The sequence below is a fragment of the Triturus cristatus genome, chromosome 3_2, assembly GCF_964204655.1.
Source record: "Triturus cristatus chromosome 3_2, aTriCri1.1, whole genome shotgun sequence".
NCBI lineage: Eukaryota > Metazoa > Chordata > Amphibia > Caudata > Salamandridae > Triturus > Triturus cristatus.
The window spans coordinates 821,906,707-822,050,885 of NC_140584.1; the positions used below are offsets into that span (position 1 = coordinate 821,906,707).

Genomic DNA, 144,179 nt, shown 5'->3' on the forward strand with positions numbered 1-144,179 from the left:
TTTGTACCTCCGGTTTGAATCCGGAGATTCGCAACCAGGCGTGTCGTCGCAACATGACGCTAGTGTTTATGGCTCTGGCAGCTGTATCCGCGGCATCCAGTGCACACTTAATGGATGCATTTGTGAGCAGTTGTCCCTCCCTGATGAGGATCTTTGCACCTTCTTTGTATTGGTCAGGGAGATGTTGGAGTAGTTGCTCTAATGTGTCGTAGTGCGCTCGATCGTAGCGAGCGAGGAGCGCTTGAGTATTGGCAATGCGCCATATGTTAGCTGCCTGGGCGGCAACCCGTTTGCCAGAGGTCTCTAGCACCTTGGACTCTTTGTCCGGGGGAGGAGCATCACCTGTTGTTTGCGAGTGTGCCCTCTTGCGAGCATTCGCAACGACAATGGAATCCAGAGGTAATTGGCCTCTAATGTAAGTAGGGTCCCCAGGCGCTGATCTGTATTTCTTGTCGATCCTGGGGTTTATCACTCTTTCCCTGGTGGGTTCCTTGAAGATGTCCTTTGCTGGTTTGAGGACCCTCTTTAACATGGGCAGAGTCTTTATGTTCCTTTCTGAGGATGCAAAAGTATCCATGAGAAAGTCGTCCTCGACGGTGTCAGAGTGAAGTTGCACCCCATGATTGGCCGCAGCCCATTCAATTAGAGCGTTGAACGCTGCAGTGTCCTCTGTGGGAGATGTTTTTGCTCCATAGAGTTGCGGGTCCTGTGCATCCAGAGGTGCACCTGAGTCTACAGGGTCATCCCAAGCTTGATCAGGGTCCTGTTGGCCTTCAAGGTCCATGTCTCCGGGGTAGGGGACTTGGTCACTCATGTAGTCCTCCAAAGCCTCCGTGTCGGAGTGTGTGGGAGAGAAGGACTGTGGTAGGGGGAATGGAGAGGTTCATAAAGAACTGGTTCTGACGCCACTGGCAGCTTTCTTTTAAGCGGGATCCGGAAGGAGTCCAAAGCTGGCTCCGAAGTTATTCTCCGTTTGTGGATTATCATCCTGCCGGTGTCGACGTCGATGAGATGTGATGGAGACGTCTCCGCAGGAGAGCGTTCGGCAGGAGTAATCGTGGTGTGGGTGACCCGTGTCCTGATTTGGAATAGTTTTGGGGCCGTGGATGGTGGCAGGCCAAAAGTAATGTTGGCTGGTGCCGAAGAGGCTGTTGGAGCTTTTATCGGCTCGGAGCCCGACGTGTCCTGAAGGACCGTTTTGGTTTTGGCGCGTTGCGTCGCAACGGGTCGCACCTGGAGCGCCATCGATTCCTTCGCGCCGACCGGTTCAGTAGAGGTGGGCGTGGATTTTTTCGGCGCCGGTGAGACATCGAGTCGAGGGGCGGTAATGGCCGTCGACGTCTTCGATGAGTGTGGCTTTGGTGGTGCCGTTGAAGCGGTGTGAGACGCAGCAGGCAGTTGGACCTTTGGGGTCGGAGCCGATTGCGTCGGTGCCGGGAGCCGAGTAGGTTTGGTGGCACCGAAGGTCTTTTTCCTTATGTCGACTCCGACGTCGGCCGCTTCAAGCTCGGCACCGAAGTCTCGTTTGGTGCGCTCGGTGCCGACGGGTTTTGCAGGCGTCGAAGGTGTGGTGGGCCTCGATCCGACCAGCGCTACTTTCGGTTTCGGTTTCAGTTGAACCAATACAGCTTTTGGTTTCGGTTTCGAAGAAGGGAAACCAGACGGTTTGGGCATTAATGGCTGCCGCTGAATGTCCGAGGCCGGGCCCGAGGGCGGGGCCGAAGAACTGCGGGATAGGTCTTGGGTAAGGCCCGAAGGCGATCCCTCGACCGGAGCCATAGACTGTTGCACTGGGATTTCCTCAGTCTGTACGGGTAGGCCTTGCTCGTCACCGGAGCTACTCTCTTCTGCCCCTAAGGCCTCATTGTAGTCTCCTACCTCGGTGTCGTCTTCATCTCTGCGAAAGAGTGTTTCGTCGACGTCTTCCGGTCCGGAGTCATGTTCGGAAGCGGGACTGGAGGGTAGGTTCTCCACTTCTTCGACATCTTCGATCTCGGCGCTGAAGATGTCGGCCGGGGCCGGTGCCGCTTGCTGCGCCTCGAGTCTCGCCGCTCGTCGATTCCGGAGAGTCTTCTTGGATCGAAATCGGGCACAGGCCATGCATGTAGATTCGTCGTGATCCGGTGAAAGGCATTTGTTGCACACCGGATGGACGTCGATGTGGGGATATTTCGCATTGCATCTGAGGATGGAGAGGATGCCCATGCGCACTGTAGTCCAGGGGAGGAGTCACCTATCCCAGGATACTTCGAAGACTCTTCCAGGACAACAACGTGCAAACATCCGGACCCAACACTAGGCGGCGATCTATGCACAGATATGAATTCAGCAGCCCACATGCCTCGAACTGACCTGAACCTTCCAATTTACTAGCCTAATAATGTATACCTTGTTTTACCAGCATCTATTAGCCAGATAAATATTTCAAATACTCCCCTCCATCATTTCCAATGACTTTTGCATAAACCACTATCACATGATGGAGGACCTTGGGACAAAATTAGACACATGATAGTTTACATCTCTGCACATGGTTACATGGGTGCCCCCTCACTTCACCCCATGGTGTAGGTATCTTGGAAGCCAGAAATTTTAATTCAGTCTACCACCTGTTCTTTCCTCTCGTTTCTCGCAGCCTTGAGAAAGCCCCAGGCTCAATAGTCACAGGGGGCGAAACATGTCAGCTGTTTGTACATCAAGTGGTACATTTTCATCATCATCTGTCAAAATATTGAACAATGTATCCAAAAATAAACTCATGTAAAACAACCAAAAGATGGCATCTTAATTTATTTTGAAGAGGACGACACTCCTAATCCTTTTTCAAGCATATGGACTAGATGCATAGTTGCCCAGGATGAAATAAACTCTACGGATACCACAATATCGGCAAAGGAAAAGCTTACAAGCAAAACTAAATGTAACCTATATATTTCCCAGGCCTCCTTACCTCAGCATCCATTCTTCCCCATGATGAAAGAACAAAAAGCGATATCACAACCACATATTTGAAAATACACACGTAGGGAGACTTGTATGAGAGGGTAAATTCATTTCACTAGATTCTCTGAAAACATGTACTATTCTTACACCGCTTGACTTCTGTCTCATATCTAGTATAGAATCAGGGCAAGGTGTAAGCAAATTTCAGTGGGGTTCCCTGAGGAACCTGAATGTTTTGGCCCCCTAAAAAAAGAACAATTAATACTAATTCTCCCAGGCGGCTTATTACCATATTATACTGGGAAACTCAAAACACGCCTCTGGAACGCTCACCTCCGGCACGCACTGGATGGGATACAGAGATGGATTCTGCCCTGTAAAACAAAATCTAGGAAAATACTACTCTCAGATGGCGAATTTACTGCCAAGTACCAAATTTCACTTGATTCATTATAGATTTGTTCACAGAATGTTATACTGCATAACTGGACTCTGCAGGCAGACTCATGCCGTGACTGCTGTGGAGACGAGGGTGTGGAGTTCATCCATTTGGCATGGGCTTGCACAAGTATTTTTTAATTGCAGACAGTAGGTACACGCCAGGAAGTTATTGAATTCACGCTGCATATTTCCTCTATGACTACACTTCTGGGTTGGATGAAGCATGTAGTGTACCCAAAATGCAAATATATACCTCCCTTGCACATTTTCTGACCAAACGCCTAGTCGCTAAAAACTGACGCTGTGGACATTGCACCACCATTAAATCGTGGTTGGCTGAGCTCACATATTGCTATGAGCAAGTAGAGCTCTACAAAGACCTTCTCCCCAAGGCTTCTTGCCCCCAAAGACATATGGACTTCATTTAAGCAATACCTTATTTAGACACCCAAGCCAATGGATGCCTCTAGGACAGAGCTGTAGATCGCATGGTGGGACAAGCGCTCCAAAATGGATATGATTGATGTCAAGTGTGGGGTGTGAACAGCAATGTTGATATATCTCAGACATATGACGGTACTTGTACTTACATTTTTCTGTTATGTAACCTTAAATAAAGGTTAAAATGCAATTTAAAAAACAAGGAATTGAAGGGGAAATGGCAAAAACTACAAGTCCTAAGTGGCCTTACTCGAAGAAGTTGGCGCATGTGAAGAACAGGTTGTTGGAAACCTGGGTGAAAGACTTGTATTGTGCTCGTTCCAGGGTCAGACCTTCCTCTTTCGGGGCTTTGTAGGCAGTAGTCTCGGTAAAAAGCATGCAGTAGCTGCCTAGCAACATTTTGTATTGTATGGATTCCTGCTTCAGGAGTTCATCACCGTGCTCAATCCCTGCACCTTCATTGTGTTTTTCACTGTATGTTACTAGTGTGGCTTAGCAAGATAGTTCTCTAGTTTGTATTCTCTAGTTTGTATTCTCCTACCTGTTTTAGTATATACAGACTCTGTGGGTCCTAGGGTTTGCCATCTGTATCCCAGTTGGTGTTTAGCTCAAAGCACCATCCACCACAGAGTTCAGAGAGACCCTTCAGTGTTGTGTACGGATTTGTTTACCTTTCTCTACCCATGTGACAGAAGTGAAAGGGGGTGTGAGAATCTGAAGTATTGTAAAAAATATTCTGCTCAGCGACTGAACTGAACAAGAAACAGCAGATAGCATGTTGAAGATGAAGAGTTTAAACACTCAAATGTGTGTGGGGTGACAGAAAAGCAATAGGGCGGAATAAGAAAAAATTACTAAAAGTGTGGCACCCGTTGCCATAATAAGCATAACATCAGAGACAGGACAGATAGATTATCCTGATCTAGATCACAATTTCCTCTCAAAATCGCATATTAGAAATTCATTTTTTATTGCTTCTCCATCTGCTTTTATTTTACATACACTACAGGGATTTGGATTCTCCGCATTAGACAGCACTGTATCCAACAGGTAATTCACCCAATGCTTGCAGTAGCATGAAGGTAACACATTTCTTTGCCTTTCGGTTTGCCACACAAGGCCACTAACTACATACTGGACAAATGCACCAGCCTTGCTCTTTCTGACATCATATCTTCACTAAGCTAAACTTTAGCTAGAGGAGAACACCATCATGTGATGGACACTACGGACAGAAAGCAGAACAACGGAGAGTTCATTCGATTATGTGCCCAAAGGAACTTTGTCTCTAGTGTTTTGCTCAAAATCCATTGAGGTTCCATTTCCTATGTGGAGGTTAAAGTCTAGCCCCTGTGACACGTAGTAATATATTCAACGTTAAGTTTGTCTTCAGGCTAAAAACACTCAGAAATGTTGCCACACACCATTGTACTATGTACATTTTTATTATATAGCTTTACACAAGCACATAAACAGATGGTCTCAAAGTCTAACGCGACAGTGTACTGGGTGATCACTTCCCCAGAGAAGAAGCGAGACACAGCAATCTGAAACACTTTGCAGTCCTTTAATGATGCCCCTCATCCTTCTTTGGAGGAAACAGGGCGTACTCGACCGCCAGAGCAACTACGAATGCTGCAAACCCCCACTTGAATCCTCGGAAAATCACGTCTGTGAAGGTGACCGGCTTTGCAAAGCCTCCCATGTACCTCCAGGCTTCATTGCTGAAAAGAGGCGAGAAAAAAGAACGGTCAGTGAATGTGCATGAGAACTACAGGCGCTAGCAAGCCGAACAGTCAGTGAAGGTGCATGAGACCTACAGGCGCTAGCAAGCCATGTACCTTAACTGCTGCTTCATTGGCTAAGCATCTCAATTTTAGACTGCAAGTCGACCTTATGGAAGAAATGATTTCAAATGCACTTTGCCCTCCCACTTCCTAATTATACTGAGGTCGGTATATGAATTTCTACTAAAACCTTGCACAACGAATGAAAAGGGAGACATCAAAAGACCTTCACACATTTTTAGTAACTCACCTATGACATTTAACTCATTCTTGGTCTTCAATTTCATTTAAATTTTGTTTTTTTGTTAATATGTTTAATAAATTTATGCAAAACAAGGAAGAAACTGACATAATTCACTGATTGGCAACAGTATGTGACAGTCAAACAGAGTACAGTGCCGTACTACATTGACGATGGGGAAATTACATATCAAACATTTGGAAGGCTCTGGACACTCGTGTACATATCCCTTTTGACACTACTATCCTCCCTGTGCCTGACATAAAGTAGTGTATCATCCGCATAAGTGGAGACGATCAGATGGTAGTTCGGAAAGCGTATGCCTCTGTGGCTGTGATACTCCCGGAGGGCGCACGCCACGGGGTCTGCCACCAGCGCATACAGGATAGGAGAGAGGGTGCAGCCCTGCCTCGTGCCATCGTAAATGTGTATAGGGTTAGTATTCAGGGTGCCTATTTTGATACGTGCAGTGGGAGAACTATACAGCACAGCGAGAAGTTGGAGGAACACCTCTCCCACCCCCATGCGAGTAAGGACCTGACGTAAGAAGGGCCATTCGACAGAGTCGAACGCCTTCTCCATATCCAGGAATACTGCTAGTGCCGGCACCTCTGGACGTGTGTGTTGGAGAGCGGCAAAAACCCTGCGCAAGTTGTACGTCAGGTTCCTGCTTGGTACGAAAACCAGCCTGCTCCGTGGCCACCAGAGTCGAGACAAGCGGAACCAAACGGTTGGCAAGCAGTTTCGCGAAACGTTTGGTGTCCACATTCAACAGGGACAGTGGACGATACGAAGCGCAATCGTCCGGAGGCTTACCCGGCTTAAGAATAGCCACTTCAATCGCCTCACGCATGGAAGGGGGCATCTCGACGGTGGTGCACATGTCCTCAAACAGCGTGATGCGGTGCGGCAGTAAAAGGTCAATGAACGCCTTGTAAAATGCGACAGTGAGGCCATCTCCTCCCGGCGCGGTCCCAGCTCGCATTTCTGAGAGAGCCAGTAATATTTCATCTCTTTCAATTGGACGCATTAGAAATTCCCGGTGCCAATTCGACAGCCACGGCAGTTTGATATGCGTTAAGTAGTCTAAGATTTGATCGTCCGAGCTGCAACCTCTCGAGGCATACAAGTCTGAATAATATTGTCGGGATTGCTCCGCCACTTGGGCGTCCGTCAACAGGGAGTCACCAGACTGCGTTCTGATTTCTGGGATCGTCGCAGCGCCCCTGCGCTGCCTGAGGAGCTGCGCAAGGACCGCCACCAGTCGCTCGCCTTCACCATAAGAACGAGCAGTTGCATACTTCCCTAAATGTTTTATTTCCGCGTCCGCCTCCGCATGGTAACCCTGTAAAGTCTGCGTCAGTTCCAGGTTACGCGGATCACTCGGGCTAGTTAGCAAGGAGGCCTCCAACTCTTTTAGCTTCCGTTCCAGTGTCGACAGTCTAGTGCGTATTGATTTAAGGATTCCCGCATGCTTGGAGATCGCCACCCCCCGGATATATACCTTACAAGCCTCCCATACCGTTTGGAAGGAAGCCACCGACCCCACATTCGTCTCGAAATACGTTTCAATGGCAGTGGCCATGTCATCCTTAAAAGCGGCATCTGTCATGGAATATGGTGGAAAGCAATATAAGAAGGGGGGAATGCGCATCTTGGGAGAGTCGAGCACCAAGAGAAGGGATGAGTGGTCAGAGTAGGTGTGTGGCAGGATCGAGCAAGACTTAACGTGCGTCAATAGTAGTCTGGCAATGAACCGGTAGTCTATTCTAGTGTAGACATTGTAGTACGCAGAATAATGTGTATACCCGCCTTGGCCCGCATGCCTAGAGTGCCAGACATCGCACATATCCAACCTAATCAGTGAGGCCTCAACTACTTTAGCCGAAGCAGACACACGCCTGTCCGGGCCTGCCGACCTATCCAAGGCAGGGTTCCTGACAAAATTGAAATCTCCTCCCCATAAGAGCTGCCCAGTTGGATGTGAAAGTATGAGGTCAGTCAGTCTGTTATAAAAGTCCAGATTATCATAATTAGGGCCGTAAACATTCAATAAGAGCAACTCCAGACCCTTACCACAACACCTAGTGAGCAGATATCGACCCTCCCTATCTGTCTCTAAGGGTGACAGTCGGAACGCCTTCTTAGGGTTTACCCACGTCAGGACCCCCCTGGCATGAGTGGTGAAGCCGGCCGCGTGTACGTTGCCCAGAAGCCCCTTAGTGCGTAAGATGGGGCTATCTAACGGGAGGTGCGTCTCCAGTAAGAGGGCAATATCAATGTTATGCCTATATAGGTAACTCAAAATTTTCCTAACTTTTCTGTAGTCATTTAAACCTCGCACATTCCATGTGAGCACTGCAACTGAGTCTGGGCAGTCTTCCCTGCCTGGCACAGCCCTATCCGTCATGAGTGGGTATCCATTTCGAGTGCCCTAACTCCAGTCTCTCCAAGTTTATACATCTATGGCTCCGCACTTCACAAGTCGTCACAACAGAAAAGATGTCATATGTCAGTCTCAACACATACTACCCCCCTCCCGCGCCAGGCCCATCCCAACTGTGCCTGTGTAATCCCAACCCCCATCATGTGCATTGCTGCAAAAAGCATCAGTCTCAAAGAACATCAGTGTGTGTCTCAAACCCCGCCCGCCTCCGCCCACAGCAGGCCTTCCCCAACTTGGCCGCAGCATATCATCTCAAACCAACAGAGGAACATCCCCGCCCTCTCCCCGAAAACAAAAGGTACACTCCCCAGTGTGATTCACACGTGGGCGGATGTTGCTCATCGGAGAAGCAGTAGTACCTAGCCTATGTGAGGCCGCACTCCAGTCACCGTCAAATGAGCATTATGCAACTCTAATTCTTGATGTGTCTCTAGATCCCCATAACAGCCCCACTTACTGTTCAGTGAATGTGACCACAACACCAAGATACATCTTTCCAGGAATTCCACCAGGGCAGCCACTTCAGTTCAGGGCTGACTCCCCTTTGGTGCAGGCTTGGAGCCAGGGTTGCACGTGATCATCGCACCCACTCGCAGCCACACCCCCCCACCAAAAGCACAGCATGGTACAGTGGGGTAGGGGAGCGAACTGGGGCAGGGATCTATCTGTCATGAAATGCAAGAGTAGAGTTCAGGGTGTCACAGCACCGCGCCCAATTCCCCTGCAATAACACTCCCTCCCGAGTCCAGACCATACTTGTTACTCCATAGCGCCAGACAGCACTCAGTCTTGGTCTTCCATCGGGCCTCCCGCCGCCTCTGCTAGCAGATGTTTTTCCGGACTGTGGCGCTTCTCCTTCGCCCAGTCTTTCAAAGCATGCTGTAGGGCCTTTGGGTCCGTAAAAATGTGGGATCGGCCTTGCCTGTTAACACGTAGTTTCACTGGATATAGCATGGCGTAATCCACCCCCATATCTTGAAGCTGCCTCTTCATGGGGGCGAACAAACGGCGTGCTTATTGGACCCGGAGCGTGAAGTCTGGGAACAGAGTGATCGTGGACCCCTCGTATCTTAGTGGTTGTTTCTTGCGAGCCAGTTTCAGCGCCACATCCCTATCACAATAATTAAGTCATTTTGCAATGATCGGTCTAGGAGCCGCTCCCGGTGGCCTCGGGCCCAGTGAGCGGTGCGCCCTCTCCACCACAAACATAGTGGAGAACGATTCCTCACCAAGCAGGGATTTTAGTAGCTTCTCTGTGAAGAGCTCCATATTTCCCGTCTGGGTGGTTTCCAGGAGACTCGTGATTCTGAGGTTACAGCGCCTGGAACGCGCTTCCAAGTCCTCAGTCTTGTCCTGCAGAACCTTCAGAACCCTGCCCAGCTGTTTATGTTCAGTGTCCAAGGTGGTCTGTGCTTCCTCCGCTTCCATTAGTCGGCGCTCTGACATATCCAGCCTCTCTGCAGGTTTGTCGAGCCGTTCGGCCATACGGTCTATTCTGTAGGACAGCGCGGCCATCTAAGTTCCAAGGGCCGTGATGCCCCCCTGCAGGTTCTTCTCCATTGCCAGTAGTACGCTGTAAATATCCTGGTGGGAATCCGCGTCTGGCAGTTCCTGCACTCTATCGCTGTCATCTGTGGATGCATCGCTGGACTTTTGAACTCTTCTGGTCAAATGTTATCTTCGGTTGCGATCGGACCACTCTGCCCACCTTGACCTTCAACGATATGCAGTTTGCTCACAGTGCAGTCCGTACACTCAAGTTCATCAGCTACGCATAGGCTGCGTCACCGCAGGGAAAAGCGCAGGTATCTGCAAGGCGTTGCACCAGCCTCTCTCTTCTAAGGGGGTCGCGACCAGGGCAACCTCGCATTTGCGCCCCCCGATGCTGGCACCTTCTCCCTTCGCTGGGCTTCAATGGTGGTAAGCAGCACGCTAGCGTCGTCACCAGGCGTCGTGGTGTGTGCCTGCGGCTCAGTGGCAGTTTGTGAGAGGGCCTCCGTACCCAGAGTCCGTGCTATGGTGGCGCCCCACAGTTAGAGGCAGAAATCGTGCATCCCAGGCAGCCTATTACTGTGTCAATACCGGCAGGGTCTCAGGAGCGGCTAAGCAGTTTCATCGGGGCCCGCTCCAAGCACGCAAACCCCAGTTACCAAGCGCTCCACGCTGATCCAATTGCGCAGCCCCCTGTAGGGTCAGCTATCGACCGCCGAGCAGGCTCCCCCATCTCCTGGCAGAAGTGGGCAAGTGCAGCTGCGTGCCGGGTCCAAAATGGTGGCGCCAGTCAAGGCGTTCTCTCTGGGCTCTCCAGGGCCTCACAGCTCAACAATGGCAAAGGTTCTACCGTTAGCCTGGTTGTGGAGGTGCTCGCGGGCACCCGGGAAGCCTAGCAGGGCAGAGCAGCATTAGGGTTACTCAGCCCCAAGTCAGCCGGTCCCAGTTCCCGACGCGGGGGCACGCTGCAGGGAGGGCGCCGATCCTCAGCAGCGCTAGGCTGCGCGGGGTCCACCAGGTCACGTCGCTGTTGCAGAGAGACGGCCGGGCCTGCACACCTCCGTTTCTCACACCGCGCCGTCTCCGAGGTCGCGCCGGCCTCCGCCCGAACTTTACCTCGGGGATCAAGGCCTGTCCCGCGCAGCACCAAACAGGATCTCTAACTCCGCCAGGAGTGGAGCAGAGTTGCCGGATTTTCGCCCAGGGCCGTGGAGGTTGCAGCATCGGGGGATCGCCACCGCGGGCCTCGTCAGCACCACAATTGCCGGATAATTGATGGATCGTACGACGGTTCTGCGGAGCTCTCGGCTCAAGTGGCCATCTTGGTCGCGAGCAAGCTCCGCAATTTCATTTGAATTTTTACTAAAGACATTTAGCATGTATCTTTGATCACTTAAGTTATTGCAGTCTCTCATGTAACAATCTACACCTGACAAGCAGTTCTGAATTTGCCTCTGAACAATAAAAGATGTAAATATGCATTTATGTTTTTTGTGGACCTCCCGAGGGCCACTAGAGGAAAACCACCAGAAAGGTAGAACATGAGTTCATGGCATGAAATAGTTGGATGTATCCATTATCACTTATCTTTGCTTTGCCAAAGTAGTGCTTCCACTACTACACTTGCACAATGAGACATCCCTTTGGTGCAACAGTGGCGTTTTCAGTTATTTAAAAGGTTAAAACAAATGTAATATTTGTAAGTGGTTACGTTAAACAGCACTAAGGGTTAAGGGAGAGACTATAGAGGATGTTAAATGACGCTGGATTTAATCCAATAAATAGATGTCCATGCTTATGTTTGTCTCTTGTGTATACGGTTTGTCTTTTTACTGTTAGTGTTCCAAAGGACAAAGTCTTCTTTTCTGGTTCTCTTCACAGGGGCTTCCAAGGCCAGCTCCATTCATGTCTCTGTCTGTCCATCACCCCTCTCCAGAGTAGAGAAGAAACTATACATAGCATTTACCCATCCCTCTGTCTGCCACTTATCCCCAATAACCCCACCATACCAAATGACCTATGCCAAGCACAAATAGGTCATTCATAATCCATTTCTCATTGCATTCTGTAATTCTTAATGTATATGTCGATTACAGATTTAGAAAGCTCAGGAGCAAAGGAGTACCTGCTTATCTCTGTTGGAACATGATCAGAGCACAGGGTTTAGGGGAATAGATGGAGAATTGATCCTCCACATGAGTTTCCAAGATGATGACCGCCACAGCCATACTACATGGACCTGCAATTCACGTTGGTGGGAAGCTTTTAAGAATGCTGGACCTTCGTGCTAGTGCACTAACCCATAGGCTGCAGACCATGAAATACTTGAGGGAGGACCTGGATGCTGAGACGGCAGCGGTTTGAGGTCATCGATCTAACCTCTACATCAGAGTTTTGGATTAGCTGTTCAGGTGGGGCCATATGGGTGCCTACAGATCAATGGCCCTATAGACTTTGAGACAATACTTTGAGGTGGCGGAGGACCATACAAAGATCTACAGCTTTGAGCATGCTTGAGACCCACCCCAAGTTGAAAGTGACAACGGGAAAACCAAAGAAGAATTGCTATTCTGGGCTCAGGGCCACATCCAATTAAAAATCCAAACGTGCCATTCCACTAGATGGATTTTTCACCCTCCCTGCTGCTTTGTGAAGGAACTACTGATGGAAATGCCATAGCTGAAGATATACGAGCGAAGGGTAGAGGGGTGTGAAAGGTGGATAATGTTAAGTCCAAGTTTGTGGCACTATAAGCTTGGCTGGGCAACATATCAGCGAGGTTCACTAGCACCCAGACTCCTGCGCAGTCCAGGGAAAAGACGGTCATCCCATTTTCAAACTAGTGCTGCGACATCCATAGCCTCATGGACAGGATTATCCAACTGGAAAATGGCAAAGGAGCCAGCACAATCTCACTGATTAGTTGGTCTGTGCCTGATATAGGAAACAAGGGGTGGGAGGTGAGGGGGGAGAGAACACTAATTTCTGAGCATGCAAATGGCTTATGGAGAGTACCACCAGCTAGTCCAGGAGCTGCGAACTGTCAAACTGCCCATGAGAGACACTGAAGAATAGAAACAAGAGGCGGTTATAATGACATATGAGACCAAAAGGTAGGAGTTAGTATACCTAGGCTGGTGGACCCTTTTCTTTCCAGATGGGGCCCAGTCACTGTCCTGAAAAAAAAAAAAAAAGGGGGCTCTATGCCCTATAGAAATACTTTATGTGGCAGTGCACCCATTACAGTGTCTTGTACCCTGCCAGAAAAAGAGGCTGTAGGAGACGTGGCCTTTCCCTTCACACAAATCAAAGCAGGACAGCCATCCATCTGAAGCATTGTATTTATGTAATGCACCCTTTTCTTTTTTGATTCACTTGTTTATTGTTACTTGGCCATTATTAGCCCTGCGGCTCAACAGGGTATTGCAGTTAGTGTTGTATTTCGATGCAGTGGTTTATCTAAGTCCATAAGTATCTAATGATTAGGCAGTTACCGTATTTCAGCGCGCAAATTTTAACACATTGTTAGAAAAGGAGACTTGAGCATTAAAAGCCATAGTGATTAAAATCAGTTGTAATAATTCCAATTCTGACAGGACTAACAACTTTTCTTTTCATTATGTATTATACGTTGCAAGGGTAACATGCCAGTGCCAATATGGCAGACGCAGTTTTGAGTGAAGCATATGTCCTACATTTATGTCTATTGAAAGGAAGTACAAATGTATTTAAATTGTTGTTTATCATGAGCAAGGCTGAGACAAGCCGAAACACAATGATCTTTTGCGGATTAAAAGGTTTTCCATAAAAGACTTTGAGTTCTGATCTCTTCTTGCTAAGAAGAAGCTTAAATGTAAATATATATATGTCTATAAATCTTGAAAGCCACACAGTGCCTCGAGGTAACAACCTCAATTTGCCAGTATCTTGGTCATGCAGTCCACTTCTGGGGCACATGGGCTACCAGCTGGGGCTTATTCCGGCTCTTGTTGGGCTTACCACATGCTCCAGGAGCCTGCCAGCTATGACGTGGATAAATGACAAAGGTCGCACTGCCTTATCCAGTAGTACCACGAGTCCTTTGGTGCACTTGCTTACCTAGCCTGTGTCATACGCACCCTACACCAAGTTCGATTAAAGTGGTTTCTTCCACAATACGCAAAGTGATCAACCCAAAACAGAGCTTTCAGGAGTACTACACAGAGGGCTTTGACTCCACCCACATGTTGGTAGCCAAGAGTGCATGTTTTGATTGAGCATAGGTTGTGTACTTCCATATGAAGAATAGTGTTTTCCCAATCCAGCTGTGATTGTTTTTTTATGCAAATGCTGCACCTTGAACACACACCTACTATTGCTGTTGAAGTGTCTTAGATAACCAGATAAGTTATGGTGCTAGCTTTTCTCTGGCAGTAGCACAGATGGGAGGATGGCAGCTAAGAGGAATATTTTGCAGTCACAGCACCCTCACCTTCCATCATTAACTTCAGAATGCCGCTTTGTGTTTGACAGCAGTATGAAATGTCCAGGGCTACACTAATCTACATGGATTTTAGGTCTGGCTTGACAGTGCAACTGTCACCTTACATTAAGTGATTAACAAAAAAGAGCTTTCAGAGTACTATTGAGAGAGGGGCTTAGACTTCAACCACACATTGGGTTTCCTGAGTACGGGATTTGGTTGGGATGTATTTCTGTGCTTCCACTAAAAGACCTACAGCATTGCACTATTTGGCTTGTGGCAAAGCTTATCCTCTATACAGCAGGATTGAGTTGGTATGGGGCAAACTTATAATGATGCCTATAGGCCTGCTCGGTTTGTTATGAAATGTTATAATAAAGGTAATAAAGCTGACATTCCTTTGCAAAAAGCATATGCTAAAGTCAATAGCCATTTAAGTGTTTATTGTTATTACTGTATATTCAAGCCTACAGTTATGTATTTGGATACATGGAACCTCACAGATACCATAATAGATACTGGTTTGGTGTTGGGTATCCCCTGTCACAATTCATGGATATAGTTGGTTTGCTCTGTGGGAATACTTGTTTGACTCTGGGGAAAAATGTGACTATTTGGGGAAGGTGAGAACTACCCACCTGAAAGAATAATCACAACCCTGGTCAAGGTGAATCCTCAAAGTCACTAAATTAACCTGAGCTCAATCCCCCTCCCCTGATAGCTATGGCACAGAGCAAACAGGCTGAAGCCAAGGAAATATGTAAAGTTTTTATGTAGTACCAAAACATTAAATAAAGTCTAAATTCAAAATAATTCAAAACCAAATTAGAAAAAGCATTTGCAATGCAATAGGTCTCGCATTCACATGAGTTTGAGCTTGGGTTTTAAAACATAAATAAAAAGGCATTGTCATTTACAATACTAATAGCGTAAACTCTCGCAAATGCGAGACCTACTGCAATGCAACAAAGGGCCTTCTCGACCGCTTGTTAGATTGTAAATATCAGAGGAAGAGACCAGCTTGCGAAGTCTTCAAAGTAGTGATAAATAGCGCAGTGAAGATGTGCAAGTGTTGTAAATTACACAGACACAAAGTGTGAAGTGAGAGTTACATATGATCCGAGCTATAAACACTAACAAAGCGCTGCAACATCTTTCGCTCTGTGACTACACTGTCGTGGGTCAGGAGGAAAAGCGAGGGGGGGGGGGCTATTTCCTGCCCTCGCCGTGATTTGAATGTGCAGTGTGGCATTGCATAATGTCATTGCTATTTTTGGCCTAATAAAAAACACTCCAGCCGTAGTAGGGCCCTGGTGTCACCTACTGGTGCAGGACGGGCTGTGCTTTATGGCAGGCAAGGAGGGAGAGAGGGACGGTCTCGGCTGAAGCTCTGGCCTTGTACAGTGCCCCTGCTATTACTAGTGAGCGAGAGGCGCTGAGGTGGTGGTACTGGAGGTGGTGGTATTGGTGGTGGTTGTATTGGCGGTGGTATTGGTGGGGATTTTGGTGATGTTGGTAGTGGTAGTGTTGGTAGTGGTATTGGTGGTGGTGCTGGTACTGGATGGTGGAGGTATTGGTGGTGATGGAGGTATTGGTGGTGGCGGTGGTATTGGTGGTGGTAGTGGTATTTGTGGTGTTGGTGGTGGTATTGGTATTGGCAGTGGTGGTGGTATTGATGGTGGTGGTGTTGTTAATAAAACAGGCTTTTGAAAACAAACCGTCAGGTGGCTTTAGTACAGATGACATGTAACACAGATGTGCTGTTGTCAGCTTCAGCACAGGATTATGTGCTACCTGGAATTTATATGACAATTTGTTAATCATTACTAAATCTATTTTACTTGGGCGGTTGAAACAGACAAGATAATGCCAGGTTAAAGTGATTGAAAGCAGGCGTCCGTGTTACGGGGCGGCCGTGCTGCTTAAAACAACACAAGTGGTTTCAGCTGGAGCAGCGCATGTCAGGACTGCAGTAAGAGAAACTCAATAAAGTAAATAGTGCTTACAGACTAAATAACATGTCCCGTGTAACAACTGAAGTAAAAGGGCCAGTAGCCATGGGAGGGTACAAATGAAGACAAGGCCTTACTAATGAGGGACTAACAAGCCTATTAACGAATCCGAAGGCAGCATTTATGAAAGACAATGCCACAAGCCAATGAAAAATATGGGCGGAGAGTGGGCACGGCTTCTCTCCCATACTCTACTACAGCAGTATCACAGAGCAAGCAGCGCATGCGCGCTACCGCTAGGCTCAACCTAAAAATAGAGACAATATAGCTAAAAAAATGAAGGCGGAGGAGCGTTGACTCACTGCTCAAAAGAAAAAATAAAAGGATAATAACGCATCGTTATTAGCATTTGATATTTCCTATTGCAGTCAGTAGCCGGGCGGGCTGGGCTGGCCAGAGCAGGGGAAGGAGTGGTTTGCACTACCTAAGAGTGCATGAACTGTTTGGCCATCCCTCTTGAACCAGCCAAACAGTTCATGCGCACTTTGCATGGTCTCCACCAGGCTGCATTACACAGCCTAGTGAGGAAAATGCACAGGCTCCCTGTCCCAGTCTGAGAGCCGAACCATGGCATTCACCAGCGCTGCATTCCAGCGTTGTGATTGGCTCAGGGGAGCCTGTGCGCCCAGGTGCTTCCTGATGCCGCCTGGGACTGCAGGAAGAAGGAAGATAAAGAGGATGGAGGACGGAGGAGAGGCGGCGGCCACCCGTTAAAGGTAATCCCTTTTTTCATTTTTTTTCATTCCACCCTGAAATCAGCCGCTACTGGATAGATGAAGTTAGTTTTAAGTAAAAACAACAGCAAAAAATAAATAAAAAGCACCACTGATAGTCAAAGTATTGATAGACCGGGTCCTAGGCGCAACTTCAGGCTGACCGTGATGGAGCTAGGGTCAGATACGTCAACCAGGTATGTCCTGGTCATAGATTTGACCTTTTCACCTCCTGACATAGTCTTTTAAGCTCCAGTTCACCACACAAGTTCACTTCTAAAGCCCCCAGGACCTCACTGCAGGCACTCTGAGGGTGTCATCAGAGGCCAACAAGAGGGTCCAATTAAGGTCCAGTTGCCATTCAAGATGGGTACTTACAGGACAAGGCCTCTTGCAGCTTGTTGTCTTCCTGTCGTCACACAGGAGGTTAGCCAAATGAACCTTGAAGTCCATTTCTTTTCCCTGGCTACAAGAGGGAGCAGATCCAATCCGTCAGGGCTACTTTCAGGTCACAGACAGCAGGTCCTGTTCTCGTCGGATCTTCCGCAGGTCTAAAAAGTGTTCTTAAGTGGGTGCCGTAAGTGGTCTTTACCTACTCCTTTTTCCAGTAGTTTTTGTTTGCCTTACTTCAAACAGGCCTAACAGGCAATGCGACAGGGCATTTTCAAGATGCCCAAAGTCTTCGATCACACTAAACGTGGGCTCTGAGTGTTGGGGGTGTATGTAGGGAACTATGCTAATCCTGGTGTCCTTCCATACAAACACTAAAATCCAGTGTGCAGGTAGGACAAAAGCAAAGTTCTTTCTACTAAAAGACAGTGGATTCACAAGAACTGTTGACACATCCTGTTCTCTCCCTTTCAAGTGTGCCCAAAGTATTACATATGTGAACCCAGCAGACCTGTAAAGCAGTTTGCCCACAGATTCCACACAGCATATCCTGTGGAGTATTTGCCCATTCAAGTCCGCTTCATGTTAGCTCCTAGGAGGCATTTCACAACTATTCATGGCTAATGGCTCGGAGAAACTAGATATTCACTATAAATAAACTGCCTGGAACTTAAGGCAGAGAAAGGTACATTTCTTTAAATTATGCTTCCTTAATATTAATTAAAAATCCAACTTCAACACTGAATTGGATTTTTAATAACTATTAAAATTGCTGCTTGATCATTTTTCTAGCTGGTCCTATTCCAGAGAGAAGGTATTAATATTTTAATCTGTATTTTGGTTTTCGAAATAGGACAGCTAAGCCAGCCACAGTGATAATAGCTTTTCAGTACTAGTCACTCGAAGGATGTGTAAACATTACATTTCCACATGCCCTACTTTCACATAAAATACAGCCTTGTGTGGTACAAGCCCTAGTTAGGGATAACTTATTAATATTTAACATTGATGTTTTGACCTGTCAAAATGGTTTATTTTGACAGTTTGCAATGCATCTTTTGCAATATTACAGTCAGACTGCAATCGAACGCATGAAGGCATCTTTGCCTGCCACTCTATTGAATTGCTCATTGGATGCTTCACTCCACTGGTGGAATTCAACTTCCAGGCCCTGGGTACAAATTGTACCATATTCTAGGGACTTAGAGGCAAGTTAAATGTGTCATTTAGGAGCATGCCAATTCAACTAGATTGAAAGGTGGAGCACAGGCACTTTACTACTAGTTAGCAAGGGGTAACATGCCTGAGCATTTTAAAGTCAGCAGCAAAAATAGCACCAAAGGTGAAAAAAATCCGGGGTGACCATGTAGAAAAGGCAGATTTCCTATAGGCCCTCTTAGGAGAGACAGTATTATGTACTTCACCATCTGTAATTTTGTATACCTTTCTAATTTCATGACTGTGTGTCAAATAGTTGCCTTGTGGAAAAGCTTACATTCTAACCTGTAGGCCAGAGTAGGCTATGTTGACAAGCTATAAGCCTCATTGGTGCACTGAGAAACACTATGCCTGACGCCATAGGTCTGGTCTTTACTATGAAACGTTATGGGCAGTTGGTCTAGCTTATTAATTCCTAAAAGCATTTGTTAAAGCCAGTAATCCTGTAACAGCTGGTTGTCATCACGTTTTGTTACAGGCTATAGACCGGTATTTTGCTACATGTAATCTCAGATCACCATAGTAGGCAAGTGTTTTGGCATTTGTCACCCACTCTGACAAATTGAGGGGGGGTTTCACTCTAATTATTCTCGATATTGGTGTTCAAGCTTCCCTGATCTGATACCATGCAAGCAGTGAAGTTTGCACAATACCATGAGGTGAAGCTTGAGTGACGAATACCACAGGACAACATTTTTCTTTTTTTGTTTTGGCTCTTGAGTTGGTGCTTTTGGATCCACCCTACAAGTACCATGGGGTCCCTACCCGGTCCCTCCCATTTTCAGGACACGGAGACTGAGTCCAGAGTCTTGTAATGATGGCTACATTTTTCTCTGCCTATCCTAAAATGTATAGGAAAACAACATTTCCTTCTATACTTAACATGAGAAACCAATATTTTGGAACCATCCCCTCTTTGTTCCTGCTTGATGTATCAGCACAAGACGTTTCATGAATCTACTGCGCTGGATGAACTTTTTTCTGGAAAGTTTTAGGCAGATTCATCAAATAGTGCTAAAATTATTAGCAAAAGATGAAACACTCATGCTGTGGAAAGTCTGACCCAACTATAACTACCAGTGGTGGCTGCCACTGTGTTATATCTAATTGTATCTCACATTGTATTCCAGCATGGCATGTCTTGCTCTGAAGGTATCGACTGTTGTTCAGAGCACAAAATAGCAAAGGATTATACATTTAAAATATTGTCCAAAAATGAGGAGTTTTTCTCGATGTTGGGGGGGGGGCGAGGGAGGGGCATTCAAATTCCTCTAACACTTTAATCTGCTCTACTGCACAGGCGAAGAAGATTCAGATATGACAGATTTAAAAATCAAACTGTAGGGACCTCAAGAAAAGAAAACGGAGGAGTGATAATCTGTCTGATCAGACAAGAGAAGGCATCAAGAGGTTTTGACTGCACAACAAAGGTGGAAAAAAATGTGAGTACTTCACCTGGCTTGGGAGCTCAATAAAACGTGGGAGCCTGATTTACAGGAGTTTCGGAATCCCACAGCAATTATCTGCATTGTGTGAAATTACCCATCTGCCTGTTGTTGAAGAGACTGCCGACGGCTCCTTATTGAATTGCAAGTTTGGAGAATTGAAATTAAAATGCTCCTTTCATTTCATAGTTTGCAAAGAAACTCCATAGGCTCTTGGAAAAGTGTCATAGAAATTATATGTAAAAAAAGAAAATTAAAATACGTATATAGTTTTGATACCTCTTGCCCAGTCCCTTGAAATACGGCAACACAGCATGTTGGTCTGGACCTCAATTTTACATTTCGTTAGAGTTTTAAGCAGATTTGAATTTTTTATAATGAACTTTTCCCAAGATCTTATGAACTTTAAGAAGTAGGAAATTAAGGGAGAATTTCGGATGAAACAACAAAAAAAAGATTCTCCCTTGTTACCCTGGCTTTGTGGCAAAAGATATACTAGGTACTTTTTAGAATGTATTTAAGCGGATTCAATCACCTCTTCCATTGGTCATCATAATAAGAGGCGAGCTTAGCGTGATTCTATGGGAAGGTGCAGAGTGGAAGAGCTGCATATTGCTGAGAATGACACTGTAGAGATCTGCTGTAGTTTCATTTTTAAAATGCTTTATGGATTATTCGTCTAAGTAATTTTATTTTTCTCTTGCAGCCAGAGGTGTGTTGGTGGGGGTATGCAAGTTCCATTGTCAGATTACACCATTGTCTTCCCTGTAAATATTGCCAGGGGAGTTGTGGGATCTAAAGTCAGGTTAGTATCCGTGACTGAACCTGTGGCGACATCAACATGACTGCTTACAAATGTCTGAGGGACCCGGGAATGGGCTAAGAACCAGCTCAGAACACGATCAACATTAGCCTAAATTAACTTACATACAGACGCGTACACGTACATTATTTATAATAAAACTAAGCGTAGCAAGTCGGTATTAAATATTTATCTCAGCAGTGGGTTCAGACACATTTTGAACAAAAGATACCACTGTGTTCGGATTATTAAGCAGTACGCATTAACAGCAAGAACGAAATATTCAAAGTAGAATATTAAAATCAAAGAGCTCAGCGGTACTTTAGAGCATGAAGTTCCTTCTGAAACAACCGAACGTCAATAGAATATTACACTAGTAAACAGATACTGCATAACAAACAATGTTTTCATTTACAATATCTTACTTGGAAGAAAACGTATTTGATATGACAGGCTGTGCTAGAAACAGGAAAAGGTTGCATTAGCAATTACGGTAATTGGACCACAAGAAAAAAATAATTTTCCCAAAATTAATCAAAACATTGTATGAAACCTGTTTATAGTGCACTAATCCTGCTCTTGTTGAATTATTTATCAAAGTTTCTACATATACTAGAAAATAAGTACACACATACTAGAAGGGATAGATGCAGTTTGTATGGTCATTATTTTCAGTGGTTGTGGGAGTGAAGCGATTTATATCGTCAAACAAATATAACGATACTGTTTACAGCCACAGCAAACAAACACTGGCAAAGTCAATAGGTCTTCCCTTTTTAATGAGTGCTAATCTATTGACTTTGCCATTGCTGGTTAGTAAAGCACTGTTCAAAAACCGAAAAAATTAAAATACTAGACGAAAGGGAAACCCATTTAGGCGTCTCAAAACCGTACACCGAATTCAATATTTTCAATCTTTATAAATGGCATAGTTATTTTTCAAATATTCAGTCTTTATAAATGGCATAGTTATTTTTCAAATACTTTTCACACTGGAAACTCTGAACAGAATTGAAAAAGAAGAAGCAGTTTACAGGAACACACCTGACAAGGCCTAATTTACGTTCCACAGACCTCACAACTGACACATGCCCCAGCCATTCGACTCTCTGCAGTAACCCAGTGATTAAGGGGCCTCCAGGAGAACAGATACATTCTTTTCCGTCATGTTAATTACAACTTCTGCCAGCTGAGGTTGTGCAGCAGCCACCCCTTCCCCCAGCACTATAACAGTCTGTGTGTGCCAAAGACTAAGCTTTTGTGCAATATGTGGTGGACAGAAATTTCGGGCAGTCTGGCACTGCTAGATAGGTCAGCGTGAAGGGGCAGGTGGGTGGGGTGTTTTTTGGTCCTGTCACAGCCCAATGGAGAAAAAAATTGCTTACACACTGGCCCATCTGGCAGTGCCAGACTGCCCGTAGTTCCAGCCCAACACTGGCACTATGTGTAATGCAGGAGATACACCACGAACAACCCTTAAAACCTGCTCTTTAGTCTTACCCTGGAAAAAGTAGACTTGTTGCTGTGTTTTACTGACAAATGGGGAGGGGTGTGGAGCAACAACACACACAGGGGGTACAATTTGAGGGAGAAAACCTCACGAGTGAGAAAGCAACAAAAGAGAGCAACAAAACACAGACTCTTGTGGATTGCAGAATGAAAAAGGAAAAAGAAGGTCCCTAAATGTGAGCAGTGGAAGGATAGAATTGAGCCAATCAAAGGGATGTTAAAGAGGCTATGCTCCAGGAGAAGGATAAAACACAAAATAATGAAGGTAAGCCATCGGTTAAGACGCAAGCAAATGAGAGTGAAAAGCCAACCAATGGTAAGCAATCGACAAACTTTAAGCACACTGAAAGTTTTTGGTACGATGCTCAAGAGGATTTCGCTAACAGACAGCGGTCTGGTAGGCGAGACCTTAAAACAAAAAAATAACACTGAGTAGCACGGGTGGGGGCGGGAGGATGGCGGTAGAGGATAATAGACAAAAAGACCAGCTTTATGGAATACTGAAATTTCCAGCAGTTCCAAATTAGCAGATAAATGGCTTTTCAGGATTATATTAATTTTTTTCTCTTTTTTTGCTTAAAATATATTATTTTCTATTTTATTCAATTTTCATTTTATCTTCTCTCTTGACATTCAAGGATAGTTGGTGACCGGACTGTGTTAAAAAAACTCAAGAGGAGAACCAAGACCGGTTCAATAGGTATATATTAGGGCCTAATAGATAGGTACCTGATAGAATGCAAGGCTAAACTGGAAAGAAATGGACAGATAGGAATATATAAAGCACTCAACAAGAGTTACAGGTATAAAAATAGACCTTTTGTATTTATTTTACTTTTTGGTTGACACCGTCCTTTGCCGTCCCTGTGAAATTGATGAATGTGGGATCTGGACCTTTCACCAGCTAAAACTTTGTGTATGCGCTTCAGCTACCATCCTGGTTTTTGACATTTGGTTATCCATCCTTCAGTGCTAAACCTGGAATTTTTACGCTCCTAATCCCACGAGACCTCCTTTGAAGCATCTGTTGCTCGCACCTAGAGGGCGTCATTACTGATCCAAATTTCTGGTGCTCTCGACTTGAGCATATACCATACGTCTATCTCCCAGCCAGACGAAGGGAATCTTCTTTATTGTGAACACGGTTGGACGTTCCTTCTGGACACCGGACTGCGTTTGTATATTGGTTCGGCAGTTTGATATCCACGGCCTACCAAGGATATAGCTTTTAATCTTGTTCTTGCCCCCTATTATCCCTGGTCTACGCCCTGATGAAGGTGGGCCCCCCGTGTGGGTCCTATACCGTAATGCGCGTTGGCGCTTGATTCGATGACCTTCTTCCTCTTAAAGCACCATCTGGCTTCTTCTGGATGAGATATAATCACTACATCCATTTGAACACCTAAGGATAATTTGTTCTCACCCCCAATCTGATCTGATGAGATGAATGTGGTTTTGATTGAGTGTGTGCATGGATGAATTTGAGTTTTATGTGGGGCATTAATTATGTTCTTGATTATTAGATATATATATTGATTGGTTTTGATTGTTTGTATAATATTGATATATGCATTTACCTGACAAAAAAGTTTTGTAAAAAATTGAAAAGAATATTTCAACCAAAAAGTAAAATAAATACAAACGGTCTATTTTTATACCTGTAACTCTTGTTGAGTGCTTTATATATTCCTATCTGTCCATTTCTTTCCAGTTTAGCCTTGCATTCTATCAGGTACCTATCTATTAGGCCCTAATATATACCTATTGAACCGGTCTTGGTTCTCCTCTTGAGTTTTTTTGCTATTTACCCCGCATATACCGGTTCTTTATTGTTCTCTTGGGGTCCCCCTCTCCTAATTGACCGGACTGTGTTAAACACCTTATCTTCCTTGCTGTATTTGTTTTATCCCTGGTTTTGCTTCCTTACTGCCTGCCTACTATGTAATGCAATCTCCGTCTGTTTTTCTTCACAGTATTAGTGACCACCTACTCAACGGGGAAAGTAGAAGAATAATAGAGAGGGGGAAAGAGAGAGGAAGAAAGAACGAAAGTGTAGAAGGGAGGAAGAAGTGGAGGGGAGGGAGAGGTGAAGGTGAAAAGAGGCAGAGAGAACGATCCCCAGTATCAAGGATCCAATCCCGAAGGGGAGGACTCCGTGTAGCCTCTTGTTTGCCCTCACACACCCCGAAGGATGTCATGCTTCATCATCGGGCTTTTTATTGCTCCTCGTCGGGCCGGCGCTGCAATGCCCGACGGTCCCCCGAAGGGTCTCTTTTGCGGAGATCTTTTAAAGAGAAAATGCCGATAGGTGAGTGCGAGTGTGTGGGATAAAACGGGGGTAAGAAGGAAAGGATCCAAGAAACAGGTGGTTACGTGCGTGCAAAGTTAGTGAATAAAATTACCTAGGGGTGTCCAAATACGCTTTTTTAATGTTGCGGGACCCCTGGTAAAATAAAAAGATCAGAAGGTCAGCGAGTCACTAGTGGGCGCAAGGTGATTATGTGACTCAGAAAAAGGTCGACATGTTTCACGCCTGCTTTGCCTATAAAGGTCAGTGGCGTTTCTTCAGGACCTAACTATGTGAAAGGATGTGCACGGTATATACGGGGGTCAGTGAGAGGGTGTGTTTGGTTCAAAACTGCAGGGTGCAATGACCTAATCAGCAGTGTAAGTCTAAGAGTAATTTCCTCAGAGCATTCCAAGACTTGTGTTACCTAGAAGGGGATAAAAACGGGAGGGGAAAGGATGGGAGAGTAAAGGAGGGGGACAACAAACACCGATGGAAGTTTGAGATGATACTGATAAAAATACTAATAACAACAGTATATCAGGCGTAGCACGGCGAGAACTGTCCGTGCCCCCGATTGCCATCCAAAAGGTAGTTTCGCAGTCAGTCATCTGATAGCTCAAAAAAGAAGGGAATCATGCCAGTGTGCCACATCAGCCACATGACATCCGTAACAGACGTGACAACAGAGAGATAGATACAGCATCAGGGGTGAGGGAAGGAGTTTAAGTGGTCGCAGGGAAATCCCAAGTCATACGATCAAATGATACGATTAATCAAAAATATTGACATGGAGGCACTCGCAAGGTGGTAGTTGTCAGTTAATAGAAGTGAAATGCAAGCCCCGGATATGGTGGCATAATTTAACAATGACTCATGTTAATGCTCAAATCACGTGTGTGCGCTCCGTCTACCCCGGAGGGGTAAACCAAACATAACTGACAGATATATAAGAAAAGACATACGTTACACACAAACACACGCACCACGCTGCTTACCCTCGTGTGTATGAGTGAGGGCTTCCTAGGCTTGGCCGTTGCCTGCCCGCGCCCTATTTGCTAAAATAGAAAAAGACACACATTTCGGCAGTGTTACCTCTAGTCCCCTTTAGCATGGAAACGCTGCGTATGATTATCGTTAACGTAGCTTGTGGGGTCCCATCGTGGTTGAGTACTCACGGTTGCGTCCGGGTCCGGCTCATTCAGCACCTACCCTCTGCCAGCGGCTGCCTGTTGGTAGTGCGGGCTGTGTTGGGTATCCCACTAAAATAGTACTGGTGAAGGCGTCTTCCACTTCCTGTTCGGTGCGCGAGAAATGCTAACTAACGGCCGCTGGTTGCTGCGCATGCGTTGTAGGTAGTGTGTCGAAGAGGCACATACTCGAAGAGTATTAACTAGTCATAAGCGCATGTGCACAGTGGTATACACGGCCCTAGTGATAATGGGGAAGTGCGCCTGCGCACGGCGTCTGACACGCGAATACGAGTAGTGAAGTGAAGACCCAATTCCATAAGTATAATATTGAATAGGATGTGTATAGTAGTCAGTGCGGAAAGGCAGTAAACTGGATCTGGGGCATATAGTATGTAATTTACAAAAGGTACATATCCCACGCTGTAGGTAATGTATATCCGAGTCACAGGACCTCAAGCAGCTGCATAGTCACAAATGTAGAGAGAGTTGATCTGTATGGGGTATATGCAGGGAGCCTGGTCAGAGTTCCACCCAGGGTATCTCGTCGTTGAGCCCTTTGGTGTCAGTATGAAGGCGGAACACCCAGCGTTGTTCCTGGCGCAGGAGGGCTTGGGTGTTCCAGAATGGTCTGGATTCGAGTACTGTCCATGATATTTGATCGCAGTTTTGTCCAACCTCCAGGAAGTGGTTGGTCAGCTTGGTAGCTGTCCGTCCCCGTCGGATGGTACTCTTATGCTCACTTATACGTGTTTTGATGGGGCGTAAGGTCATCCCGATATATCTGAGACCGCATGGGCACGTGATGAGATAAATGCAGTTCTTAGTATTGCAGTTGGAGTGTCCTCGTTGTTCCCAGATGAAGTCCTCCAAGATCAAACGTTTACTGTGGGCTGTAGTGGAGCAGGCATGGCAGTTACCACATGGGTAGTGGCCTGTCACGGGGGGTATATTCCACAGCGTGGTACTTCGTGAGCTAGTCCCTTTTTGTAATGGTCGTGTGTTGACCAGTGTGTCTCGTAAGTTGGACGTTCTTTTAAAAGCAAACCGTGGTTGTTCCAGTTCTAGTGTGTCGGTATTCAGGATCCTCCAATTGCGTCTGATGATCTGCTTGATCCTATTAGACAGTGGTGTAAATGTGGTCACACGTGATTGACTTGCTGGGTACTTTTGTTCTTGTTTCTAGGAGCGATTCCCTGTGGTTGTTACGGGCTCTTTTTCTCGCGTGAGCGACGACCCTCTTGGGGTAATGTCTATCCAAGAGGTTTTTCTCGAGGTGTTTGGCCTCGGTTTCATAATCTTGGTTGGTGGTACAGTTGCGTCGTATCCGTAAGAATTGTCCGTAAGGTAAATTCTCCCGTAAGGCCTTGGGGTGGTGGCTGTTAAAGTCAAGAAGGCTGTTGCAGTCTGTGGGTTTCCTATGTAGTGTGGTCCTGAGTACACTGTTCTCCAGAATAATCTTGAGGTCCAAGAAAGGGATGGTTGTCTCACTCATTGTTCCTGTAAATTGGAGATGTGGATTCAGTTGGTTGATCCATTCCAAGAAGGTCTCGCAGGTTGTTTTAGTTCCCTTCCAGAAGATCAGGATATCGTCTATATACCGCTTCCATATGATGAGGTTCTCTTTATATGGATTTTCGTCTGAGAAGATATCTCTGTTCTCAAAGGATGCCATATATAGACCAGCCAGGCTCGGCGCAAAGGTACTTCCCATGCTGGTACCTTGTATCTGATGGAAGATAGAGGTCTTGTACATGAAGAAATTTTGTTTCAGTGCTATAGTGATCAGCTTCAAGATGAAGGCCACTGGTGTGTTAGTTTTGAGGTCTGCCCTTTGTAGTAGATCGTCAACAACCTCGATGGTGGCGTCTTGAGGGATGTTGGTGTATAACGCTTCTACATCCAAAGTCAAAAGCAGGTTGATGGGTTCTGTATTGTCCTTATTGATGGCCTCTATCAAGTTGAGCACATCCCGTGTGTCCTTGAGGTATGTGAGGGCAAACAAGAGGCTACACTGAGTCCTCCCCTTCGGGATTGGATCCTTGATACTGGGGATAGTTCTCTCTGCCTCTTTTCTGCCTCTTTTCACCTTCACCTCTCCCTCCCCTCCACTTCTTCCTGCCTTCTACACTTTCTCTCTTTCTTCCTCTCGCTTTCCCCCTCTCTATTATTCTTCTACTTTCCCCGTTGAGTGGGTGGTCACTAATATTGTTTCACCTCCAACTTGGAACAATGTCCTTATTGATGTAACAATTAATACTGGAGCACGGACATTGGACCATAACTAGCTTCTGGTCCCCCCCCCTCTTTGTTGATATAGTATTAGCACGGCGGCTCAGCCGAGGGACCCCTCTATCTTTCTCTCTACACTTCTCCTGCCCTACACACCACATCTTGTGAACATGGCGACATCTAACATGGGGGACAACTTGGGTCTCGCATACAGCGAAGACATGGTCTCTGAAATACTGAAAACACCGTCAGACTGGAACTCACTGGCTGCCCTTAAGAAAACACTGGTCAAGGTTACACTTCATGGCCAGATAATGACCGAATATCTTAGGGCGAATGCAGCCCCCAATGGTCTCATTGTGCGTATTGCTCCCCGCATCTTCCTAGACAGTTCTATATTCAAAAGAGAATGGAGCCAGATCGCCTGGAAGTGCAGTCGTGACTGGCTGTCCTCATTATCAGTAGAGCCAAACGCCTATCGGAAGCTCTGATTATCAAGATCAAAATCTCTGAAGATGGCCTGAAAACAGGCATCAACATCTCATCCTTCAAAACACGCCTAGCGGAGATCAACAATGAGATGAACGAACACCGTGATTACCTGCTATAACAAAAAATTACCAAACTCCAGAAAGATGTCAAGAATTTTGACAGAGAAAAAGTTTACCCTTACATCAAGGATGACGTCCTCTCAGAAGATGGCTCAACATCATCTAATCATTCAGGACAGTCGTCTTACAGCAACTCGAGTGACAGGAGCTGGGGGAGAGCAACTAAACAATCGGGCCTCCTCCCCCCACCCCAACATATGCCACCCCACCCCTATGGTTTCCATCATCCTTCCTATCCACCTCAAGGCCCCATGTGGTACCCCGCATTCAACGGACCACAACCAGGATACGTACAGCCCGGCTATCCACAACCCTTCTTCCCAAACCCGCCACCTCCTTTTCAATACAGAGGCAGGGGACGAGGCAGAGGGAGAAGAAGAGGTCAGAAGCAAATACAATGGCAAGACGCCGGTCATCAACAACAACAACAAAGTCAAACCAGGAGCATGACAAACCAAAGACCCTAATTGTCAACCTTTCCAAGAAACAGTTGAGTGAAGAGGAGACCTCAGCCTTAGAACTAGGTCTTGGCTTTGTCCCCACCCCGAAGGAGGATGACTTTAGGATGAATCAGGAACTACACCATCTGTTTAGGAAAATACGACTGCAAGCATTCTTCCAGGGGAAACCCATCCAGGATAGAAACGACTCTGGACTCAGACCCCCATCCAAATTTACACCCACCACCGCAATGGTCCCACCTGAGGTTCTTACATTTGAGAAGACCGTGCTCAAAGAGACGAATCGGCTGACACAGGTGTCACCGTACAATAACCTTCCTAACAAAGTACGTCGGGCCTTGGAATCACTCAGAGGTGATGAAACCATCATCCTCAAGCCAGCGGATAAAGGGGGTGCCACTGTCCTCCTAGACATTGCTGATTATGAGGCTGAATGTGAAAAACAACTCAGCAACACTAGATATCACCGTAAACTGAATGCAGACCCCACTGAGGGACTATCCAAGAGGATTAATATGCTGGTGAATGAGGCAAACACAGAGGGCTGGATCTCCCCCCCACGAAGCGGCCTTCTTGATCAACGATGACCCAAAGACACCTTACTTCTATATCCTCCCTAAAATACACAAGGCTGTCACCCCCCGCCAGGACGACCAATTGTCTCAGGTATCAACTCCCTCCTGGAACCACTGAGTCAATTCAGCGATCACTTCCTTCGACCCCTGGTCCAGACCACCACTGCTTACCTCAAGGACACACGGGATGTGCTCAACTTGATAGAGGCCATCAACAAAGACAGTACAGAAACCATCAACCTGCTTTTGACTTTGGATGTAGAAGCTTTATACACAAACATCCCTCAAGACGCCACCATCGAAGTTGTTGACGATCTACTACAAAGGGCAGACCTCAAAACTAACGCACCAGTGGCCTTCATCTTGGAGCTGATCACTATAGCACTGAAACAAAATTTCTTCATGTACAAGACCTCGATCTTCCATCAGATACAAGGTACCAGCATGGGAAGTACCTTTGCGCCGAGCCTGGCTGGTCTATATATGGCATCCTTTGAGAACAGACATATCTTCTCAGACGAAAATCCATATAAAGAGAACCTCATCATATGGAAGCGGTATATAGACGATATCCTGATCTTCTGGAAGGGAATTAAAACAACCTGCGAGACCTTCTTGGAATGGATCAACCAACTGAATCCACATCTCCAATTTACAGGAACAATGAGTGAGACAACCATCCCTTTCTTGGACCTCAAGATTATTCTGGAGAACAGTGTACTCAGGACCACACTACATAGGAAACCCACAGACTGCAACAGCCTTCTTGACTTTAACAGCCACCACCCCAAGGCCTTACGGGAGAATTTACCTTACGGACAATTCTTACGGATACGACACAACTGTACCACCAACCAAGATTATGAAACCGAGGCCAACCACCTCGAGAAAAACCTCTTGGATAGACATTACCCCAAGAGGGTCGTCGCTCACGCGAGAAAAAGAGCCCGTAACAACCACAGGGAATCGCTCCTAGAAACAAGAACAAAAGTACCCAGCAAGTCAATCACATGTGTGACCACATTTACACCACTGTCTAATAGGATCAAGCAGATCATCAAACGCAATTGGAGGATCCTGAATACCGACACACTAGAACTGGAACAACCACGGTTTGCTTTTAAAAGAACGTCCAACTTACGGGACACACTGGTCAACACACGACCATTACAAAAAGGGACTAGCTCACGAAGTACCACGCTGTGGAATCTACCCCCGTGACAGGCCACTACCCATGTGGTAACTGCCATGCCTGCTCCACTACAGCCCACAGTAAACGTTTGATCTTGGAGGACTTCATCTGGGAACAACGAGGACACTCCAACTGCAATACTAAGAACTGCATTTATCTCGTCACGTGCCCATGCGGTCTCATATATATCGAGATGACCTTACGCCCCATCAAAACACGTATAAGTGAGCATAAGAGTACCATCCGACGGGGACGGACAGCTACCAAGCTGACCAACCACTTCCTGGAGGTTGGACATAACTGCGATCAAATATCATGGACAGTACTCGAATCCAGACCGTTCTGGAACACCCAAGCCCTCCTGCGCCAGGAACAACGCTGGGTGTTCCGCCTTCATACTGACACCAATGGGCTCAATGACGAGATACCCTGGGTGGAACTCTGACCAGGCTCCCTGCATATACCCCATACAGATCAACTCTCTCTACACTTATGACTTTGCAGCTGCTTGAGGTCCTGTAACTCGGATATACATTACCTACAGCGTGGGATATGTACCTTTGTAAATTACATACTATATGCCCCAGATCCAGTTTACTGCCTTTCCGCACTGACTACTATACACATCCTATTCAATATTATACTCATGGGATTGGGTCTTCACTTCACTACTCGTATTCGCGTGTCAGGCGCACTTCCCCGTTATCACTAGGGCCGTGTATACCACTGTGCACATGCGCTTATGACTAGTTAAAACTCTTCGAGTATGTGCCTCTTCGAGACACTACCTACAACGCATGCGCAGCAACCAGCGGCCGTTAGTCAGCATTTCTCGCGCACCGAACAGGAAGTGGAAGACGCCTTCACCAGTACTATTTTAGTGGGATACCCAACACAGCCTGCACTACCAACAGGCAGCCGCTGGCAGAGGGTAGGTGCTGAATGAGCCGGCCCCCGACGCAACCGTGAGTACTCAACCACGATGGGACCCCACAAGCTACGTTAACGATAATCATATGCAGCGTTTCCACGCTAAAGGGGACTAGAGGTAACACTGCCGAAATGTGTGTCTTTTTCTATTTTAGCAAACAGGGCGCGGGCAGCCAACGGCCAAGCCTAGGAAGCCCTCACTCATACACACGAGGGTAAGCAGCATGGTGCATGTGTTTGTGTGTAACGAATGTCTTTTCTGATATATCTGTCAGTTATATTTGGTTTACCCCTCCGGGGTAGACGGAGCACACACACGTGATTTGAGCAGTAACATGAGTCCTTGTTAAATTATGCCACCATATCGGGGCTTGCATTTCACTTCTATTAACTGACAACTACCACCTTGCGAGTGCCTCCATGTCAATATTTTTGATTAATCGTATCATTTGATCGTATGACTTGGGATTTCCCTGCGACCACTTAAACTCCTTCCCTCACCCCTGATGCTGTATCTATCTCTCTGTTGTCACGTCTGTTACGGATGTCATGAGGCACACTGGTATGATTCCCTTCTTTTTTGAGCTATCAGATGACTGACTGCGAAACTACCTTTTGGATGGCAATCGGGGGCAAGAACAGTTCTCGCTGTGCTGCGCCTGATATACTGTTGTTATTAGTATTTTTATCAGTATCATCTCAAACCTCCATTGGTGTTTGTTGTCCCCCTCCTTTACTCTCCCATTCTTTCCCCTCCCGTTTTTATCCCCTTCTAGGTAACACAAGTCTTGGAATGCTCTGAGGAAATTACTCTTAGACTTACACTGCTGATTAGGTCATTGCACCCCGCAGTTTTGAACCAAACACACCCTCTCACTGACGCGGGTTACCTTCCCAATCCCTGGAACCCCCGTATATACCGTGCACATCCTTTCACATAGTTAGGTCCTGAAGAAACGCCACTGACCTTTATAGGCAAAGCAGGCGTTAAACATGTCGACCTTTTTCTGAGTCACAGAAGCACCTTGCGCCCACTAGTGACTCCCTGACCTTCTGGTCTCTTTATTTTACCAGGGGTCCCGCAACATTAAAAAAGCGTATTTGGACACCCCATGGTAATTGTATTCACTAACTTTGCACGCACGTAACCACCTGTTTCTTGGATCCTTTCCTTCTTACCCCCGTTTTATCCCACACACTCGCACTCACCTATCGGCTTTTTCTCTTTAAAATATCTCCGCAAAAGAGACCCTTCGGGGGACCGTCGGGCATTGCAGCACCGGCCCGATGATGAAGCAAGACATCCTTCGGGGTGTGTGAGGGCAAACAAGAGGCTACACTGAGTCCTCCCCTTCGGGATTGGATCCTTGATACTGGGGATAGTTCTCTCGCCTCTTTTCACCTTCACCTCTCCCTCCCCTCCACTTCTTCCTCCCTTCTACACTTTCTCTCTTTCTTCCTCTCGCTTTCCCCCTCTCTATTATTCTTCTACTTTCCCCGTTGAGTAGGTGGTCACTAATATTGTTTCACCGCCAACTTGGAACAATGTCCTTATTGATGTAACAATTAATACTGGAGCACTGACATTGGACCATAAGTAGCTCCTGGTCCCCCCACCTTCTTTTGTTGATATTATGTGAGACTTGGTACTAGGAGCTGTAGCTTGAGGTTTTACACCTGGAATAAGGAAACTACTCCAGCTGAAGCTCAAGCCCGGAGTGATCCGTCTTTACTGGATGAATGCAAATTACAATGGTTGGTGATGAGGTTGGAATTCAATCCTATGTGTGCATGCCTGATATTGGGCATCCGGACAGGAGTAAAACAAAACAGTGCTTAAGAAGTGATTATTGGTGGCCGGGGACAGACATCCATATTGAACACGTGGTTAGAGAATATATGGATTGTTGCCAAAATGATCAAATAAATAAATATTCCTCCCATGAAGTGTAGAGAAATTCCTTCATGACCTTGGGAGGAAGTATAGTCCAACATTGTGGAACTGTTGTCAGTGGGATCAGCTTCCAATTACTTGTTGATGCTGATGGATATGTTTTTAGGTTGCTTGAAACTGCTGCAGTGCGAGATTACTATAGGATTGTGATCAAATTTCTTGTGAAAATTTAAGCAAAGAAACCAACACCAGGACCATCCTAACTGATATTGGGATTAAATTCATGTCATGGGAGATGGAAAGGTTTTTGAGTTAAAGAGGTATTGGGCATAATAAATGTTCCTTCAACCATTCTCAAACTAATGGGAAGGTAGAGAGGTTTTCAGCAGGACGATAAAGGAGGCAGTTTAATGGGCCAGAAGTTGTGGAAGAGATTGGAAGGAAGAAATGGGGAAGAAAATAGAAGTATACAGATTCACTCCACGTGCTACCACAGGACATACAGCATTTGTTTTGAAGACAACCCAACAGCAATGTGTCTTAATTAAGAAAATATAGAGTTCAAAATATGAATAAATGGGTAGAGAGGAATCAGAGGATTGCTAATGCCGGTCTGATAAGAGAACAGGATAGATGACTGCAAGGAAAGGTTATCTACTACACACGCAGTAAGGAGTAGACATTGCTAATGTAGACATAGTAGTAGTAAAGCAAAACCAAAGGTGATGATGGACGGAGTGTTGAACACTGCAAGCACTCACCCCCAGTCAGCTGATCTGGGTTTAATCCATCATCATGCTTTAGCTCACTCCGTCACGTAAAGTCAACCAAAAAGTCCAACAATACTGAGTTCAGCAAACCTCTTCGAGTTAAGTTGTTTTGTGGTGCAGCCAAGCTTCAAGGCGGATGCATTTGGAATTTAAAACATACTGCTGTTGTTGCCAAATAAGATTGTTTATACTTTTGTTTTCACTCTTTAGTGTGACCTTCCTTGTTCCCTTTCATAGTGTACCTTTTGTCTTAGTACATTTGGTGTGTTTATTAGTGGTGGAGAGAATGTGTGGCTTGTAATAAGCTCTGTTGGGCAGAATCTTTCACATTCTGCATTCTATATGGCAACCATAGTGGCTTGACACCTGGGGGAGACTTGATACCAGGAGTTGTAGCTGGAGGTTGGAGTCTTTTTACCCGGAATAAAGAAACTTTACTCAACCTGAGTGATCCGTCTTTACCGGATGCAAATTGTAACACAATCCATTCAGTGATATCCATCTCGTCACCAGCACAAATATGTATCTGTTCATCAACCACCATTCACACACCAAATGTACGCCTCAATGGATCGTGCCTAGTTCTCACATGAAGCACTTTCTCGTTTATTGTTGTACACACTTTACAGAATGCCTCCAATTTAGGTAAAGCGACTAGTAGAACACAAGGTTGTCAAATGTGATAGATAAGATTAGTGATCATGTCCAGACACTAGATTAAATTTCCTTCCAGCTAAGCACTCGACATTCATTAAAGAAAAAGAGGGTGTTTTGACTGTGTATATCAGTACCCATTGTATCAGAAGTTGTGCTAGCCATCCTTAACGTCTAGTCAGGCTTTCCTTAAAACGTGGTCTTCTGCGCATGTGTTTAAGAATATGATCTAGGTTTATATAGTATCAAGCTACTTAAAATGTAATGCCCCCATGAACAACAAATACCATATTTCAGTCCATATGCACATCTCAGTGGGGCACATCAAGAATCTCCGGATCTTTTTATGTAGTTCTTTAACAAAAACCAGTTATAGTAGTTACTACACATGGCTATTATTTCTGAATTGTTTTAGCTAAGAAGACTAATACTGTCAAACCTTAGAGGGACCCCTGGCCTGACCAAGTCTTTAATGCATTATTTACAGATCTTGGCTAAGGTTGAACATGTCTGCACTTTCTTAAATAAAAAGATGATAGGTTATTTTACCGCAACCAAGGATCCCTCAGGCCTCTTCTAGCCAGCCGCTGTTGCACAACCTCCAGAGGTGTGCCGTCTATCTTCCACATCCTGTAATCTGGAAGCGGTACCTTCCCATGTCCAGCACCATGTTCAGGACCATGCCCCATTTCTGAAAATAAAAGTTTCAAAAGCATTTATGAGATCTAAATCAAAGACTGTCCTCATTATTCACCAGTGCCCAAAATGAAAACAACCTGAAATGGAGGGAAGAACCCGGAAACATTTTCAACTGAAGGCAAACGTCCCACACAGCCACCTGTCCAGTATTTCTAGTACGTGGGGGCAATGAGCCTATAGATGACGGTAAGGTGTAATGCCCTAAATGACAATTCTAGGTGGAGTTCTGCTGTAGGGGCAATACCGATAAGATATTGTTGAATATAATCTAAGTATCGGTTTCAGATATAGTAGGCTTCTACATTACCACTTTTGATTTGTCTGTCCAACCCACTACATAAAACCTTCATATTTGAGAAACAATATGGCTGCTAACTTTAGCTTTGTAGCTAACAAGATACCCCCATGAGACTGCACTACTAAAACAGCTACCCGTTAAGCAAGGTGGCAAATGCAATGTTCTCATACCACAGATACTTCTACCAGTGTTTTCCAATCTGAAGAATGCACTATATTGGTATACTGTATCTGGAACACTTCTTTCTACATATAAGTCTAAATCTATACTCTTCCCTCCTATCCTGTAGAACTTGCTAAGAGTTTTTTTTAAGTACATGGTTCAACTTATGGCATGCTCTTTACCTGGGGGCATTCAATCAAAACAGTCTCAAACAATTCATTTTACACTTGGGCCATGTGATAGTTTATGGTTGTATGCAGAAGGCACTGTAATATATTCATGCAGTCATGTTGTCTAGAGAACTGCGATTAAGATAATTTAGCACAGAACAAAAACTGAAACTAAGTAAATAAAATCACAAGCCAAGAAACTGCACAGAACCCCAACAATAAACTTATACTTGAAACAGAAAGGGTTGCTGGCTTTAGAATTGACCCAGAGTACTTTCAAAGAGATCAACGCAGATAAGACCTAAACAAACTGATATGAAAGCATTTCAAACCCTGAATGGACGCCACTGAAGAATTTGAAGAGCAAAAGAGATTGTTTCATTTAGTCAAACCAGCCCTGGCTGTTTATTCTTAGTCTCCTACATGCAGTGAGCCAAGCAGCTGTACGTCCTAAATCAGGGGTCTCCCCTTTTCTATAAGGAGAGTTACTTCTGACTGAGGACAACAATCCCAAGCTACTAATTACTTTAACAATTGTTGAAGTAGTGTCCACATGAGACAATCACAATAGTGAGCACACATTAGGATTACTAATAGGGGCCACCTAGGTGTATGTAAAAACACCATCCACCCAGTACATAAGACAGAGTTCTTAACAGCAATGTCAGGCAGGAAAAGCTTTATCATTATAACATACCACCACATGAATAATGAAATAACTGCAACAGCAGCAAGTGACCACCAGCACAAAGAAAATAATCTCCAAAAATCTGCACGAACTACCATTCAAAGAGGAGCTTAATATCATTTTGAATCGTTTTGTTTTTAAGCACCAGCATTCCAGTTTCTCAAAATCCATGGTTATCTATCAGAAATGCACTTTCCATTTTGGATTAATACACACAAAGAAAATGATCTCTTTTTCTAAAACTCGAGTTTTGCCTCAAAAATAAGATTTAATGCATGGTCTTTTAAATTCAGCTAGTGATTTCCCTAGTACAAATGTGTAATATAGACAGATTCTGTCCTATCGGTCTAGGTTTTATTGTCACATGTCACCTCTGCTCACCATAATGCCATAGGTGCCTACATTATGCCAAGGATGCCCACCATTTCATCAGGCACCTAACTGTGCATTGCTTCCTACTATAATGCCAAGAACCACCCCCGATCCAACCCCCCCCCTCGGTAAATCATGATTATTGTTCCAAAAATAGCAACAAAAATGTGATATATGACGGTAATTGGTCCAAACGTATTCACAATATGGCAAGGACAGCTGCTATTATACCATTATTATTCCAAGGGTGCCCAGCATTCATCAAGATTAACCATTATTATGCTTGTGTGAACATTATATCAGAAACAGACATAATTGTGGCAGAAATAAACCTCTCACATTCGGGGTGCCAGTTGCAACTGGTGTTCCCTGACACCAGGAATGGCTTCTAGTAAGAGACGGAGTCTTTCAAGGAGGGACACAATGCCAGACACAGAAACAACAACACATACATAAATGCACACGTGTACACATGCAGACAGAAGCCTGTAGAATTCAAACCACACACCCTCAAGTTAAACATAGAATACCTCAACAATAGCATTTGAACGCTGAGCATTCAATCTAGCTTCTAGCATACAAAGCTAAATTATTAGAGGTTACACTCGAAGTACATCAAGTTTGATGCATTTATCACCCACCCCCAGTCAGTTCTCACAAATAGTGTTAACACCGGTATGTTTTCAATAGAAGTTACTGGCCATCCAGTCTTACCAGCACGGATTACAAACGTATATAGAAATCAAAAAATGTGATGTACATGAACTCTAACAGATCTCAATAAAGTACATATACCTGAGCTTTATTAATACCCCTCCCCCCCCCACCCCGCGACGACCTCCAAAAGCACTACGGACCATGTAATTGTACATTTAATAGTTCATCTGTATCTACTCAACGTTTTTCTACACCACTGGTGCACCACAGGGGCGTTCGTGTGTGTCATATGAAACAGTTACAATTTACAAGCAGTTGAATAAGCTGTGAACTATAAAGAAATAGGCCCAAAACAATTTAAGACTGTGGATTAAAAAAAAGGGTCAAGATTTGAAGGTTAGGATACGGAAGTTTTAATGATGTCTGAGAATGAGGTCAGGTGAAGAGAAGTTCTCTTGATTTTCCTCAAGGGCAGGTGGTATGTTTGAGCTCCCTGGAAGAGACTTCCAAAAGGTTGTCTCCAGCTCTAGAAGAGGATTGATTGAATGATGGCAATAATGAACCTTCGAGTTTCCAGAAGAATTGACTCTGTTCCTGTCAACCAGCTGACCACAATAGTTACTCTGCCACACAAGTGCAGGTTGTAAAAGCTGAAATGTTCATCCCGACAACATATTATGTTAATTCTATGAGGTATTTTTGATCCAAGGCAACTTGTAATACATACCTCGTTATATTTGAAAATCAAAGGAGTGATTCAGTGCCCATTTGTGAGCAGTTTCTCTAACACCTGGCTGACGGTGGTTTATTGAGAAGCAATCAAAGCAAAGGCGATTTAATACACGTTTTGCTTGCCAAAGGCGGACAGTGATGCATTGGCGACGGCACAGGCTGCTAGCTGGAAGATATGGACGCATTACACCCTGTGAATATTTAACTACACAAAAAACACACATTATTTTCTTGGTGGCATGCACGGCTAGTTCTCAAACCTCTAGATCATAAAAAGAGAATAAATGACATCAATAATGTGATTTTTTTGTTATTAGAAATCACCACACTGACCCAGTTGTTTACCGGAAATTAATCAAATAATCAACTAATAATAAAAAAAAAAAGTTTAAAAAATTTAACATGTGTTTTTGCTTTTTCTCGTTCTTTTTTTTTTAAAGTCTTTATTTAACAATCACTCAAGACATCTTTTGCACACATAATCCAAAGAGTACATATACGTGGTTTCTCATTCTTGACCACTTCTAAAATCCAATTAGCCTTTTGATGAAAAGGGTGGACATCACAATCTTACATCACAAACATGTTTTAACCTTTTTAACAATTGATAAAGAGCACTAGGAACAGACCTATGTTTGGACTCAAATCACTGAATTTTCTGTGAAAGAATCTTAATAGCACATCCGTTAGTAATTACACTGAAAATGTAAAAGCCCTCTGAAAACGTTTTTTAAGATGTTCTTACATGATGTCTTCTCGAGTCCAGATTGTGGCTAATTACTGTCAAATGGTAATCAAGACTGTTGTATTTGCACTCTATGGCATGGACATTGTGAGTAGGTCATCCCTATGGTGGGGGATGACGTTGAGGTATTCTAGAGTGTTGACACTGTCCTGCCTGGGGTTGTGCTGTATTGACTTGTGTAACAGTTGGTCCTGAATAAACAAGTTACATAAATAACTCGATGCAGCTGTGTGTCTCCACAGGTGGGATGCTGGTTTATGGCGTGAAGGAGACAAGCATGTGATGACGCAACCCCATCTGGTTGTGTGATAACAGTCGCACTATGGGCGAGAGTTGGACGCCATTTGAGAAGAAAGGAGTAAGGTATGCGGTGCAGCCGACTGTGTGCACGACGATTGACGAAGGGGGTTTTGGAGCCGAATTTACTGAACAGACATTTATTGTTGAAGACTGAGTCACCTGCAGTGGTGCGCAAACAGATGAGGGTTGCCTGGATTCCAGCTAAAGGACTTTGCTTGCATTTCCCACGTGCCCAACTGTCTTAGTTGCGCAGCTATGATTGCGTCCTAATGCACTGCGCGACACGGACAATTGTTTTCGTGTTGCCTAGCAAACGTGTGTCTGATCGCGGTGTTGGCAAGATCGTGCTTAGTATCGCCATTCTTCACCCATACTCGTTATCTTGGCGCTATTGGGTGTGGTGGTGCTGGAGTAGGAGCACAGGCAGAGAAGGAATTTGCAGGAAGAAAGAGGCGGTGTTCCGATTGATTAACCAGTGTTCAATACGATTGGATGAAGCATGACTGTGAGCCTAGAAGGCTTCCTATTCACTAGATTGTGCTCGCTTCTAGAGGATTAAAGGGGCTGTTCCTATTGGCTGCAATGTCTTTGGGGCAAACACAGAAAGGGAGGAAGGACTAGGATTAGTTGCACAGGGTTGGGAGGCTGATGCTGCTGAAGACAGCAGTGTGGTTTTGTGCCGTCTCTGGGGCACACACAGAAACTGCTGAAGGATTTGGATTAAGTTGTGCAGGGCTAACTAAGCTGTATGCCATACAACAGCATTTGGGCAATGGTGACAACCTTTTTTTGTTAGTTTATTTTGTTGTTTAAGTTACAGGGAATATTGTGAGTGCCAGATGATTGAAGCGTTTGAACAACGGTGTTCAACTATTAGTTTGGTTTTCTTTTTTTAATTCAAATCTTTTTTATTAATAAAAAAATAGAAAAAATGACAAGACATACAATAAATGACATGTGCAATCCCCAACCAACAGACCCATAATACCGGAGAGCTGGCAAATCTATAGGGGAGTCGCCCCCAACACAGACATATATGAAGTCATATACCTCAATCACATAGTAATAAGATCCGTAAGTCAGGACTATAAATCTGATCCTCACATCCGAATAACATGAACGAATTTGAAACAAATGAAGTGAAATGAAATGAAATTAAATTAAACTAAGATATGTCATGAAACCAAGTTCAGCCCCCAAACTCCGACTACGCTATGGTGAGTGAGCGCCACGACTGCCATTGCCTTATTTCATGTGTGTTGCCTATCCGATTCCGTCTCTCTCCTTACTCTATAGCCTATCAGCCATGATTCCGCCATAATTCCGCCACTTCCACCACTTCCATTCAGGGCGGGTCAAATGAGAACGAAGACTTGTCCTATGGGAAGAGCGCCACGGGGACGAGTGTAGAGCTGGATTGTCAGCTCCTCTTAAAAACGAGAGCCATTCCTGCCAAACCCTGAATGAGACCTCAGAGGCGCTTTTCCATTTACATAGTACCACCATGCAGGCTAGAGTAAGCAAAATGTCCATCAATTGACGATCATTGTCGTTATGAAGCTCCTGGTCCAGCACCCCCAATAGAACATAGACAAATTCTCGTTTAGAATTGACCTTGAAAATATGATCTATGCAATCAAACACTTTCCCCCAGAATAATCCCAGCGCAGAGCACCCAAAGAGCATATGAGCTAAGTCTCCCACCGCTGAGTTACAGTTCCAACATAAGGGGCTATCCCTCAGATGGAGTCTATGGAGTTTTTCTGGCGTCCAGTATGTCCGATTAATGAGCATATATTTGGTTTGGGCTAGAATCGGGGAGATCTTGTTCGTTAGGGCGGCAGCATGTATCAAATCCCAGTCAAATACTAAACCGGTAGAGTTAGGCTCAGATTCCCACTTGGATTCATTTTTCTTGTACGCCTTCCTTGGGGCAGGGAGAAGTAACTTATACATTTTAGAGACAACGTAACCCGACTTCAAAAGTCGTGGAACATGGGTCTTAAGCCAAGGGTCGTTCGAGTTGAGGGAGCGAGTAGACAGAATAACCTTGAGTTTCAAAAAGTCATAAAAATCCATTGGTGACAGATTGTGGTTGGTTTGAAGCGAGGAGAACGGCAATGGATGCCCTCCCTCAAATAAGTCTTCCACCAGATTAATGCCTTTCTCAGACCAAGCCCTCCACTGCAGAGGTTTCCCTTCCAGCTTAAACGATGAATTATACCATAAAGATACCATAGTAGACTTCCTCCACAGCAGTCCAACTTTCTGAGCTTGATCTAATCTCAGAAGTGCTCTTCTAGTGTTTAGTAGGATGTATTTGGAGTGGGGGAGATGGGATAGATCCATTGAGAGTAATGCTCTGAGAGGTGCATTACCAACCAAAGATTTCTCAATCGCAATCCACAGCGGTGAATAATCTGCATCCTCATTCAACCACTGTGGCCCTTGTGTACATAGAAAGGCCGTCTGATAGTTCCTGAAGCTAGGAAGACCCAAGCCGCCTTTTCCTTTTGATAGCTGTAGCTTCTTCATAGATATCCTGGGTTTCTTCCCCTGCCACAAGAACCCACCAAACAGCCCGTCCACCTTTGTCAAGAAGGCCTCCGAGAATGTCATTGGCAACATACTCGCCAGATAATTTACTAATGGGGTCACCATCATCTTTAAGGTTTCCGCCCTTCCCCACCATGAAAGGAATTTCGGGGACCATCCCTCTAGCAATTTAGATATTTTTGTCAGAGACAAGCTTTCATTGACCCCCAAAGTTGTAATTAGATCTTTATCAAATTCCAGTCCCAGATACTTAAAGCAGCCTGGCTGCCACGTCAGGCCAGATTCCCCCATAATCTCTCTATTACCCAAGTTATTCAACAGCTTAACCTCCGTTTTATCTTTATTCAACTTGTATCCCGACACCCTGGAGAAATCGTCAATGGTAGACATGAGGGCCGGTATAGCCTCTTCCGCTCTCTCTGATACTATTAGAACATCATCCGCATAGGCTGTCAACTTTATTATACAATCTTCAAATGGAATTCCAGCAATACCATCGTTAGTCCTCAAGTGATAGAGAAATGGCTCAATGGCCAACAAAAACAGTGAGGGCGAGAGAGGGCACCCCTGTCTAGTGCCTTGATGTAGTTGGAACGCTGAGGATAAAGAGCCGCCAGCTCCAACTCTCGCAGATGGACAAGAGTATAGAGACATCACCATCTTTGTAAAAAGGTGACCCAGGTTGAACTTATTTAGGACCGCATTCAAATAGTTCCAATCGACTCTATCGAAAGCCTTTTCGGCGTCAAGTGTGATTGCCACAGTAGGGGTAGTCAACAACTTTGCTCGTTCAAGTACATGCGCCAGTATTCTGGTATTATCACTAGACAGTCTATTCTTTAAAAAACCCGCCTGGGATACATGTATCAATTTGGGTAGGACCTTTTGGAGCCGGTTAGCCAGAATCATTGCTAGAAGCTTACAATCGAGATTAATGAGCGAGATAGGCCTATAGTTCTTTGGTAGCGCTGGATCCTTCCCCTCCTTCGGCAGCACCGCAATAATGGCTTTCGACAACGTACCCTTCACCTCCCCCATTGCACTGATTTCTTGGAATAAGTGCAAGAGTGGTTGTGCCAACAGTGGGGAAAAGCCCTTGTAAAACCTAGCAGTGAACTCGTCCGGTCCGGGTGCCTTACCACATTTTAACGACTTAATGACCATCTCGACTTCCTGAAGCGTGATAGGACCGTTAAGGTCATCACGATCTATAGTGGAGAGGGAGGGAAGATTGCACCTATCTAAATAACCTTAAATTTTTGAGTTGGCTACCTCTGTATTTTTGGCATAAAGTTGCTCATAAAATTGTTTGAATACCTCCACTATCTTGACCGGGTCCGAGTGTGTTGTACCCCCCTGATCTTTGATGGAATTGATCGTATTTTTCTGTATTTTAAATTTGAGGTATGCAGCGAGGCTCTTCACCGCCTTGTTGGATGCACAGAGTTTGAATTGCTTCCTCCTAGTTAACCAAATCCCCGCCCTTTCACTTACTATTTTGTTATATTCATACTTCTTATTTGCCAATTTATTCATTGTTTCTTCCTTCCTATCAGCCAAGTGTTTCTTCTCTAGTGCGGCAATTTCTCCTTCTAAAGTCTCCAGAGCTTTATTGTGGTTCTTGTTTATGGCAGATTGTATTTTAATAACGACCCCTCTTATCGTACTTTTTAGCGCCTCCCAACGAATCAAATCAGTGGTATCTCCCCTACCGTTATGGATTAAGTACTCTCTGATCGCGGTCTCGATCGCTACCCTATGCTGTTCTTTTTCAAGGACCTCCTCATTAAACCTCCAAATTGATTGTTGAGTAGAGGATTTAACGTTGGAGATGGATAGGGAAATACATGAGTGATCGGATAAAACCTTTGGTTCTATAGATGTCCCCTCTATTCTGGGAATGCAATTCTTTTGTTATAAATAAATAATCAATATTGGAAAATGAATCATGTGGACGTCATTGAAACGTAGATTTGGGAGGGGCAAGATGGCGGCGTCGAGCTAGACGCCGGTAGCAGCTCCTGACCGACCCGGATCGGATCAGATTATAACAACAAGGGACGCATTATGCTCTCGCTGGCTATTTGACAGGAGAAAACAGCACTGCAATGGATTAATTAGATTCCGGAAGATATGCCCACCAAAACCCTGACTTTACCGCTGCAGTTCACGATCTCAATTACGAGGACGCCGCTGTCACTTCTGGCTTCCATCATCGGACGTGCTGTCCTTCATTCGTTGATTGGCGGCCGCCTCCTCCTCGGCATTCATCCTCTTCCTGAGCATTGCGGTGGTTGTGGCATCGGCGGAACAGGTAGTGGCTCCACGTACCAACGACAGGTTAAGCACAGCGCCGATACCATGCCTCCCAAAAGCGCAGCTCTCAGTTCTGCAGCCGCCAAAGCTAGGACGACTCGTCTAGCGTTACGTGAGCAAGAAATGAACCACAGACGTGGGACGACCCGAGAGGAGCATGCTGGGGGTCCAGATACAAGAGTCGCGGCCCATGGCTCTGAGGTTCTAAGTAAAAAGTCTATTGCCTCTTCGTCTGCCTCTGCTTCTGTAAGTGCTCCTACTCCCCCTACTGTTCTCACAATGATGCATGCTGCCAATCAGAGACTCCAACACAGGCAGACTCGGCAGGGCCAATCAAAGGAACTGAAGGTGGCAGCCGCTACCGACACCACAACAGCCGGAGTGGCTGCTGATATTCATATTGATAATGGGGGGAATACCAATAGCCCTAAACAGATGAGGAAGATCCCTGACTCAGATATACCAGATCATATTAAAGAATCCAACGGAGGGCAAGATGTTCAGCTCACTGCCGAGGGGTCTGACGCCGCGAACACCCCGGTAAGTCAAGCGATTCTTCCTGCTTCTGGTTTTGCCACTGCTTCTACGATTACTAATATTGTCAATGGTCGAGATATCTCTAAATCTATTTCTGAGACTTTGGAGACATTTGTTCAGCCACAGACTGTAGCTGCCGTCACTCCAATTACAGGATCAGACAGTCCCTATCCTCATGTTGGCAGTGATACCCATTGTTTGTCATTGCTGTCAGAGCCGGTTAGGGGGGCCTCAACAGATCCTTTAATCCAATCACCCTATACTACGGTCCGGCCTATAACTGAGAGAGAAGAGACGGCTGAACTTGTGCCAAATCGGGGGAGAGAGCTCAAAATAGATAATACAGTCAACGGTGAGACAAGCGACCATTATACAGATCATTTGGAGGTAACTGAGGCGGACAATGAAAAAGATAAAGATAAAGATATAACCGACTTCTACTCTTTATCAGATGGCTTTAGCTTGTCCGGTGACACAGAGGACGAGGTGGATGAGGGCGAGAACGATTCTGACTCGTACTCCAGTACAGATTCAGACTTCAACCCTTCAAGGGAACCACGTGATAAAAAACGGACAGTACTCAAAAAGGGGAAAGCTGGATGCCAAGGAACAAATGAACTAACTTGGGATTACACTCCAACAGCTTTGAATTCCAGTCATAGTCAAAATATCATTGCCGCGCCACAGGTACCAAATTTAAATGAAGCCATAAACACTCATCAAGCTGGTCCACAACCTGATGTCTCTGGTGCAACTGGTGCGACATTGTCTCAAGTCATGGAAACAGTTTTACAAGCCATCGCTTCTCATCGTGAAGAGACCTCAAGAGACAGTCGCAAAGCGCGAGTAGCTGTGCAGAAGGTCCAAGGGGTTGTCCGTAAACTATCAAAGACGATGGGTGCTTTCACAGAAAGGCTGCATGACATAGAGGCGCGGATCGTTCAGAATGAAACCGACGCTACCAGAGTTAATGATCGGCTTGAGGCGCATGAGGCAGAACTCAAAGATACCAGATGGAAGTTGGAGGACTATGAAAATAGACTTCGCAGGAATAACCTTCGCGTTCTTGGTGTTCCAGAGAAAGTTGAGGGCGAAGACTGTCGTTCCTTCATTATACAGTTGATGCGCGATACACTACCTGAGCTTGCTGCCTGGGACTGGGACTACGAGATACAACGTGCACATCGAGTCCCTTTAACCCCAAAATCTGCGGCTGTAGCTGGGAAATACCCACGAGCAATCTTAGTTTACTTTGGAAATTTTATGCTTCGACAAGCTATCTCCGATAAAGCTAAGCCAGATAAACCTCGCAGCAAGGATACCATCTCCTATTTTGTGCGCCCTGACTTTTGTCATTACACAGTCGAACGCAGATGGAGATTACGACAGCTAATTAAACCTTTTCAAGACAAGAATGTCACGGTATATCTTAACAACCCGGCTAAGTTAAAAGTAATCAATGGTGGGCAAATTAAGTTTTTCACATCCGAGATCAAGGCTAAAGAGTACCTTGACAGCTTAAAGTAAAATGCATAAAATGCGTAAACCACTTTATAACGCCGTATATCATTAGCATTGTTGGGTCACCTCTCTTAAATTTGTAATTAGTATGCTAAATTCAGAACGAGGGTGATTCACAGTGTCTAAATTACTGACTAATTGTACTTTATATTGTACAGAGAGGGTCAAACAATTTCCGGTTATTCCTCTCTCCTTGATTTTCGCGTGGCTTTGCTCCGCTTTCTCCTTTTTTTTCCCTTCATTCTGCTTGCTTGTTTGTTTCCTCTCCTTTGTTTTTTTTCGGGTTGTATTGTTTTCCGGTGTCGGTCAGACATTGCTAAACCATCACAAAAGACTCTTACGGAGTCTTGTTGCCTTTTTTTGGGATGTTTGGGTGGGTTGGTTGGGGTGTGTAGGGGGGGGGGTTGTGTGGGTGTTTTGCTGGGAGGGGTGGGAGGGGAAGGGGGGAAAAAAATATGTTGTAAAATGAGCAGATCCGAGAGTACTATAAGATTATGTATCGACATTAAACTGTTATTTACGCTTCATGTGCCGTGTTTAAAAAATAAAACAATAAAATCGGGAAGTTAAAATTAGGATGCTGGAATGTGGCAGGACTTAATGACAAAGGGAAGAGGGATCAATTTACTCAACTAGTGAGACAAAATTCCTGGGATATTATATGTGCACAGGAAACCCATATTCCGATCGGGGAGATTGATAAATTGAATATCCCGGGCTTCAACCTATTGGCTGCAACCACACAAACCTCTAAAATTAGGGGGGTCACTATTTTTGCAAGATCAGGACTTGGCACTCCAATACGTAAAAAAGTTGACAGTCATGGTAGGTGGGCCATTGTTCAACTTAATTCAGAAATTGTCATATGTTCTATTTATGGCCCTAATATTGATGATCCTACTTTATTTATTGAGCTAGACTCAGAATTAGCATTATGGACTGGCCCTCTAATATTATGTGGTGATTTCAATTTATCAAGTGACCCACTACAATATAATCAAAACCAACATACTTATCTGGGTCGAAAACCAAGAGTGTTCAGGGCGCTACAAAATTTGATTCATAGCCACAATCTGTGTGATATATGGTCATTAAAGAATGGCGGAGATCCTGGATATACGTATTTTTCCTATCCTCATCGGAAATATGTACGGATTGATTATATATACACAACTACCGATATTGCTTCTAATGCCTCTATTGTTAAATCCCCAAAGACAATATCAGACCACAACGCACTTTGTCTAATACGCGATGTCCCTAATCTTAAGAGGGCCTATCCACAATGGACATTTGACCGTAAACTTCTAGTCAATCAAGCATACATCGATCATATTAGACAATGGGCCCAAGAATTTTTTGATATTAATCAATATAGTGCGTCTCGGTTCAATGTTTGGGACTGCTTCAAGGCAGCATTAAGGGGAGAGACCGCTACCTTTGTTGCCAGCCGAAAAAAAGAACAGGAAAAAGTACAAATTCAATTGACCAATAGACTCATCGAATTAGAGTATTTACATGCCAGTCAGTTGAGCTTGGGGATTCCAGGTGAAGAAATACTAAATAAAATCTTAGTGCTCAAAGCCGAGTTTAACGATGAATTAACTCGTAAGGCAGCCGAAACTTTTCAATCGAATCGGAGCAAGGTCTATGAGACTGGCGAGAATGTAGGGAGATATCTTGCCCTTAGAACTCGGCAATCACAATCTCGTAATTCCATCCAGAATATCAAATATGAGGGAAGAGAATATACCACTCAAGAGGACATCACTAAATGCTTCTATGATTACTATCAAAAATTGTATCAAAATGGAGATCATGGCTTAGCCGCTGATACCAAGGATTTTTTAGAGAACTGGTTGGAAGAGTCTAATTTGACTAATTACCTCGATGATGTTACAAAAGATGAACTCGAAATAGACATAACCTTAGCTGAAGTAGAACTTGCCTTGGCCGAATTAGCAGCGGGAAAGGCGGCAGGGCCAGACAAAATACCTACTGACCTTTACAAAATATTGGGCAATGTAATTATCCCATTTATGCATGATCTTTTTTTGGGGATACAATGGCTTGGTAAATCTCCTGAATCCTGGAAACTAACGAATATTGTCATTTTTATCAAAAAAGATAAGCCACCCGAATTAACAACTTCTTATCGACCAATATCCCTGATTAATTCAGACTCAAAAATATATGCTAAAATCTTATCTAATCGCTTGAGCAGGATCATCGAACGTCTGGTCTCTCCCTGGCAACACGGTTTTATACCCGGTAAGAGCACTACAGATCACACGCGTAGAGTGATCTCCCTTTTTGACATTGTGGGAGCAAGGGGGGACCAGATGTCGCTGATCCTGCTTGATGCTGAGAAAGCTTTCGACCGGGTCTCTTGGCAGTTTCTTTGGGAAATATTAGCCGTTAACAACTTTGGCCCGGTCTTTATAAAATCTATTAAGGCCCTTTATGCAGACCCTAAGGCAAAAGTAATGACGGGTGGAGGTGAGTCTGCAATTATTAACATACAAAGGGGTACACGACAAGGTTGCCCGTGTTCTCCATTATTGTTCGCCTTATATATTAATCCCCTTATCCTCAAACTATTAACCTCACCATCGATTAGACCTATTAAAGCTGGCGTATATGATACCAAAGTTCTTGCCTATGCCGATGACGTTGCGGTTTTAACAACTAACCCTACTGAGGCTATAACTAATATTGAAGAAATCACTCGTACTTTCGGTTTATACTCTGGATACTCATTGAACCAAGACAAAACAATGGTGCTATCTACTGCTAATACTCCTTTTGTAAGCCTTTATCGAGTTAATTCGGCAAAGTATCTCGGCGTGACCATCTCACCAAAAATAAGTGAAATTAATGCAATAAATTATGACCCCCTAATTAAAAAAATAAAAATAGACCTTCTTAGAATAAATAATCTTCATCTTTCTATAATTGGTAGAGGTAACTACGTTAAAATGGTGGTATTCCCAAAGATCTTATATCTATTTAGGGCAATCCCCCTTCTTGCCAGTATCGATACAATTAAAACCTTAGATCGTGCGATATCATCCTTTATTTGGAGTTATGGGAAGACAAGGCGAGCGCTGGTAAAAATGACACTACCATCCTCAAGAGGTGGTTTAGCTATTCCAAATTTAACTTATTATTTATGGGCCGCTTTCCTACAACCGATGATGGTTTTACTTATACCAGGTACTAACAGTAACAACAGCTATAATAACAATCATGATCAATATATACCATCAATTTACGAGTTGATGCTGGGCAGTAAAGCAAGAGGTTTGCTTCTGAGACAAGTAGAACCTTCCTACTTCAAAAAAATTAAATTTAAGACCTTTACAGACGCCCGGAAAATTTGGAATAGAATTACTAAAATGCTCTCTATTCCAAAATTCACATCATATACACCGCTATGGGATAGTGCAGCTATACCGCAATTCTTCAATGATAATATAACTAGGCGGTGGGCGAATCTGGGCATCATAACTATTGGGGATTTTTTGGATAGTGAGGGTAAAGCAACATTTAATGAATTATACGCTAAATATCATATCCAACCCACAGATTATCTAAAATTTATTCAAATTTATACAAGTCTTAGACAAATTAAATCCGACATAGAACTAAAACCCATACCACTTTTTGACCTTTTAAGAAAACATCGCACCAGAATAAGCCATCTATATGATATTTTCATCAGAAATCACCCCGACGACCTTGAAGATATAGAAACCAGTTGGGCTAATAAATTGAACAATGTTAATGTAGATATAGACATGACTCTATATTTATCTTCCAAAGTTTTACTTGCCTCTAACTTAAAGGCCCAAGTCTATAAAACTACATTTAATTTATATTACACCCCCTCCAAATTATTCTCCTGGGGTAAGGCAGAACATGATAAGTGTCCCAGATGTACTCTAGGTCCGGCTGACCTTATACATATGTTTTCGGATTGCCCCAAATTGGAACAGTTTAAAATGGCCATCACAAAGCATTGGATTGAAATTTTTGGGCATGAGATAAAAACGTCAACTACTTTGTTTTTGTTAGGTTATGATGACTCTCTCGGCCATTCCGACCTAGAAACTCCCGTTATTTACATCGGCACTGCGGTCTATAGAATAATTTTATCAACAAGATGGAAAGATCCCGAAGCACCAACTTTCCAGGGATGGCTAAATAGACTACTGGCAATATATAAGTTAGAAATAGCTATCTATAGAGCAAGAGGTAAAAAGTCTCGATCTCATGGGGAACAAGTTTGGTTACCAATAACTAATTGGTATGAGTCGCTGAGGGACTAATTTGATTCTTCTGTTAAAACATAAGTATATATGTATACTTGAAGGCTATGTTCATTATGAATATTTTATTGTGTCTCAGATGATTTTCGCGTCCTTTTCTTTTCTTATCTTCTTTGTTTGCCATTCTTGCTCCTAGAAATGTAATTGGATTCCCTTCGATGTCTACTGCATTATTTAACCGCATAACATTCATTATTTGTTTGTCCTGCCACTCTAAAGTTTCTACTAGTATGTCTTTTTTGTATTTCTTGAATCTGCTCAATAAAAATTTAAAAAAAAAAAAAAAAAAAAAAAAAGGAAAATGAATCATGTGGCGGAGAGTAAAAGGTATAATCCCTCCCATCAGGGTTCTGCAACCTCCATGTATCTACCAAATGGAATCGAGTACATAGATTAGTGAAGGCCTTATGAGATCTATTGCTACGAAAGGAGCATCTGGAATCCCTGTCTAATACTGGATCAAATGGTAGATTAAAGTCTCCTGTCAGAATGTGTATGGCTGAATCAGGGATAGTCTCTAGTTGCTTGGACAGATCTGACCAAAAGGTTAGGTCGCATGTATTAGGGGCATAGACATTCGTCACATAGACACAGTGTCATCTTTAGTCAGCTTGGTCGTAACCCACCGCCCTTTGGAGTCAGAATCGTGGGAGAGCAACTCTACGTTAGATTTTTGGGAAATTAATGTCAGGACCCCATTTTTCTTTCCCATCGCCTCTGACCCCACGGCCTCAACAAAGAATCTATTCCTGAGAGTATGAAATTGTGAGGCCTCAAGTTTAGATTCCTGCAACAATACAATATCACCCTTCTGCCTACGTAAATACTCCAGGATCTTCTGACGCTTAACTGGTTGATTGAGACCCTTGACGTTAAGAGAGAGTATTTTAAAGCTATTCACTCTTGATACGCCTATAGGAGTGTCAATTGTGGACAACGACATAGCAAATCAACAGCTAACATGGTGAATTATTAATAAACTACACTTAACTGTATTGACTCGGACCTCCTTCATTTTCTCCCACAACCCCTCAAGTCTCACAACACTGGTCCGGAAGGTAAAAGTACAATCGGCATAGGCATTGACAGTAGAATGATGTTAGGCCTGGTGTGCATTGGGACCGGACATAAACCCCAGCCGGGTCGCGGCAGTGCAATCTGCATAGGCATTGGCAGTAAAATGATGTTGGACTTGGTGTGCATAGGAACATGACAAACAATGACATAAAGGAAAATTAACACAGAAATCAGACACACACCCCACCCTCTCTCCCTCTCCCGTCCTCCCACCTCCCCCTCTCACTCCCCAACACCCTCCCCCGCCCCTCCACCCCGAGATAAACTAGTAAGCATGGTGACACAGAAAAAATATTGTCCCTCCCATGGATTAGTTTGGTATTTTGATTGGTTAATCCACTTTGACAATTACCATTACTGATACGTTTGTTTGTGTTCGCTGGATTGTGGAATAACTAGCATGGTGAGAAACACCGTAATAGCACCTCCTATGTTTCAGCAATGAACCAGGACGTCCTGTTTTGGCATTGAAGGACTGGTGGATGGCATTTGAAACCTATCTTTAGTGCTATTATGGGGATGTGTATGACGCAAAGAGGAAACTGGCCATGGTAAATCATAATCTTGGTGCAGAAGGGTCTTAAAAGCATTGCCAGTTGCAGGCGATGAGGATGAGGAAGCGGATGGGTCAGTCACTGATGAGGGGCCAGAAGATGAATATACAAGGGCTGTAAAAGCTTTAGAAGGAAACAATGGGAAGAAAGTTAGTATTGTTGTGGAGGCATACATTTTTCTCGCGTGTTCAAACATCGAGAGAGACCACTGAACAATATGTATCCGCTTTAAGAACTTTAGCTGTATCGTGCAAATTTTTGCATGAGGAGATAAAAAGGGATCAGATGATTAATAGAACATGATACGGGAAATTTCAAGAGACAGTGTTGGGTATTAAAGACCTCTCACTCAAGAAAGCCATTAGCATAGCAAAACGGATTGAAAATAATTCTCGCTATGTGAAGGAATTGAAAGATGAACAGAACCAGGAGGAAACCAAAGGGAGCAATGGGAAGAGTGTGTGTGCGTTGCAAAGAAAATACACTTAGCAGAGAAAAGATAGTACTAGAGGTCAATGTGCAGGTAAGGAACTGCAGTGGCAAGGGCACTAAGAAGAAACAGGTGTGGAAGTTTTAGGCATTTTGCGGAGTCTTGTGCATGCCCAGAAACCAAATCAAATTGTTTGAAGTGTAAAAGGCTGGGGCATTTCTCTAGAACATGCAGATTAAACAATATTTTGGAGTGCCAAATATAGAGTACACTGGTTAAAGATGTCCAAATATACGATATTGATGATGATGAGAATAGTGTTGAGAATGGAGTTGAAGTGTTAGTTGTGAGCACGAAGGACAACCACGAGGAGGATGTGAGGAGTATAATCCGCCTAAGGGTGTGATTGAAGTGATTGGTGTGCGGGTTACCATGTGGGCAGATTCATGATCTCTATGCATGTTAGTAGATAAGGCAGTATGGGAGGTTATGGATGAGTATGAGGTGATTTTCATAGATATGGAACCACAAGGCTATTGGGGGGGAGGCACGGCCCTTGTCAAGGGGTATTTTGATGCTGTTTTGTCATATAAAGGCAGAACGGCAGACGAATGGGGTACGTGGTGGACAAGAGGCGAACACTATTGGGGTGGAAAGAACAAAAGGCCCTGGGTATGGTACTCAACACAAATCCTCCTGAGCAAGTGTTGCTTACTTCACAGGATGCCAGAGGGGGTTGGAAGGGAAAATATTCCAAGTTGTTCGTGAAGAACCTGGTTGTTTGCATACGTTTGAATTTCGTATTATACTCAAAGCTGGGGCCATACCCAAGGTGCACAAGGTACACAATGTTCCCCTGGCATTACGGGGTCTCCTCAAAGAAGAGTTAGATCAATTGTGTAGAGAAGGGATCATACCCCATTCCGGCACTGGGAAGACTACATTTTTCTTGTTAAAGGAAGGGTGCAATGCACCACCGCTCTGCCTGCATGGATGGAAAGAACCAATAGAAAAAGATGTGACGGTTAGACCCTCAGGAAAATAATGGAGGATTATCAAAGTTGGTATGCTCATTGCCACAATGAGGGTTTAGAAAATAAAGTGTTCCTGCAGGGCGAATGCGTGAGAGCGTGTCTTGGGGGGGCTCTTTCTTGGAACTCAAGAAAGTTTGTTCCAAATGGTCTGATCCTCAGAAGATGTGCGAAAGTAAAGGTGAGGTGGTGCGTTTTTGTAATATGGAAAGTGGTGGAACACAAGGTAGCTGATGAGGTGTTGATAAAAAGATGAGTCTTCAAGCAAGATAAGTAGAACTCTATATTACAGGTCTCCTCTCTCCACCACACGTACAGCAACTGCCTCACCATGAACATTCTAAAGCAGCCTCACTGAGACAAAAGGGAGATACCAACATACAAGGAAAGGAGGGGGTATAGGAACAGGAAAATTCCAATGTAAAGCTTTATATAATAATGAAATGTAAATATAACACATCTTCCTCCCTAAACAATATGATAATAAAATGTAAATGTAAATATGACATCTTATTTTCTAAACAATAAGAAAACAACAAAAGGTGTAAAACAAGTGAAAGTGATAATAGGTGTACAAAGGTTATTTGGACATGTTGTAGTCTTGGTGCCAAGCAGGTACCTTGCGGATCCTCTGATTTATAGAAGAGCTGTGTGTAGGGTATGTGTGTGGATTGATGTTGGTAGCTCTGTGATTGGACGCCTCATCGGTTATAGGATGAGATTTAGACAATCTGTCCATGCTCCATGTCTGGCCATTACTCATAATGGCTGTATTTCTTTTGATCGCTGTGGTTTGCCAGGGTTTGGAAAATGTGGAGTCAATATCACCTATCCTAGGATTCTTGACACACACCCATTCTCCTACAAACCATTGCGGCATTGTGCCATTTTTCTAATCATAATGTGATTTGTACTTAGCTTGATGTGCATTGATCTAAATCTCTGGTGGCCTGTATATTGCGCATAACACTGGCACCACCTCCCAAGCAATTGTGGAAGAATTACGTGCAAGGTTTCTCCCTATAAGGGCAGTGAAAGGGGAAATGCCCATAACTTGGTTTGGAGTGGTGTGGTATGCCAATAGCATTTATTGTACAACTCGTTTCACTGGAATACTGTTTGCGCATGCTAATTGTATGCATTCTTTAATCATGCAGTTCATCCTTTCTACTAGGCCGTTGGCTCTATGACAATAAAGGGGTGTTTTGAAGTGGACAATATTTAAGTTTTTGAGAAACTCCGTCATGATAGATGAAGTAAATTGAACACCATTGTCCGTGCCAATAGTGGAAGGAATACCTTCCGTGACAAGGGTGTCTTGGAAAAACTGGATGAGGGAATCTGTGGTAATTTGATTTACCATCCTCATTACAGTCCAGTGGGATTGGTAGTCTATTAAGACAAAGGCAAAATGTTTCAACACCCCTTTTTCTGATTCATGGGACCAATTATGTCTAGGGCAATCTTCTCCCATGGTTTATCTGGGACTGATACAGGAGAGATGAGGGCTTTGCAAGTTATTTTAGATTTATCGCTGTTGGCACAAGTTTGGCAGTTTTTAGGTCTCGCCTGAGCCAGTGCATGCGCTGCTCTGGCGAGACTTTTAATAAGTGGGCTTCAAAAAGCCGACCACAGCTTTTTGTGTGGCCTAGAGCGTGCGGTTACGTGCACAGTTACGACCACAGGCGCCATCTGGCTTTCCTCTCTCGTCATGGCTCATTAAGCGCATCGCTCGCGGGCACCCTTACTGCCCGCGATCACTTTCACGGCCGCGTCACTTTTACGGCCAGTTTTTACTCTTTCTTTCACTTCCCCCAGCACTCCATCCACTCTCTATTTGACACTCCCTCCCCCCGGCTGGCTTTGATTCACTTATACCCCAGCTTCTCCGTGCTTCCTTCTCCCTCATTTTCGCCAGCCCAACACCCCTTACGTCCCTCTCCTAAGTTTCCCTCGCACACCTTAGTCCCGTCCACTCCCCGCCCACCTCTCCATACTCCCGCCGCATAACTCTCACTCCCCTGGCATTTTCTCTCTTCCTCTGCCTTCTGTTACCTTTTCCGGTTTACCTGGCTCTCCCTCTCTTCGACCTGTCACTGACTGCTTTCCATTTCGCTCTCACTTACTCCCATCTGGTTCTCACTCATCCGGCGACATGTGTCAATCGCTCACTCTCTCCTGGAAGTTCAGCATCACTTCTTTCTCGTTATCTCGCTCTGTCATTGTCAGCTGTCACTCCTTTCTCTCTCACTTCCTCCGGCACTCCTCGCTTTCCCTTGATTCCCACAAGGCCCTGGCTCGCTCTCACACTCTTCTGGCTCTCTCACGCTCTTCTTTTGTCATCGTGCTTTTCAGTATGACCTCGAGCCTCCCTGACATCCTAGCGCCACAATTTCATTCTACATTAACGTTTTCAGTTGCTAATTCAGCATACAGTTAAATCATTTCATGCATGCGTCATAGCCCCCATCTTTTTATGTACAGGTGGGTTGTGTCCGTTGTTCTTGTTATTGTGCGGTACCTCTGCTGGATGGAAAAGCTTGTGTAACACGCTCACTCACATCTCAGTTTTATGTGCACCTCGGAGTCCCGTGGTGACCTCAAATTGTGACAATCGGCCCGTGTTAGCCATAATATGACAACCCTTTGGACCCACAACAGTGTTATTAACGAGTCTCATGAGCCCTGTAAATAAATGTTGAAACAACGCAGGTTGAAAATGCAAGAGCTGCACACGCTTAAAGGTGGGGCTAGTACCGTACAGGGGGGAGAGGAGGCGCCCCCGGTGCTGGGTGGGCTTGTTGGTACCCCCTGTTTTGTCTGTTTCCTTCCTTCTTTACTCTTCCTCATCCTATTCCTATCCCCCTTGCCCTCTTTTGCTCCCAACACCCCCCATCAACTCCCCAAGGAGGAGTTGCTGATTGTGCCGTCTGTCCTTGCATCTGAAGGTTCCTCTGATGTGCCCCGGCACACTGGGGGTTAAGTCAGGGGGTAGAAATTATAACTTTGCTTGAGGGGGAATGTGGAGTTGTTATCATTCTGTTGAATCTTTCATTGGGTTTGTTATGAGAGCTGGCTGTCTGTCCCGGGGGCGGGAAGGAGTGTGGGGGCTTGGGAGCCAGTGATTGTAATTAGTGTGCGGAGTGCATTAATGAGGATTGTTAATGCATTGCTGCCCAGCTCACCTTTGCCCCCGCGCATCATATCGGCGGGTTATTAAAGCGCTCCATGCACCGCGAGAGTGAAACTCATTTGTGAGCAGCAGGTGGGGCCTCTTCAGGGCCAATGCTCCTTTTCAGGCCTTCCTCTCTGTGTGTACACACTGCAGTGGTCTACAGAGGAGGGGGTGCACCACAATGTACACCATGTTTTACGCTCCATGCCTGCTTCCTGCAGTGATCTATGGAGGAGAGCAATGTACCCTGTGTGTTCCTCACCCTTTTGTGCACCTTAGAGTGGTCTCCAGAGGAGGGGGTGCACCTCGGTGCATACCATGTTTTACACTCCCTGCAGTGATCTATGGAGGACAGCAATGCACCCCATGTGCCCCTCTTCTCAGGTGTGCACCTTAGAGTGTTCTACAAGGTGGGGGGGAGTGGCCTCTCAACTTGAAAGTGCAGAATGGGGCGCTTGTAAACAGCAAGCATTTGCAATCCAATAGGCCTCGTATTTTAGAAAGTTTGCCCTTTTGGTATTGTAAATGACAATGCCTTTTATTATTGCAGGTTTTTTAAACACAAAAGGTATTGTCATTTACAGTGCCAATAGCTCAAAATCTCGCTATTGCGAGACCTATTGCATTGCAAATGCTTGTTAACTTTGTCTTCTACAATTGAATCCATTTTTGGAAACCAATAACAGTCACGTAGTCTAGCTTTGGTTAAGCTTTTGCCGAGGTGACCCTCATGTACAAGGTCTACAATTCTACATCCTAATGGTTCAGGTGGTATTATTTTATCATTCCTAAAAAGAACATTCTGATTAATATTGAGTTGATGACGGACTTCCCAGAATTTCCTGGCATCATGACTTATTGACCCAATGGAACTAGGCCAACGCTGTAAGGTGTATGTTAAGAGGTGATTCATGGTGGTGTCTTTGTTCATACACTCGGACCATTCTTGAGATGTGATAGTAGAGGAATTTAGTTTTAGGATAGGATATTCAGTGGTCTCAAATTGCTCCACCTTGTCCAGAGGAGCTCTGGAAAGAAAATCTGCTGCAGAATTAAGATTGCCAGGAACATATTCTACCCTGATGCAGAAGCTTTCTAAACCTAAGACCATCTAGCTATGCAGGGAGTGCTTCAAGATGTGCTCTTGGGATTGAACATGAAAATTAGGGGTTTGTGGTCTATGCTATTGCAGAATTGTATGCCCCATAGAAAACTTGAAATGTTTGATAGCCCATAAACAGGCTAGGGCTTCCCTTTCTACTACAGAGTAGTTAAATTTCAGATTTTGTGAGGGTGCGTGAGGCAAAAGCTAAAAAAATTCCTTGCTGTCAATTATTTGGGTCAGGGTAGCTCCTAAACCTTTGTTGCTTGCGTCAGTGGCAAGTATGGTTTTACGATTGTGTTCAAAATTGCACAAGTATGGGGATGAAAGAATGACATCTTTAACTTTCAAGAATGAAGCTTGATATTCATCCGACCATTGGTAGTGTGTATGGTTCTTTACAAGTTCTCTAAGGTTAAATCTGCTATATGAGGTACATATTTTGCCATATATTCAGCTAATCCTAAGAACGATTTGAGTTCCTCCTTGTTTGCTAGTGCAGGGGTGTTTTTTATTGCTTCCAGTAAGCAGTATTTGGGTTTAAAACACTCCTTTGAAATGCAGCGTCCCAGATATTCTACTGCTACTACACCTAGTTGGCATTTTTCTCTTTTTAAAGTAAGCCCTGCATTCTTGAATTTGGCAACAACCTTCCTCAACATCTTATCGCGTTCCTCAATGGTAGCCCCGTAAATTAATACATCATCTTGAAAGCATAATGTCTTTGGTACACCATCTAAAACATGTTGCATAATCTTTTGAAAAACTGCTGCCGCAGAGGCCAGCCCAAAAGGCATGCGGTGGAACATAAACATGCCCATAGGTGTAGTAAATGCAGTAAGACGTCTGGAATCTGGGTGTAACTCGGCCTGATGATAAGCCATGGAGAGATCCAGGACACTGAAACATGTGGCTTCACCCATCATGCTTACAATCTCATGGATGCTAGGTAGGTCTTTCTACCCAGATGTTACTATCCAGGTCACACAGGTCAATGCATAGTCTAATGTCTTCACTGTGTTTTTTTTTTTGTTGCAACGAGAGCAACCCAGTCTGAGCAATCAATAGGTTGTATAATGCCTAACTTTTCTAATCTTGACAACTCTTTCCTTAAAGGTTACCACATAAGGTGTGGTATAGGTCTTATTTTGTGTACAACTGGTTTGGCATCAGATTTCAATTGAATTTTGTGCTGGAAATCTTTAAGGATGCCTACATTTTCAGAAAAAAACGTCAGGAAATTCATTAGTAATGTGCTCACTATTGCCTGAAAGTTTATGGCTAAAACCTGTTCTGGATTGTTAGGATCAAGTTTGATGCCCAGTTTTCTTTGATGTTGCTATCCTAGTAAGTTTGATCCTTCTTCTACAATGTAGACTTTGCCCACCGTTGAGCGATCTTTAAAGGATATGAGGGTTTTAATCATGCCTTTCATAGGTATGGGGTTCTTATTGTATCCACTGAGTGAAATAGCTGCTGTACATACATTATTTTTATCTTCGCCTAAAATGGATTTGAAGCATGAGTAATTAACTAGGGTAAACAGTGAGCATGAGTCTGCAAACATTTTAACCATTTTACCATCTATGAACACATTGTTTTTTTTTTCTTTCTTTTTTTTTTTTAAGAGTTTCATATAGCATGAACTAGAGCCGAGACATCGGTTATCAGAGCGCTTTACATGAGCACCAGTTTTGTTACATGAGGACACATTCATTTTTTTAGGCAGGGGGAGATTAAGTGATTTGCCCAGAATAACAGGATGTTGAGCGTCGTTGCCGAGACTCGAACCCGGTTCCACAGCTTCGTTACATTCAGGATACCTTTGTTGATTGTCATTACAATTATGTTTTACTTGTAAAATAATTTTAACTTGAGATTTCTCATCAGGAGCAATATTCCCCCAGTTTTTCTTTGAGAAACCTTTGCAAACTCTTGCTAAAGGACCCCTTTTGTTGCATTTTCTGCAAATTATGGATTTTGCTTGGCAATTGGGACTATTGGCTAAATGATTATTGTTCCACAACGAAAGCATTTACATTTAAAATTTTATGAATCTCCTGATTGGGAGTGCCATTTGTCTTTTTTTTTTTTTTACAAACTGCAACTTCTGACTCTAAATTTGTAATTTCTGACACTTGGTTGTTGGGATCAGGAGATTTAATTTCTTTTAAACAGATGGCTGTGTGCTCGATGGATTTGGCTATTTCTATGGCCTCTTGAAGGTTGGGTTGTTTTTGCAACAACTTCTCTTGAATTTTATTATTATTTGTACAAAGCACAAGTAGATCTCTTAAGAGGGAATCATTTAAATCATTGAACTCACAGAATTTTCTGAGAACCGCTACATAGGTGGAAACACTTTCTTGTTTACCTTGGGATCTTCTAAAGAACTTGTGCCTTCCCAGTAATATATTTATTTTATCACCAAAATTAATTGGTAACTTTAACAAGGTAGTCTTGTAGGCATGCTCTTCTTCCTCCTCATCGGCATTACGGTCATCAGGTTCAGGTAATGACTCAATTATTTTCCTTCCATGAGGATCCAAACTGTGTAACAGAATGTGTCGTTTCCTTATGGAACTAAATTTTTCTCCGCCAATCGCTATTAAGTATGATTCAAAAATATTTTCCCATTCCTTCCATGAAATACTGGGTTCGCCGAATTAATTAAAAAACGGTGCAGGTTGGGACATGCTAACAGCTGCCATCATATTAATGATAATAATAAATACACAATAATTATGCACAAGGTGAGAAATATGAAATTTTGAGGTAAACTCAGAGTGGCAGCAGAACAGAAAAAATGAAGGTGTGTCTGTCACCGTGGAAAGACACACAAAAGATAATGGCAGTAGGCTGTCGAAAACGCAGGAGCTGATGAGGTGTGCGTTTCAACGTGATAGGCAAGCAATGCAGGAAGCGAAATTTAATAAAAACTGCAAGGTGTGTGTGTCACCGTGGTCTGACACGCTAAAAAGCAGGATGAGAATGATGCTCAAGGTGTGCGCGTCACAGTGACATGACACGCTGTGGCATAGAAAAGGAAAATGGAATACTCCAGGGTGTGCGTGTCACCGATGTGAGACACGAAATGCAGGCTAAATGGAATAATGGAAGCCCCAAGGTGTGCATGTCACCGTAGTTAGACACGATGAAAATTGGACCAGTAAGATGCTCCAAGGTGTGCGTGTCACACTTAATGCATGAGACATGAGAATAATAGAAGCCCAGAGGTGTGCGTGTCCCCGTAGTTGGACACGCTGAGAACTTGTCTAGAATAATGCTCCAAGATGTGTGTCACCGTGACATGACGCAGTGAAATACGGAGAATAAATGTGCCCCAAGGTGTGAGTGTCACGTGTACTGCGCACAAGATAATGTAAATAGTAGAAACTTTGTGGTGTGCATGTCACCGAAATGACACGCCAAACTGAACAAGGCTTGATGAAAGTGACTCTACTGAAGGGCAAAAGACCGGTCACAGAGGTGACAAAAGGGCTAAAGTTGCCACCCACAGTAGAACAAATGCGGGAGGGAGTGGCAGGAAACACACCCCGATGAGCAGTAAAGGCTTAGAACAAAAGGTAAACTCCACCTCAGAAATTTGCTTGAACCGCCACCACTGCATTGAGTAAGAGTGCGAGTGGGAGTGGTAGGCAAGAACTAACAGTAGAGGCTCCGAACTGAGGAAACTCCGCTTCAGTAATTTGTTCGAGCCACCCACCGGCGTTGAGCGAGAGAAATGACACACCCCGGGGAGGAGCAAGGACTCCCACCGAGAAAGTCTCCAACTCAATGAACGAAAGGAACTGCCCTCCAAGTGCTGAGAAAGGAGCAGCAAGCTCCTTCCTCCAAGAGCAAACTCTGCCTCAGAGAACGTTGGAAACCGCCCCAATGTCAAATCCACGCCTCAAAATGTCTGAAGATGGAATTGGAACTTCACTCCGTCCAGGAGGAAGGCTTTCTGTAGGTTGAGACGGAGGCTGGCAGGAGCAAAGGAGAGGAGTACGTCTGATGAGGAAGGCGGTGAGCAGGAGTTATACAGAAATCAGACTCGGTGGGGCAGAAGATTGACAGAAACGGCTCCGGAGGCATAAGGCTGTCAGAAACGAAGGAGCAGGACACTCTTCTGAAAGATGAAGTTGGGCATGAGGTACGAAGGGAGCCTCATTGGAACCAAGGGGTATAAAAAACAGTACCTTTATCCACAAATAAGTAATAGTAGATGGTGAATCCCGATGAAGCGCTGGTGGAGTAGCACACAAAAAGCAGAGGACAGTACTTTAAATGGCCGGCATTTACCGGTACGGTGTACCGGCACTTTTATATTTTCTCCCCTTGAGTACCGGGACCTTTCCTCGGGAAAGGAGAGTACCGGTACTCATAACGGCCCGGTTTTGATGCGGTTGGTGCTGCACTCCATCCTGGGCAGGTCTTTCTGCACAGCCTACAATGGGTTAATGCACCTTCAAACCATGCTGAAGCCTGGGCGGCGCTGGTTCAAAAGCACCAGCAGAGCAGCTCGCCTTCAGTAGAACACAGAGCTGCGTGTGCATCTCTGGAGTGAAAGGTCGAGTATCGCTGCAGGGTCCCTTTCTGAGGGGATCTGAAGGTGACAAAAAAACCTAATTGGCGCAAGCGTGGGCCACATTGTTCAGGGACACAGCTTGTTAGTATGCCCATTGTTTTAATCGCGCGCAAATCTTCGCCCATCAACAATTTAAATGAGAGGGATTTGCATGAAACAAAATCCCGGCCCTCTTGATTACATCAATGCATTCATGCTTTTAAATAAAAAAAAACTGCAGCACTAGTACTGATTCGTCAGTGTGCCATTTATTGGAAAACATAGCCTCGCCGCTTGCCCCGCCCCAAACTCCACCCCCAATCCCCTACTTTTTTTTGTGAGTACCTGCACTTATTTTTTTCCATTTAAAGCACTGGCAGAGGAGCCGGTGTCGTCTGTCCCCTTCCACAGATCGTCGCCAGCGATAAAAAGAGGACTCTTCTAGCAAAGTAAGTAGAACTCTTTATTACCGGTCTCCTCTCTCCACCACAAGTACAGTAACTGCCTCACCATGAACATTCAAAGGCAGCCTCCCTGAGACAGGAGGGAGATACCAATATTCAAGGAAAGGAGGGGGAATAGGAACAGGAACATTCCAATGTGAAACTTTATATAATAATGAAATGTAAATGTAACAGGTGATATTCCACTGAACCAAATGTATGGATCAAAAAGGGAGTAAGATGAGAGAAAAGGAAGAGACTATGGTTGATGGGGCGCAGAGGATGCTTTTTCATGAAAAGGTCCTCTGTCAAGGGAATGAGAGGGAGGATCGGATGAAAAGGAAGCCCAAGAAATTGGCTGATTGTGTGTGACTGAAGGGGAATAACTTATCCAATTTCCTGAACGTATCCTTCACTCTTCAAGGGGGTTTTGACAATACACATGAATTTTCATTTGTTGAGTATGTCCTGTGGTTACCTCAGCATGGTGGTTATACACCTCAAGTATTTTATCTTGTAAAAAAGAAATATATAGTTGTATTTGACGTTGTTATTATATTAGTTTGGGGGATGTGTTGTATTCACACTCTAGGGCATGGACATTCTGGGTGGGCCATCTCTATGATGGGGGACGACGTTGAAGGATACTAGAGTGTTGACATTGTCCTGTTCTGGGTTGCACTGTACTTGTGTAACGGTTGTTTCTGAATAACGCAGCAGGCTTTCTAGAGATTCTCCATCCCAGCCATGGTTCTCGGATATGCTAAGATTGCAGAAACAACACTGCAAACAGTTAGAACGACTATGGCAGCAGGACTATTGTCCATTGGCTAAACTGAACTTTAGGAAGGTTCAGAAGCTTTATTATTCTTCTATAGCTCTGGCTAAAAGTCTATATTACGCAGATTGTATTGATCTAGCTAGGAATAATTCTAGGGAGATCTTTGATTGTCCAGAGTTTTATGGCCCCTAGAGCTGCATCTGTTATTCTTCCTGCATCTAATGCCTGGTGTGAGGAACCGTCAAACTGAGTTGTTGCATTCTGAGTCACCTTCTCTGACGGATTTTTTCCCTATTGATCTTCCTGAATCACTGAAGATCCTCAAGGCTCTGAAGTCAGGCTCCCTGTCTGATCCCTGTGCTGCCAGGCTTCTTGCCACGGTCGTCGAGACTGTGAACCCGGAAGTCAATAAACGTATTAATCTTTCCCTTCAGGAGGCCCAGGTTCCTTAATTATGGAAGCAGGCCAAGATCTTGCCCCTCTAAAAGAAACCAACACTGGATCCGTTGATTCCAGCTAATTACCGCCCTATTTCACTCCTACCTATCATGGCTAAGGCCTGTGAAAAAGTGGTAACTAAACAACTTACAGATTTTGTGGAGGGTGCCGGCCTGCTTCATCCAGCTCAGTCCGAATTCAGAGCCTCCCATAGCACTGAGTCAGCCTTGGTAGAAGTCTCGGAAGCTATTCGGGAGTGTCTCAATGCTGGCAGGAGGGCTGCTCTCGTCTTGTTGGACCTCTCGAAAGCACACGATACTGTTCCCTACTCGCTGTTGCTTACCTGCCTTGCAAGAGTGGGGATCTCGGGTGCTGCTTTGAGCTGGCTTAAATCTTTTTGGGAAGGACTACAACAACAGGTTTGGCTACCCCGGTTCGCCTCCCGACCGCAGAAGGTGACCACTTTGGTGCCGCAGGGGTCCTCTTTGAGCCATCTTCTTTTAAATCTTTATGTTACCCCTTTGATCTATTTGGCTGAAGAACTGGGGGCCAAAATTTTAGCATATGCAGATGATACCCAGTTGCTGTTTACCTGAGGAAAATCAGAGTGCTCCACATCCTTGGCAAAAAACTGCTTGGCCGCAGTTTTTCAATGGCTTTCCTCAGCACAGCTTAAATGCAATAAGGAGAAGTTGTTAATTCTCCTGTATGGCCCCCCCCCACACACACACAATTTCGAGAATCTCTATGGCCAGCGGAGTTTCCAGTGCCTGCCTCCCCGGGGCAACCTGCAAAAAATCTGGGGGTCTGGTTTGAGGAAAATCTATTCTTCTCTAACCAGATTAAGATGTTTGTGGGGACCTGCTTCGGGCTACTTAAAACCCTCAAGAAATATCTCCCATTTCTCCCGAGAGCAGCCAAGGAAACAGTCATTCGGCCCTTGATACTCTCTCGACTAGACTATGTGAATGCTCTGTATACCGGCATGCTGCGCTATCTTCTTCGGAAACTGCAGACTGTGGCTAGGCTTGTGTTTAACATCCCAATGAGAAGCAGTGTTCAGCAGTATCTGCGACTACTACATTGGCTGCCGGTGGCCAATCGAGTCAAGTTTAAAGCATTGACTCTGATCCATTGCGCTCTGTATGCCTTTGGCACTTCTTACCTACGGAAGAGGTTTCTGTTTTACACCCCCGCCAGACACCTTGGATCATCATCTCAGTTCTTGGCCCATATTCCTCGCTTTCGGCTCACAAGAATGGGGGGCAGCTCACTTGCTGTTAGAGCGACTATGACCTGGAACTCACTTTCTTTGGTTCTCCGCGGTATTCAGGATATTTGCCTATTCAAAAAAAAACTGAAGACCTATCTGTTTGATTAATTGAATCTCACTTCTCTGTATCTATTCTCTCTCTCTTTGGGCTTGCACCGGGACACTCCTCGGAGTATCTGCACGTGGTAAAAGATTAAATAACATAAACAAGGTTACATAAATAACTTGGTGCAGCTATGTGTCTCTAAAAGTGACTAATGATCCAGGCTTTAAAACAATACCGCCTTTCAGACACATGGCAACAAATGGGGTTCTTTTATGACAAACATCACATAATTTATAATAAATCAGGAGGGCACTGGTACAGATTCCTGTTAGAGGCCGGCGACTAATGACATAGGTGCTGGTGCGGGAAGAGCTTTTCCCCTCCTAGCACCCCATGCCCCCCGCTCAAGTCATAAACTAGCGATGCCTTAGTGGAGTGTTCGTTGGTGCAGCTTGACAACCCCCAATCATGTAGCGACTTCCAACGCAGACGACTTGCAACTAAGGGATGTGGCTGAAGGTGTCACACAATGAATAATATACTCGGGCAGTCATTTGGGACTGGGCTCCAGTGCGCCAGATGCCCTTTATGCAAGCCTTTTGCTTTGCCCAGCGTCTGGGTTCGTGCAAATGTCAATGCAGCTAAAGCAGGTGCTAGGTGGCACACTACATCTCTTCCCAACTCAGATGAAAGAAGATGGTACCTTTATATAATGATCTCTGCATCGCTGCCCATGCTACAACAGGTGTACTAAGTCTTTGTGACAGTTGCAGGTTTTGTTGCAGAATTATACTGGTTCTCCCGGCTACTAGGATCTTGTGTTATTCTCCAGTGTGGGCAATTCTCACTGGCAGGCTGCCTCAAGTAAAGAGTGCTTGTTGATTGTTGTGGCCTCTACCTGTGACTGAAGGGGTTGTCCCACTCCAGGAGGATGTTTTAATTGTTGAATGGCTGTTTGACATGCAGTGGGTGGTCTTCCCCTTGACCAGGCCCAATCAATCGCCTGAACATGAATCTACTACAGGTGTTTGTTTCGTCAACGGCAGTTTCCAATGTCGCATTGTGTCGAAGGATTGCTTTGAAAAGGAGTTCTAAATCTACCTTGTGGGCGTTGATCTGGTACCGGAACCAAATTTCCTGTTGTGATCAAGAGATGTCTTGCAGCCTTCTTTTTGCTTGGCATAAATATTGTTCTTCTCTCACCTTTGTTGGCAGAGTTGAAAGGTTGAGGGTTACAGTGTGTCACGGGGCGAAGCGGACTGAGAAGCGTGGCGTCCAGGCCGAGACTCTGACCAATACCCTCTCCCCTCCTTCTTTTTCACAGCAAAACGAGTGGTTCCCTACAGGAACACCGACACCCGTCTTAACAGAAGATCCTGGTGTCTGTTCCTTTAACTGGCAGGCCTGTGCGGAGAGCTCCACCCCCAACAGTGATGACGAGGAAGCCCGGGCGGATATAGGAAGTGCAGCCTATCCTCCAGTGTGCGTGGACACCGGAGAGTGGAAGGAGTTATTTGAGAGGAACAGGAGCGGGAAATCGAGAACTGGCGGAGAGGAAGGCGAGACAGCGAAGGAGAAGATCGGGAGAAGTACGGACGAGACTGGGAACGGCAGAGGAGCGACGGAGGAGCAGAGGACGGCCGGAGACGACGTGGAACCCCAGCGACGAGAGCCAGGAGGCCAACGACCCCGTGAGCCGCCCAGCCAAGTTCACGGAGGAGCGTGGCTCTCCAAGGTACGAGAGCGCATACGGGGCTGGGGAGAGAGAAAGGGAGGGACCGATTAAGGGGACAACCGGGCACTAGACAGTAGCGTGTTGGTGTATGCATCCCGTCACACCCCTTCCTGAGCACCACCTCACATGAAGTTCTGACTGCCAGTGCACCGAGTGTTCCCTCACCCCCGTTCCCCAATCACATCGGGCCGAGAACAGAGTACTCAGGGCTGTTTTCTTTCCTTTTCTTTGAGCGCGTGAGACCCAGGGACCTGGGGAGAACCGTACAACTCAACCTCCACTGTGGAAGAATCCGGAGAGGAAGGACCACGGCGGGAAGGAGAGAGCCCAGGGAAAGAATCACCGAAGCCCCCCTACCATACTATAGACCCACCCCCATTCGTAAACGAAAGACTAGACAAATAAAAGCGATCAAAACCCCCCCTCGGTCTCCTGAGTTGTCTGATCCGTCACAACTGGTGGAGAATGCGGGCACCTTAACCATCTGTACACCCACGATGGACTCGCTCATCCAGCACCTGGTGAAGGGCCAGGATCAACTGAGTTGGGTGGTCGAACAACAATTAAACTGCGCAGGCTGACCGGGAAACGTTTAAAGCCACCGTATCCGCCCAGTTGGAGGGTTTACATGAGACTTTAAGAAAACCAGGGGCAGTACCCCCCCCTGAGACACGCTTGCATGTGCCAACGCCTTCGGGGATCTTCCTACAAAAATACATGCCTGGGGAGGACCCGGACGCCGTCCTTCTTAATTTTGAGCGGGTGGCCCGGGCATGCGGTTGGCCACCGGAGAAATGGCCATTCTTCCTGGCACCTTTGCTTACAGGGGAGGCACAAGCAGCATACCAGGTGGCTAATCCGGAAGGGGTGACCGCCTATGCCGAAATTAAAAAGGTGATACTCGACGACCTGGAGTTGGATACCGAAGCCTATAGGGTCCGTTTCCGGAAAGAAAGAGGGGTCCCAGGGGAGAACCCTAAAACCCTGTTCTATAGACTGAAGATGGCTGCCGATAAATGGTTGACGCCAGAGAGGAGTACGAAGGCCGAGATAATGGACAAAGTGTATCTCGAACAATATTTGGAAGCCCTTCCCTACACCACCCAAAGGTGGTTGCGACAACACCCACGGCTCACCACGGAACAAGCCATGGAACTGGCTACTACATTTGCTCGAGCCCAACCCAAAACGCCGGTTTGGGAACAAGAAAAACCAGTCAGGCCCTCGGGCCCCGGTTCGAACGGAAGCCTCGACCCGACCAAATAAAGCCTGTAACCCCGAGACCAGTCGTTCCTGCCCCCACATTCAGGGGCCCCCAGTGCTTCGAATGTGGTAACTGGTGCCACATTGCCCGTTTATGCCCTCAAAAGAAGCCGACGGAAGAGCCTATGGAGGTCGGCTACGTGCCCAGGTCTATTCTATACACCGCTGAGTTGGGGAGCGCGTTTCACGTAAGTGTAGGGGTGAATGGGATGACAGCAAGGGCCTTACTAGACTCAGGGTGTCGACAGTCCGTTGTCCAAGCAATCTACATACGCCCCGAGCAGATTCTCCCGGACACCCAAGTGCACGTCAGGTGTGTACATGGGGATGTCAAACCCTACCCAGTCGCCATCCTACCCCTTGAGCTACCAGAGGGTTCGACATGTACAGTCAAGGTAGGGGTGTTAGAGGCGCTTCCAGAAGACCTTATCTTAGGTACGGACAACCCCAAGTTTTTAGAGCTATTCACAAAAACCCTGGAACAACAGGTCTCTGCTCAACGCCCAAGCAACTCCCTTGCCTCCCCGCTCTCGACCCTGACATCCCCCGAGCCCTGGGTATTGGATCGCAGCTTTACGTTTGCACAGGCAAACGATGCCACACTTGGTAATGCGTGGGACCAGGCTCACAGGGAACAAGACAGCCCTAATCCCGTATTTCCCCGGTTTCTCATCAAAGAGGGGTTGTTGTACCGACAAGGGAAGAGGGACGACTCACCCCAATTGCTGGTCCCCACGTCCTTTCGTGATCAAATCATGTTTTTCTCGCATTCACATTTAACAGCCGGACATATAGGGAGCGAGAAGACCACGCAGAATGTACTGCGCCACTTCTTTTGGCCAGGGATTTATCAGGACATAAAGAGACACTGCCAAGCCTGTGACGTCTGCCAAAAACGGAATACTCACCGTCCACCAGCCGTACCTCTACAACCTCTTCCCATCATAGGTACGCCCTTTGAACGGGTGGGAATGGACCTCATAGGACCCCTACCAAAGGCCCGTAGGGGAAACCAATATGCCCTCGTCATTGTGGACTATGCTACCCGGTTCCCTGAAGCCTATCCCCTACGGGCCCCTACCTCCCGCCTCATTGCAGACCGCTTCGTAGAACTCTTCTCCAGAGTGGGGTTCCCGAAAGAGATCCTTACGGATCAAGGGACCCCCTTTGTCTCACGTTTGATGAAGGAAGTCTGTGCCCTTCTCCAACTACGGCAGATCCGAACGGCGGTATACCATCCCCAAACCGACGGCCTTGTAGAGAGGTATAATGGGACCCTGAAAGCCACCCTGAGGAAGATGTTGACCGTGAACGGAAGGGAATGGGACCAAATCCTACCTCTAGCCCTGTACGTCATACGGGGGCAAAGACAGAGCAGCCTCGGATGCTCCTCTTTTGAGATGCTCTACGGCCGTCAACCAAGGTCTCTAATGGAGATGACCAAAGAGGCATGGGAGAAGGAGGACGAAGAACAAGAAAAGGGGATGCTCGAATATACAAAAGCCCTAAATTCCAAACTAGGGAAATTGCGGGACCTGGCCTATTCCAACTTGGGAAAAAAACCAGAGGGTACAGAAAACATTCTACGACAAGGGCAAGAAGTGGAGGCGGTTGGAGATAGGGGACTGGGCGTTGGTACTCCTCCCCTCCTCTACCAAGAAATTTCAATCCGAATGGAGGGGACCCTATCAGGTGATGAAGACCATTGGGAAAACCAGTTATCAACTCCAGCTCAGTAACAGGACACGACAAACCTACCACATCAACCTGCTGAAAAAATGGATCGGTCCCCCACCCAGACCGACACATTTAGCCCTAGCACTGCCTTCCCCTCTCGGCTCCACTTTAGCTGACCTAGTGGTGAACGATGACCTTACGGAACAAGAAAAAGGGGACCTGAGAACGACCTTATTGCCCTTTGCTGACATCTTCTCAGACCAGCCAGGAAAAACCACCCAAACCGAACACCGCATTGATACCTTACCAGGGAAAACCATTAAACAGCGCTACTATCGCATACCGGCCGCCCGTAGGGCCGCCATCCAAAAGGAGGTAGAATCCATGCTGAAATTAGGGGTGATAAGACCCTCAAGAAGCGAGTGGTCTTCCCCCATTGTAATGGTGCCCAAACCCGATGGGAGTACAAGATTTTGTATGGATTTCAGGGCCCTAAACGAGATCTCGTCATTCGACGCCTACCCCATTCCTCGTATCGACGAGCTCATTGAGAAATTGGGGACCGCTAAATATATTACCACCCTGGACCTCACCAAAGGCTACTGGCAGGTCCCCCTACGGGAAACAGATAGGAAAAAAACAGCATTCGCCACCCCAGAAGGCCTATACGAGTTCACCGTCTTGCCTTTCGGGTTACATGGAGCCCCAGCTACCTTCCAGCGCCTCATGAATCAGGTATTGGGACGATATCAGTCTTTCTCATCGGCATATCTTGATGATATTGTGAACACCTACACCATCTACATACCATCTTAGAGGCCCTAAAATAATCCGGGCTACATATAAACGCAAAGAAATCACGGGTGGGATATCACAAAGTGAAATACCTGGGTTATGTGTTGGGGCATGGATTAATAGAGCCCCAAATAGAAAAAGTCCAGGCAATAGCAGAGACACCCTTTCCCAAAACAAAAAAAGAGATGCGAGGGTTCCTAGGCCTGATAGGGTACTACCGGCGATTTATTCCTCAGTTCTCGGAAATAGCCGCTCCCCTCACAGACACCCTCAAACAAAACGTAAAAGCCCAGACCTTGTTGACACCCTCCCCAGTGATGTGGAAAGCCTTTAATGCCTTAAAAAGAGTTGTCACCACCAGTCCCGTATTGTCGTCCCCCGACTTTTCGCGTCCCTTCGTTCTACACACAGATGCTTCCGACTACGGCATAGGGGCTGTCTTATCACAGATAGGACAAGAGGGGACCGAACATCCCATCTTATATATCAGCCGAAAGCTTTTTCCTAGAGAGTTGAAATACCCCACAGTTGAAAAAGAATGCTTGGCGATAAAATGGGCTGTCGACAAACTGCGATATTATCTAGAGGGTCGTACCTTCACCTTATACACTGATCACGCCCCCCTGCAGTGGATGAGCCGCAACATCTCCCTAAATCCAAGGGTGCTGCGGTGGTTCCTCTCTCTCCAACCCTTTTCCTTCACGGTACAGCATAGGAAAGGAAAACCAAAGTGCGGATTTTCTGTCACGCAACCCTCTCCCCAATCGGGAGAATCCTAGGGGGGAGGTGTGTCACGGGGCGAAGCGGACTGAGAAGCGTGGCGTCCAGGCCGAGACTCTGACCAATACCCTCTCCCCTCCTTCTTTTTCACAGCAAAACGAGTGGTTCCCTACAGGAACACCGACACCCGTCTTAACAGAAGATCCTGGTGTCTGTTCCTTTAACTGGCAGGCCTGTGCGGAGAGCTCCACCCCCAACAGTGATGACGAGGAAGCCCGGGCGGATATAGGAAGTGCAGCCTATCCTCCAGTGTGCGTGGACACCGGAGAGTGGAAGGAGTTATTTGAGAGGAACAGGAGCGGGAAATCGAGAACTGGCGGAGAGGAAGGCGAGACAGCGAAGGAGAAGATCGGGAGAAGTACGGACGAGACTGGGAACGGCAGAGAAGCGACAGAGGAGCAGAGGACGGCCGGAGACGACGTGGAACCCCAGCGACGAGAGCCAGGAGGCCAACGACCCCGTGAGCCGCCCAGCCACGTTCACGGAGGAGCATGGCTCTCCAAGGTACGAGAGCGCATACGGGGCTGGGGAGAGAGAAAGGGAGGGACCGATTAAGGGGACAACCAGGCACTAGACAGTAGCGTGTTGGTGTATGCATCCCGTCACACCCCTTCCTGAGCACCACCTCACATGAAGTTCTGACTGCCAGTGCACCGAGTGTTCCCTCACCCCCGTTCCCCAATCACATCGGGCCGAGAACCGAGTACTCAGGGCTGTTTTCTTTCCTTTTCTTTGAGCGCGTGAGACCCAGGGACCTGGGGAGAACCGTACAACTCAACCTCCACTGTGGAAGAATCCGGAGAGGAAGGACCACGGCGGGAAGGAGAGAGCCCAGGGAAAGAATCACCGAAGCCCCCCTACCATACTATAGACCCACCCCCATTCGTAAACGAAAGACTAGACAAATAAAAGCGATCAAAACACCCCCTCGGTCTCCTGAGTTGTCTGATCCGTCACACAGGGTCAGCGTGGGGCCACAAGAATGGTGTTGACTACCAGTCTCCTAGTCATAAGTGTTGAAGGTACACACCACTGGTGTAGTAAGTTGCTTACATGAGACATAAGCAAGAAGGAGTAGGTTGACCTCTCAATATTCCTGTTCCGCTTTGCCCCTATTTGTAGGGCTCAGACTGTTCTCATGCACTTTTCCACCTCCTAATTGGCTTGAGGTAATCAGGGTGTGATTTTCCAGTGTAAGAAAATTTCTAGTATTTGAAAGTATGCTGTGAATTCAAGTCCCTGGAATTGTCTGATTTTATTCAACTAATATTGACATGCGCTCCAGTACTCTTTCCAGGTTTTGGGTTGAAGCAGATCTTTTATACAATTTCATCCAAGTATTTGGTTCAGGTATCAATAATAAGAAGTAACTGTTGTCAGTCTGGGAGAAGGAAAAAATTAGCATCTAGTTGTGTGAACAGTGTGAGGCACTTCTCTTCAGTAGTCACTGCCACTGGATGCTCACTCCCTCCCATGGCTTAGTATAGATGGAAGTTGCTGACCATGCCCTCTGCAAGGATGTCTATGTAATGTGATCGCACACCTTCTCTCGAAGTTTCATCCTGGTTTTCACAATTCCTTGATGTGCTCAGCCATCATTTCATCCTCTAAGTGAATGCAGAATCATAATTCTGTTTCCTTACATGGCTACACCCTAATTTGTTGCCCTTAGTTTGCGTCTCACTTTCTTGAGTGGTGTCATACCATGTTGGCTGGCATGATCTTTGATTCTCGAACTTTGTAGGAACATTTTCCATGAGATATTCTTGTTGCTTCAAGGGCCAAGTGAATGCACTTATCAGGTTTTTCGGCATCCGCAATTTCTGCCAAAGTGAGTGATTTTGGCCTTATTGTTTCAATGACAAAATAGATAGGTTCATTACCTCCATCCAACAGGTGCAAGGTTCAGTTTGATAACCCTGAAGAGTGTTTCAACAAGTAATCTGCTGGGTTGTCACAACCGAGGCGAGTGACCGTGAATCAGTATCTCAATAGTCAAAACGCACTTCTCAAACCTGGGAAGTGAATGAAGTGATGACCCTGTTAAGAACTATAGCAGGTATTTTTGATCTTTGGCAGACTTGCCACTACAGATTCAGATGACGGTGGGTGCCTCCCCTTGATATTTAGGGCTTTTCCCTCAATTTGAGAGCACATGGTGTCTCTCTCAGACAGAGCCCCACTGGCAAAAGTCAATGGTACACATGCACTCTTACTTTGCTCTTGTATGGATATGGGTCAACATTCACTCCTTCTCAAGAAAATACGTAGCCATAGAAGTTGATGGTATCACTCTCGATCGGACACTTGTGGCAGTGAAGAGAAAGGCTAGAATCAGAGATTCGTTGCTGCATTGCCCTTAAAGGTTATGTTCCTTGATGGCTTTCGCATGAATCAAGATGTCATCATTGACATTCAGACTCCTTCTAGTCATGACAGTGCGTCTTTGATTCCATTTTATAAGACTTTGGCTACCGATGAGATGCTGAATTTGAGGTATTTGTTTTGGTAGAGAAAGTGGTTATGTAGCGACTTGCCTCATCCAGTTATAGGTGGTAGTTCTTGGAATTCAGGTGTCGCTTTGAGACCCACCTTGCCCCATTCAAGTCGGTCAGGATGTCATCAATGGTGGAAGGAGGTAGCGTGGTCCTCTGAATAGACTTGTGGTAGCCAAACAAGGAAATTAGATGTGCACTGCACTAGGTTGTTTGGGTATCAGTATAATTACCGCTGGGGTCATCAACTGACCTTGCCCAGATGCTTTTTCACTGGCATTGAACATTTATAGTTTCTAACAGCCTCATGTGGAAGGGCATCTGTCAGTGTCTCATTGCGATGGGCCCAAAAGTCTGCTGTTGGTGTTCCTTGGTCAGTGCTTTGATGCACTTAAGTCCCTGGAGCATGTTATGAAAGTCTTTCAGTAGGTCTTTCACGCTGCGCACATTGGCACTGTTTGCAAACGCAATTAGTCCTAGCTCTTAGGCTGACACATCTGATTAAACTCTCCTTTTGACACCCTCAAATATGACCTTGTTATTGCGGAGTTACTTTTTTGTATTATGAGATTGACGGACATTAGATTTTATTTCCTGCCAATGGTTCATCTTCTACATTTTACTCCACAGGAGTCAATGCCAGGGTCAGTAATGAAGACTGTGATAACAATGGCTGGCAATCTGATGGCAAGATGGCTACCGACCTGGAGTACCGAAAGGAAGCTCCTGGGTTTGGGATCACAAATGAGTGAATATCCTGTTATATACCCTGCCAGCTACCCCTCTGCTGTACAGCTTTGCAACAAAAAAACACACTGGAATTGAACCCCATTGGCGAAATTGTTCCTACTCACTGTGGCATTTGGGTGATTCGAAATGCACCCACGCATGATCGCAGGATACACGGATGCAAGAGGACCTCACTGCCAAGGCAGATGCACAGTGGCTGATCTACCTGCCTCACCCCTGTCTGGTAACACAAATAATGGGGCGACCCGGTGTCCCTCGGAACCTGGGTATTAACATTCAATAAAACAATTGGTTCTGTTGGGTTATCAACAATTACTTTGAGAACTGCTTTCTAGCATAGAAAGAAGAGAACTGATTTATGATACACATGGCAATAATGTGCATAAAAGAAAAAGAAACACACACCGAAACAAAATTCAATTTGTATATTTAAATTAAGTATCAAATACTGGAGGCTGTCACAAAGGCAAACTTAATTGCAACATACATAATAGGTGACAATAGTGAGTAAGTGACATATGGTGATTAGTGATATGGACAGTACACTATATACACATGATGAATAGACGTGAAGTTAAAACAGGTGGGAATAGAAAAAGCCTATTTTTCTTATTGTCCTATACGATTTTGCACATGTATTCCAAGATTCATTGATGAATTAATTTATGATCCTGGAAACTATGCGGACATATGTAGCTTGTTGACGTTTCAACCCTTGTAGAAGTGCAAATTTGAAGTGCATCAGAGCGGGTCTTCCTCAGGACTATGAGAGGGTGGATGGACAGCCTATAAAGTCAACTGTAAAGAATAATCAGGTGTGTGCTATCAGAAAGATTTTACAAATCATTTCATGTCTGGGATGCAAAAATGAATCTTACCAAAATACAGAAGCCCAAACAAATTCATCAAATACAACATACCCAAGGATGGGAAGCAGGCTTTGCACTCACTAAGCAATAATTCATCAATTGTGGTGAAGTCGGCCGACAAAGGTGGTGCTGTCGTCATTCAAAACACCGAAGACTACATTAAAGAGATCAATCAACAATTGAGCTGTGCAGAAAGTTACCAATGGATAAATAGAAACCCCACCCAAGAAATCTCCAACCTTATTCGAACACTCACACATCAAGGACTAACAGAAGGCTTCCTAACTGAGCGCGAGTACAACTTTTTGAACAAACAAGATCCCAGAATACCAACGATCTATACACTGCCAAAGATTCACTAAGATTTACAACACCCACCGGGTCGACCAATTGTCTCCGGATGTGGCTCGATTTTAGAACCGTTGAATCAATTTCTGGACAGCTTTCTACAAACATTTGTTCAAGAAATCTGCTCATACCTAAGAGACGCTATGCCTACGATTCAATTAATGGAAGACCAACCCTTTGATAAACAAACACAGTTCTTTGCAACGCTAGACGTCTCCTCGCTATACACGAGTATACCCCAGGAACAAGAAATTGCAGTAATTCGCAGAACATTAGAGAAACTGCCATTATCTACTTGGATTCCAACCAACTTCCTGGTGAAATTGCTCAAAATAGCCATGACTAGGAACTATTTTTTCTTTCAAAACAGCTATAATTTTCAATGCAAAGGTGTAGCTATGGGGGCTGTTTGGCCCGTAGTCTAACTAACCTCTATATGGATTACTATGAGGACATTTACCTGTATGACCTCACGAACCCCTTCTTGGACAATATCACAGTCTGGAAGCGATACATCGATGATGTTCTGATGGTGTGGACAGGGACAGAACAGAGCCTCATAGAATTTAGAACATGGTTAAATGAACGATCACCGGATATACAATTCACCATGACGTACAACAATGAGGCTATTGACTTTTTAGATATTACACTGAAAAGCGAAGAAGGAAGAATTTACACCACACTGTATAGAAAACCTAAAGAGCGGAACACAACCTTGAAGTACGACTCACACCATCCAAGAAGTCTAGGAGACAATCTGCCATATGGCCAATTTTTAAGGCTACGACGGAACTGCTCAAAGAGAAGTGATTTCTACAAAGAGACAGATCTTCTGATCACAAAGTTGAGAGATCAAGTGTAGCCAAAAGGCTTGTTGAATCGTGCCAGGAAAAGGTCCTGGTATCGCCCATGTGAGACTCTTCTGGAAATACAGCCCAAATTGGAAGAAGTGGAGAAACTGGTCAGCGTAACCATGTTCAACACATGCAGTCATGACATCAAAAAAGTACTTTTAAAATACTGGAACCTGATAAGCACTGAGATCAAGAACTAGGAGAAACCTTTGTTTGCTTTTAAGAGAGCTGTTCTCAGTTCCTATCTTGAAACAAAAAAGACACCCGATATCAGACGACAACTTAACCTACCATCTCTAACTGGCCATTTTAAATGCAGCAATTGTAAAGCCTGTGATTTTACGAGGACTGGCTCATTCTTTGAACATGCGGGTAAAACCTATTACTTGAGCAGGGCTCGAAAAATCTAAAAAATGGTACTAGTCCTGCAGGACTAGTACCTTGAAAAATCTCCTCGCCCTAACAGTGACCTACTTGACCTCCGTCTCTGAAAGCAGAGCAAAAGTGACAAGATAACAAGATTTAAAGGCATTTTTATTGCTCATTTGCTTTGTGAGCAATAAAAAGGGCTTTAAATCTTGTTATCTTGTCACATTTGCTCCGTTTTCAAAGCCGGAGGACAAAAGTTAGTATGTTTTCCTACTCGCCAGAAAGGGCGAGTAGGACCTAAAAATAGCTCGACCTCTTAAAATTTACCTCGCAAATGCGAGCGGTCGAGTGGATTTGTCGAGCCCTGTTGAGACAACACACCAATTGCAATAGTAACAACGTTATTTATGCAATCCGATGTCCATGTGGTAAAATCTACGTGGGTCAGACCACACAAAAGGTCAAAACGAGAATCCTTCAACATCGCAGTAGAATTCGCTGCAAGGTCCAGGGAGCTCCCCTAGTTGAACACTTCTCCACACTCAAACACACTGCAGACGAACTAGAGTGGTGAGTGTTAAAGAAGGTTACCATACATCTAAGGGGTGGCAGCTTGTTGTCAGCACTTAACCTAAATGAATGCAGATGGATACATATCCTTGATGCAGTAAATAATGTGTTAAATGAACAAGAAGAGACATAGAAACCATACTTGTTATGTTTCCAGTTAACCCTGTCTTGCATATATTTTGTCAACCCATTTCAAAGCTGAATCTTTACATTTTGGAACGTTTTAATGTTTGACCTGTTTAAATTTATCTGTACTAAGCTAAAACCATGCTCCTCATGCCATTGGTTCACAAACCTAGTACTTCAGGCTTTCATAAAGTTTTTTATATTTAATACTTGACCTGTATGAATTTAACCGTATTAAGCTTCACCAGATATGAATGTTTGGTATATAACCATGCTTTCTATAATTCACATCACACATGTCATGCACGTATATAACCTATTTGCGGTCATTATTACACTGAGAATGACGTTACCGAAAAGACAAGATGGCGGCCGCGCGAGTGGACGCGTAAGCTGACCGCTCCTGTCTAAACCTGCAAGTTATGTCGCTGTAAGGACGGGAATTGCGGAGGCTTACCCTGATTCGTACTGATTCGTACTGAATTCGCTGTAACCAACAGACTACGTGCCGCAATATATCTAGGTGAACTTACCATTTTCATCATTATCGGCAAGGCGGTGGATATGGTTGATGCACGACCCGCTGTTTTCACTTTTGAGTATCGGCTGTAAAATACCTGTGCGAGCTCCCTGTAATCGATAGATGAATGGCGGACGGGCAAGCGTAACGGCAGACGGATGCGGCTGATCTGTGAAGTGCTGCAAGCTGTGTTTTGATTCCGGGATTTTTATCTCTTGAATTGTTTATCACCGCTAGAAAGGCTGGTGGTGCTAAAAGGCGGCGGAAAACGAATGCTACTAATCTCTCTGGTGGGTTTCCTCAGGTGTCGACGTACTATCTGGGCGGTCTCCCTCCGTAGAGGGTTGACTGCTTTCACCTGGGGCTGCTCTCGTATTCGCATTGCAGGACGTGAGCGCAGTGCAGAGATGCCGCCGAAAGGGGCACGAGGAAAACCACGAGCTCAAGAGGAACAGCATGTTAGCGGTGAAATTGAGGCGAGTGACCTGAACTCGGGTAATCCTCCTAGAACCGCAAAAAAAGTTTCCACTTATTTGGATCATACAAAGGCTACGTTTGGTGGCTCTGATAGTAAAACTATTCCTTCGATTTTTTCCATGACTAAAGAGAAGCGCAAGGGGAAAAAGGTGCTTGAAAACGAATTACAGGTCTCAGAAGTAGTAAATATACCGGTGATAGATATAGCAAGGAGTGACAGACTGAATAATTCTGCAACTATGACGGCTAACTCCAGCCCACAGATACAGCCAAATACAACCCCTCCTATTTCTGCTACTAATGAAGAAGGGGGCATGGTTCAAACCAGGATATCGATCAACATGTCAACCTCCGGCTTGGTATACCCCCGGGAGCGGAGCAAGTTCAAATACAGGACGCAGAATCAGGGGACTTTTACCCGTTATCAGAAGACTCTATATCATCTTGTGAAGATTTAGCTGTACAATATGCCAAACAGATGATCATGACCGGTGGCAGTGCTCATAGTAGCATCAGTTTGGATGACTCAGCGGATTTGGCTGATGGAAGCCCTTGCACAGTGTGTAAAAAACCTGAAACGGCAGCTGAAAATGAGGGGGGGGGCAAAGTCTAAATCAGCAAACTGTGTACGAATCTACGGTACATGTGGAAGAGGAAATTTCTTTATCATTAATCTATCAGTCAATCATGTCCCTTCGTGAGGAAACAAGGGAGGAGAGTCAAAGAGTCCACAGCTTGTGTCGTAAATTACAGAATTCAGTGCGCCGGTTGGCCAAATCCCAAGCTGACTTTACGTCTAGGTTTAACGACGCAGAGACTCGGATAGCAAACATAGAGGATGAGCTCGCACACAAGAAGGCTATGACTGAATCACTTCGTGCAATAAAGGAGGATACTCAATGGAAACTGGCCGATTTTGAAAAACGCGCACGTAGGAATAACTTGAGAGTTCTTCAGATTCCGGAAGGAAAGGTAGGGCAAGACCCTCGCAAATTTATTGTGGAATTGTTAAAAAATGCGTTTCCAGAGCTTAGCAAATGGGACTGGGATAGGGAGATTGAGCGAGTGCATCGTTTTCCTTTTAACATTCGCCTTCGGGCAGGACAAACTAATGATAAACCCAGAGCATTTCTAATTTCTTTTAACAGTTTTTTGGCTCGAGAAGAGGTTTTTAAGTTGGCTCGCCCCGATAAGAAGAGAGCGGGGGCTGGTTTTAAATTCTTTGTTAGACCTGATTTTTGTAGATACACGATGGAGAATCGCTGGCAGTTACGCCAGCTAATTGCTCAGTTTCAAGCTAAAGGGGTGCAGGCATACTTAATGAACCCTGCTAAGCTCAAGATTATTTTTCAAGAACGCACTAGCTTCTTTACCTGCGAGGGCCCTGCCAAAGAGTATCTAAAAACCATCTAGAGGTATTAGAGCTAAGGAAGTAGTACGTGTGTATGTATAATAGGGTGATATTTTTACTTTTACTTGCAACGTGTTTTTTTATGGATGAGTTGGGCCACTCTTGCTCCGTCCAAATTTGAAAAGTAATAATTTACAAATTGATTTCCTACCATTTCGGGCAGAGAGAAGGTTTTTCTCTCCGTTTCAAAATGGAGGAACTTGTAGGTAAGGGCAGGGGATCACGGTAGCTGACATCTGCAGGACCATAAGTCCAAAAGCCTTGTTAAAGGGTGGGGGTGGGTGGGGGAGGACGATGAGGAGTTGTGGGAGGGTAGGGAGGGGTGTAGGGCCACGGGGGTGGGGTAAAAAAGGGGAAAAATCCACAGTCTCAACGAGGGAAAAGTGTAATAAAATAGAAATGCAGCAAAGAGGATGGCGTTTATTCAGTCTGATAAAAATGCTATTATGTTATCTCAGGGATGTGGAATTCCTATAGCCCGACGCCCAGGACATATTGTTTGGGGTCAAGGGCAACAAGTTTTAATGTGCATTTTGTCCTTGGGACAAGCAGGCCCAACCCCCTACAGCACAAACCCTTTGGCTGCCAGTTTGCAGTACCCCATTAAGGATCAGGGAAGGGCACTGCCTGCAGTTAAGTTAATATTTGTGTGCATATGTTAATGCTGTTCAAACTTGCATTTATGGTTCATTAATTGAAAGCCTTTATTATTAGAATGAGCGCTCTCAGTAAATGCAAGTTCTGACTGCACTACTGACAGTGGTTCCAGTATAAAAATGTGTACAAACGGTTTCAAAGTTTAGCAATATGAGGCTATGCATGATGCTCCCAGAATGCTCTCTGATTAGATGCAAATATTTGCAGAAGCTTAAAAGCAAGATTAATGATTTTTTGCTTTCAATATAAAATGTTACTAAAAAATGAAAGTAGGAAACATGTTTTTTTGCTAAACTACTGTAAAATTTCAGGTACCATTTCTTTGCAGCATCATTTAATAAAATGTGCTGATGCATGCTAGTATTTCCCCAAAATATTCAAATTAGAAAATCAGTGTAACCAGTTTCAATAAGATTTTGGGAAACATAAAAATAAACAAGCATTGGCAAAGCCAATAGGTCTGAAATGGTGGTCAGCTTTTTAGTTTTGGCAATGCGTGACTTGTGTTGGCATGGTTTTTGTAAAACATTATTGATGTGAGAGCTGCCAGACCCTCACCATTATAATAAACATTGTCAAAAGCAAAAATTGTTTCTGCTCTCAAAAAAGATCACACTGCCACATTAGTTACTGGCACTGAACAAAACTAATTTGTGTGCTGATGCGCTCCTTGTTAAAGAGCAGAATGCTGTCACTCACCGTGAAGCCAGCCTATGCAGATAGAGAGAGAGAATTTTAATAAACACAAAAGGTCATGGTTAATGCCCGACCAATTTAGGGGCCCAATTATTAAAGAAAGTCTCAAAAGTGCACCCTTGGTATATGTCCTTGCATTAAGGGCAGCAATATGGCTTTCGTGAATTCACAAGAATCTACAGCAGTACGGCAAGAGATAGTACTCCTAGAAAATATTTGTGAACTGCATTTTAGCATGAGCAAATATGCATGTGTAGATTTGCTCATGCGAAAACCTGAGTGTTTGCAAGTTTATTTTCCCTCCAACCACTTTTTTCCCATTTCTGGAAGGTTTACTTCTGCCATTGTCAGGAGTAAATTTCCAACATTTCTCAATATTCGAAAAGATTAGAGAAGAGTTGTTGAAAACCCTTAAACCATGCAAGTTAGTAGGTTCGCACAGACTCAAAAGGACATTCCAACCCTTGAACTATTGTTTACCACTACCTTCAGTTCCAGTATGTAGATCTGCGGAAACGTAGCAACATAAAGGGATTGCTAGTATTCAAACACTACTATGGTATGAGCCCTGGCATAATCAGAGAGGCTATATAAGAGCTCTTATATAATGAGATTGCTGCCATAATTTGTCGCCGCACAACATGGCACCAATGGGACAAGTGGATTTTGTTACAGGACAAGTAGATTTACGAAGCAACCTGCCCCATGGACAAGTAGATATTTCAATAAATTCCACACCCCTGTATCTATTATTGAACTTGATTTGGCTATCTAATGGCTCCTAAAGGGATTAAAATATGTTCATTTAATGTCTCCGGTCTTAATAATATTAATAAAAGGAGGAAGATTGGCTCCCGAGCTACGAAATATTCAGCCGGATTTTGTATGTCTTCAAGAGACACATTTGCCTTGGAGCAAGCGTTATCTCTTAACTGATTTAGGGTTTTCAGTGGTTGTGGCTTCTCAACAATCAGTAATGATCCGGGGGGTTGCGATCTTAGCTAGGCCTAATGCTTACCCAGCTAGTCGCTGTTTGGCAGATAAATTTGGTCGTTGGGCCATAGCGGAATGTAGAGTCGGCAATTGTAATTTTACTTTATGCACTATTTATGGGTCTAATTTAGATGAGGCTGCAATTCTAGAGGAATTAAATTTACAGCTAGGGACTTGGGTAACTCCGCTGATTATTTGTGGAGGCATAAACATTAATTTAACTAATCAGGATTTGATGAGGGGCTTTCAATGTTATAGAGGGTGCAAACCCCGGGTCTTTAAGGCCCTATACAATTTACTTAAGGATCATGGTTTGACAGATGCAAGGGGTAAACTACAGCCGGCGGACCCAGGATATACGTTTTATTCTTCTCCCCACAAAAAAATGGTGAGATTGGACTATTTATTTATTTATTTATTTTAACTACTGCTTCTTTAGTGGAGGCTGGTATACAAATATTTCCTAGGATTTCGTCGGATCATGCTCCCATTGTATTGGCAATGGCAGGTTTGGGAGACTAGGTTAGATCCAAAAAGTTCTCCTTTGACCCGAAACTATGTGTGAATGACCATTTTAGAGAACACATCTCTAAGTGGCTCACGGAACTTTTCGATAATAATAGACAATCGGCCAGAATAGAAATAGTATGGGATACTTTCAAGGCTTTCTTCAGGGGCGAAGTATTGAGTTATGGTGTGTTCCATCAAAAAAAACTTAAGTCAGAGATGCAGGGCCTATACTCCGCTTTGAGAGGGGCAGAGGAGAAACTGACTCAGGGTATAGCACATCAGGGCAACATTTCGGATCTAGAGGATATCATGGCTAGAAGCCGTGTCAAAATAAGGGGAGTGTGGGATAAGGAGAATGCAAGAAAATTTCTGATTTACAAAAGGCAATGTCATGAGTATGGGGAAGCAGTTGGGAGATGCCTTGCCACTCAAGCTACGTATGAATGAAATTTCCCAGCGTATTACAGCATTAAAAGATAGCTCAGGGATATTATGCTCCGATCCGCAAGGGATCTTGTCTATTTTTCCCCAGTTTTATACCGATCTTTAAACACAGCAGAGAGGGGTGGTAGAAGGTGATAAGTTAATGTAGTGGGGGTCCTTTCCCGAATTGAATGCAGAGGTAGCTGATCAGCTTGATGCCCCAATTTCTATGGAGGAGTTAGAAACTGCAGTCAAGACTTTAGCGATGGGAAAAGCCGCAGGCCCTGACAATATTCCGAGAGAGATATACAAGCTCTTTTTTGATCAATTGAAGGAAATGATGTTGGCTACATTTAGAGCAGCTCAATTGGGGCTGGCTCCCAAATCCTGGGATGAAGCCACAATAGTTGTTTTCAGTAAGAAGGGCAAAGACCCAGAGATTCCTGGTTCATATCGTCCGATTTCGCTATTGAATTGCGATTGTAAAATATATTCGAAAATTTTGGCTAATCGTCTATCCAAGGGTATTATTACATTAGTATCACACATGCAGCACGGATTTATTCCTGGCAGAGGTACAGTATAGCATGTCAATAAAGTGGTTACTCTTTTTGATATTGCCCAGGCCGAGAAACGTCAACTTGGGATAATTTTATTGGACGCAGAAAAGGCGTTTGATCGCGTAGAATGGGACTACCTGTGGCGCTTGATGAATAAATTGGGCTTTCGGAAGGGTTTTAGGTCCACTCTACAGGTTTTGTATGCTTCACCGGTTGCCAGAATAGCGGCAATGGGAATGACCTCAGAGGTAAATGTAAATGTAGTGCATTTATATAGCGCTCCGCACACCCCCGAAAGGGTCTCTCAGGCGCTGTGCACATACCGCTGTGGAACCCTTCCTGGCCTTTCCCTGTGAAGTGCCCACTCCTGGGAACCCCCAAGGTGAAAGCCAGGCATCCTAGCGCTTTTGGGGCCGTTGTGGAGATTAAGCAAGCTATTGCCCAGAGTTGCAGAGTGAGACCCATGATTAGAATAGGCACCGAGGCGAGAATTATCGGGTCCGGGGAAATTGAGCCCAAGACCCGCCGAAGCGGGAATTGAACCCTGGTCCGGGCCAGACCTCTGCATCAGGGTCTGCCGCTCTAACCATTGAGCCACACTTCTCCACTAGAGGTAGTTAAAATTACTGGAGGGACGAGGCAGGGATGTCCTTGTTCCCCATTACTCTTTGCTCTATATATAAATCCGTTTGTTGATATGCTTTATAAGAGTCATTTGATTAGGCCTTTTGTTGTGCATGAGGTCCCTTATTCAGTATTTGCATATGCAGATGACATAGCTGTGGTTTCTGAGGATCCGGCTACTGCACTTCAAGAGATTGAGCAGTTAGCTTTTGAATTTGGCCAGGTGTCTGGTTATAAATTGAATGTTACCAAAACACAACTTGTATGCACTGATAATATTGTAATACAAGATCCTAGAGTGGTTACTGAAGCTACATACTTGGGCATGAAAATTAGGACATTGATGACAGAATTGGTAGATGCTAACTGGGGAACATTACTGCGTAATATTAGTGAATCTTTGGAGAGATGGGGACGATTATATCTTACTCTGATAGGTAGGGGGAATATTATCAAGATCAATGTTCTCCCCAGGGTACTATATTTATTTAGATCTATCCCACTTAAAATATCGACAACTAAATTGCAAAATTTACAATCACTCTGTTTCAAATTCCTTTGGGCCCCCGGAAAACCTCGGCGTGCCAGTAGATTTATGACTCTTCCAATTCTAAGGGGAGGTCTGGCAATACCTGATTTTCTCTTTTATTACTATGTCTGCTTTTTGCAGAAAATGCTCGTACTACTGACTGGTGAGGATGTGGGCAATATAGCAGAGGCCCCTTCAATTTTTCAGTTCATATTAGGATCAGAAGCCAAACAATGTTTATTCAAAGCAATAGACGGCAGCTATTATAAAAGGACCAGGTTTAAAGTTTTGGAAGCCGCTTTAAAGTCTGGGAAAAAAATACAAAAACTAGTTGATCTAGGACTAACATACTATACACTAACGAATGCGACAAAGCTTCTCCCAACAATATTTTGGGACAGGGTGGCTTTAGGGTGGAGACATAAGGGTATTTGTCAGATTGGAGATTTGTATGTGGACGGGGGTCTTCTAAAGCTGTATGCAGATCTAGCAAGACAATATAGTTTGCCTAACTTTCAATTTTTTTAATTGTTGCAAATTCGGGATTTCCTCAGTCGTAGAAACTTAAAATTGAACCCAAACCCGATTATTGAAGCTGTAAGTGCCCAGGGGAAAATAAGGGTGTTATATAAAATATTATTGTCATTTAGAACGGACGATTTGGGGAAACATAATGTACAATGGACTGCGACTTTGGGAGATTCTGATATATTTATAGAAGATGCAATTGCTAGATCTATCGAAGTTTTTTTATCTGCAAATTTAAAAGTATAATTCTTCAAAACGGTATTTAATTTATATTATACTCCTGCGCGTATGTATAAGTGGGGAGACCGATATGATGGTAAATGTTTTCGATGTGGGGGGAGACAATGCAGATAGTATTCATATATTCTATAGCTGTGTTAAACTGAGTAAATATTTGAGGGATATTGAAAAATTCCTATCGAATATTCTTGGATTTTCTATAAACATAACACCGGCCTTAATGCTTCTGGGGATTGGTCAGGTTGTAAAAAAGGGTAACTTTTTCTATAAACATCGTTATTTCTTGTTTGTGGCAATGACTGTTGCACGACTTTGTATAGCTTCCGATTGGTTATGACCTGACCCTCCCAGTTTTGAAAGTTGGCGGATCAGAATGTACAATTTAGCCAACATAGAACTAAGCCTGTACTCTATAAAGGGGACAAGGAAACGAAAATTAGGATTGCATATATGGGGAGCCTTCTCTGAATATACGAATGCATGATTTAATGTGTATTTACTTACTTCATTTACTCGTTTGTCGTTTATGTATTTTTGTATTTCATTTTTTTATTTTTTTGGGGGCTATGTGGCCAATCTTGGCTGTTACCCCTTGTGTTGACACTGTGGAATTTAAATGAAATATATTTTAAAAAAGAGAATGACGTTACCATTCCTTTCCGACAGCTCGACTGAGCAAGCGCACCTAAGCATGCACGTCATGGTCATCAGATGTCTACCTCGCAAAGAATCTACCGTGACAGCTTTATCAAGCTGCTGCACCCAAGCGTACACGTCGCCTGCTGCAGCTGTGAATAACGTAAGCCCACTATTAATAGCCGCTTCTTTGCTCACGGCCGCACTAAGTAACCCGAGCTGCCGCCGTACGGACATAACTCTGCACACTGAGGTGAGGACTACTGAGATAGTTTAGAGCGCGACATTCTTTGTGAGGTAAATTAACGTTATGAATCTCAAACCAGTCTTGATTTTTACAGCATCCCAATGAGATAAATTAACGTTATGAACCTAAAACCAGTCTTTCGGTTTTTACAGCATCGGAATGTGATTTAGCCCGGCTGGTGGAAGTCGATTAAAATTCCTTGATGAGGTATGTTGATAAACTCATTGCCATATTTGTTATATGCGTAATTACTCTCTGCATTCTGACCTACACGGTGCCCGTTGTCATTATCCTTTAGGCCCCAACCGGCTGGTGGAGACCTCCATTTACCTCGTGAAACAGCAGATCCCATCCTTTGAGGTTTCTGCATTGGGGTAAGATTATATAAAAAACTCAATGTCGCATTTGTGCTATGCAATATTATCTACCACATCAGACCAACACAGTACTCATTATTTCTTTTAGGCTCCAACCGGCTGGTGGAGACCTCTCTGTTCGTCGTTCACCCCTGTCTGGAACATTTGATAGTTTGTGGATTCGACCGGCATGAAATATCAGCCTGCGTGGACTGAGCTGACGTGATGCAGCAGAAAATGGGTGAGTGTTGCTCCGGTTGTTTTGCCCGTCTGTCGCCCACCAACTTGCCCTTGGTGGAGCTGTTCTTTCTTCTCTCGAGCGATTACGGCAGCTGTAGAGTGCGAGTGGATGTGAATCTGATCAAAGTCTAGGTCCGTGCCCATTGCACTCATTCAAGAGACTCCACCCCTCTCCCAAGCTGACCCCGCCAACTGCGGGCCTGTATGACAGGCTGAAGGACTAGATCATGCTCAGTGCACTAGATCGGGTCCCTCCACATGCTCCTGAGATGACCTCTGCACACTGCGGGCTGCCCTATCCTTGCCCGTTTGTCAAACATCCTGCCTGCGGGCAGCCCCCCAAGCCCCCCCACTAAACATTCTGACTTGAAGACGCCTCCCCAGCGTCCTGCAGGCTCCCACTCCGCCGTATACTCATGGGGTATGCAGCGATGATACGATACCTTAAGACACTCTAAGAGCCCACTTGCAAATGCGCTTGATATTTCTTTAATTTGGTGCGTTTTGGGGCTGCTAGTAGTCTGTGGACAGTTCTCCATCTTGGGGCCCCCTTCCTCCACACACCAACACAAGGGCCTCGTACTCAAGATGGTGGTCGCTCCTTAGTAAGCTAAAAAGACATAGGACTGGCAGTAAGCTGACAGTGAAGAAGGATTCTGTGTATCACTGTGCATCTCACCTTGACAATGGAAAGAAAAAAGGACTTGTCACTTCATTGCCTCTGAAGCGGCCATTTTGAAGAGCACTGAGTTGATCTATTTGATCTTCTACTTGCCCAAATATGGCAGCCTATTCACTGCCACTCGTGGTCTTGATTTTTCAGAGGAGTTTAATAGTCACCCCCAACTCACTGTAAATTAAGAAACTCACTTGGTGATTTGCTTTTATAATAAAGAAAGAAGGACTCCACAAGAGCAGGCATATTAGAATAGCACTGGGTTGATCCCTTCAGTACCTTTTCTCGCAGTAATACAGGCAGCTTTCTTCTCCACCACTCTCGGCCTTCACGTGGTCTTCACTGCCACAACACCACAGATGACAGCACTCCCCATTTGAAACAACTCCTTTTGTATCTGTCTCTTATCTGTTGACTCTCAGCAGGATTATTTATGTATTTAAATTCAGGGTTCCTTTGCTAATATGGAGACAAGCAACCGAGGCTCTAGTAACAGTTTGGCACTGGTGGGCCGCAAAGCGTTCAAGATAATTTACCCCCCAATCTATATAAGAAAGCTGCCAAGCGTTTCAAGCATAGTCTTCTCATTGTGCTAAGAAAGGAGTGTTATTTACTGATCTAATTTTCTTCATCAACAGAAGAGCACAATGGAGAAGAGCCGCAACACTCCAGATAAGCGCAACTAGGAAAACACCACATGGACTGCAAATAGCCATAACACCCTCTGCTGCTTTCAAGTCTGAAGCAACAATCTCCCTCTACAACAACGAAACGTTCTCATCCAATCTTCTGACTGTAATCTAAAGAAATTTGACGAAACGTTCCTGAAGATCAAAAATATGGTGTTGTCGAGCAATGTTCCCACCCACTCCCAAAGTCAATATCTACTCAACCAATCCACAACTGAAACACAGGCATCACCCGACCAACCTCTATTTTATCACCTATGCCTCCTGTCCACTGGAACCGCTACGGATGGCCCTAGATCACCGTCTCCTATTAATGAGTCCTGCCCTTCCCTCAATACCCATGTAATTGATTTGCACATGCCCTTAGCAGATAGAAGGTCAGGAATTGATACACACATGCTGAGATTTGTCAACTTGGTGAGCAAGGTCACCCCTTCACCTTCCATATCGGGCTCACAGTCAGCGACCATATCATCCCTACCTCCAACCTGCTCGAAACGACCCACTGAGAGCACAGGATGGAAGTCGTTGGGCACCTAGTAGACCTTCTTCGATCCCCCTTGCTATCATCACATCTAGCAGTGCCTCTCCTAGCCCCATTTCGCCAGTATTTTGCCCTATTGCCTCCAACACCACCTCTGATAGTGGGAGACTATCCCGCCCACCCTAAAGAGCTCACATGCATCTCCTGTCCCCAGGCTGCACTACGCTCCAATCCATAATGATGACCCCTCTTCTCCAACTAAATCCGCAAAATGCAACATGCCCCATGGACATAACTGGAATACATTTCGGATTATCTAGCTAAGCGAGCTGGAACACAAAATTGATAACAATCTTGGGATTAAACTTAGCAATTCCAAACATCAGAGAAACCTCACTAGCGATCGAAAAGATTAAGTCATACACACAAAACACAAAGGTTAACAGCCTCCCTCATTCAATCCCAAGATATGCCACCCACCCATGGCCATCCACTCTGTGGCCCAAGAGAGCACATAACCATCAATCCATGTCAGACATCAAAGCCTTGCTGCTATACAAGGATTCCGCAATGCCAGTCCCACAGCCGATTTACAAGATACAGACCATCGACAGCAAGAAAAGGCGATGGCCAGAGGATAAAAGACGATGGCCAGAGGATAAAAGACAGAATACAAACCACGGAAACCTCATTGAGATCCTGATAACACCAAATCTTAACCCCTCATCAAGACCGACCTTAAAATGCATGCTTCAACTGCACATCAGTTATCAATCACACCACAGACATCATCAAACCTATCCCTCATCACGATTTGGACATGCTATTCCTGACAGAAACCTGGCTAAATCAGTGGTCCGCATCCATGCTTGACATCATCATGCATCCAAACTACACCATTCACCATCTTGACCGACAGCAACGACAAGGAGGAGGGATTGCCATAATTCATGAGAAATCCCTACAAGTCAAGGCTTTCCCAGTAGACAGTATCACATCCTGTGAATGCATGGGGCAGAAATCTCCGCAGCAAAGAAATCCTTAGCCAAAGTACACCTCATTTATTACCCTCCAGGAGACAACCAACTGTTCTTTGAACATATAATGGAAACAATCACTATAAATTCCATTCTACACCCCAATGCCATTTTTCTCAGAGACTTCAACTTTCACTGGGATAATGTGAAATGTAAGCAGGTATCCACTCCTAATTCCTCTCTGATCGAAACCTGATCGAATCATGCAGAAGCCTAACTCATATCAAAGGTTCGACCTAATCATATCCAGAGAACGTGCGTTGACAATTGACTCCATCACACCCAATGACTTAATTGATCATCACTCAATCATTTCCCCATCTAAATACACATACACAGAGACCTAACGGGCAAAAAACCAAACAGAAATACTGGATTAAAGAGACCGAAAATATTAACATGACTGAACTAACCACACTTTGCAAGAAACCCTCAACCCTCGAACAGGAACTCAGAATGTTCTTGAATTAACCAAGGACTACAATCAAACACTATCAAACATGGTGGAGTCAGCAGCACCAATGACCCTCAAAAGACAAAAAACCAAACCCTTCCACCCTTGGTATAAGCAAAGTCTAAATGAGGAAAGGAGTCTTAGACAAGCAGAACGAAGGTGGAGACAGAAACCCACAACATTGCTCCTAATCAAGATACGTGACCAACGGAACAGCTACAAAAAACATCTGGAACACAAAAGCATCATACTTTTTATCCCAACAGAACGATCCAAGGAATCGCCCAAAGGATTGTTTGAAATTGTCAACCAACAAACGGGCATACAATGTAACCAAGATCGACAATAACTCAGTGAAAAACTGAAGCTTTCTTCTCTTTTTTCAATAGAAAATCTCAGAAAGCAAAACATAAATTGTATCGGACATAAAAAGGCTAAAAGCAAATATAGAAAATGAACGATTCAGACTTTGCATCTCTACATCCAGTGGAGCAACAGGCAAAGAAAGACTCAACCATCCAAAACCAAAATGTCTAGGATGACTTCAAATCACTTACTGAGTAAGAGGTCCACATGCTCTTACTATCCTTGAAAACAACTTCCCATTTAAATGACCCTATCCCCTCCACATTACTAATGGAACTCAGTCACCTCTTCTCTCTCATACTGATGAAGATCATACATTCATCACTAAAACAAGGCATTTTCCCAGACTTTCTTAAGACTGGGCAAGTGACACCCCTCTTGAGAAAAGTAGGAGCAGACCCTACAATCCTGAGCAACTTTCAACCAATATCGAATATTCCCTTTCTGGCCACATTGTTGAAAAAATGTGGACACAACCAACTGAGTCAGCACATTGATCAATTCAACCTACTCGACAAATTCCAATCAGGATTTAGACCAGGGCACAGTAGAGAATTAGCTATTGTTCACATAATGGATGATAGTTTTAAGATGCTGGACAACAATGACTCCTGCTTACTCTTCCTACTAGACCTCTCATCGGTGTTCGACACGGTTAACCACAAAAACCTGCTGAAACTGCTAGAAAACAGAATGGGGTTGTCCGGAGAAATGCTTTCATGGTTCATATCCTTCCTGCAGAACCGCTCACAACGAATCAAACTAGGAAACTCATTCTCACGTACCACACCAGTGAGAAGCTGAGTCCCACAAGACTCGACAATTTCCCCCACGCTCTTTAAACTATACATGAACCACTAACGGAAATCTTCAAACAATCGAACGTTGCATACCACGCGGACAACATATCATTATACTTAAAGATATCCTCCCTGGAGGATACCGTCCAACTAAATAACACTCTGGTCAAAACTCAGTCCTGGCTAGCTCAAAACACGCTGAACTTTCTACTTTTCTCCTCTCAACACAGCTCCACACACATTAAAGACTGGCTCATTCACCTTGAAGCCCTCAACTGCAAGCCTAGCATTATTGATTCCACTAAATACCTAAGGATAACACTAGGCAAAAATCTGAACATGCGAGCACATATCAGTGCAACCACTCACAGTGCGTCATTCCAACTCAGACTATTAAAGGAAATGAAACCATTCCTGCCACCTCCAGACTTCAAATAAGCAGTACAATCATTAGTGGTCTCAAGTCTACAATATGGTTCTGGAACCCTTTCAGGCTTTCCCAAATCAAGAATGGTCCCACTCAAAGTGACCCCCAATGCAGTGGCTAGACTGGTAACCGGCACTTGACGCTTTGAGCACATTACCCCTTCACTCAGGTCTCTAAAATGGCTCCCTCTCGAGACCAGAACGCAACTGAAAATTGCTTGCCTCACGCATTAAGCCTTAAATCATAACAAACCAAGGTAACCGGCAGAAAAGATTTGAATCTCAGGAGGCAACCGCTCACTCAGAGGCACAAACTCTCTCAGGATAGAACCCCTCAGATGCAAGAAACAAACAACCTACACACGCTCCTCTTCCGAAACTTTTCCAAGAATTTAGAACTCTCTACCACCCAAGGTAAAGTCTAATCCATCAATCCATGTCTTCAAAAAAGAGGCGAAAAAGATCCTGATGAACAGATTCCTCTCTTAAAAGTCACAATGAGACCATCCCCTGGGCTAATTGGCAGCTACAATGACTGAATACCAATATAGGGCTGAAGCATATCAATTTCCAGTGGAATCCAAATAAACATTGTCCTCTGGGTTCCTGAAACGTAACTGAAGCAAAGCAGATTCATGAAATTCTACCTTACAGAACCTGTTCCAGTGATGAATAAGAAATGGAGATCATTAACAACTCTATTACATTCAATTTCTTACTGAAGTTCTAAAAAGTAGAAATTTGTTTTTATTAGATGTTCTTTTTATGTATCAGATCTTTGTTTATGTTGTTGATCTATCATATGTACACCACTCCGATACCCGTGGGGCATGTTTGCGCTTTATAAAACACCATAAATAAATAGTTCTCATTAGTTAATTTGGCAGCGAATGGCTGCTACTCTTTCATAGGTGTGTATCTTGGCAGGCGAAAGCTTAGGTTGTGCTCTAAGTTTTTCTGTTTTCAGCCCATAACGTTTACAGATGTCCCTGTGTATGAGGCAGGAAATGGTTAAACACCGAATTTAGACTCAGATTTGGGTCTCTCCTTTTCCAAGGAAGGGTTTGTAAAGGAATTCTTCCCTCCTCATCAAAATCAAATGCAGATGTGGTTTGTGGTGTTTGGTCACTTGAGTCATCATATTTGTGCGACATCGTGGGTAGCAATTTTGGTGGCAGTCTGATGTATTTGATTCAGCACTGAACTCAAAAGACTCAAGCAGCTTGACTGCCCACACATGGAACATGTTTTCCCTTGTGCCTGGCATTGGCTTGTTGCCTGGCACTTTGGACTGCAGTATCCACGGTTTCGGTGGTCAGGGTCATCGCTGGGCTCTGCCTCTGGTGCATTTTTCTTTGCTGGCTTCAACCATCTCCGTCTTGATGTTCCAGAGTTTCTCTGTCTTTGTCTTCCTTGACAGTTTTGCAATGGTGGACTCCATTTCTGTGGCCTTTTGTTACATTTGGGTATTACACTGGTCTTAATGAGGTACAAACTATGCCCAGACAGTGTTAACAAGTATAAAAAACATTTGCAATTCAATAGGCCTCTCATTTGCGAGAGTTTAAGGTTTGGGCATTGTAAATGACAATGCCTTTTATTTATCTGTTTTGATACTTAACACTTAAATAAAAGGCATTGTCATTTACATTGCCAATAGCTCAAACTCTTTTAAATGCACAACCTATTGCATTTCAAAGAAGCAGCCGCCATTGTCCCGGGCTGCTTGGAATGTGAAAGCGCGCATAGCACGCTGAATGTTGCAGGAACGCATGTCGTGCCTGCAATAGGAGAAACTCATTAAAGAAAACAGTGCTTATAGACTAAATAAGATGTACTGTGTAACAACCGAAGTAAAAGGGTCAGTCCTCATGGTAGGTTAAAAATTAAGACAAGGCGGTGCTAAGGAAGGACTAACAAGCCTATTAATGAATCAGAAGCCAGCATTTACGAAGGACAATGACACGAGCCAATGACAAATATGGGCAGAGAGTGGGTGGGGCTTAAAGTACATATTCAAAAGTAGCATGCCTCGCAGAGAGCACATGCGCTGGCCAGGCTTGGCCTAAAAAAAAAAAAGCATGATTTTAATTTCTTTTGCCCTGTTTTTCTAACTCTACAGTGACAAGCAGAAAGGAGATATTTATGTCAACATTTATTTTTTGCACTCCTTGAATATAGAAGAGTTAAAATCTTTCTGCAAATTTCAACGCATTCCAAGCTTCAGGTTTGTTTGTTTTTTAAACTGACTTGTATTCAATTCAATATTTATTAAAGATTTGGAACTCCAATGAGGTCCACATAAAAAGTAGATACAAATTATTACATAAAATATGATAAAACATAAGGACAACTCATTTCTCAGACCATTATAGATTATCGAAAGCCTTCATAGCGGGTCTTAGATTCTCCCTTACATAACATAAATGGATATTGTCAATTACCCTAGTGAACGAGACGACTAAAGTTCTCAACAATAAAACCATTTGGCTCATGGACAAAAGCAGAGACCCTAAAGACCTCTACCAAATCAAATGGAGTAAGTTTAGGTCCATACTAAACAGTAGCAACTTTGTGTAATAATCAGTATATGGTAATGTACAACATATCAGTGCTTGATAGAAGGCAGAAAAATATTCTAAAGCAATCAGCGTAATTGGATAGACAATGCATTTTCCTTTTACTAAAAACTAAATCTACTCATATTTTGTGTGAAAATGCATTAATGGCAGCAACTACATATACAAATTTTTCAAACATTTAGACAGCAACACATAGCAGCTTTGACAGAAGATAAAGTTTGGGATTAGCAGCAGGAGGATTGAAGTAACAAAGCATATCCCAAATTGTGCAAAGAGCAGTTAAATATCAGCCAGTTCAAATGCAAAATACAATCCAAAATCCAGCTTCGGCAGAAAATTAAGTTTGAAATTAGCAGCAAGAGAATTAGAATAACAAAGCATATCCTATCCTGTGCAAAAAGCAGTTGAGTAGCAGCCAGTTCATGTGCTAAATACAATCGAAAATCCAGCTTCAATAGAAAATTGAGTTTTGAAATTAGCTACAAGAAAGTGGGAGAAAAACAAAACATTTCCCAATTGTGCAAAGAGCAGTTAAGTAGCAGCCAATATATGTGCAAAATACAATCCAAAAAAGGAGATAATATTAATACTCCATAAAAGGGCGACAAGCACGGGGGTTAACAGCCCATTTAAAAGAATATATAAAAGGTTAAAATATATTCATAAACTCCTTAAAAAGTTGAATAGTTTTACACAGACTGCTCCATTCTTCAGGCAAAAGAGATAGTCGTGGGCTGAAGCTACATCTTTAACACAATTTTGTAAAAACATTGGCCGAAGCCAGCGACGACGATTCAAAACCAATGCTGGACAGACAAACAAGACATGATCCAGGTTTTGAATGCTCAGCTCACAGAAATTACAAATTTTTCCGTTTTCCATGTTCTGGGACCAGTTTACTGTTAAGTCGTTCATGCGACATAGGATGAGCCATCGTCGAATTCCATGTTCTAAATTCCAGGATAAATATTTCGGAGAAATTCTCGGGGAATTCATCCTGGCTATTATCTTTAACCTCTCGTTAGAATTACAAAACGTAATATCTCTATTATAACTGATCTTACCACTTAAGGTTTTTAAAAAGGATTTAAATTCTAATGGCGGGAGGGAAATCACAGATTCTTCTTGTACACAGAAAAGTTTTAGTGCTAAAGAGAAATCACGATAGAGGGAGTATTTCCCTACAATACCACCGAAGATTTCTTGACACAGAAAACCTCTTAATGGATAGGGCTCGCTATTTTTTAACTGATATCCCCAACGTAAAACCCTGGATAAACCTTGAATATAGGAGCTTATCAGGCCAAATTCCAATCTAATAGCAGCTGATGGAACTAACGTGTTAAAATTGCATAGTCTACGTAAAATCTGGTCTTCAATCCTATCAAAAAAAACTCCAGTCCTTTACAGGGATTGATTTGATAGCATAATGCAGAGTCCGGGGATTTTTGCTTTAAAAACCATCAGCAGATGTAAAAAATGCCTGCTGCCCATTGCACTATAGAAAATACGCAATCCATTAGCGTGTGATGCAGCTTTACAGGAACTATGTTCGATATGAAGTTTATTCTTCGTACTACCCGTTATTAGTTTCCCTAAGTAAAGATATGAATCTACCACCTCCAGCTTTTCATGACTAATTTGCCACTTAAAATTACTTGATTTTTTACTTCTGTTACATTTCATGATTAAAATTTTGCTCTTTGATACATTTATCTTCAAGAAATGAGCCACCGTGTAATTCTGTAATTATATCAGCTTTCGATTTAGCCCAATAGGGGTTAGGTCCATCACTACTATATTGTATGCATATAGGAGACATGGAAAAGAACCGCTCGCTATTTTTGGTGCATCTTCCTCTAACTGAGAAAAACCATCAGGTAAATCTGTTATATATAAAGAAAATAGCAGCGGTGCTAATAAGCAACCTTGTTTCAGGCCATTTTCTATGACAATTACAGATGATAAACCTTGGTTTCCTCCCATCAATACCTGCCGCCAAGTTTGAGAATGTAATGCAATAATTAAGGATAGCAGGGGAGAAGGCAGACCCATTTTATGCAATTTTCTCCATAGTAATGGTCGGTCTACCTTATCAAAGGCCGTTGAAAAATTTATGAAGGCCGTGTATACGTTTGGCCTACGAGAAATTGTGTATTTCTCCTCAATTAGTTTCAACATGGAGATGTTATCTAGGGTGGAATGATTTTTCATAAAACCTGCTTGTTCTATAGGGAGGACCTTCTCCATCACCCATTCCGTGAGGTGATCAAGAATGCTACGTCCAAGTATTTTCCCCGCCGCATCTAATAAAGATATTTGCCGGTAGATACCCGGATGGTTTCTAGGGCCCTTTTTGTGAGGAGGGATTAAAATACTTCAGGAGCAAGATGGTGGTGTCTTCCCCTGAGAATAGCAAAAATTAAACAGTGGCGCTAGGTAAGTGGCCCACAAAAGTGGCTCCTTTTTAATTACCGTCATGGGGATTTCATCAGGACCATTGCTCCAGAGGATCTCATTTTTTTGATAGATCCTACCACGTCACTTATTGAGTGTACATAGTTGATTGCAGGGGTTTCGAACGAGTCGGGTGCAGCGGGAACAGAGCTGGTAGAATTAAAATTTGCAGAGTAGAGTTCTACCAGATAGAGTTTCCATTCCTCTTCTTTAATGGGGATGGGGAGAGATTTCACTCTTGTGCCACGGCAGTCAGTGATTATTTCCCAGTACCTTTTAGAGCTATTTTTTGAAGCCGCCTCTTTTAACTGCACCCATACGCCATCTTCCTTTATTTGTTTTAAGGAACGTTTTTTCCTCGGTCTTTTCCTCTTTAGTAAGTTAATTAGATTACTTCGTCCAAGAGAAAAATTCAGGAACTGGGCCCTCACTCATTTATTTATTTCCCTATTTATAGTAAGCATTGGATTAAAATGTGATCTTCGTTTAGCTGGGACATGCGATGATTTACATGATGTAGCCAAGGAACCTACGTTATGGGAAAAGGCTTAGAGTAAACACATTGAAGAGTCACTCTCGGCCATTGCTAAGTGCTGCTGATCGCTTATCAGAGCTGTCAAGTTCGCATTTAATCTAGCGGTCACTTGAGTATTCCAATGAATTCGACCATTTGTTGCGTTGAACCCTACTGTGCTGACTTTAAAGTTCCAGGGACCTACCTTAGCACAAGTAAATTCAAATTTGGAATTAAGGGACTCACCAGCTTGTGAGAGGTGCGGAACTAGTGTTGCTGACTTTATACATATGGCCTGGTCCTGTCCCACGATCGAGAACTTTAGACATCAGGTGTTCTCAAAGTTAAGTGACATTCAGGAAACAAAACAGCCAGACCCGCTACTAGCATTACTAGGATACTACAAAAAACTAAAGAAAGGAATTAGGCGATTAATAGACATGAGTCTGCTTGTGGCGAAAAGAGCACTTGCTTTGCACTGGTCACGCTGTCTGCCACCTACACTCTCTCAGTGGTCCAGAGACATGCTTTTTTGTAATACGCAAACAGAAGCCTACAGTGAGCTACTGTCCCCCAGAAGCCGCCCCAAAAATGTTTGGAGCCTATACGTAGATTACTTGGCAACTCAAAGCCAAGACTCTCTTAATCCGCCTGCCAATACACATGAGACATAGAGAGGATGATATCTCCCTTTTCTTATGCCTTATGAAGCCTGCTCATGTAATAGTGCCACAATAATTCCAGTACGGCTAAGCTTGTGGTATTTTACTTCCCGAGTGAGAGGTTGTATAGTTATATTTCATAAGAAGATGTGCTATCTGTATTGAAGTTGTGGATGGACTTGGATGATGTAACCTGTACTGCATTGCCTTATTACTCAATATGTAAGTTTGGGCGCTGAATTTTATTTTTTGTTAGGTATTGTTTTATAAAATTGCAACAACAAAAAAAAAAAAATCAAATTTGGAGCAGATCAACATATGGCCGCTAAAATCATTTCCCAAACTTCCATACTTAAAAGTTTATAAAAGAAATCTGCAGAAACAATTAGATAATCTATAAGAGATCTCCCAGATGGCGCCTTATGAGTGTAATTTGCTGGAATATCATTTTCTAACCTCCCATTAACAATTATAAGGTCTAAACTTCTCAGACCTTCGAGTATTGTGGCTCCTCTTTTGTCTGTCCTGCTTTTATTCGGAAATTGGGCAGTGGGAATGTTTAGGGCTTTGTTTTTCACGATGTTAGAGAATACCCTTATACTATGAGAAGAGACTTTAGAATTCAAATCTCCAACTAACATTAGGAACCTGCAATCTTCACTTTCCAAGGTAGAGGAGATAAAAACAAATAGGTCTTTTAATAGGTAACAGAAGGATGCATCGGGAGGTAAATATGCATTTACGATCAACAAGGAATTTGATTGATCCTGGGCATCCTTAAGATCTAGCTTAATCGCCTGAATTTAATTGGAGGCATGAAAAAAATCTTTATATAACCAACTAAGACTTGTACTTCGCATAATAGCAATACCTCCTTTAGCATGTCCTCTATTCACAGGGAGCGCAGGCCAGCTCAGCACCATATAATGTTCAGTGGACCAGTTCTTTGAGATCCAAGTCTCTTGAAGACATATTATATCAGCACTCTGTTCTTTCAAAAATAAGAGTTTGTTTTTGTTAGCGCTTAAGCCTGCTGCGTTCCAAGATATCACATTAATATTCTTGCTAGGAAGAATTCCCACATTTTAAGCCTAAGGATCTATTTGTATTAGGAGCGCCTGATTCCCAACTCCATTTCTCATCTTCCTCATCTGCAGAAAGTACGTACTGGGTCTTTTTCTCTGTGAGAAGCGAGACCCTCCTACCTTCTTTACTAAGGGAAACCTGTAATACTCTCTCTCTCTCTCCGAGAAGGGTATGCCCCTTGTGATGATTTCTGGATAAGTGTTAGATTGCTGATTTTGGACCACTTTTTTTAAGGCTAGCTCCTCTTCAGGTATAAGAACGTCAATACCACAGCAATGTAATATCACTGTGTGACATTATCAAATGGGAGATAGCTTTGGATGCAAACGTTACTCTTGCTCCCCTAGGGTTATTATATTTTTGAACCAGAGCTAGATCATTGCTTCGGATCATTTGAAGGCCAGGAATTTCAGCAAAGCAACCCAACAGGAAAGGCCTATTCATAAATGGTTCATGGTAAAAAATAAACAAAAAATCCAAGGTGTATGGGGCAAAAGGTGAGTGATTAACTTGGCAGGTTACCTCAGCAATATTTTCAGTAGCATTATAAATGACATTATTGACTAAGGAGGAAGCAAATAATGAAGCATTAGGGTACAAATAATTCTGAACAGTCGGAGGAACGCTTATATCTAATACAAATGCATCTTGGCAGGATAGAATTGGAGCACTTGGGTTCAGAAAAGGAGAACAAGGTCCCGATAGATTGAATACTGCTTGACCTTCGACCTTCTTCCTTCTTCAAAATGTTAGAGTCAGGGACTGCTGATATATTGCAGATTAGGTCAGGGTCGAAGCGTAGCCGTTTTGCCCTTTTTTTATTTGACCTTCGACGTTTTGCCCTTTTTTCCTTCTTCTTCTTACAAACGCTGTTACTTTTATTCTTGGTGTCTTTTTCCTTAGTGGGTGAGCAACCAACTTAGTCCCTCCGCTATAGGATGCTCAGGAGATTTTATACCTGTTTTTAGGAAAATAGGGAAAACCTTTTGACTTGTCCTTGAATTTTCCTTCTTAGCTTGCAGGTGGGAAGTAGATATCGCCACTGAAGCTAAAGTCTCAGGATCGAAAAGCTGCGGAAGAGTGTAATTTGTTGAGTTTATCTTCATTTTCGTACCTTTCAAATTGATTTTGTTTTTCCTACTAGAAAAAGGATTACCAGCCTGAACGTCAAAGTCCCGCCCTTTTGCGTGGGGAAGAGAGTCTGTTTGAGTAGAACAGTGCTGATGGTGGTTGTCCTCCAAGAATAGGGGGGAGGGGGCCCCTTCCCTGGATTAGGTTTACGGGTAGGCCAGCTTTACCAGGCGATATTTTTTGCTCAGAGGCTATGAACTTAGTCAGGGCCACAACAGAATCCAGAATAAAATCGGAATTACTTACCGATTTCTCCATTAAGGCTAAGATTGAAGACAGCACTCTTTCCAGGCAAAGTAATGATTCCGACATCAGCATTTTTGACTCTGGATTATTAATTAAGGGGTGAAATTCCGGGAATAGATCGGGAGTAGACGAGCCTCGTGAATCTAATAGGCTTGTTCCGCTAGGTGTACTACTAAACAGCTGCATTTTCCTGAGAGGGATCACGAGAATTGCAGGAAAATGAAGTAGCAGGAATTTGAATCCTGGACGACTCTAGATTAGGTGCATGAGACATCTTAGAAGACTGATTTATATTGATGTTGAGGTCAGGAAGGTCACGGAGCGTAAAATCTTCCATTATGGTTCACCAACTTTTGGCACTAGATGAGATGCCCCTTTGAGTTGGGACACTCCGTTAGCAAGGGATTGGATGGTTAATTTTGCCAGCAGAGTCAGCCACCCTAAATTCCGAATGTTGGGTATCCCTGGGTCAAGTTCCTCCAGTTTTGGGAGATAGTTTTATAGATACTACTGCCGATGATTTTCCAGGTACTACTTTAGCTTCACCGTGGGCTTCTCGAGTAGACTTCAACATCCCTGCTGAATTTGAGCTTGTTTCTTTTTTTGGAAAAAGGAAGGGATGGTACAGCTGGGCAAATGATGAATAGCGATGATTATAATAATGTTTATAATAAGGCGGTGTGGGGCTAGAGCAGGAGCGAGGGTTTGGACGGAGCTCACAAGGTTGTGTTGCAGGCTGCCTCCGCAAGACTCCAAGGGCATACTTGCTGCGGCCGCCCGCCCGCCCTCCTTCTAAAAGGCAGCCGCACTTGTCACCAATCACTGCGAGGACTGTGGGCACCCTCTGTAGCAGACTTCCAACAAAGTCCTTCCCACTTTAGGCAAGACGGTTTAGGTGGTTGTGGTTTTGGGGAGTTTAGCGGGGTCTTGGCGGCGTGCGGCAGAGTAAGGCAGAGTCGAGCCTCGAGGAGAGGGGGAAGGGTGGCAAGTTCTGCAGGTTTCCTCGCTTGTGCCCGTCCGACAGCCTCTCTCCGCCTCTTCATCCCTCCGCCTCTCTGCTTCTGCTCGGTTCGCCCCGCTCACCCTGCTTGCTCACTCTGCTGGTCCAGTTTCGCTCGCTCTGCAGATCCTGCGGCGTCGCTGCTACTACCGCTGCCGCCTGCCTGCACTCCCTCGTAATCACAGAACCACGCACTTGCAGTTTGTCAGCGATGGATTCCCGATGTTGACAGTTATTAACGGGAACCTCGAGCCGCAAGCCACAAACCAGCCAAGAAAACCAGCCGCAGCAGTCTGTGGCAATCTAAGAAACCGTGGCCGCAACAATCCGAGAGATCAGCCTCCTCACCTGCTCCTCTCGCTCAGTCCCTGTGAACTCCGATCCAGAACAGGAACCAGAACTACCTGCTTGTATTAGACTGTAAACTGATTGTAATATCTTTTTTGCAACAAATCTTTTTTGATTTGTTTAATTTTGCACTACAGATTATATTTTTTCCTCATGTACGCAAACATGCTCTCTCTTTCAGATGAAAGAGCTACACACCAAATATTTAAGTGGTTTGTGCAATTGGTGATAGTGTGAACATGTGTTATGGAATAAAGTACCCCAGCCGGATGAGGATAGTGCCTGTCACCTCAGTGTTCCATAACCCTATAAAGGGACGTGGCCTTCGGCTTTGTTCCTCTGTATTGTTATGGAACTATTTGGTGACTTGCCATATCCTTGTAATGAATGGTACGGGGTACATTATCCCATATAGAATGCATGGCAGGAGGTACTTTGGCCCATATATTAAAGCCTGCCATGTAGGGCCGGATGTGGAAACTGAAAATAATACACTTGACTGCCATAACGACCTCCCGATGCTTATTTTTATATAACACAGTAATGCCGCCTAGAAGTCACTTCACAGCACTTTGTTGGTCTGCAAAATTGTCTCAAATGAATTTACTGCGTGCATGTCAGTGCAATGCAGATGACATATCACTCCCTGAATTCAGAATGAGCTACACTTTATAGGACATGATCAACTTTGTTTTGTTTGTTTAAATCAGAAATAGCCAAAACAGGTGACGTGTGTCAAAGGTTGAATCCTTGATGCGATTATAAAATCAACAAATTAAGCAATTTGTACTAGAATTGTGAATATAGCAGTTGTAAGAGAAAACCATTGTTCCCATTTAAGTGTGTAGTAGGGCGTTCTTTAGGAAACAGAAAGAGAAAAATTGTAAAAAGAAATTACAGGAAAAGGGAGAGTCTTTTCCTTCGAAAATACAGTACCATTTGATGAAGAGGCTGTAGAGCACTCAACCAGCTAGATCGTTGCTATGTTTCCTCTATAAAGGATGACCTTTTCGCCCGATGAAAATAGGTACATTTGAATCTCAACTGGTGAATTTAAAAAAATGTCAAAAACGATGGGGTGGGGGTGAACACAATTAAAGCCCTAATACACAGTAACATGTGAGTGACATTGTGAGATATACCCCCACGATGCCGAGACAGAAAACAAGCATTGACATGGCCAATAGGTCTCGCCTTTGGGACCTTATAAGTGTTTAGCCAGAGATATTGACTTTGCCTAGTCTTTAAGGTATGCTGTACAGAAGTCTGCAGCATGGTGAAAAGTTATAATAAAGAAGTGTCAGAAGCATTTTTGTTACCGTATATATGACCAAGAAAGCATTATATACAACTGAATGACCATATTAAAAAGTATTACCAATAAATAATGTCGAGTTTTTTTTTTGTCCTTTCAATGCTGGCAACTTCTATTTGCGTGTCCCTATAGTTGCTTGTTATGGTTTTTTTGTTATGGGGGGCATATATAACAGGAGGGTGAAGGTTGGGAAATAGTACCTGTATAACAGTCAGTCAGTTAGTCAGTCAGTCAGTGAGAGTGTGTAAGTGAAAGTGCCTTACAAGTAATGATATTCAAAACGTATTAATGCTAAGAGTAATGTAAGGACACCATATCACAATACATTACAGCCCTCAAACCAGCCACTCCCCGTCTTTTTGCTTGCCAGTGATCCTGTACAGCTCTCCGCTACCGTATAACTAGATTTACACCAATACAATACCATATACATACACAAAGGTCAATAACATAGCTCACATTCAATATATGGTCTGCATCAAATAATACATTTGGACAAAGCCACTATTTTTTTTTTTTTTTTTAAATCGTTTGTTTGGTCTTACTGTAATTTACTTGTATTTTTTATGCTTGCAGCATAAACTATGGAGTCCATTAATTCATGACAGTTTATTGTACAAATAATTTGGCCTCCCATTTTTGTTTTATGTTTTTGTGGCTTTCTAGTCTCCTTTTCCAACAAACACAGAATTTATCATAAAATAAAAAAGAGAAATATGCAGTGTTCCTAAACGGTCAGCAATGCATGATCTACTTAAAATATAGGTGGTGTATAAAATGGCCATTTTTATGTGTTAGGAACTGTTGTGCTGGTATACAATTGTGCACTAAGAAAGCTGTTAACTTCAGCAATGCCATCAAGATTAAGGTAATGTGACATCACTTCCTGGGAGGTTAGTGCCAACAATCATATGATTTCCCTTACTATGATGTCATAAGGTCAAAGGTTGGATATGTAATGTCACTTTCGAAACCCTTGGTATTTTGGTACATCGATGACCATTGTGCGATGGTCGGTGTCCAATCCTTCGGTGCCAGTACAGATGGTGAAGGGCCAGAACTATTGATAATCTAAATGTGTGGCTCAAATTTTTCAAAGGAAATCTGATATCTTGGTTCTTTGTACATTTTAGAAATCTTTGAAGTGTTGTCACTAATTTTGGACATTTTCAGAAGATTTCAGCCTCATTGTCTACAAAGAGTAGATGTCTGCAAAAGGATCAGAAGTTAAGGGGAATAACTGGGTCATGGAAGCTGAGTAACAACTCTGCTGTTGCTGACTGGAGCTCTGCCCTCCTGGAAGTGCAGCTCATGTGAGCTGAGCGTCTGCATCGTCAGTCTTTGAAGGGAGTCTGTGGAGCAGGACTCACTTACGGCCTCGCCAATTTAAGACTAGCAGCCTGAGCCAGGCTGTCGAACTTATCTTGTGATGGAGGCAGCGGCACCAGTGTAGCATATCGCGACCAGTCGGGGCCACCATCCCCCACATACGATCCTCCTCGTGGTGACCTCTGTCCCTGTGACGTCTGTAAACTGCACGGTTCTTGGACAGCTTTCACACGTGCGACCTCGAGCAGAAAAGACAAGCTGTCCAAGAATTGTGCTGTGATATTGTTGAAAGGGCTGCCAGTGTCCTCGTCATGTTGCTTCTCCACATTCTGTATTAGGTGAAGCAATGCAGAGGTGGACTGAAGTGCATCTGCAGTTTTTTGGGCGAATTTACCTATACTTTCAACAAATGACCCCCTTAGACACCCAGGGCAGGCTCTCTTGTGCCCATTATTAGTGTAGTCTTCAGTGATGTCGCACTGGCAGTTTTGTTTAGCTCCACTGCCCCCTCTGGCGGCAGCTGGGAACACTACAGTGGCTCCTCCTTTCCGTAAACTTTATGAGCATGGATGCAACCACTTTAGAACAAGCATTGACGCTGCTCATCGTTTTGGCTTGTACAGCGACAGGCTTTTTTTCCTTCCAACTTGAGTAACACAGAAGACTACCACTGCATGTACAATAATTGAGGAAACTTCCATACCACAAACCCAAAGCCTGGAACCACCATGCACAGAAGCAGCGCATGGTTCAGTCGCTGAGTGATGTATGGGATGGTGCGCGAGTCTGCTGCGTTAAGATCTGAGGTATCCAATTGTGTGGAGTAGTATTTTTCAGGTAAAGTGTAGGGTGAGGTGCTGAGAAGAAGTTCACATGGCGAAAGGACGGTCAGGCGCAGGGAGGACGGTGGGTCGGAAGGGTGTGAGCGAGATTCAGACAGAAAGGTGGAGAAATAAGAGCTTATAGGATAGAGTGAGGCTGTGAAGGGGCTGGTGGACGAGTGGACAAAGATGTAGAGGGGGGAGACTATACAGATGACACTGAAGGGGTAGGTTTGTGGAGTGACCGGTGCAGAAGAGAGAAGATACCTTCCAGTTATTGTTTATTGCAGCAATTCATGCATTTTCCTCACTGACTTCTATTGATTCAGAGACAATTTCAGGCAGGAGGAAGTCTCCCGCCTAAGCCGGGTCTGTTGGCATGTATGCATGTTGTTTGAATTCTTCCCAGCTTCACTTCGAGGTCTTTAAAACGGCGACACGCATCACCAACGTGGATCACGATAGGCTTACCCTCACAGAATTAATAGCTCCTGCGTCGGGGCGCACGGTGAGGTCACCCTCTTTTCGTAAACATCAGAATTCACTCATATTCATTAATGTTAACGGTCTGGTTCATGCAGCTGCTCCAAAGAGTTTTGTGAAGCATGCATTTAGTTTCTCTGTTTGTATATCTATACCACACGAAACTCTGGTGCGATTCGAAAAGAAGCTGTGTGCTTTCAAAGTTCATATTCCTGGAGGCGTTTTTTCCAGAGTTCAGTGTTGCCTTTCCTGGCTGAGCAGATTGTTGCCCGCTCTTGCACACCTCATCCTGCAAACAAATGTGGTTGTTAAAATATCGTTCAGTCGAGTCAACTAATGCACAGAGTCAAAAGTAAACATAACTGTAAAGAAAGCAACATTTTTATGTCTGATGCAAGGCTAACCGCATATTGAGCAGCCTAGGTCAGGCGGCTGAAACTCTTTGTTAAGAAACATCTGTGTTTGAGCAAGGACAGCAGATTTTTATTTTTGGAGGACAGCGTGCTCCGTGGTCAGGGGCACCCTGAAGAACTGCACGTCAGTTGCACAGCCAAGCGAGGTTCTCTGTCATTCGTATGCGCACAGTGCCATCTTGTAGCCATGACGCGTAATAAAAGCTAAAGCACAGCAAGCGCTGAAAGACACGGGAGCGAGCAGCGGCGGGCACTTACTGGGTGCCTGTAGACGCCGAGGGCACCACTCAAAGGGGTTTCAGTGGAGTGCAGCCGGAAATCCATGTAGAGCGTTTACCTAGCGGGAGCGAGCAGTGGCTGGCGCGATAATTGATTCGCCATTGCTCGCTCCCGCAATGTAAACGCTCTACATGCACGAGTACTCATTGGAAACAGTGCAGTACATGCAGGAGTTGCCAAGAAAGTACGGAGTGATTCCAAAAGGTCACTCCAAAGCTACGCTTGCGCGCTGAGTAGGCGAGACCTGAAAACTGAAGGCTGCACATGAATTGAGGGAAAGGCAAAGCAAAGCTGCCTACGTCTCTCATTTGTCGCACAATCCCCAGTTTCACTTTAACCGGGCTCAGAATACACAATTATTGTATTCCAATGCCTTATAAGTAGGGGTGGCTGGCAAACTCGGCTCCGTCGGTGGAGTTTGGCCACTCCGTGCTCCACTTAAAAGTGCGCAGTCTGCCAAACTCCACAAACTACTGGGGGAGTGGAGTTTACTGGTGCCACCCCTGGGTATAATGCATATTTCGCACTTTGAATAGGAGCAGCAGTCAGGGCCTTTGTTTTAAAATGGGCCTATGTATGCTTGTGCTGTCTGCATTCCCCGGTTACTCTTTTAGCGGGTTTCTTAAAACCGCTTAACATTCGAGATGCCGGTGTGCCAGAAAGTGCAGACTACAAAAAAATGCAACATACAAGCTGTCAGAAACAGCTTAAAAAGAACTGCCTGAGCAGAATAAAGAGGGGGAGTCGTGCTGTGGAATTTTCAAGCACTGTGTCGGGTTCTCGGCTAAGGAATGGTAGTTGTTATTAAAAGTTGGGTACAGCGCCTTTAAGAGCTCCAAATGAAATTCTATTGATGACACCAAGTGCCATATCATCTTTGGAGACGAAAACATGAAATGTCTGCTCCATCTGTGCACAATTCAAAGTGTGCTAATATGTTACATTGCATGCAAACTTTCCAGTGTCTCAGTGTGGCAACACATTGATATATTGAGTGTGAATATCTCTTGCTACTCACTGGTTATGTATTGTCCCTAAAAAGCATGAATTGCAGCGTGCACTTACATGAACTTTGGTGGAATTTGCTAGTGCTGCATTATGCCGCCTCATCTTTTAAAACTGAAAAGAAAGTGCTTGCAGCTCCCTCATCATTCAAAACGTCAGATCAGACATTACAGTCCAGATAACACACACGAGCAGGCAGCGGCTGAGCACTGAGAGCGTGCCTTTCCTGGTTGAGTCCAAAGCCCAAGTTGTTCTGCTGCCGTGGCAGCTGTGGGAATGCCACCCTCTGCTGCATGTCTAGTACCATGCTGTGCCCCAGGGCCAGCAAAATAAAAATAAAAAGCATGTCAGACATCGCTTCACCCCACCCTGGAAGCGACTGCTAGACGGACAGCTTCCTTCCTGCTCTCAGCCACATTTAAGTAACGGTAGCGTGCTTCCTCATTGTGGCAGAGAATGAGGCTTGGGACGCATGCGTTCCACATTAGGCGTATGTATAATAAGTATTAAGCTGGACTATCAATCGCTCTCTGACACCCCTGCTCTCCTAGATCAAAACCACATGTGAGGAACATTTAGGAATGCATAGAGAATGCTTATTCGAGGTCCAGCAGCTATTTTCAACTCTCGAACTTCCTCTTGACGGACTTGGCCAGCATCACAGGTTAGTGTACCAAGACACAAATCCACGCGGACTGCACCTGCATGCCAGGTTAGAGTACCAAGATACAAATTTGAAACAAGGTCGACCAGCTTGGAAAACAAACTTAAAACAAATCCAACTAATGCCGATTGGAGCCCATCACTAATCCAGCCCTTAAAACCCATGAAAGTAAGTTTCAACGTAATATCGTTATTTCCTTTTGAATATGCTGAGATGTTGTGTTCAGTACCAGTACTACGATTTGAATTATATTTGTAGTGAAGTCAGCTTGCGTTGCCCACGAGCCTTGTTTGGATGTTAGATCCCTTGCCAACGTATGCTGTCATCAGAGCAGATGATGGTTTGGGGTTTTAAACGCTGGGCTATACAATCGTTTGAACTAATTTATAAGAAGGGCTTCCAGTTTTATAGTATTTTTTTTTTTAGGATTTCCGTCTGTAGTTATTCATATTTATTTTTTGCCCACTTTATTTGTATTTATCCATATTTGTTTTGGGAGAAATGAAGTTGTAAAACTGTACACTGCCATATTTATTTAACTGATAAACTCTCACTCTCACTCTCACTCTCACTCATACTTTGAGGTCTGTATGTTTTAGCTATTTAACAAAACATCTACTGGTATATATTAGCATTATACCACAAATGTATGTTGAGACATGGCATTATTTAATGAAATTGCATCCTGTTTTTTTTAATTTCCCATGCTGTCCATTTGCTCAGCTGTTGGTCTATAATTCATGAAAATAGCACAGGTTCACTTAAAAGAAGTCCAATTTTCTGTATTTATCCACTTTTAAAAATAGATGCAGACAGAAAACACATTGTTTTCTGTCTGTATTTATCCGTAAAAATGGAAAACCGGGAGCCTTATTTATAAGTGACTCTCAGTAAAACAAGATGTCAATGTGAAACCCAAGCAGTGCACTTAAACAAAGAGTTCTCCCAATCAGCACAATAGCATTTCACTAGTATGTATACTGTACTTGGCCAGTGCACCCAACCAAAAAACGGAAGTGAGGTATCAGCTTATAAACCAATTAGAAAGCAGCAGGCAGTATTACACACCGTATAGCAACTACAACAGGTCTTGCAGGCAGCGCATGCATGCTGAAACTCGACCTAAAAATGACAAAATTAACAAGTATAAAAATGACAAAATAAATGTGGCACATTACTCCAAATAATCTGTCTTTTCCTACTGCATAATTTAGTTACCCCTGCCACATAATTCCAGTGGCAATGGTTATGGGTAAGGACGTTTCTGGGCACACCCGTCCCTTTTGTCTTTCTATCATTGCTACTCCAGGAAGGCTGACGACAGACATACATTTAAAATCTTCACACTTCACTGTGCCCATGTTCTAGATCCTCCTGCTAGGAGACAGAATCATCACTACCAGTTAAGAGCACCATCACTTTGCACAAGTGGTGTGTGTGCACTGCAGCAAGAAAATTACATCCAAAAGGAAACCAGTTCTACACTTTAGACAGGAGAACAACATTCCTTGTCTGGAAAATGAGGATAAAGACGTAATCCAAACTGCCTTACTTTGTTCCAGTTCCAGGTACTTCTTTAACAAAGGAAATTAACTGCAGCGTATTTGAAGACCTGGTGTGATCTAGGGGTGGGGTTTGCATGACAGCCAGTAACCCAGAGCGAAATGAACATCTGCTGAAGTCTGCACAACTTGCTGGTGAAACCGTAGATGTCTATCTGGTACCTAGGTGACTACCTGCCTGCTGACAGCATGTTCTTTTCAGAATAATGGGTGAAAGCATTCAGAAGTCATCTGGCAATTATGTGGCTGATGTTTTCAGGCACAAGCCACCTAATACCTGGATGAAGGTGGCTCTCATGGAAAGGCTTGATCGAGATAAGGGACCTAAGCAGGTAATTACCTGGGCGCCGGAGTAGCATAGAATTCTGATTTTCGTGAGTGCAGTTGTACCAACTGCGGCAGGTCGAGGAGTTAGGATACGCAGTCTTTAAAGTCACTCACATATAGGGGCACCCACCTACACACTCCACCACCCCCCTCAACCACAAGGACCCTTAACGTCACCATCAGTTGTGAGCCTCCCAAAAGGTATGACTACATTCCCGGCATGCGAGCCTGCCCTGGACCCAAGTGACCCCTCCTCCTGCCCAGGTGTTCCTCGTGTGAAAGCTCTCAAATTGTCCAGGTCTAAGTACGAGTAGGTTATCAAGTCCGGGATACTTCTTTGCATTGAGACTCGCAGCGCTGGTTCCATACTAGGATTTAAAAAACTAGAAATTCCATAATGCACATAAAATATACTGGTCTAAATAAACAACTCGTGCCAGGAACTGGAGATCTTCAGAACTCTGGGAGCCGCCCGCCATGCTATAAGTGTCCTTCGTCTGACCGCAGCACTAAACACACCCCTCATACGACCACGAACCAACATGCGTCCTCCATGTGAAGGCCGTCTTCAATGTGGTGATTGTAAGACACTGAAATGCACACTTCACGATTATTTACCTACTGGAATGACCTCCTACGATGAAGACTTCCAACTCGGCCAGATGAACCGGAAGCTGTCACTTAACTGGGTGCAGAGAGGAAAGGGAAGAGTGGACTAGGGCACTGGAGCGCTGTGTGTTACCGAGACATTTCAGCGGCCATATTGGAATGCTGCTGAATACCGTTTTAAACTAAAATATCCTAAAATGATATCAATTACTGTCGTGCCAAGGATCCTTCAGCTTTTGATGATTAAAAGTGTAAATTGAAAAACGAACTTTCTAGGGTTTTAATATTGGTAAGCGTATCTTTTTAAAAATACATGTTCTACAGGTTTTATGGCGCTCTGGGTGTGAAATCCTATGTCAAACAATTAATTAATTAATTAATTAATTAATTAATTAATTAAAATTCCAAATATGGTTTACTTGATTGTCTGGCGTTTGCCAAATCACATGGACTCGCTTTATATGAAGTTTAAATCGAGAGAAAACGGGCAAAACTGCTTGTAAAAGTGCTGTTCAGACGTGGTTGTATGACTAGTCTTATTTTTGTTGTGAATTTGCACTTTTTACATTTTAGGCTTGTATATATATATATATATGTCTTTCCCGCCTGGGTACCCACCAATAACCACGCCACACACATAGCTTAGTATTATACGTGACGTCTTTATTCTACTGTGTGTAAATGCGAACCCAACATTCTAAAAACAAGCATTTACAATGCAATAGGTCTCGCAATTGCGAGATTTTGAGCTATTGGCATTGTAAATGGCAATGCCTTTTATAATATTAAAAGGCATTGTCATTTACAATACCAATAGGTCAAACTTTGGCAAAAGCAAGACCTATTGTATTGCAAAGCTGTGTCCGTGAAGCAGGCCCGTGCTAACCATTAAAGTAAAAAAAAAAACAGAGCGCGGTTTCCCTGAAGTGGGTGCAGCGCTCAACGTTATAATTAAAAAAAAATGAAACTGAGCGTGGTGCCCCTAAAGCAGGCACCGCGCTGAGCATGCAAGTTTATTAAACAAGCATTGGCATAGCCAATAGGTCTCGCCTTTGGGACCTTATAAGTGTTTAGCCATGCAACAGTTGCATAACTAAATACTTATAAGGTCCCAAAAGCGAGACCTATTGGCTATGCAAAGCGGCCGCGAAAGTGAAAGTGATTGCGATCACGATCAAACATCAAAGGGCCGTGTGGCCGCAAAACCGAAAGTAATGGCGGTAAAGCGCGGCGCGCGAGACCGCGCACATGCACTGTAGCTCTAGGCTGGCCTGGTAGCACTTTTTGGAGCCCTCTCAATAAGTCTCGCCAGATCAGCGCATGTGCTGGGTCAGGCGAGACCTAAAAAAAGGTGAAGGTAAGCGCAGTGTTTCTGAAGCATATGCTGCATTCTTCTAAACAGTAATAAAAAACAAAAAAAGCGTTGCCTTTGTTGTCGTGAGTGCTGTGGGGGCAGCCACTTTTAAAGTTAGAGCGGCATAGTGCTCAATACAAAAAGCGGCCACCATTGTCCTGTGTGGGCGTGCTGCAAATACAACAAGCATTGGCATAGCCAATAGGTCTCGCTTTTGGGACCTTATAAGTATTTAGTTATACAGCACAATGTCCTTGGTGCGAAAGGCAATTAATACCACGCGTCAGCTCAACATCCTATAATTCTGGGCAAATCACTTAATCTCCCCGTGCCTACCAAAAATGAATGTGTCCTTATGTAACGTAACTTGTGTTCATGTAAATCGCTCCAATACCTTCGGGTAGAGTTTGCGCTATATAAACTGCAACAACAAAAAAATACCTGATGTTAGGACAACACCCTGGGTTATCAATTAATCAATTAATAACACCACTTGAAAAGGGACACTATACAGAGGGCAACAGTGAACATGGGCAGCAGTGCAAAAAGGGCACATTTGTTTCCATTTCTTCGAATTATATATGAATAGTCAGATTTTTCTCCTATTTTGGATACTGTACTTAGGGCAGCAATAATGATCACCAAGGAACAAACTAGAGTGATCAAATACACAACAGAAAGCAGCTCAGCAGGCAATGTGTCACGACAACAGCAGAGAAACATCCAAAGGATGCACCTGAAAAGCTGATTAAATTGTCTCAAGCAAAGCATAGTTTGATTACATTCAAGTGCTATTAAACCCATGATAAACAATGATCCCCAGACCTATTAACGAGGTAAAAGACTATATAATCAAATCTCTACCTAAAACGCTCAACAGGGCCTGCGCTCTACCCACCTCGACTTGCAGTGGCTCCCGGGCACAAACCGGGCAGGTGGGCCTCTAATCGACTGGAAGGGTCTGGAGACTTCCAGGCCCGAGGAGCGCAACTCATGCGGAAAAGCAGTTGTCAGAGCGAGGCCAGCACCCGCGTGGGAAGCACAGACAACAAACAACTCAACAGAGAAAACAACGACTATCAGAGAGGGGCTGTTCTAGTGCTAGAGCGAAGTACACTAAACACCGAGTCACTGCGTCTACCTGAGGCACCCTCAAAGGGTGGCTACCTCAAAGGGTGACTAACGCTTAGAGGAGACTTGTGAGTGAACACATTTACTGCCTGCCATGGGAATGCACAGCCATTGTCACACCGCTTTCTTCATGGAAAGTCTTGCATACATTGGGGATTTGCACAAAATGTCCCCAAAAGTTGACATTTTATTTATTTAATTATGAGGGAGCTTTATGAAGACCTGGGTGTCGCCTTTAATTCAATGCAACATTTTGTGGCGGTTTAAGAACAGAACATTTGACATTAAGTTCAACGCCAAACTGCTTTCAGAATTACAAATTTGCAGAGGATAAGTAAATGCAAAAAAAGCTGAGATTCTCCGCAACAAGAGTTTTATGTGTTTTTTAGGGGCATGTGAATGTAATGGATTTTTGCTCAAGAAAAAAACGGAATCTGCGCAGTTTCTTTCGACGTTTGTTGGATCATAGTAAAGGTATGCTAACAACTGTGACCTTCCCGCCTGCCCTTACTTAAGTAACAGCCCGAAGAAGGGTCTCTTTATTCTGGCCCGCTGCCTGCACTGCCTCTCGGGTTACCACCTTAAAGCAGGGTGATCAAGGTGGGCTTTGTGGTGTTGAGTGACATATTTTTTTTAATATAAAATCCTACATCGTTACAATATCTTTTACATTCTGCACTCTGAAGCGCGAGCACAGGGCTCAGGGACTGAAACTCCGAAAGAAACTGCAGTGTCTTTGTTAGGTCGGTGAGGTTGTAACATTGGGAGATGGAGTGCTGCTGGTTAGATAAAACAAGCATTGGCCATGCGATGCGGGAAGCTTGTAATAAGAGAAGCTGACGAGGAGGTGGGGGAGGTGCAGAGCGAGGCACTTGGGAGAGCGCTGTGCTTCATGAGCCATGACGGCCAGACGGAGGAAAGACAGATGGCGGATCGTGAACGCAAGCTTGAGGCCAGGAAAAGCCTCTGGTGGCACTTTTAAAAGCCACTTACTAAACATCTCTGGAAGAGACAGCGCATGCACTGTCTCAGGCGAGACCTAAAAAGCAGCCCCCATTGTCCCCATTAGTCAATAAATAAAATAGAACTGACTGACTTATAACGCAGAGCGTTTAACAAGCCAAGTAAAAGGTCCAGTCGGTATTAGAGGTAACAAATCCAGACAACAAGCCTATTTACAAATCAGAAGCCATCATTTACGAAGGACAATGACACAAGCCAATGACAAATATGGGCGGAGAGTGGGCGGGGCTTCCAGTCATACTTCAATACAGCATGCCTCGCAGAGTAAGCAGCGCATGCGCGCTGCCTCTATGCTCGACATAACAAGCTTTCATGGATTTGAGCTCTGACATCTACCTCCAGCTCTACAGAGTTCGTTAGGAGTCAAAAGCGTTCCTTACTAAAATATCGCAAGACACTTCATCTCCCCCTCTGTTAAATAAAAATATATAATTCTTTACAAATCACCAATATATATATATATATATATATATATATATTCACTGAAAAAACCATAGGTTTCACACATGTTATAGTTAGCGGAAATTTTACTGATAAAAAACCAATGAAATTCCCCCGTTATAGTTAGTGCAGGCAACTATAACTCACGCGACCGCAATCCTCTGCTGATGCTAATACTGTATTTAGACACTTATTTGCCCATGTCTTCTTCCATACATTTTTAGCTATACATATATTACAAATATTTTTTTTTCATAAAGACACATATGTCATCAGCAGAAGATTGCGGTCGCGTGAGTTATAGTTGCCTGCACTAACTATAACGGGGGAATTTCATTGGTTTTTTATCAGTAAAATTTCCGCTAACTATAACATGTGTGAAACCTATGGTTTTTTCAGTGAATTTGCAAGGTTTTTTAAATGCTAATTCCTAACTATAACGTGTGTGAAACCTATGGTTTTTTCAGTGAATTTGTACGGTTTTTTAAATGCTAAGTTACTTTACGCCATTCGTGGCGTGCGCGCCCACTTAACGCAGTTCGTTCCGTGCGCGCACGGTGCGCTTCGCGCACCGTGCGCGCACAGTGAGCACGCGGTGCGCTTCGCGCACCGCGCGCCCACTTTACGCAGTTAGTGCCGTGCACGCACGGTGGGCACGCGGTGCGATGACAAAGCAAGAAAGCACGTCAACAAATCTGTTTCTGCTTTCCTCCGTGACTATGGTATGGGTGCCATTTACCACAACAACTTGCGTTATGACATGCAAGACATTTATAGAGGAGATGGTGTGCACTTCAATGATGAAGGGAACAGAGTCTTCCTCTTGAACCTTAGACTCTGCATCGGTACTTACTTGTAGGTACCACTAAAAAATCATTTCATAAACACAACGGCTCTTTTTAAAGCCCCCTAATATCTAAACACTTAAATCTGATTTTCATTTTTTTTTTTTTTTTTTTTTCTACCGTACGCTTACCGTAAGCTTACCGTACGCGTACCCCGTGATTTTTTTTAAAATCAATAAATGTTTTTTTTGTACTTTTCTGTCCTTCTTTGACCCCCTTACAAATGTTAGGGGGTCTGTAACTCTCCTCATTGCCCCCTTTCCTTGTTTTCACTCTTTTTTTTCAGAGTGTAATACACAAAATGGCGGCCGCCGCTTCCTGGTTTCGACCGATTCGAATGTTTACTAAGATCTAAGAGCCAATCAGAATCGCGCTCGCGCACGCCACCGTACGCTTACCGTAAGCGTACGGTAAGCGTACCGTAAGCGGGCTCAGATATATATATTGATTTAAAGGCTATTTTCTCAGAATCTACTGAACAGATTTACACCAAACCTACAAAAGGCACTTCCTTGACCTAGGGACTACCTCTCTGCCAAATTTTGAGTAATTCTGTTCAGCCGTTCGGGCTGTAGCTCGTTCTAAAGGTCCTATGGAAAAATGCATGGGAAAAACGCGTTTTGGGACCCCCCTTTTATCTTAGCCCCCGCTTGACGGATCCCCCCGAGACTTTCAGGGTAGGAGCGGAGCGTAGCGCCCCACCTATTTTGAGAAATTCGCGAGGATTCGTCGACCGGCGCCAAAGTTATTCAAAATAGAATGTTGAGGTTTTCCTATGGAAACGTGGTCCTAACTATAACTACCTACTGGCGACCGCCAGTAGGTAATATATATATATATATATATATATATATATATATATAAACCTCTGCTCTACTATAGGTAAAGAGCACGCAGACGAGGGCTATTTGGGTTAAGGCTTTTTATTTAGATAAGCCTCCTCCGACCCAGCATAGAGAGATGCGTTTCAGCTGACGCAGCAGCTTTCCTCAGTCTAGTGTGCTATTTGGTATCAGCCTATATACCTTGTTAAAATCATAGACATAGAAAAGTTAATGACATCTAAAATCCAAACATTACATTTAAATAGTCTTGAGGGCCATGAATAAGTACTCAACATTACATTTGTGCTATATACATGATGGCTATTGTTATCAGCAGCTGTATGATGCACACTGCATTAAAAAAATGAATATGAATAAAATGCATAGTGCAAAAGCCGAACCATTGTAGTATATAAATAACATTACACTTAAACATTGACTCCAAAAAATAAATGTCTAAATGCCGTTTTGAACCCAATAATCACCGTAGGCCATTATTTTACAAAAACCATCGCGCTGGTCACATGGATCTAAATTTATACCAAACATGCTGCTCAAACATGAAATTTAAAGGAGACATGCTACATTTCATTGCCATTACATTTCGCTTGAATGCTCCATAGGGGAATACTCGTTAAATCACATCAGGCTCATTAAGTAAAACCTGTGAAGTCCTGTGCTGGTATATCGTATCAAAGTTGAAAATGTCAGTGTTGAAAATACATCTGAACGGGCATAATTAGGCGCTAGAGTGCACACGTAGATGCAATACCCCGAATTCGCTATTCGAGCCTCATTGACAGCAGTATATATATATATATTCACTGAAAAAACCATAGGTTTCACACATGTTATAGTTAGCTGGACATTTTACTGATAAAAAACCAATGAAATTCCCCCGTTATAGTTACTGTAGGCAACTATAACTCACGCGACCGTAATCCTCTGCTGATGCTAATACTGTATTTAGACACTTAGTTGCCCATGTCTTCTTCCATTAAATTTTAGCTATACATATATTACAAATATTTTTTTTTCATAAAGACACATAAGTCATCAGCAGAGGATTACGGTCGCGTGAGTTATAGTTGCCTACAGTAACTATAACGGGGGAATTTCATTGGTTTTTTATCAGTAAAATGTCCAGCTAACTATAACATGTGTGAAACCTATGGTTTTTTCAGTGAATTTGCAAGGTTTTTTAAATGCTAATTCCTAACTATAACGTGTGTGAAACCTATGGTTTTTTTAGTGAATTTGTACGTTTTTTTAAATGCTAAGTTACTTTACGCCATTCGTGGCGTGCGCGCCCACTTAACGCAGTTCGTTCCGTGCGCGCACGGTGAGCACGTTACGCTAGATGGGCCATGAACGCACGATGCGCTTCGCGCACCGTGCGCACATGGAGGACATATGATGAGCATCGTTGTGACAGGTAAAATATATGTTTTTCTTTAATGTGGTATGCCATGCACAAAGGGTGACCTTCGGGCACCATTTGCACATGGGGTGGGGAGAATGTGGATAGTTTTTTATTTTTTTTATTATTTATTACCGTACGCGTACGGTAAGCGTAATCGGCGAAATTTTCGAAAATATTAAAATTGACTTTTTTCACTTGGGGGATCGTTGGGGACTCCCTCAACATGGCTAGGTGCTTGGGAGCTGTCTAAACAGCCCCTTTACATGTTTTTGCCCTTTGTTTTTCAACCCCCTGTCAGAGTGCGAGAGAGAAAATGGCGGCCACCGCTTCCTGGTTTCGACCGATTCGAATGTTTACTAAGATCTAACGGCCAATCAGAATCGCGCTCGCGCACGTCACCGTACGCGTACGGTAAGCGCACCGTAAGCTGGCTCAGATATATATATTGATTTAAAGGCTATTTTCTCAGAATCTACTGAACAGATTTACACCAAACCTACAAAAGGCACTTCCTTGACCTGTAGACTACCTCTCTGCCAAATTTCATGTAATTCTGTTCAGCCGTTCGGGCTGTAGCTGTGTCTAAAGGTCCTATGGAAAAATGCATGGGAAAAACGCGTTTTGGGACCCCCCTTTTATCTCAGCCCCCGCTTGACGAATCCCCCCGAGACTTTCAGGGTAGGAGCGGAGCGTAGCGCCCCACCTATTTTGAGAAATTCGCGAGGATTCGTCGACCGGCGCCAAAGTTATTCAAAATAGAATGTTGAGGTTTTCCTATGGAAACGTGGTCCTAACTATAACTACCTACTGGCGACCGCCAGTAGGTAATATATATATATAACAAGTCCTCAACAACCCAAGGGGAGGAGACAGGGTACTCAGGTTGAGACAAAGGGAATCCAAATACATTGTTGATTTTCAAAGTAAGGACCCAGGGGGTCTCAATCAGGACGAAGAACTAGCCGTACACCTGAGAGAGTGACAATTGGCATTCTGCCACCAGCCTTTTTGTATCTGATGTGTATGATGTATCATAGTTACTTTATGTCATGTATGTGTAACCTGTACACAATTTTACCTTCCTCCTTTCTTCCTAATTTTAGATCATGTACTAGAACTGTATAAGATGCAGAATCTTTTTGCATCTGTTTTTAACCATGTTTTTTCATTTGATTTGTTTATTTTTTCCAGGAGGAGAGGCAGGGGCCCCAACACTGACACTCACTCTGCACGGGCAGCTCTCCCTCTCTCCCCCTTCACCTCACCGATGTCATCACCAGTTCTGGATATTTGGGCGTGTGAAAGACTTGGTCCTTCTTCAGGTTAATACGGTTAGCCCCACTTGGGGAACACATACCATACTACATATGAATACAAGCCCCTTCCGCCCCCCCTTGTTTTGCTGATTGTTGTCACATAACCTGTTGATAGAGGATTTCCTGCACATTTGGGTCAGGTCTTTGCCTCTGACTTCTGCCAAACTGTAGTGACATGGGGTGGCCGGTACAAGTACGTCACAGGTATTTGCCATTTATGTCAAACACTATGCCTCATGAGTACTCAATTTCATACAATTTTGTGGTCAATTTGATTGCCTATGGCTGACCTGGACAACTGGTTATTGTTTACTTTCATGTTTACTTTCATGTTTGAGATGGTTATTGTATCACTCCAAGATGGCTGCTACATTGGGCGGGTTTTCTGCCACCATGATTTTTGGGTCCATTGTCTGTTTTCACAGCGCTCAAAACTTTATTTAGTTTGTTTTCACTGTAGCACTGTTATTCACGTGAGCAAGGCTTTGATAGTCGAAACGCGTTGTGAATAAACACCCGTTTGTTCTGCCATTTGTGTTGGATTATTCTGTTCCTGAGAGCGCTCGACATCTGCACATTTGGAATATATATTTATATATATACAATTGTGTGAGAGGGAGAGCCCAGAGAGGACGACTACTTCCCCCTTCCCACTACAATCCCTCAGAACAGGGGAGACATATTACAGGAGCGAACACCCACGAAATAAAAGCACGGGAAGAAAAGCACCTACTTTTCCTGTTTCCCCGCAGACCAGCACTATTCTTGGAGGTCTCGTGTGGCCGCACCGAACGATGGTGAAGAGGGGAGGAGCTGACCCCGGAAGTGAAGTGCCGGGAGAGGTAAAAGCAAGGCCCGCCCAGGAAGGGTCGTCGTTGTTGGGAGGAAGCAGAGGCCGGAGAGAGGAATCGAGCGTGGAGTCACGAATCGACCGACAGGAGAGAGAGCGCGCAGACGGCGACCAGAGCGGAAGCGAGGAAGACGAAGCAGACGACCGCTGGACCAAGGAATGGTGGAGTCCTCCGGAGGATGCTGAGGAGCGGCCGCAACTCCGGAGAGTTGCGGCGGGGCCGGTGAGTACCGCTGTGCAAGGGAACATTGGGGAAGACGTAGATAAGGGTGGCGGGAGGAGGGTGCTTATCGGAGCAAACGGGAGGGGGGAAGGCAGTTGGAGGATACAGGGAGGGGACAAAGACGATTGTGTAGACCCCAGACCTACGGGGATTGGTTTGGTAAACACCCCACCATCTGGACCATAGTCAGCTGTGCCCCGTGTGCGAATTTCCCTTTTTGGGAGGTCAATTTACGTTACGTACCGGATTATATATCACTATTTTCCATTCCACCTCACTATTCCACGTACCCCCTCACTATTCCCGTGTCACCTCACCATTCCCTATTTTGCACAACAGAACTCAGAATCACCGGGTGTTGGTGACGGCAGAGCATTACGACATTGCCACCTAATAAGAACTCACAAACGGCCACCATTGTTTTTTCTTTCCTCTGAGCCTCCGGCCAAGACACCACGACGGACGGAGCTGAGCATCTATACCGGACCGCTGGCCATACAGTCGAAGAGACCGAGACCACCACACCGCCTTCCCACTTAGAGGACCCAGACCGGAAGGAAGAAGCAATCTCTGATACCTTGACCACCCCGTTTGTGCCACCTGACAATAAAACCACTCCTGTTAGACAATATATAAAGCCTCCGCGTCTGTATATCCGACCCAGTCTCCCACAGATTGGTTACTGGAAGCTGGAAGCTGTCATCTTCACTGTCAGAGATCTTCGAAGACGGTGAAGAATTAGCAGCAGTCGCTGGGTTATCAGGTTCAGTCTTTCATTTACGCTCTGGATCAGAAGGCCAAGGAATCAATTGCTGAAAGTGAGAACAGTCTCTGGTAACATACTTCCCAGGACACTGGGCAGTCACCATATGTCCTTGGTGGACACTATGTGGAAAGGTGCAGTATCATATGGAGCATCAGATTTTCTCCTTCGCAGTTGGCAGGAGATTACTAGAACTCCTGTCAAATTCAATGCTCTTTGCATGTTGCATCTTGTCAGCATAGACTTTCATCTTTTCTGTATTAACTAAGTCCTTTATTCGTTTTATATTATCTCCTTCTTCTCTTTTGTTGGTCCATGGAGGTAACTTGGTTGTCATTGCTCTCCCGAACATCAAAGTTGCAGAACTTTCATCCGTGGTCGAGTGAGGTGTTGAATGATAGGCTTGTAGGGAAGAATTCAGCACTGAGCCTCTCAAGTGTGGCACGCTGTACTGCTTTCCTTAGCGTACTCATAAAATGGTCAACCAGACAGTTGGCCTGTGGCTACGAAGGTGTACTCTTTTGATGCTTTACGTTCAGGTGCCCTAAAAAATCCTTAAATTCTCTACTGGTGAATGGCAGGCCATTATCAGACTTCAAAATGGCTGGAACCCTTGTTGCAATAATGCCGTCAAGTCCCTCAATGACTCACTCATGAGTTGTGGATGAGAGATCCTCTATTAATGGAATTTGAGAGTACTCATCCACAATTACCATTAAATGATGTGCATTGCCTAGTGGATCAAAGAAATCAATGGTTATTCTCTCCCATGCATGCTTAGGGAGTTCTGACATGGTAAGGATATGTTGAGTATATTCGTAGAGAGGCAGTTACATAGATGTCAGGCTTTCAGTTCCTTTTCAGCCCACTGTCTAAATATGGAAACCAGACTCAATCTTAGAGAGCTCACTTGATAGCAAAAATACCACAATATCCTTCATGAGCCACCTCAATCTCTTGTATCTCAATCTCCCCGGAACTAGGATTCTCTACCCTCGCAGTATACCTCCTTCCTGAGTTATGGAGAGTTCATCTTTAACGTTTTTGTACTTTTGGCATTCACCATTATTGGTGGGAGGTCGAGCATATCGGTTCCATGACTGATGTGGAACTATACCTTTCAACTTCAGCATGTCACTATTATGGCTCATGGCAGTGTTGATTTGGGCTAATGATATGGCAGCTGGCGTATTTGACTTTACAATCCAATTAATGTAGGCTTTAGCCGTCTTGGATGGAGTACCTTGAACTTGTATAGGTATACTGGAAAAGTAGGCAGCATGGTTTTGATCCTTCCCTGGAGGATGTACAATGGTGTAATCATACTCTTGTAATCGGAGTCCCCACCGTTCAATGCCAGGAGGCATTTTGGCTTTTGGATTGGCAGAGATAGTCAACAAAGCTTGATGATCAGCCACAAGCATAAAAGGCTTTCCTTACAGGAATACATGGAAACGTTCACAAGGCCTGGTTGAGAGTAAGCATACTTTGTCTGAGACAAACTTCCACTGGCATGTGCCACAGTATGCCTTCGCGCATGGGGGTGTCCACTGAGATGTGCCAGGATAGTGCCTAATCCAACTGGGCTTTCTTCAACAACAACCTTGGTGTGAAGCTTTGGATTAAAATAGTCCACTCCAGTAGCAATTTCAATGGCTTCTTTGATTTTCTTGAAACTTCTCTCACATTCCTGTAACCACTATAATTAAACATTTTTCTTCATTAACTCTCATAAGGGAAAGTCCAGCACAGTCTTGTCTGTATTTTGAACAGTAACTGGCCATGTCCAGAAATGAACGCATCATAGAAATATCTTGTGGGGATCAGCATTAGACAGAGCTTGCACCTCAGCAGGAACGGGTGACATACCCCCATCAGAAAAGATGTGGCAAATAATTTTTATTTAGTCTTTTGGAACCCACACTATTGTAAGGAGCAGCATTGGTGAGTGTGCAGAGACGTTTTCTCAATTAAGTAGACTGTTGCACAGGCTGAGGAGTGGAAAAAAGAGGGAGAAAGTGCTGTTCTCTTAAGATAGTGACAGGGGACGGTATGTTCTTGTCTTTATGCCCTCGCACACCCCCCGAAGGATGTTGATGGAGCGGATAGTACAACATTTTGTATACCTCCCCCATTCTGCATGACAATACTAATTGAATAATCTATTAATTATAATATTATTAAATGAGTTTGCATGTATATTAAACCAACATTACTAATAATCAAATTACACGTGGGATTGCATATTGCATGGCTAAATAACCTTTATGACTAAAATCCGTACGCCTACTAACAGTAGAATATGTAGTAAATAGAATACTGCATGATATATGTTGCTTTTGTAATGTCTTGTAATGTTGTCCAGGAGGAGGACCGAAAGGGTGAATATAAATGCTTTAAATGTTGCTATACGCTAGATAAATACAAGCACATAGAGGCATTAGTAATGGGTTAACATTAGATTTATTATTTCTATGCATTAATTACTCTTTGTGTTTGTTTCGCTTAAGTTGGCGTTTGGGCCTAAATTCCAAAATGGCCGCTGACGCGACACGACGAAGTGGCCACCGTCCCACGAGGCATGGAGTAAAATGCGCAGAAGCGACAAAGTCTTCCAGACCCCGTCGTGAACTGTGATCTCCGTGTACCCAAGCAAGGGCACTGTTGGAAGACGGCCAAGACTGAAGACAATTGATTTTCAGTAAAACCGGAACAAACTGACTTTTCACTGACTTGATGACCTCACCCCTCGAATTGTACTAAAATCCCAAAACCCTAGAATCGGACGATCGCAACCAGCCAATTATAATTGTGCTGAAATTACAAAATGTATCTTCTTGATTTGATTTTCTTATAAAAATGCATGGTAGATTAGAGAGGGAGTTAGCTATCGACTTCTATCTTCTACTTTGGCGATGACGGTGACGCTACGCGAACTCTACTACTTAGGGTGACTGCTGCGTTTCTCTGAATCCTAGATGGTCCGGATGCTGCCCAATTATCTGATGGCTGCGAACTTTTCCTAATTCTATGGGCACTGATAGATGCTTGCACGTCTCTGGTCTTTTGCTGATCTTTGAGACTGTAGCGTGCTGAGCAAAGAACTTTGAACTTTGATCGGCTTAGACGAATGACGACAGATTTGAGTATGCAGACCCAATGACTTAGAGGACTCCAGATAGCCAGATTAGGTAAATATGATGTTCTGCGATTTACTTGAAATTTGATATAACCTTTCCAAATGCAAACCTAACTCTTCAAGAAATTTTAGATAAACAAATATTGATTAACAAGAAATTAGTTTGTGGTTTATTGTAAAAGGTAAGATCTAAATCTTGAATGTGTTTTAGCTGGTTCTAAATCACCATCAACCAATCCAACTAAATGGTCCATTGACTATGTGGGAGGAGTGCCTTGATGTTTAGGATTGAGATCTGTAGGAGGAAAGGGTGTTGATGTACATTTTGTAAAATAACTTTTCTTTCCCTTTAGGTTATAAGGTGTTCCCCTCACATGTCGAGCGCTTGAACCGCTCATCCCTCCTGCTGCGTGCAGACCGGTGAATGGATAAATGTGAGTGTTGGTGTTATGGGCCCCACCAATGACTGCATGTGTGAATGAGTTAGTGTGATGTTGGGTCTGTGACGCAGGGGAGGATACCGGTACGGGTTTGCTTTCCCCGTTACCAGGGTTTTTGCGCTCCATCAGTTTTTCTGGTAGCAAGATGATGCTTTTTATTGTTTTGGTTTAGTGATTATTGCATGTAAATTGCTTATTGATTATTGATTAGTATCGGTTTATGTATTAACACTCTATGTTGAGTCGCGTCGAGTTCTATGTTGTTTGACGGCTTCTGGGATGTAGGAAGTCAGAAGTTTGTAACGGTTCCGCAGTAGAGCAGAGGTAAGCGCTGCTCTCGGGAAAGGCAGAATTGTTGTTGCCCTGTAGGTACACGGGGAAAACGTGTGACGATTGGAGTTGCACGACGCATTGTCTGGGTTCGATTCGGTAACATCGTCGTGTGTTGCCATTAGAGACATTTTCTGTATGAGAGAAGTGTATGGTAGCGAAGGTCACCTGTGAAATTTTGGTCTTAGGTACCAGGAGTCCAAAAGGAGCTCTGATAACGCTTTTCACTGGAAAGGTAATAGGTGTTCCCTAAGCTTGCTAGAAGGATAAAGTAGAGGGAAGTGCTACTTTATTAACGTGTGTCATAATTCTGTAGTAGGGCAGACTGTTTGCTGCTCTCTGGAAAGACAGAATTCTGTGTGAATGAACTACATTTTCCGTATGAAAGTGTGTGAATGAAATAGCATTCAGGTTAATTGTGGAACTCTGGTTTTGTTTCTCAGGAGCATTACGTCTCCAACTAAGTGTCTTAATTCTGGAGAAACGGTTAGCTGATGCTTGCTAGAAGAGTGAAGTAGAGGGACGTGCTACTTTATCAACGGAAGTAACGATTCCGTAGTAGGGCAGAGGTAAGCACTGCTCTCGAGAAAGACAGAATTCTTGTGAAAAAGGTCATTAACTAGTCTTGGTTAGCGGAGCAGACAATGGTGGCGTTTTTATGTGGTTACTAACAGATTTGTAAGTCAGAAGAATGTAAGAAAAGGTTTACCAATACATTTTGTAAAGGAAGGGTCAGCAGGAGCAGGAGCTGCGGTAGCGAGAAAAGCTGACGTGAGAAAGACTGCGCTGGGATTGGCTAGTCAGTAAGAAACGTAGACGCCCCTGATTGGTGTGTTAGTGTATGCCGCACTAGGAGTGGAGAATTACAGGGTGACGTAGATGCTGCTGATTGGTGCGTAAGTTAGAGTCGCGCTGGGATTGGAGAATTGCAGAAGTGACATAGACGCTCCGGATTGGTGCGTTAGTGTGAGTCGTGCTACGATTGGTTAAAACAACAGAATAGTCGTAGGGAATAACTAGCGATACACGGAAGACAAAATGATGTATTACGATCCACCAGAAAAAGAGAAAAAGTCCTGGTTTAGAAAAATCAAAGGTTTATTTAAAAAGGACAAACCGATTGTGACTAGAGAGGGACAGTTGCTTCCTCCACCAAAATCACCCGCATCCTTTATGGTTGCGAAATACGGATTTCATACATGCATTTGGTTGGACAATTGGGCGAAATATACAAAAGACGATGGAGTTTTGTCATTTCCAGAGCATGGTTCATTTAATTTAGCGGACTTGAGAAATTTGAGAGAGAGAATGATGAATTTAGAACCGAGACCTAGACCGACACAATTTGAAGCATTGACGGAATGGGAAGATGAGATGCATGACAGAAAAAGACAGAGGAGTGGCGGAAGTTATAGGTACATGTTTGGTAGATCATATGGACAGGAGAATCATGATGACAGAATGAGGAGATGGCAAAATGCAAATATGACTGATGGTTTGTTTCCTGTGAGACATGTTGAAGAAGTAAGTGGTAGAAAATGTACAGAAAAAAGACATAATATAGAATCAGGAGGGTATGTAGTGAATGAATCGGAGGATGATGTTCTTGACGACATGTTTTATAAAAATCCACCCTCATATCAACCAGATTCTGACATGCTGACACCAAGTGCCCCAATGAGAGAGACTTTGCAAAGCATTAAGACTGAACCAGTACCCCAAGAGTTAGGGAGAAATCATTCTTTCAGAGAAATAGAGAGAAAGCAGGATAGTAAGGTAAGTAGTGAAAATTCAGCAGAATTAGCAAAAACCACTTTAGAGTTAACCGAAAAGATTAGGGAATTGACTAAAAACTTAGAAGCTGTGACTGTTCCCGTAACCATAGGTCCAGTAATGCCTATTTTTGATAAACAAAAAGATAATGAACATTGTTTAATGGTCCCTTATAACAGTAATAAACAGACAAAGAGGCCAAGAATAAATTCAGAAGAAAACCCATGGAGACAAACAGTAAGTACATCAGAACAGAGTACGCCTAAAAATTTGGCAGCAAATCCAGGTTTAGTTGAAAGACTGATAATGACTACAGATTCCATATCAGAAACCCCAAGAGACTCAGAACGAAGTAATGAGGAAAAACCAGTAGATCCTACTTCAGAAGAATTAAGTGAATGGTTAAGGAGCTTACAGAGAAAAGACAGAGAATCTCAATCTATATATGTGGCCAAATTAAGGATGGTTTTGGAAGAATTAATAGCAGGGACTATCCCCACAGAAAAATTAAAATCCTATCAGGATGAAGAATTACTCTTTTTGTGCAAAAGTATAACTTGGAGAGCAAAGAATCTACACGAGAGACTAGAGGAAGTAGCAAATGAAATGGGTATAGACATTGAAAAGGTAAAAGCTTTGCAAAAACCATATCGAGTACACTTTACCGAGAAAGATATTGAAAATCTGAACACCACAGGACGAATAATTTAGATTAAAGACATAATCATTTTGTTAAGGAAATGGGGAGATGTGGATAAATGGAGAAGTAGGTGGTTTAGAAAACGAGATGATGCCTCAGAGAAAACGTTTGCAGCTTTCCCCGTAAGAGAAAAAGAAAAGATAGTGACAGAATGCCCTATGAGAGAAATTCCAGGAGGAGGATATGTACATGTTCCTTGGACTAGATAAGATATTTTGTCATTTACAAATGATTTCCCTCGACAACGCGAAAAGCCAGTCGAGTGGTATAGACAAGTGGACAGATTTGTAAAATTATCAAAAGTTTTGTGGATTGATTTGAATAGCCTATTTGACATAATAGTACCAGCAGATTTATGGACAGAGTGCAAAATTGTAATAGACTGGCCTACAAAAGAATACCCTAGAGATCCAAAGACAGGTGCCCCTGATCCGGAGATAATGAAAAAATATGAACAAGTAATCCCCTTTTTGAAGAACAAAGTACCTCCCAAAGAGACTGATTGGGTGAAAATTGACTGAACTCATCAAGAAACTAAGGAGTCAGTGCATGCATATTACGAAAGGTTAATCCTTGCCTTTAAGCAGTTTAGTGGTGACGAAAATTTGAGTGAAAAGGATTTAAGTCATTGTCATGGGGTCACTCCCATGGACAAACGAGCTGAAGATATTCTTGACTGTTCCTTTCCGCCCCGGCCGCAGGACTCACACGGTCCCTTTAACACGAACTGGGAATTCCCGGGGAAAGAGTCAGCAGGAACCACGTCAGAGACAACCGCCCAATCAGGAGCCCCGCTCCCTCGTAAGGGGAACCCGGAAGAGGAGGAGAGCGCGAAAGCCGGAGGGAGAAGCGAGAGCGGAGAGAAGGAGGCACGACAGAAGCGAGGAAGCAGTGAAGACCGAGAGAGCCCGAACGAAGGATACATCGGAAGTCGAGGTGCGGCGTCGACGGAGCCAGGAGGCCAACAGATACGCCACTCGCCCCGCCACGTTCCGGGAGGAGCGTGGCTGGGAAAGGTACGTGACCGTATCCTGAGCTTTTCACTGCCACGGGGAGGGACAGAGTGATTGGTGCGAGGGAGGTCACAGAGACGCGGGGAGACCGAGTGTTGGGTGTTATCTGTCGGTTTTCTTCACCCCCACAACCACACCTCTGTGCTTAGGCCTCTCGTTTTCTTTTTGAGTGAGACACGACAGACGGTGGCAGCCCCGGTGACCCCTCACAACCCTTTCCCCCTCACGTCCTCTACGCCCCTTCAAGCCTACTTACCTTTGTGTCCCTGTGTGTTTTTGTCTCCCTTGGCTCAACTGACGAGGTGACGCCCCAGGAGGAGGAACCCTTGACCAGGACTCCCACAAGCCAGAATACCCTACAACATCCGGGACACTTGAAGAGAGCGGCGTTTAAGCTCAATAAAACAGATTATTCAGCACTTTGTCGAGTCGCAGTGTTTCCTTACAACCCCCTCCATTCCCTCTTTCACAAGTGGCGAGCCAGATAGGAGCCTTTGGGAACCAGCATCCGAAACAGGATGGAGGCCCTCATCCATCAGATGAAGGAGGGCCAGGCTAAACTTGAGTGGGCGGTGGAAAAATCCTCCAGTCAGGCGGAGGCGGACCGTGCAGTCTTTACTTCAGCAATTCAGAACCAAGCTGACAGTTTGTTGAAGTTAGCCGAAGGACATGCCCAACTACTGGTCACGTTGGGGCAGGGAAGGGCGAGCAACCCCCCTGGAACAGTGGTTCCCCTCCAAAAGTTCGTACCAGGAGACGACCCGTTGGCGTTTTTTTTTAATTTTGAAAGAGCCGCGAGGGCCAGTGCCTGGCCGGGAGAACGTTGACCCTTTTATCTCGCCCCCCTCCTAACAGGAGAAGCCCAAGCCGCGTACCAGACCATAAACCAGGACGGGACAGCCACCTATACGGTGGTAAAACAATATGTGCTGGATCGCTTGGGTGTGGACGACGAGACACACCGCCTAAAGTTCAGACAAGAACGAGGAGCTCAGGGAGACCTACCGAAAACATTGTTCTTCAAACTCAAGGGAGCCGCTGACCTCTGGCTCAAACCTCATGAAGGCAATATGGAAGAGGTCATGAACAAAATCTATTTAGAGCAATTTCTGGAGGCCCTCCCATATGCCACTCAATGATGGTTAAAACAACACGCCGGTCTGTCATTGGAACAAGCCATCGAAATGGCGACTGCTTACGCCAGGGCCCAAGGACGACCTCCTACGAAAGAACCGGAGAAACCCCCCGTCCTCCTGGCCCTGGGAAACCTGAAAGAAGGGTCTTACGACCTCCACCCGAGGGAAACCGACCCCGTACCTCCCGACCCGAGAGCCCTGCCTACTCGTCCCCCCAATTTTACGACTGTGGAGAGTGGGGGCACATTGCGCGGTTTTGTCGCAAGAAAAGAGAGAAAGAAGACGAACCCATGGATATCAGCTACGCACCCCGCTCTGTCCTATTCGCCCAGGAAACCGGGCCCATATTCTATGTAAGTGTGTCTCTCAATGGCAGGGTGGTAAGAGCTCTTCTTGACTCGGGGTGCAGGCATTCTGTCATAGAGCGGGAACTGATAGCGCCTTCTTGGCTTTTACCCGGGAAGACAGTACATATCCGATGCATACATGTGGATGTGAGAGAATACCCTTTGGCTAGAATTACCCTGGGGGTTGAGGACCGTATACAGTCAGAGGTGGTGGTGGGGGTGGTGGAAGATCTCCCAGAATCACTGATCATAGGGATTGACACCCCATCCTTTACTCCCCTTTTACGGGCTGCACTGAACCCCACCAAGTACGACGTGTGTCTCACTCCTGAACCGTGGGCTAGAGACAATCACTTTCGGATGGCCCAGTTGAATGATGCAAGTCTCACACATGCCTGGCAAAAAGCACGAGACCAACAGAATCCAGTAAACCGTACCTATCCTACCTTCATAGAACAGAAAGGTCTCCTTTACCGACTAGCCAAACCTGACGCCGTTCCCCAACTGTTGGTTCCCGTAGGGTTTAGAGACCAAATTCTATTTTTTGCCCATGCTCACCTCTTGGTGGGGCATTCCGGAGCAGAAAAGACTGGCCAGGCCATTTTACAGCATTTTTTTTGGCCGGGGGTGTACGCTCAAATTCAGAAGTACTGCCAGGAATGCCAAATTTGCCAGAGACGCAATCCCTATATTCCCCCTCCAGTTCCCTTACATCCCCTGCCCATTATCGGGACTCCCTTTGACCGATTAGGTATGGACCTTATAGGACCCTTGCCCAAGTCAGCTAGGGGTCACCAGTATGCTCTGGTGTTGATTGACTATGCCACCAGATACCCAGAGGCCTTCCCACTTCGTGCCGCGACCTCCAGTGCCATCGCACAACGACTCGTAGAAGTGTTCTCCCGCATGGGGTTCCCTCGAGAGATCATCACTGATCAAGGCACCCCATTCGTGTCTCGTTTAATGAAACAAGTGTGTGACCAGTTACGTATTAAACATATCACCACCTCTGTGTACCACCCCCAGACAGATGGGCTAGTCGAACGATACAACGGTAGTCTTAAACTTACCTTAAAGAAGCTTCTGTCTGGGGATGGACGACACTGGGACCAACTACTCCCCCTGGCCCTCTTTGTACTCCGTAGCCAAAAACAATCCAGTTTAGGGACCTCCTCCTTTGAATTGTTATTTGGGCGTAAACCACGTACATTACTTGAGATCACTAAAGACAGTTGTGAACGGGAGGGGCTACAAGAAGCCGAAACCCTACTGGATTATACTCGACAGTTACAGAGCCGGCTACATAAACTGAGAACCTTGGCCCATACCCAGTTGTCGGTAGCACAGGGCAAACAAAAAACATTTTATGACCGGGGCACGAAGTGGAGGGAGTTGGATATAGGTGACTGGGCGCTGGTACTCTTACCCACCTCCACCCACAAGTTAAAGAAAGAGTGGCAAGTCATAGTCATAAGAAAGATAGGGAAAACTACGTATATCCTACAGATGAGAGGAAAGAGGACCCAAATGTTCCATATAAATCTGCTGAAGAAGTGGTTAGGACCCCCTCCTTCAGGAATTCATTCGGTGTCTATGGTCTCCCCCCTCCCTCATACAGCCCTAGAGACTCCTATCAATCCTGATCTCACCGCTACCCAAACCAGAGATATACAGTCTCTCCTTATGAGCTTCTCAGATGTTTTTTCTGATCAACCCGGTAGGACCCTCCTAGCCAAGCATTCCATCTCCACCCCACCAGGGGTTGTGGTTAAACAAAAACCTTACCGTATCCCTGAAGCCCGACGAGCCGCCTTCCAGGAGGAGATCTCTAGGATGTTGGCAACAGGGGTTATCGTTCCCTCACATAGTAATTGCTGTTCCCCCGTCGTTCTTGTACCGAAACCGGATGGCAGCATCCGGTTTTGTATAGACTTTCGGGCCGTGAACAGGTTATCCAAACAAGACGCCTATCCTCTTCCCAGGGTGGATGAACTAATAGAACGCCTTGGTGAGGCCCGATACAGAACCACTATCGACCTCACCAAGGGTTATTGGCAGATCCTGTTGGCCCCCGAAGACCAGGAAAAGACCGCGTTCTCCACCCCTTCCGGCCACTACCACTTCACAGTTCTTCCCTTTGGGTTGCATGGGGCTCCAGCCACCTTTCAACGAGCCATGGATACGCTCCTGGCCCCTCACCTAACATATTCAGGGGCTTACCTCGACGACATTGTGGTTTACAGCAAGACCTGGGAGGAACACATAAGACACCTGGGGAACATCCTTGACAGCCTTAGACAATCAGGGCTGCACGTCAATGCGAAGAAAACCAGGGTAGCCTTTCAGAAGGTTCGCTATTTGGGGTATCTCCTGGGGGAGGGACATATAGCACCCCAGACCGAGAAAGTGGCAGCCATACAGTCCGTTCCCTATCCAAAGACGAAAAGGGACTTGAGGGCATTTTTGGGGTTGGTGGGTTATTATCGGAGATTCATAGCCCAGTTCGCTACCATAGCGGGACCTCTCACTGATCTGCTACGCAAAACCCACACCTCGCCCAGGTTACGAGCCCCTTCCGATCAGGAAGCTCTTGCGTTTCAAGCCTTGAAGGACGCCCTGACTACCTCCCCTGTACTAGTGACCCCGGACTTCAACAAAACCTTTATCCTACAGACAGATGCCTCAGGTATTGGGATCGGGGCGGTTCTCTCTCAACAAGACCCCGACGGTAACGAACGCCCCCTTATTTTCCTCAGTCGGAAACTATTTCCTAGGGAGCAGGCCTATTCAACCATAGAAAAGGAGTGCCTGGCGGTCAAGTGGGGGGTCGAAAAACTCCGATATTATTTGGAAGGCATACCCTTTATCCTTTACACGGATCACGCTCCCCTTACCTGGCTGAAAAGGAACCACGGCCATAATGACAGAATCCTTCGGTGGTTCCTCGCCTTACAGCCCTATCAAATTGATATCAGACATCGGAAAGGGGTGAACCAGGGTAATGCCGATTTGCTTTCCCGATTCCCTTGTTCCCCCGATCGGGGTACACCTGGGGGAGGGAATTGTCACGGGGTCACTCCCATGGACGAACGAGCTGAAGATATTCTTGACTGTTCCTTCCGCCCCGGCCGCAGGACTCACACGGTCCCTTTAACACGAACTGGGAATTCCCGGGGGAGGAGTCAGCAGGAACCACGTCAGAGACAACCGCCCAATCAGGAGCCCCGCTCCCTCGTAAGGGGAACCCGGAAGAGGAGGAGAGCGCGAAAGCCGGAGGGAGAAGCGAGAGCGGAGAGAAGGAGGCACGACAGAAGCGAGGAAGCAGTGAAGACCGAGAGAGCCCGAACGAAGGATACATCGGAAGTCGAGGTGCGGCGTCGACGGAGCCAGGAGGCCAACAGATACGCCACTCGCCCCGCCACGTTCCTGGAGGAGCGTGGCTGGGAAAGGTACGTGACCGTATCCTGAGCTTTTCACTGCCACGGGGAGGGACGGAGTGATTGGTGCGAGGGAGGTCACAGAGACGCGGGGAGACCGAGTGTTGGGTGTTATCTGTCGGTTTTCTTCACCCCACAACCACACCTCTGTGCTTAGGCCTCTCGTTTTCTTTTTGAGTGAGACACGACAGACGGTGGCAGCCCCGGTGACCCCTCACAACCCTTTCCCCCTCACGTCCTCAACGCCCCCTTCAAGCCTACTTACCTTTGTGTCCCTGTGTGTTTTTGTCTCCCTTGGCTCAACTGATGAGGAGACGCCCCAGGAGGAGGAACCCTTGACCAGGACTCCCACAAGCCAGAATACCCTACAACATCCGGGACACTTGAAGAGAGCGGCGTTTAAGCTCAATAAAACAGATTATTCAGCACTTTGTCGAGTCGCAGTGTTTCCTTACAACCCCCTCCATTCTCTCTTTCACAGTCATTTTGTATACAGATTTGTATATGGTCTACGTCCTGAAATTAGTGAAATGATTAAGCAGCATACAGTGGATTGGCAAAACAAGAAAATAGATGAAGTACTAAGACATGCAAAGTATTTTAGTGATGAAATTGAGGCCAAACAGCGTAAATTAAAAGAAAAGGATATGTGGGCACAAGTAAAAGTAGCAGAGAGACAGGAAGCTCTGCTGATTGAACAAGCAAATAGTGCAGGACCAAAACCTAGATTTAATGCTGGAAAAGGAAAGGGACAGTTCAATATTGAAGAAGCCAAAAAGAAATGACCATAATTGCGGAAGAATAGGGCACTGGAAATCCGAGTGTAAATTTCCCCCGAATACTAATGGTGATAATGCATCATTGAATCCGCAGGTGCAGAAAGAGGTGAGTGGTCAACCGCAGCGACAGCAGCCGGTTTTTACCCAACAGAATCAGGTGCCAAAACCGCCTACAGAGCATAAATTCACAGAAATACAGTAATGAGATAGGATTCTACAACGAAGAACAGGTAACTAAGCTGCCGCGCACTAGCGCTGTTTCGCAGTATTGGCTACAACGCGATGAGAGTGAGTCAGAAGAAGGTTATTGACGGTGCCGAAGGGAGGAAGAAGAGTGCGTACTTGGCGCAACTCTAGAAGTAGACCAGACAGGCCCATTTGTGGACGGAAAGGTAAATGATAAAAATATTACTTTCCTGGTAGATACTGGTGCTACTCGATCAACTGTTTGGTCAGCTGATGTTAAGAATCTTCCTCTCTCGGATGAAACAATCCAAGTGGTTGGAGTATCCAAAAGACAGATCAACACGTATCTCACAGAACCACTAAAAGGTCAATATAGGGAAATTTTCCGAAATGTACCGCTTTGTCATGTGCGATTCAAGTCCTGTAAATCTATTAGGAAGAGACCTATTGTGCAAAATGAATTGCACCATATTTTGTACCCCTGATGGTATAGCATTTGAGACCCCTGATGAAGACGTACTGTATAAAATGACCATGGCTAATATGGAAACTGAGATTACTGAAGCCTATGCTGTATTCAACCCTGACAAATTACCAAAAGAATTGAAACAGACAGTGTTGGAAAACGAGGCAGCCTCTGTGAGGCCTGCAAAAATAACATGACTAAATTAAATTGACTTGTAAAGGTGACTACCACGTTGCGTGAGGGTTTCGCGCTGCGCGCATTGTCGTGGCTTGTTTAAGAAACTTTTAAAACATCCCTGTTTTTGTATTTTATTTCATTTTGGTTTTGTGTCCCTGCTTTTATGAAAGCTGCGCTCCCCCCTGGCCCTTACTTGCACTATAATAGTTTTTAGCACCGCACTTTGCGGGTCCGGGCTCACGGGGTCACGTGACGCGCCGCCGCCATCTTGCAGAGGGCTATTGGCACATCCTGGGGTCGGGGGTTAGCGCTCCAGCGCCGCTGTTCCGCCTCTCTGCCTATTTAAGGTGAGTGGGCAGGTGGGTCAGCCTTGTAAAGGTGACTACCACGTTGCGTGAGGGTTTCGCGCTGCGCGCATTGTCGTGGCTTGTTTAAGAAACTTTTAAAACATCCCTGTTTTTGTATTTTATTTCATTTTGGTTTTGTGTCCCTGCTTTTATGAAAGCTGCGCTCCCCCCTGGCCCTTACTCGCACTATAATAGTTTTTAGCACCGCACTTTGCGGGTCCGGGCTCACGGGGTCACGTGACGCGCCGCCGCCATCTTGCAGAGGGCTATTGGCACATCCTGGGGTCGGGGGTTAGCGCTCCAGCGCCGCTGTTCCGCCTCTCTGCCTATTTAAGGTGAGTGGGCAGGTGGGTCAGCCTTGTAAAGGTGACTACCACGTTGCGTGAGGGTTTCGCGCTGCGCGCATTGTCGTGGCTTGTTTAAGAAACTTTTAAAACATCCCTGTTTTTGTATTTTATTTCATTTTGGTTTTGTGTCCCTGCTTTTATGAAAGCTGCGCTCCCCCCTGGCCCTTACTCGCATTATAATAGTTTTTAGCACCGCACTTTGCGGGTCCAGGCTCACGGGGTCACGTGACGCGCCGCCGCCATCTTGCAGAGGGCTATTGGCACATCCTGGGGTCGGGGGTTAGCACTCCAGCGCCGCTGTTCCGCCTCTTTGCCTATTTAAAGCTCGCATTGGCGCGCAGCGGTGACGCGCAGCGGTAGCGCCTGACTCGCGCCTGAGTCAAGCCAGAGTCTGCCCGTCTGCGCCCGTCAGCGCTAAGGAAGTGCAGGGTGCGGCAGACTCTTACATCTTTACTATGGCTACTCCGTCTTACAGGTACGGTAGAGCTGACTTACTGGCCGTACGTGACCTTTGCTTTGTCTGTCCACTCCCGCCTGTAGCACCACTAAGGGGCCCTTATCGGTGCACTTGTTGCTGCTGGCACCTGCCGCCCCCATCTCGCGTTCGCTCCAGCCATATTTCATCTCGGCAGTTCAGCGCGTCGGAGGGGAATGCGGCCAGCATATATAGCCTAAATGTCAGATCTCTGGTCAAACATCAGGCGGAGATCTTTGACATGGTCACCAATGACTCCCCTGATGTGTTTTTTATGACTGAGACATGGCTACAAGACGCTGACACTGCGATTTTAAACCTTGCCTTCCCCCCTGACTATACCGTGGTAACTCTCAATCGCAGTTCGAGAGGTGGTGGAATTGCAATGGCGGTGAAACGTCGCTTTCCTTGTGAATGGAAAGAATTAAAACTTCCAGGTTGTGAATGTGCTTGTTTTAGAATCTCTCTGTCTCATTGCTTTAGCTTCTCAGGTCTTTTAATATATCGGCCTCCGGGCTGCGATGCGGCCTTTAGGGCTGCTCTCCCGGACGTCATTAGTATAGAAGCTCTTGGCTGTGCTAATTTTAATGTGGTCGGTGACCTCAATTTGCACTTTGACTGTCCTTCCCAATCTTCCATTAAGAGCTGTCTAGCAGATCTGGAAGCTTTGCAGCTCACACAGAGAGTGATGTCCCCCTCCCATTCCGGTGGTCACATACTGGACCCGTTTTTTACCTCCTTAGAGGAGATTACTTTATGTCACCCTGTTCAGCTGTCTTGGACAGATCATATGCTGGTGAAAGCAGTTCTCCCTGTGGCAGATCCTCTTTTCGTGGCACTGAATAAAACATCTCTGTCCCGCCAGTGGTGTAAATTAAAACTTGAAGATTTCTACCTTTTATTAGGAAAAACACCCCTACCCCTCTTCTCTGATGTGGACGGTGGGTATGATGCATTCTGCACTTGGATTGGCACGGCCTTGGACTCTCTTATCCCCTGTGTACGTTCCAAGTGCCGGACCAAGGCTCATAGCCCGTGGTATGATGAGACACTGGCGTCTCTCAAGAGAGAGTGTAGGCAAGCGGAAAGGCGATGGAGGAAAGCCTATGATCCCGCGCTTAAGATCTGCTACCTCACTATATCCAAGGCATATCACAGAGCGGCGTGTCGTACACGTGCCGCTTTCTATGCGCAGGAGTTCCGGAACAGCCCGAACCCCTCCAAATTAATCTTCAAGGTCCTAAAGGACCTCATAACTAAGAGGACCTCTGCGGCTGAAATTTGCACAGACTCTCATTGCGAGCGCCTGGCCTTGTTCTTTGTTCAGAAGGTGCAAGCTATTTACCACACCTTCCCTACTGCCGTGCACTGCTCGAATCCAGTTGATTGTCCTGAGTTCAAGGATAGGATCCTGGATTGTCTGGCCCCCCTATCGGAGGAGGGTTTTGATCTCTTGAGCCAAAAAATTAAATCTGGCTCCCCGGCAGACCCCCTCAAACCGGCCCTATTTAAAAACATGCAGGATACATGTCGTGCTCCCTTGCTTTCCCTTATCAATATGTCTCTGGGTTCAGGGACCGTACCTACCAAGTGGAAGCAAGCGGTAGTCACTCCCATCCTGAAAAAGCCTACCCTCGACCCCACTAAACCTGAGAACTATCGCCCCATCTCCTTGCTGCCGTGGGCTGCTAAAGTCATCGAAACCCATGTGAATGGGATCCTGGCGGACCACCTTGATAAAGCTAACATCTTGGACCCCACGCAAAATGGTTTCTGTAAAGCCCACAGCACGGAGACTGCCCTGCTATATATGGCTGAACACCTGCGCTCCGTGCTGGACACCGGACAAACAGCGGCACTCCTCTTGTTAGACCTGAGTGCCGCCTTTGATACGGTGTCCCATGACATCCTGATGCGGCGGTTAGAGGAAGCTGGGGTTAGGGGGTTGGCATTAGGCTGGTTCCGCTCCTTTCTTTCCAACAGATCCTTTCAGGTTGCGATACCACCCGGTAAGTCCACCTCTCACCCGCTCACGTTGGGGGTTCCTCAGGGTTCATCTCTGAGCCCCACTCTTTTTAATCTTTACGTGAGGCCGCTGGCTGCTGTAGTCAAAAGCTGGGGCTTGACAATGGTTTCCTATGCGGATGACACGCAGCTGGCGGTCACACTAAGTGGGGACTCAGCTATGGACGCCCTCAACTTCTGTGAGGGGTTGCGCTCGGTGGCCAATTGGATGAATCAGAACTGTCTCCAATTGAACACAAAGAAGACAGAGGTGATGGTGTTGGGTAAGCTTCCTGGATGTTGGAATGATAGCTGGTGGCCCCCCGAGTTAGGAATGATCCCCTCTCCTGCAATGGAGTTAAAGAACCTCGGGGTTTGGCTGGACCCTTCACTAAGTTTCACCTGCCGTACTAAGAAGGTGGCTGCCTCTTGTTTCGGCATTATTAGGAGCATTAGGCCGGTGCTCAAATTTTTTGATGCCAGTACTAGACAGCTGGTGGTCCAGGCCTCGGTATTATCTAGGATAGACTATGCCAGTGCTCTGCTTGCAGGCACGAACAAGGCTGAACTTTTGCGGCTACAACGAGTGCAGAATGCCGCCGCAAGAGCAATATTTGGGTTGCCCAAATGTCGCTCAGTGTCCGGAGTACTGCATACTCTCCACTGGCTGCCTGTTGCGCGGCGTATTGAGTTTAAGGTGCTTTGCCTGGCCTTTAAAATCCTGAAAGGCTTGGCTCCACCTATTCTCACGAATCTTCTTACTCCGTACATCCCTTCTCGCTCTTTGAGATCGTTGGGCCAGAACTTAGCTGTTGTTCCCCGTTTTCTGTTGAACAGGACGGGTGGCCGCTCCTTTCGAGTAGTAGCCGCCAAGCTCTGGAACGCTCTTCCTTACGACATCCGTGCTGTGAAAGATTTAACCAGGTTCAGAGGTGTCATCAAAACGTTTCTTTTTAACAAAATTAACTAACCCTGCTGCATCCTGTGTTGTTGTGTTCACCTTTCCTGGCGCCAGGACGCCCCTTGGCTGGGGCAGCTGTGCGCGGTACAAAAATCAGTAACATAACATAACATAACATTTGTCCTTCACTGGGAACCAAACACCCAATTGTAGCGCCTGACTCTCAGAGGGTAGCGTTGCAGAGCAGTCTGAGGCTTACTCAAGGAAGGTGGTGTGGGCTAGTAATCGCCATTTGCAGGTGCACAAAAATAACACTCAATAATTGATTGTCCAGTCTGTACTTTGCTTTATAAAAGTAAGAGTACATTTATTAAACACACACACCACTCAATACTATGCACCAATTTACACATATACATAAGCTGTTGGAATTACTTTGTGACATTGCATAACATCTCCACCCCTCCCGCAGGGGGGGTGGGGCCTAGTACCACCACTCCCATGTATGCACATCAACTTGCCCCCAATGCAGTTAGTTGAACATGACCTGGAGCGAGGGCCCTGCGCACTGGCACCATCCCAGTGGCGACCCACCCCATTACCTCAACAAGCATTAACAAGCATTTGCAATGCAATAGGTCTCGCATTTACGCGAGTTTAAGCTATTGGCATTGTAAATGACAATGCCTTTTATTTAAGTTTTAAAAACGAAAACAAAAATAAATTATTATTTGTAATGTGAATAGCTCAAACTTGCGTAAATGTGAGACTTATTGCATTGCAAATGCTTGTTTTAAGTCCTGTTGCATAGCAGCCCACGCTGCTGTGCAACATGTGAAATACAAGGGGGGGGGGGTTGGATGGGTCAAACAACATGCGGGAGGAGGGAGGGAAAGACATCGAAGAGTAGGAGGAGCGAATGAGGGTTGGGTGAAACCACGGGTGGGTGTCGATCATTTAAAAAAAACATCGGGGAGGTTGGGAGGGTTAAGCAACAGGACGGAGTAGTGGTTGGTATCAAATCAATGAAGGAGTAAAAGTACTTCCTTTAAAAAAAAAATTTTGATGTACCTAATAAAATTACAAATGGGAGAACTCATTGCTTAAAGACATTTTACATGAATATCTTTAAGTTTTTCCTCAAATTAAGAGGATAGCTGCTAGGTAAGCTTCTGTTGGGAGGGAATTCTGTGCTCTAGACTCTGCCTTGGAAAGCACATTATACAATTGGGGAGAGGATGTAGTGTAATGGACAGAGTGGCCGACTTTGGGGCTGTGGAACCAAGTTTCGGTCTCTGCGTTGGCTTGATATCCTGTGATTCTGGCCAAACCCCTTAATCACACCTACACACAAAAATGAATGTGTCTTTATATAATGTAACTGGTGCTCATGTAAAGCACTCCAATACCTTCGGGTGGATTTCACGTTATATAAAACTGCAAGAGAAGTACATTTGACTAAAATGCAAGCATTTTGTATTGTCATCCTTACATGACTGCCTGCCTCCACCAAATCCACAGGCCTCCATACACCAAGAGCAGTATATGGGACAGACTCATTTCCAGCCTCTACACTCCCATTGGCACAAAAGAACCACCCTTGAACCTTGCTGGCCAGCCCTTGAAAGCGTCCCTGGATACATGAAAGCTAAAAAAAAAAAAAGGCGCCTCTGTTTGTTCTTTTGGTGTCTCCTTGTACTGCCCATTGAGACAACTCTGGGACATGAGGTGTAAAATAAAAGGCAAGTCACAGTGCTGACATGTAACCACAAAGCAGCTGATGGCTTGCTTCAAGGATCAACTCACCCAGAGGTTTAATTATTGGCCTTGTGTGATGCAAGCGCCTTTAAAAAAACTGTAATAACTTTCTGGGATTCCCTGTGCAGATTGACAAACATGTTTGTAAATGTAAACATGTATTTTCAGTATACAGTGTCTGGACAGGGCTGCACCAGGTTGCCTTCGGGTCTAGTTTGCGCTATATAAAAGTGAAGAGGGGCGAGGAGGGGAGATGCTTGGGAGGTGCAGGAAGGTTGACACCATGGAGAGAGTGAAAAAACAGCACAGGAACGGTTCAATAAAAAGGAATTATGTTCTGAAACAGCACAGCTACAAAAATAAATGGACTGAAAAAAGACCTTGATTAAACAAGAAGTGGGATAAGGGAGGGGGTAGGTCGCGCCGTCTAAGGGGAGAGAGGCACAGGCTGGCAAATGATGTACACTTTCGCGGCCGCTTTGATGTTCTCAGTGGCCGCGCGGCTCACTGAGAACATCAAAGCGGTCGCGAAATGATCACGCAGGCTGCCAAATGGTGCGCGCGCCCGGCGCACATGCACTGTAGTTGGCGGCCTGAAAGCACTGGTTTGCAATTGCAAATCCCCCTTTTACAAAAGCTCTCGCGAGAGCAGCGCTAAAGCGCTGGCTCAGGCGAGACCTAAAAAGGGGTAAACCTGCCTTGGTGACACATGACCCTGACTGAGCATCTCCTACTGACCATAAAGTATGCACCTCTATATCTTAAGGGCTAGCAGTCTGGGGTCTTCACCTAAGCACAGCAGCAAGAATCCATGTTTACGCACACTTTAGAATGACAGTACTCATCACCTTGGTTGATCATTTGAATGCATTGCAATTACAGCCCCTAAGGGCATCACAGATGAAATCACAGGATTGCGCATATACAGCCAGACACCCTAGCAGGACTGTCTGGCAACATAGCCCCACTTGGCTTATGACATCTCCTTACACATGTGACTTACAGTCCCTTCAAAAGAAGTACTCCTGGCAACTACACTTCTCCTGCAGTGCGCCTCTTCACTTTAAAAGGAATCACAGGTAAAAGCATGGGATTACGTAAATACAGCCAGACCCCCTAGCAGGAAGGTCCAGCAACATAACTCCATTTAGCTTAACATCACCTTATACAGGTACTTCACTTTACACATGAGACTTCAGTCCACCTAAAAAGAAATAACCAATAGTAAATGCATTTCGGTGCAATTACACCACTTCACCTCCAGGGGATGCCCTTCTCCAGACATCACCCACTCAGCCCTTCACTCCATGATGCACTTCATAGTACACCCTCAGCTGTAGAACATAAGGTCCAGCCTAGAAGGTGTTGAAGACTGGCTGAGCCCTTGAGGGGTTATTCTTTCAGATGCCCCGTGAAACTTAGGGGTGGACTGTTCTTCTTTATGCTGGGGGAGACTGCGGTGCTCCTGCAGCCCCCTTGCACCCCTTTTCACACATGAGGGTGACCCCCTCCTCTGGGGGCCTAAGGGCATCACAGATGAAATCACAGGATTGCGCATATACAGCCAGACACCCTAGCAGGACTGTCAGGCAACATAGCCCCACTTGGCTTATGACATCTCCTTACACATGTGACTTACAGTCCCTTCAAAAGAAGTACTCCTGGCAACTACACTTCTCCTGCAGTGCGCCTCTTCACTTTAAAAGGAATCACAGGTAAAAGCATGGGATTACGTAAATACAGCCAGACCCCCTAGCAGGAAGGTCCAGCAACATAACTCCATTTTGCTTAACATCACCTTACACATTTGACTTACAGTCCCTTCAAAAGAAGTACTCCTGGCAACTACACTTCTCCTGCTGTGCGCCTCTTCACTTTAAAAGGAATCACAGGTAAAAGCATGGGATTACGTAAATACAGCCAGACCCCCTAGCAGGAAGGTCCAGCAACATAACTCCATTTAGCTTAACATCACCTTATACAGGTACTTCACTTTACACATGAGACTTCAGTCCACCTAAAAAGAAATAACCAATAGTAAATG

The 144,179-nt window shown here is 44.6% G+C and overlaps 1 protein-coding gene across 2 annotated transcripts; it reads right to left on the reverse strand.

Annotated features, from left to right (window-relative positions):
* Positions 1 to 5,236: 5,236 nt before the first annotated feature.
* Positions 5,237 to 112,329, reverse strand: NDUFB3 (NADH:ubiquinone oxidoreductase subunit B3). Of its 2 annotated transcripts, none has more exons than XM_085649025.1 (3): positions 112,201 to 112,329; positions 35,687 to 35,828; positions 5,237 to 5,549 (listed from the first exon to the last, which is right to left on the reverse strand). In XM_085649025.1, exons 2-3 carry the CDS (start codon positions 35,824 to 35,826, stop codon positions 5,393 to 5,395), a joined length of 297 nt encoding a protein of 98 aa, XP_085505151.1. In that variant the 5' UTR covers positions 35,827 to 35,828; positions 112,201 to 112,329; the 3' UTR covers positions 5,237 to 5,392. The 2 variants fall into 2 exon arrangements, with proteins under 2 accessions (XP_085505151.1, XP_085505150.1); XM_085649024.1 differs by having other exon boundaries at positions 112,197 to 112,329.
* Between the last annotated feature and the right edge of the window lie 31,850 nt (positions 112,330 to 144,179).

What these genes read in the sequence shown, in the direction of transcription:
- NDUFB3 (XM_085649025.1), bottom strand. Translation starts at nt 35,826, where the DNA reads ATGGGGCATGGTCCTGAACATGGTGCTGGACATGGGAAGGTACCGCTT. An exon ending in CTGAGGGATCCTTGGTTGCG is followed by an intron (nt 5,550 to 35,686) that starts GTAAAATAACCT and finishes GCCTCTTTTCAG; the next exon opens with CAATGAAGCCTGGAGGTACA.